Below are 121896 nucleotides of genomic sequence, written 5' to 3' on the forward strand. Positions count from 1 at the left end.
GATTCAAGCCCTTTGACGCCGCAGGCGAGGTCAGCGGGGACCCCACAGGTTGGTGACTCAGGAAGGCCCCTGGGAAGCCAGCCATCCCTGCCCAGCCCCCAGGGAGCCTGGCGAGGAAGCCACACCCCTCATGGTGTCCCCCTCCTGAGAGGGCTGCAGCCTCAGATGTAGACGCTGCTGCGGGATGTGCCCATTGGGGAGGGGTGACTGGACAAGGCTCTGGTGCTGCTTCAGTCAGCCCCAGGCCACTGTCCCCAATGCCTCCCCATGGGGCCACCTGCTACTGTGGGGCTCTGCACCTGCACGGACCCCCACCGGCCTCCAAATGCGCAAACACAGGCGCCTCCAGGGCACTCTGGGCACCTGTTCGGCGGAACGCTGAAAAGAGCTGGTGCCCATCCCACTGAGGGTCCTGCAGGCACCCCAGCAGGACAGCGGACCCCGAGGAGCTGGCGGAGACACCCAGGGCCCTGCGAGGCCTCAGCCTCCCCGTGTTGCGGGGCTGTGTGCAGGGTCTGGGCTGTGTGCAAGGTGTGGGCTGTGTGTAGGGACAGCCACACTGCGCCAGGCCCGCAGGAGACCCCTCCCCCACGAGGCAGCCCCCTGGTCCCTGGGGAACTGGATGTTACTGGTGCTCCCGGGACAGCACAGAACGGTTTAGGGAGGGAAGCACTGGCGACCTGTTCTGATTTTTGAGAGTGGAGTCGGGGTGGCGGGGTGAGGTGGTGCCCTGCTTTGGGGCAGGGCAGAAAGCAGACGCGGGCCTGTGGGGAGGGGGGCGTGAGGGATTTCGCCATGAGGGGATGTTTTGACAGCACTGGTTACCTGAGGCCTGTATTTTTTTTTTTTTGAGACGGAGTCTCTCTCTGTCTCCAGGCTGGAGTGCAGTGGCGCGATCTCGGCTCACTGCACGCTCCGCCTCCTGGGTTCACGCCATTCTCCTGCCTCAGCCTCCCGAGTAGCTGGGACTACAGGCGCCTGCCACCGCGCCTGGCTAATTTTTTGTATTTTTAGTAGAGACGGGGTTTCACCATGTTAGCCAGGATGGTCTTGCTCTCCTGACGTCGTGATCCACCTGCTTCGGCTTCCCAAAGTGCTGGGATTACAGGCGTGAGCCCCCGTGCCCAGCCTTACCTGAGGCCTGTATTTCTTAGGAGAGAGAGAAAACCACTAAGTTCTCTTGCACACCAGAGGGGACCTCAGCAAGGAAGCGTGAGCAGCTGCCCTTTTCCAGGAAAAGAAAACAAAATCTACGTCCTGGGAAGCTTTCCCTCCCCACGTCAACCACCTCCCCGGCCAGACCCGTGGAAGGGAGGCTGGGAGGCCTCAGAGCAGGGCCAGGGCCCGCTTGGGGTCAGTCAGCGGGGAGGAAGTGGAACATTAAACCCCAGGTGGAGTCGTCCTGGCCGCCGGCCCAGCCTCTGCCTGACACTGGGGTCAGAGCGCAGCATCTGCTGAGGAGGCCGGGCAGGCGGGCGGCAGGCAGGGCGCAGGGCGAGGGGTGCGGCCACTGGGAGCCCCTAACACCGGACCCCGAGCATTGAGACTGCAATGCTCACCCAGCTGGAGCGTCATCCTTGGCAGGACCCCACCAGGAGGGACGCACCAGGGATGCTGGACACCCAGGCCCCGCCACCCCAAAACAACGTCTCCATGTAAACCCAAGCGACCTTCCCTGGGGTGGGTGTGACCCGCCCTCCCCACCACGCTCAGGGCAGTTTTCTCCACCTGTAGCTCCCCCGGGCTCCCCAGGGTTCCTGGTCCTTCTCCTCTGTGTTTCCTGCTTGCTCCTAAAACTCAGCTTTCATGCAGAACACACAGCCCGGAACCACCCTGCTCTCAGGCGGAACACGCGAGCACACGCAGCAGAACTCTGCTCTTCCTGGGGTTTTAAGGATGAGACGTTGCGAGGTCCCCGGGGCTACACAGTGACCCCTCTGGCAGGTTGTGCCCCCCCGAGTTCATGGTTAGAATCCAAACTCTCAGTACCCACAACGCGAGCGTGTGTGGAGAAGGGGCTGCGGGACAGGTGAGTATGTGGGAAGCAGCCGTGAGGATGAGCCCTGGCCGGGTCCCACTAGTGTCCTAGTGGCAGGAGGAGGTTAGGACAGAGGGACACGGGACGGACGTGGGCAGAGGCCGCCTGCGAGAACGCAGCTGGAGAGGCCTCCGCAGAACCAGCCTGGCAACCCTGGGACGCCGGACCTTCCCCTCCCACTCCGAGGCAGTGAGAAAATACATTTCTGTTGCTTAAGTTCCCAGGCTGCGTATTTTGTTCCGGCAGCCGGAGCTAGGACAACCCCAGATGCACTCGGCCAGCCCCGAGGGAGGGCGTTCACCGGCTTCCCATACTCATTGTAGGAGGCTGCATGGGCACCCTCCTCAGCCCTGGGCACCCTTGTCATACCTGACAACCCTGTATAGATTCCCTGCAAGCATCCAGGGGCCGAGGCGGCCGCAGGCTCCCCGGACAAAGGTTTCCTCCACACATGGGCTCAGGGCCGGCTGTGGGCTCCCTGATATCGACTCCCCCGGCAGCCGCCCTGGTGTTTCTCCCATTTGCCAGCGGACACATCCCAGGTGACACCCCACCTCGGACGAGGCCCTCCGGCAGGTGCCCGGCCCCAACGCCCAACGCCCAGGGCTCGCCGCGGCGACGGCGGCAGGTCTCAGGCAGGAGTGGGATCTCTCTGCTGTCCGGTCCTGCCCCTTGCCCCTGAGAAGCCCCACAACCCTAACCCCTGCACCCCCTGCACGTGCACCCCTGTCTCAGGCTCTGCCTCCTGTGCCCTGACCCCGGGCGCAGAGGGCCGCGTGCCTGTGACTCCGCCTCCCTGGAGGTGAGGGGTGCGGCCTTGTGTCCATGGCGTGGGCTTTGCTCCCTGAGGACCTCGCTGGGGCTGCCCCACCCTTCCGTGGAGTCCTTCGAGACGGTTTCTAAGGGCTCAGAGTGCAGCATTGATTTCAACCATGCGTCTCTCTCATTAAAATAGTCCCTGACTTTGCCTGTGGAATATTTTGCTCTTCCCATTTTAAGTTAAATGTGGTCAGTGTGACAGAAGGAAATGCGGGTTTTTCTCCAGACTGTCTGTACAAGGAGAAGAAGCCTTGAAAAGAAGGCATAAACTATTAGGAATGTCCTCGAAGAGATGAGCGAAAACACGTGGCCACAGAAAACGATGAGGATGCGACAGAAAGAATGACTCTGAGGGGCCGGGCACGGTGGCTAACGCCTGTAATCCCGGCACTTTGGGAGGCCGAGGTGGGCGGATCACACGGTCAGGAGATCGAGACCATCCTGGCTAACATGGTGAAACCCCATCTCTACTAAAAATACAAAAAATTAGCCAGGCCTGGTGGCGGGCACCTGTAGTCCCAGCTACTCAGGAGGTTGAGGCAGGAGAATGGCGTGAACTCGGGAGGCGGAGCTTGCAGTGAGCCGAGATCACATCACTGCACTCCAGCCTGGGGGACAGAGTGAGACTCTGTCTTAAAAAAAAAAAAAGAATGACTCCGAGGACAGAAACAAAAAGCACTGGAGGGGACGGAGCCAGGATGTTCCCCGAACGTGAGGTGAAAAGGCAAAGAAAATGGGATAGAAAAGGTGATTAGAGGACCTGCTCCAAATTGCTGCGATATTCACCAGAGAAAGAGACAGCAACACAAAGAAAAGATAAAGAACAAAATCATTTAAAAATTGTAATTCAAGAACATTTCCTGGAGCCGAAGCTCAGGCATTTCCAGACAGGGCCACTGAGGACCCCGCGAAAGGGATGAAAACGGAACCACACAAAGATCCACCTTCACAGGACGGCAGAGACAGAGACAAAAACAAGACCCCAAAAACTTTCAGCAAAAAACCCGCAGAAACAGGTTCCATACCAAGGCCCCGGGGTTAGGATGCCGTTGCCGGACCCACAGCAGCCTCCGGAGTCGGGGACCCTGCGGTGAGGTTTTCTCAACTTGCAGGGAAGGCCTTGGTGGGGGCCCGCCCTGTGCCCCTCACAGGGAGCTGCTAGGGGCTTGTTGCACCAAAACACTGAGAAGACAAGAAAGGGGAGGCGTGGGGCTGCCCACCCAGGGGAGAAGCAATGGGACCTTTGTGACACGGACCACGAAGCTTGCAAGACGCCAGCCCTGCCCCAGGCCCGAGGGAGCCGACCAGCACCGGGCAGGGCAGGAGGCTCCAGGAGGCCCCTCAGAAATACCTGGCGTGCTGGAATTTAAGTCATGGGGGAGAGTCTGAGCCTGAATTAGTAATGAGTTCAGAGAAAGCTAAACAAGAAGAAAAGCAAAGGCGATTATTAACTTCAGGGAAACAGCTCAGAGTTCGGGTGAGAACAGGCGGCCATGGTGGACCCGGCACCAATCCAGTCCCCGGCGCCCAGCGGAGTGACAGCAGAGACCAGACCCCAGGTGTGGCGCGTGGGGCGGAACGAGAGGTGAGAGGGCGGCAAACAGCCCCTTTCACAGGGCAGATTCAGTGCTGACCCTGAAGCTGGAGTGCTGAGAAGCTGCCGTTTGACGGTGACGTTGGAAGTAAACACAGGAGCCTCCCAGCACACGGAGCTGGTGGCCTCGGAGCGGCCAGAAGCTCACGTGTGTCCAAGCCTTGCGGAAGTGTTTGACTCTCAAGCAACCTACAGGCATAACTGTTTTTTTTTTTTTTTTTTTTTTTTTGAGACAGAGTCTCACTCTGTTGCCCAGGCTGGAGGGCAATGGTGCAATCTGAGCTCACTGCAACCTCCGCCTTCCAGGTGCAAGTGATTCTCCTGCCTCAGCCTCCGGAGTAGCTGGAATTATAGGTGCCTGCCACCACATCCAGCTAATTTTTTTGTATTTTTAGTAGAGACGGGGTTTCATCATGTTGACCAGGCTTGTCTCGAATTCCTGACCTCAAGTGATCTGCCCGCCTTGGCCTCCCAAATGCTGGGTTACAGGTGTGAACCACCGTACCCAACCACAAGCATAACTTTGATAGAAAAGGCAATAACAAATTAAGTTGGTGCGAGCTCTACCCTCTGAGGCCTGGGAATCATTTTTAAAACATAAAGGTTTCCAAAACTCACAGCTGTGAACTTATCTGTTCTCAAGGGGTATCTTTGATTGATTTTCCTAACTCTTCTACGATAATCAGCCTTTTCACCTCTTCCACTTCCTCTCGTTCTGGTGGCTGATGTTCATCCATAACAGTGTCTGTTTCCCTGGATTTTCCCATCCCAGGGCCACGCGGAGTGCAGCTCCCCCACCACGGCCACGGCATTCTGTTCCTCTGTCGCGTGGCCACGCGTGGCTCAGCGCCGTGGGAGCCTCTCCGTGTCTGAGGCCAAGGGCAGGCTGGTGCCCCATTCGCTCTGTGCCTCACAGGCAGCCCTGACACTCTGAGCTCCAAGTCTCTGCAGAACTGGATTTCAGCCGGGACAAAGGAGGCTGTGCCCCCACCCACGTTGTTCCCAGTGCCCACACACCTTGTCAACCGGAATAAATTTGGTTTCCCTGCAAGAGCTCTCCCCCAGAAAATGTAAATCATGACTTCTCAGTCTCCCCCTCTGAGGGCCCCCTGGCTGGGTCATTCACAGGCCCCCCAGGAACTCTGGGGCCTTCACAGCCATCTTTTCCTACAGGAATCTCAAAACACCCATAATCAGCACGGGGACCCAAGACCCCAGCTTCTCCCGGGGGGCACATGGTCACCCTGTGGCCCCCTCCAGGCAGCTACGGTCAGGCTGTGGGACCCCAGACCCGGCCCACCTGGCCAGCACAGCCCTGCAGGACCCAGCCGACCCTCACCACCCCCCAGCCAATAGCAGAGGCCGCCAGCCCTGGGGAAGGCCCTCCGGCTGAAACCCTCCTCTTCTGAGGCCTTGCCCTCCCCGCAGGCTCCGCCTGCCACGACTGTGCCCTGGGCTCACCAGCGGGACCCCCAGGTCCTCCCCAGCACACCATGGAGGCCCCTAAGGGCTAGGCCTCGGCCAGGCGACTGGGGAGGGGCTGGTCCCGGAAGAAAAGCTTTGTGGGGCCGTGGGTGCGGGGGCTTTCGGCTCATCAGAAGCCACCAGCCCTCGAGACAGAACCTTCCAGAGGCTGTGGGTCAGACCCACAGAGCCTCAGTCCTACCTGGTCCTGGGAGGGCGGAGGGTGGTGTGGGCCTGGTCCCAGGACGGCGGAGGGCAGCGTGGGCCAGGCGCGGACTCCCCCGGGTGCCCTCACGGTCTTATCTCTGCCCGGCCGGCGGAAGGCGGCGGAAACCTTTGCCTGGTACAACCACTGCCGCTCCACAGCCCAGGAATTTTGCATTGAATAATTTTTAACTTCTGCTCTGAGAGAGGAGCTGGCCTTGGGTTTAGTGTCCGTGCACGCAGGAATGCCGGGGCTCCATTTTCAAGTAAGTGCCTTGCGGAAAGCCAGCCTTGGAAAGGCAGAGAGAAAAGAGCAAGAAAAGTCAGAGGGGCAGATCTCGCTGGCGTCCAGCGGTGGCCAAGCCCGCAGCCCAGGTCTGACCTCACAGATGGACAGCTCCCCATGTGGGAGAAGCCGCGGGCATCTGGGGGGGCACCAACTCCCTGGGGCCTAAAGCAGGGTTTGTGCTTCCTGGCAGGGGGGAAAGGCTGCACCTCACACCTCTCTGGGCGCAGAGCGGCCCTGGGACGGCTCCTCTGTCCTGCGCGCCCGCCCCACCTGTAACCCCAGGCCTGGTCCTGCACAATGTGTTTGAATGCCAGAACCTGACGGAGCCCTCGCCACGCCCGAAACCTGCACCCCCGTCTTGCAGTCGCTGCCCTTGGCAGTCAGCACGAGCGCCAGACCTGGGGTTCCTTCTGTGCTTGTCCGAGGCTCAGGCCTGTGACCCTGGCTGCAGGCTGCCCCCACCCCCACAGCAGGGCCACCAAAGCCCCAGTCCTGGGCCACAGGGGGGCAGTGGCGATGACACCCAGGGCCCTGCGGCTGAACGTGGCCAGGGCTTCACAGAGACCCGGGGCCACCTTGTCTCCAGCCACGGTGGGGGAGGCAGCGGCCCTGTGGCTCTGCCCGTGGAGTTGGGAAACATAAGGCCCAAAAGCAGACTTGTCCTTTAACTGAGTTTCGCTGGGGCCGGCTTGGGGACCCACCTCCCACGAGAGCACTGGCCTGCCGGCCTGCCAGAGCCCCTGACACCACACAGGAGCTGGGTGGGGCTGGGCGTGGCCCGTGGTGTCGGCCCCCCAGACCCGGCCACCTCGGCCCAGGGCAGCACCCGGGGAGGACGGGGGTCTGGGTGGCCGGTGGCTTCCCGTGGCCGCTGCTCAGCCCCACTCTGTCCGGCCCCCTGGGAGTGGCTGTGGAGGGCGCCCTGCGTGCTGGAGGGACGAGATGGGGAGGGCTCTTGTCTAGAGACCCAGGGGTGCCATTTCAGAAAACAGAGCATCATGTGCTGGGGCCAGACACAGCTCGTCTTTTCCAGGGGACGGCGAGAAGGACATGCTGGTTTCTGCACGCTCAGGCTCCTGCTCCTCACAAGGGAAGTGCCTCCAGGGAGCTGCATTTGGGAAAATATCCACCAAGCACTAAAGAAACACAACCTAAAGCATCCACGAGGAAAAACTTATTCAGATCAATTAAGCTGCGGCAGGCCGGGCGCAGTGGCTCACGCCTGTCATCCCAGCACTTTGGGAGGCCGATGCGGGTGGATCACGAGGTCAGGAGATGGAGACCAGCCTGGCCAACGTGTGAAACCCCATCTCTACTAAAATACAACACATTAGCTGGGCGTGGTGGCACGTGCCTGTAGTCCCAGCTACTCAGGAGGCTGAGGCAGGAGAATTGCTTGAGCCTGGGAGACAGAGGTTGCAGTGAGCAGAGATTGCACCACTGTACTCCAGCCTGGGCGACAGAGCTAGACTCCGTCTCAAAAAACAAATAAATACATAAAATAAAAGTAATAATAATAAAAAAACTGCAGCGAGGGCTCAGCGTGCACACCACTCATCAACAGGTCAAAGCGCGAACACCGTGGGTGCAGCAGCCAGACCTCGGGTGTGCTGGCTTTCTGACACCCAAACCAGCAAACCTCACACCTGCTGCTCCGGGAGGGCCGCCGAAGCCGCAGCAAGGTGAGCGAGACCCCTACTGGGGACAGAGAAAGACCCCGCCTCCCCCAAGTCACAGAAAGTCCCCGCCTCCCCCACGGGAGAGAAAGACCCCGCCTCCCCCATGTCAGAGAAAGACCCCGCCTCCCCCACGGGAGAGAAAGACCCCGCCTCCCCCATGTCAGAGAAAGACCCCGCCTCCCCCACGGGAGAGAAAGACCCTGCCTCCCCCACGGGAGAGAAAGACCCCGCCTCCCCCACGGGAGAGAAAGACCCCGCCTCCCCCACGGGAGAGAAAGACCCCGCCTCCCCCATGTCAGAGAAAGACCCCGCCTCCCCCACGGGAGAGAAAGACCCCGCCTCCCCCACGGGAGAGAAAGAGCCTGCCTCCCCCACGGGAGAGAAAGACCCCGCCTCCCCCACGGGAGAGAAAGAGCCCGCCTCCCCCACGGGAGAGAAAGAGCCTGCCTCCCCCATGTCAGAGAAAGACCCCGCCTCCCCCACGGGAGAGAAAGACCCCGCCTCCCCCACGGGAGAGAAAGAGCCTGCCTCCCCCATGTCAGAGAAAGACCCCGCCTCCCCCACGGGAGAGAAAGACCCCGCCTCCCCCACGGGAGAGAAAGAGCCTGCCTCCCCCATGTCAGAGAAAGACCCCGCCTCCCCCACGGGAGAGAAAGACCCCGCCTCCCCCACGGGAGAGAAAGAGCCCGCCTCCCCCATGTCAGAGAAAGACCCCGCCTCCCCCACGGGAGAGAAAGACCCCGCCTCCCCCACGGGAGAGAAAGAGCCTGCCTCCCCCATGTCAGAGAAAGACCCCGCCTCCCCCACGGGAGAGAAAGACCCCGCCTCCCCCACGGGAGAGAAAGACTCCGCCTCCCCCATGTCAGAGAAAGACCCCGCCTCCCCCATGTCAGAGAAAGACCCCGCCTCCCCCATGTCAGAGAAAGACCCCGCCTCCCCCACGGGAGAGAAAGACCCCGCCTCCCCCACGGGAGAGAAAGAGCCTGCCTCCCCCATGTCAGAGAAAGACCCCGCCTCCCCCACGGGAGAGAAAGACCCCGCCTCCCCCACGGGAGAGAAAGACCCCGCCTCCCCCATGTCAGAGAAAGACCCTGCCTCCCCCATGGGAGAGAAAGAGCCCGACTCCTCCAAGACAGAGAAAGACCCCGCCTCCCTCAAGGCGGGCGGATCACCTGAGGTCAGGAGTTCGAGACCAGCCTGGCCAAAATGGTGAAACCCTGTCTCTACTAAAAATACAAAAATTAACTGGACGTGGTGGCAGGCGCCTGCAATCCCAGCTACTCGGGAGGCTGAGGCAGGAGAATCTCTTGAATCCAAGAAGCAGAGGTTGTAGTGAGCCGAGATCGTGCCACTGCACTGCAGCCTGGGCGACAAGAGCAAAACTCCATCTCAAAAAAAAAAGAGAATTCCGGGAAGGAGGCCACCACGCTGGTGCCGCCCCAGGAGCAGCTCACACTGACTTCACAGAGGCACAGGGAGGCCGTGGCACAGGAGAGGCAGACCGGCTGGCAGGCCAGCACTCCAGGCTGCTGAGGGGCCGCTGCTGCCAGCCAATGGGGAGGCCCCCGGCCCCCACCCTGCGGCCCCTGCCCTCCCCCGTCCCCCATCCTTCCCGGGGGGGTCCGTGACTGTGACGGACAGCAGTGTGTTTGGTGCCGCCTGTGCCTGCAGAGCAGTTCTGGAGTCTGTCTATGGCGTCTGCTTATTTAAAGGGTGTTGTGACTTTCTTATATTTATCAGCAAATTTTGGGGATTTTTTTCCAGCGGGCGAATGGCCCAGGGCTGGAAGCAGGGTCCGTTCTCTCCCGAGCTGCTCTCCTGGGTTTCCTGAGGGCTCAGCTCTCCGGAACGAGGTGGATTGCGGATGGGTCCCCTCCAAGTGCACTCCACCCCAGGCCCAGCATGAAGGGTACAGAGGGCAAAGGTCTGGATGGGGTGCCCCAGCCTGGGAATCTGTGCTTGCCTGGGACTCTCGGCGGGAGGTTGGAAGAGGACGGAGGACCCAGGACTCTTTCTGCATGGGGCCTGGGCCACCCACTCCTTGCCCTGGGGTAACTTGAGGGCCTGTGGAGGAAACATCTTTCCTGGAATCCTGGCCTGAGAGGATGCTAAGGGTTAACCCCTGAGGCTGACCCCAAGGGTGTCCGTTCCTGCACAAAAGGCCCAGCTCAGCCAGCCCCATCGGCCAACGCGGTCAGGGGAAGAGTGTGGCTCAGGTGAGGTGTTGGGCAGGCCCCTGCTGGCCTCAGAGTCCACCCCTGCAGGCCACACCTCGGCTGCGGCAGTCCCTTTGAAGGAGAGGAAGGCCTGGAGAAGAGGCCTCGAGGCAGACACACACCCTCCCCTGTCCCTGCCACGGTCCTCCAAGCTCCTGTCCCCGCCACGGTCCTCCGAGCTCCTGTCCCTGCCACGGTCCTCCAAGCTCCTGTCCCCGCCACGGTCCTCCGAGCTGCTGTCCCCGCCACGGTCCTCCGAGCTCCTGTCCCCGCCACGGTCCTCCGAGCTCCTGTCCTCGCCACGGTCCTCCGAGCTCCTGTCCCCGCCACGGTCCTCCGAGCTCCTGTCCCCGCCATGGTCCTCTGAGCTCCTCCACGCCTGCTCCTGTGGTAGAGGCTCCTGTGGGGGCAGCTGTGCTGGGCCCTGAGACCAAGCACTTCCCTGCAGGGTCAACAGGCCGCCTCACCGTCTGAGTGCCACCCTGGGGCATCTTTCTGGGCCACAGCCCCTGGAGCCGGGAGCTCCTCCAGCACCATGGCCTTCCCTATCGTCTCATCAGAACAGAGAGAGCAGGCACGGGGGCCGTCCTGTACCACGCAGACCAGGCTCCAGCAGCCGGGGCTCCCACCGCCCCTGAACTGAGCTGGGGACTCACGGTCAGAGGTCCCCCTTTCCCCACATCCCTCCTGCCTCCCCCAGGCGGACAGACCCCTCGGCCTCCACGGCCGCTCAGGGGCCGCCCTGGGGAAAGCCTTTCATGGCTTCGTCCTGGTGAGCCCTTATTTGTCAAATAAATATTTGCCCGGGGTGGGGCTTGCCGCTCAGGGTCAGGCATTAAATGAGCCTAAAGTCCGCGGAGCCTGCAGCAGCGCCGTGGCCCAGGCAGACAGCAAGCGAGGGGGAGGCTGGACCGGGGGTCTCTTCCTGATCTGGATGCGTCTTCCAGCGCTGAGCTCCTGACTCACAGAGACTCTGCAAGGCCAAGGCGTTCTTGGGGTCTGGAGAACGTGGAGACCCCGGAGCTGATGCGAGGCAGCCCCCCCCTGGGTGGGGCAGGGGGCGGCAAAGGGCCCCACCCTCAGCCTGTGAGGCTCCTTCCAAAGAGAACCTGCGGTGCCTGCCCTGCCTGTGCCCACAGGGCTGCAGTTTCCAACAGAACAGAGGCTGAGGGAACCCGGGAATGTGAGGTCTCAGAGGCAGCAATCCCACGCATGTGGCAGCCCCAAGCAGCGAGCAGACTGGGTGCAGAAGGAGGCCCCAACGACGCCCAGAATTCACGTGGCTTCCTGCATGAGTCAGCTGCTGCCGTGTAACAAGTGACCCCACATGCAGTGGCTGGAACACGGACGTTTATCTGCTTCCAGGTCTCAGAAACTCGGAGCTGTGGACACAGTAGGAGGCACAATTGCGAAGTGGACAGGGTGGTGGTTTGTCAGAGCTCAACTGCAGGGCATGTGTGTGCATAGGTGTGTGCCCAGGTGTGTGTCCAGGTGCGTGTGCAGGTATGTGTTCAGGTGTGTGTCCAGGTGTGTGCTCAGGCGTGTGTGCAGGTGTGTGTGCATAGGTGGGCACCCAGTTGTGTGTCCAGGTGTGTGTGCAGGTGTGTGTGCATAGGTGTGTGCCCAGGTGTGTGCCCAGGTGCGTGTGCAGGTGTGTGCATAGGTGTGTGCTCAGGTGTGTGCCCAGGTGCGTGTGCAGGTGTGTGCATAGGTGTGTGCTCAGGTGTGTGTCCAGGTGTGTGTGCATAGGTGTGTGCTCAGGTGTGTGCCCAGGTGCGTGTGCAGGTGTGTGCATAGGTGTGTGCTCAGGTGTGTGCTCAGGTGTGTGCACAGGTGTGTGCCCAGGTGCGTGTGCAGGTGTGTGCATAGGTGTGTGCTCAGGTGTGTGTGCAGGTGTGTGCTCAGGTGTGGGTGCAGGTGTGTGCTTATGTGTGTGCACATGTGGGTGTGCACATGTGTGCGCAGGTGTGTGCACAGGTGTGAGTGCAGGTGTGTGTACGGGTGTGTGTGTGCAGGTGTGTGCTCAGGTGTGTTTGCAGTTGTGTGCTCAGGTGTGTGCGCATGTGGGTGTGCAGATGTGTGCGCAGGTGTGTGTGCAATGTCTGCTCAGGTGTGTACAGGTGTGTGCATGGGTGTGTGTGTGTGCAGGTGTGTGCGCAGGTGTATGCACAGGTGTGTGCACAGGTGTGTGCAGGTGTGTGTGCTCAGGTGTGAGCGCAGGTGTGTGCATGGGTGTGCAGGTGTGTGCTCAGGTGTTTGCAGATGTGTGCTGAGGTGTGTGCTGAAGTGTGTGTGGGGGTGTGTGCTCAGGTGTGTGCATAGGTAAGTGTGCAGGTGTGTGCAGATGTGTGCTCAGGTGTGTGCACAGGGGTTTGTGTGGTGTGTGTGGTGTGTGCACAGGTGAGTGCAGATATGTGCTCAGGTGTGTGCAATTGTGTGCTCAGGTGTGTGTGCAGGTGTGTGCACAGGTGTGTTTTCAGGTGTGTGTGCAGGTGTGTGCCCAGGTATGTGCACAGGTGTGTGGCATGTATGCAGGTGTGTGTGCAGGAGTGTGCACAGGTGTGTGCTCAGGTATGTGTGGCGTGCACATAGGTGTGTGCAGGAGTGTGCGCAGGTGTGTGTGCAGGTGTGTGTGGCATATGCACAGGTGGTGTGTGTGGCGTGTGCACAGGAGTGTGCGCAGGTGTGTGTGGTGTGTGCACAGGTGTGTGCGCAGGTGTGTGCTCAGGTGTGTGCTCAGGTGTGTGCGCAGGTGTGTGCACATGTGGGTGTGCACGTGTGTGCGCAGGTGTGTGCACAGATGTGAGTGCAGGTGTGTGTACGGGTGTGTGTGTCTTGGTGTGTGTGCAGGTGTGTGCTCAGGTGTGTTTGCGGTTGTGTGTGCAGGTGTGTGCTCAGGTGTGTGCGCATGTGGGTGTGCAGATGTGTGCACAGGTGTGTGTGCAGTGTCTGCTCAGGTGAGTACAGGTGTGTGCATGGGTGTGTGTGTGCAGGTGTGTGCGCAGGTGTGTGCACAGGTGTGTGCAGGTGTGTGTGCTCAGGTGTGAGTGCAGGTGTGTGCATGGGTGTGCTCAGGTGTTTGCAGATGTGTGCTGAGGTGTGTGTGCTGAAGTGTGTGTGGGGGTGTGTGCTCAGGTGTGTGCATAGGTAAGTGTGCAGGTGTGTGCACAGGTGTGTGCAAATGTGTGCTCAGGTGTGTGCACAGGGGTTTGTGTGGTGTGTGTGGTGTGTGCACAGGTGAGTGCAGATATGTGCTCAGGTGTGTGTGCAGGTGTGTGCACAGGTGTGTTTTCAGGTGTGTGTGCAGGTGTGTGCCCAGGTATGTGCACAGGTGTGTGGCATGTATGCAGGTGTGTGTGCAGGAGTGTGCACAGGTGTGTGCTCAGGTATGTGTGGCATGCGCATAGGTGTGTGCAGGAGTGTGCGCAGGTGTGTGTGCAGGTGTGTGTGGCATATGCACAGGTGGTGTGTGTGGCGTGTGCACAGGAGTGTGCGCAGGTGTGTGTGGTGTGTGCACAGGTGTGTGTGCAGGTGTGTGCACAGGAGTGTGTGCAGGTGTGTGCTCCATGAGGTTCTGTACTTGCTCCTGGGCTTCTCACTGGCCTGGGCTGGTGTCCAGGGCGAGCCATCCCAGGCAGAGCACACAGGACGCAGCGTTTACAGCCCCATCTGGAGAGCACCACCCTCACTTCTGCCTTTGTCCACAAGGGAGGGGCTTGCACGGGGGAACAGTAAGCGCTGCCTGCCCGGGGCCCTGGATGTAGAGCGGCCCGCAGCCAGGACTCCCGCCCGGCGTGTGTGGTGTTGCTGTTTTCCTGGAAACCTCTGCGTCCCATCTGCGGGTTTGCTGGCACTGGTGGCTGACTGGTTAATGGTATGAAGTAGAGCAGTTTTGAGAAGATCTGCATTTTGTTTTAGCTTCATGCAGGCACACGCGGGCACACACGACCCTGCGGGGCCAAGAGAGCAATTGCGGAGAAGGCTGTGCCCTGAGGCGGCAGAGCTGAGGCCAACAGCAACCGCAGAAGTGTGGGGCTTGTCCTCGTGCCGCTCCTCAAAGCGTTCCTCCTCATTTTCACAGACACAGCTCCATGCTTTGCACGTATTTCACCGTCTGTGTCATATTTAATTAAACTGCATCCTTGCACGGCCAAAGCTCTGGCCCACGTCTGAGTAACTGGCGTCCCTGCGGTGAACCAGGGTTTCCTGTGTGGAAGCAGGACTTTGGTGCATAGACACCCGCGTGGGGGGGAGGGGCTGGTGGATGGAGCCCCAGGTGGGCGTTTGGGGTTCGAAGCCGGGGTGTCTGCCCCACGCTGGCCCCAGAGGTGTTGGTCACAGGCCCCACCTCCCCGCGGGCGAGGGGCACCCCTTGATTCAGGAGGTAGAATGTGGCAACAGAGAGAGGTACCATGGGCACGGGAAGACGCCCCCACCTCGCTGAGTCGCCAGCAGGTAGGAAGGGGGGACCCTGAGGCACGGGGGCCGTCGGAGGATGCGAGGATGGCTGTGGTCTGAGCTTCGAGGTGCCATAGCTTCACTTCCGAGGGAGCCGGCCTCACGGGCCGAGGCAGGGGGCCCTCTGCCACCCACCCAGCCTGGTGGGGCTGCCTCACATCAGCTCCGGAGATGCCCCAGATCCTGAGAAACCCTGCTCAGGGTCTCCTGAGGAAGGTCCCGGCCACGCTGCCTGACTTCCCGGGCAGGAGTCGGAGCAGCTGGGACAGCAACGCCAAGTGCAGTGCCCAGCTCTGGGCCCGTGGGGGAGAGACGCCACCTGCAGGCGGGCTCAGGGACCTGGCGCTGGGGAGACCAGGGTCTGCGGATGCCCCAGCCTGTGCTCCCAGGGCCCCACGACCCAACCCGAGAGTCTCTGCCCGGGTGCCAGGCCCACTGAGGCCACAGTGGAGGGCAGAGGGCGGAGGGCGGAGGGCGGAGGGCGGGTTCCCGGGGAGGCCGTGGTGGGACAGAGGCCCCCCAGCCTCCTGCCCAGCCAGGCAGCGGAGCTCCAAAGGCAGCTGCAACCATGGTCATCTCAGCCCTGGCGAGGCTGAGGCTGTCCCACAGCCGCCGGAGGCTCTTTAGCGAGCGCAGGACAGTTTCTGGGGAAGAGACGCCCCCCACACAGAGGGTTCCTGAAGCTCTGAGGAGGGAGCAGCCACAGCCCAGCCCGCTGGTCCCCACGTCTCCTGGTCGTCCATGGGCCGAGAGCCCAGTGGGCATCACGGCCAGCGGCTCAGCCTGGGAGGCTGCAGGACTTCAGGGCTGGCACCCCTCTGGCCAGAGCAAGGAAGGCCCCACCCCACCCACAGAACAGGCGCCACGTGAGGCTGGCCTCACCCCTGGGCCTGCTGCGGCTGCTGTAGGGGCAGGAGTCCCAGAAGGGGAGGGGCTGGGGGTCGCCACTGCCCTGTCCCGCGCAGAACACAGGGCCTGCCACCGCAGACCAGGAGGCTTCAGCCTCGTTGCAGGGCAGCGGCCTGGCTGGGGAGGAGGTGGGGCCATGAACAGCACTTGCCTCCTTTAATTAGGGGATTAACTGTGTGCTGATAATTGAGCCTCCCCCAGCACCTGCCTGTTTGGAAGAGCTAACACCTCCACCGGCTCCTCCCTTGGGCAGGGAGGCCTCTGAGCCCTGCATGTCAGTGTGGGGGGGGGGTGGACAAGGTGCCCAGACTCAGCACTGCCGGGGGTAAAGGGCACCCAGCTGCAGTTCTGAGCCTCCCTCATCCACGCACGTCCTGGTGTAGCCGTGTGGGGACTGAGCCCCTTCCCCGTGAGCCAAAGAGCCCCCCCCCATCAGGGAGGCACGGCCTGGCCTGCTGGGAAGAGCAGCCCTTCTGGGAATGGCCTGCGGATAATTGGGGTCGCAGTGCAGCAGGAAGCCAGCGAGCCTTGGCACGCCAGCCCCAGGGACCGCACAGAGGTGATGCAACAGAAACCGAGCCCCACCGAGGTCCCCAAAACCGAGCCCCACCAAGGTCCCCAAAACCGAGCCCCATCGAGGTCCCCAAAACCGAGCCCCACCGAGGCCCCCAAAACCAAGTCTCGCTGAGGTCTGCAGGAGCCCTCAGGAGGAGCTGCTGTTTGGCATGGCTGGGAGCTCCGCTTCAGTTTCCCCTCTTTCCGAAGTCATCTCTTAGGCTTTTTGTTTGTTTGTTTTTGAGACGGAGTCTCGCTCTGTTGCCAGGCTGGAGTGCAGTGGCGTGATCGCGGCTCCGCCTCCCAGGTTCAAGCAATTCTCCTGCCCCAGCCTCCCAAGTAGCTGGGACTACAGGCGCGCGCCACCATGTCCAGCTAATTTTTGTATTTTTAGTAGAGACGGGGTTTCACCATGTTGGTCAGGCTGGTCTTGAACTCCTGACCTTGGGTGATCTGCCTGCCTTGGCCTCCCAAAGTGCTGGGATTACAGGCATGGGCCACCGAGCCCGGCATCTTCTAGGGGTTTTGAACTATTTGTCCAAATAGCCATGTCCTAGAAGAAAGGACAAAGTCAAAGGCCCAGAGAGACCATCAAGCCCAATCAGGGCCGAGGAGCTCAGGGACCCCCCCACCCCAGCTTCCCCCAGCAGAGCTCAGGGACTCCCCCACCCCCCACCCTGCTCCCCCCAGTGGAGCTCAGGGACCCCCATCCCCCAACCCTGCTTCCCCCAGCGGAACGGCAGGAACAGGAAGGCAGTATCACAACCAGGAGGCATCCAGGCCCATGTGAGTGGTCCAACCTCCAGGACCCATGGGGTGCCCGCCCCACCCCTGCTCACCGCTGTGATCTGTGATCCAGCTCCACCGTTTTGCCTTTTAAGAGCCGTAGAACCAGGCACGGTAGGAGGCGGGTGAGTTGCATGAGCCTGGGAGTTCCAGACCAGCTGGCTCAACACAGCAAGACTCTGTCTCTGCTTAAAAACATTTTTAAGAGGGAATGGTGGACCGTGGAATCACCCAGCATGCTCCCTTTCGAGGCAGGATTTTCTCGCCAGCCAAGGCCCTTGGAGTTGTCCAGGTCCCCACAGACGGATGCTGCCTCCTTTTTTGTTGTTGTTTTTTTTCATTTTTTGTTGTTTTTGGAGATGGAGTCTCGCTCTGTGGCCCAGGGGCGTGATCTCGGTTCACCGCGACCTCTGTCTCCTGGGTTCAAGTGATTCTCATGCCTCAGCCTCCTGAGTAGCTGGAATTACAGGCGTGTGTCACCACACCTGGCTAATTTTTATATTTTTAATGGAGACATGGTTTCACCATGTTGGCCAGGCCTGTCTCAAACTCCTGACTTCAAGTGATCTGCCCACCTTGGCCTCTCAAGAGTGCTGGGATTCCAGGCGTGAGCCACCGCGCCCGGCCGGATCCTGGCCTCTCCATGGTGCCCACTCCTCAGCGTGTCTGCACAGGGTGGGCTCACCACCCACCTGGGGGGCAGTGTTGTTTCGCGTTTGAAGCTATTAAAATGAAGCTGCTGGCGAGTGTGTGAAGTTATTATTTCTCTGAGATGAATGCCCCAGAATGCCACTGCTGCCTTCCACGGCACCTGCATGTTCCAATTTTTAAGGAACTGCCAAGGACTCTCCAGGGGGCCGAACCGCTCCACAACCCCCGCAGTGCATGAGGGACCAGCTGTGGCTGTTTAAATCCTGGCCATCTGGACAGGCGGTGGCATCTCCTTCTGCTCTTAATTCACAGCCCACCAGCAAACATTTTGCACTGTATTTACAAATGCATATGTTCTAACTCCTTTGCAAACACTTTGAATTAACAAAATCTTCCCCACTAAATCACTGACATACCTCCACTCATTAAACATATAGTTTGTTCCTAAAATCTCTTAAGTTTTCCAAGACCCTACATAAATGCAGTAAGATTCCACTTAAACTACAGAGCCTAAATAATTTCCTCATTTGAACGATGATTCAGTAGCAAAGCCGACCCTCTCTCAGGACAAGTTCTCTTGAGCATTATGAATGCTGGGCTGGGCACGGCAGCTCACACCTGTGGCCCCAGGTGCTGCGGGAGGCCAAGGCAGGAGGATCCTTGAGCCCAGGAGGTCGAGGCTGCAGTGAGCTATGATGGCACCACCGCACTCCCACCTGGGTGACAGAGCGAGTCCTCATCTCAAAAAAACATCCCGCCCGTACAAAACCTCATGCATTACAAACATAAAATGGTTCTATTTTAATACAAAAAATATTAGTGCACAACTTTTTAGTTTCCCAACCTTCCCATGCTGTACCTGAGTTCTCCGGGGAGGAAAGTGCTCCCTTTTGGGGACACAAACAGCCCAGTCGGCAGAGGTGGGGTCCCTGGTGTGATCTGCGGGCACCTGCGACTTATGATGCTCCCCTGTGGCCTTCAGACCTAGCATCCCTGCTATAACCTGAAGATGGGATTCAGCCCATGTGTCCCTTAGGGTAGTAAATGTCGTTTCTGTTTTAGTCTAGAGATTGTCCTTCAACTTGATGCGACCCTACGGTGTCCTTATGTTTCCACCTGGCCTAGTGGAATCCTGCACCCTTTCGTGTTCTCGGGAATGTGCACCCTGTGGGGTTACTCAGGAGGGAGCCTTCAGGGACATCTCGCGTGGCCTCGTCTCCCTTCCCCAGGGAGAGGACGAGCTATCCACTGCCCGCCTGACAGACGAGGGAGTGCCCAGTGCCCAGTGTCCAGGCAGCTGCTGTCAGATTGGCCCACGCTGGCAGGGGCTCTGCTCCCAGAGATCAGGTGGGTGCTGGTCAGAGCACAGTTCAGCAGGTGCTGGGCGGGCCCTGTTGGGGCCTGCAGCCCGGGCCCGAGGCACACACACATGCACCTCATGGCTTCCCGCAGCCCCAGGACTTTGCCCTCTTCCCCCTGACAGGGGCCAACGTGTAGGGAGGTGCAGACCACCATGAGTGACCGAACAAGGGGCGGGGACGCTTGTGCACCAAGCTCCAGCATAAGGACACGGTCACCCAGGGCCACAGCCCCAGGCCAAGCCGAGGAGTAGGGACTTGACACTGACACAGGCAGCTTCTGCAGCTGTGAAACGACCCAGGAAACGTTGGTCTTCAGGAAATAGTCAAGAAAGTGGACGCCAGGCACGGTGGCTCACGCCTGTAATCTCAGCACTTTGGGAGGGCCAGGTGGGAGGACTGCTTGAGCCCAGGAGTTTGAGACCAGCCTGGGCAAAAGAGACCCCCGTCTCTACAAAAAATAAAGAAATATGTGCCAGGCGTGGTGGCATACACCCGTGGTCCCAGCTACTCTGGAGGCTGAGGTGGAGGATCGTTTGAGCCTAGGAGGTCCAGGCTGCAGTAAGCCACGATCATGCCACTGCATCCAGCCTGGGTGACAGCGTGAAATCCTCTCAAACACAAAAAACAAAAAGGAAGTGGAAACACTGGCTCAGCCCCACGATGAGTTGCCACAGACGGCAAGAGCCTGTGGCACAGACTGGACTCCGAGAAGGGGACCGCGACTGTGTCCTCCCCGTGGTCCTCAAACGTCGCCCAAGCCAGGTTCCTCTTAATGGGACCGACACACAGAAGCTGCACATCCGCCGGCGCATGGCCGGAAACCCTGCAGCTGTCAGCGAACCCCTAGTGCTGGGCACCCACGCCCAGGCGTCCCACGGCCAGAGGCACTGGTGGTATCAACTCCTCCAGAGGCCCCGAGGGAACCCTGGGATGGACCCTCAGGCGAACACTGTCCCTCTAAAGAGAAGACACAAACGTGACTTCCCCAGCTGTCCCCAATAGTGTTTACAAAACATCCTCATGCTGTTAAGATGGGGGCTTTATTTCCATTGAAATCTCTGGCATTTAAACTTGGGATGGAATCCGGAGGCGGCGTCCATCAAGGAGGAACAACCCCAAGGCGCATGCAGGACGGGCCTGGGAGCTCCCGGGAGCAAGGGAGCTGGAGAGTCTGGGGGGTCTGGGGGCCTGGGAGGTCGGGGGGTCTGAGGGGTTGGGGGTATATGGGGGTTGGGGGGTCCGGGGGTTTTGGGGGGTCTGAGGGATTGGGAGGGTCTGCGGAGGTTGGGGGGGCCGCGACACCTGCAGCGCCCCCCCCCCCCCACCCTGCGAGCTGGCCCAGCTAGGAGAGGGCCCGGGGACACCGACAGGACCCAAGCCTTTGATGAGCGGACGGACGCCCCCAGTTCCTTCGGGGAGCTCCTTTAAACGTGTTTGCCGAAAGCTGCGGGCGCCGCGTGACGCACAGAGCGGTCTTTCTCCGAGTGTGGCTCAGAGGCAGAGCCCCGGAAAACCCACGCGCCCGGCCTGTGGGGCAGCGACGCCGCCCAGACCCCGGGGCCGCCGAGACTCACGGGGGAGCGTCCTGAGACCGCAGAGCCCTGACCCGTCCGAGAGGCGGAGCCCCGGGAGCCCTCTGGGTCCTAGCCGTCCCAGTCCTGCTCCCAAGGCAGGGTCTCTCCCGCCGCGCTCCAACCCCGGCCGCCGAGGTCCCAGCACTGGCGCCGGCCGCGGACCTCGGGCGCATTTGGTGGCGGCTCGCGAGGCGCTCGGGGCGCTCCGTGGGTCTGGACGGCGCTGGCCTCGCGCGCCCGCGGCCAAACCTGGTGCAGCCGCGCCGCCTTCTCTGAAACCGAAGCCGCCCCGGCCGCCCCCAAACGCTCCGCCTCCGCCTAAACCGGCGGAACGCGAAGGACGCCGGCGCTTGTGCGGTCGCCCGGGAGACCCCGACGACGCCCCGCCCCGTCTCCCGGCAACGCCAAGCAGCCGGCGCGCGAGGAATCCGGGGGAATGTAGTCCCTCCCTGTCGGGGACCCGAGACATAGGCCGGGTCTTTCAGGACTACATTTCCCAGGACGCTTTGCGCACCGCCCCGGCACCCCACCCACGGCCTCGCGCGACGGTACCACCAGGCGAGGGCGGCTCTCGCGCGGGCCGCCGGGAGTTGTAGTTTTCTCTGGGAGCTGCGGGGCCTGGCGCCGGGGCCGGGGCGGAAGAAAGACTACAAGTCCCAGGGGGCGCGGCGCCACCGCCTGAGGGCGGGGTGTACGAAAGAGAAACCCGGAGGGCGCCGGGGTGAGTGAGGGGCTGGGGGCAGGCGTGAGGGCAGTCGGTGGGGGCGCCGAGGTCTGTCTCGGCGGCCGGGTAGGCGCAGGGAGTGCGAGAGGCAGACAAAGGTCGGCGGCCCCGGCCCGGCCCGAGGGACGCCCCCTGCGCGTCCCCCATTGTGCGGCGCGCGGAGGAGCCGCCAGCGCCTGGGCCCGCGGCCTCGTCGCCGCCTCCCAGCGAGCCTGGCCGCGTCCTGTGGGGGAAAGGCGCCCGGGCTGAGTGGGACGCCTGGGGAGGGGAAGGGGCGTCTGAGGAGGGAAGGGGGACCCCGGGGAGGGGCGCGGAGGGGGTCCCTAAGGAGGGGAGGGGGTTCCCGGGGCGGGGAGGGGGGGTCCCTGGGGAGGAAGGGTGGTCCCTGGGAAGGGGAGGGGTTCCCGGGGAAGAAAGGGGTCCCTGGGGAGGGGAGGGGGTCTCTGGGGGGGGAGGGGGCACCTGGGGAGGGGAGGGGGTTCTCGGAGCAGGGAGGGGGTCCCTGGGGAGGGGATGGGACGGGCGCCCGGGGGAAGAAAGGGGGCGCGCTCGCCTCGCCTTCCCGACAGTCGGGAGTGGGGGCCCCGGCGCGGTCCCCGGTGTCCTAGAAGTCGGCCACGATTCAGGTCTTTTTCCCGCGAGGCTTTAGGATTTGTTTTAGTCCGTTTGTCACCTGGAGTAGCCAAGGGCTGGTCGGGGTGCAGTTTTTCAGGAGCGCGTTGTTCCGGTGGCAGCGAGTCGATGATTGAGTTTGGGTGTAATTTAAGCCCAGGTGTTCGGGTGCATTTCTTACCGCGTTTCAAAGCAAACGCCGCTTCTTCCCCGGGAAACTACTTTGTGGCTGAATTCTTAGCCGCCTCGTCCTGTTAAATTTCAGGATGTCAACTTGGCCCCCTTTTTTTTGGTTTTCGTTTTTCTTAGTATTACCACAGTGTGCAGAGAAGGCAGAGCTGCGTCTTCCCCTTTTATTTTTTCCGTAAGTTACTGGGGTACAGGTGGTGTTTGGTTACATGGGTAAGCTCTTTAGTGGTGATTTGTGAGATTTTGGTGCTCCCATCACCCGAGCAGTACGCACTGCACCCTATTTGTAGCTTTTTATCCTTCTCCCCCTCCCACTCTTCCCTCCGAGTCCCCAAAGTCCATTGTATCGTTCTTAGGCGTCTTCCTGCTTTCTGATGGCTTAACCTGGGAAACCCTCGCAGAGGGAGCCGGCTCTGAGCCCCGGAGTAGGGGCGGCCGCCTGGGATGTTTAGTGATGCGCCTGATTACTCAGGTTTATGTTCCCCGTTTGCATTCAGCCAGGATCCGTCATGGCCACGTTGTTTTTAACATACATGTTTATGAATTCTACAGAAACGTTCTTTTCCTGACACACATCCCGCCCCCAGTACTCCTCCTGAAAGCCGGTCAGGCAGGTGTCTCCACGTGCAGTCACCTCAGCCCTGGGGTCCACAGGCAGCATCCTGGGAACCCCTGAGATACCTCCCAGCCCCTCCCTGCCTTACGGCTGCTCTCCACTTGAGCTTTGACTTACTGGGTAGCTCATTTAAAGAACAGCTAGCACTGTGGGTGCTGGGGTGGGAGATCGCTTGAGACCAGTCAGGGCAACACAGAGAGACCTCGTCTCTATAAAAAATATTATCCAGGCATGGGGGCAAGCGCCTGTGGCCCGTTACAGTAGGTAGCTAGTCATACATGAGCAGGGCAGAAGAGGGGCCCCCCTCTACCAGGGACATTTGTCTGGTAAGAGAAGGTGGGCCTGGCTGGGCATGGCGGCTCACACCTGTAATCCCAGCACTTTGCAAGGACAGGGGGGCAGGGGGCGGATCACAAGGCCAGGAGTTCGAGACCAGCCTGGCGAATATGGTGAAACCCCGTCTCTGATAAAAATACAAAAATTAGCCGGGCATGGTGGCGGGCGCCTGTAGTCCCAGCTACTCAGGAGGCTGAGGCAGGAGAATCGCTTGAACTCGGGAGGCGGAGGTTGCAGTGAGCCGAGATTGTGCCACTGAGCTGCAGCCTGGGTGACAGAGCGAGACTCCATCTCAAAAAAAAAAAAAAAGGCCTTGAGGGAGCATGCGTACAACTCCAGCAAACTGTGCATGCTCCCTCCCAAGTGCCCGCAGCCGCTGTGCGTGTGGACGGCCCACCCCGAGGGAAGAATCAGGAAAAGTAACACCCCGGAAGCCTCCAGCGTGGAAGACCCTAAGTCAAAGGTCAGACTGCACACTTGATCTCTCAGGTCTCCCGCCTGGCCTTCTTCCAAGGGTGCCTTACTTCCTTTCATTCCTGCTCTAAAGCTTCTTCATAAACTGTTGCTCCTGCTCTAAGGTCTCTTCTGACTCCTTCCCTCCTCTTCTGAGGAGGGAAGAATTGAGGTTCACTGCTGCTAACATGCTTTGGTGTCAGAAGTGGGACATGTTCTGCCACCAACAGTCCCAGCTACTCGAGGGACTGAGGCAGGAGGATCGCTTCAGCCCCGGAGGTGGAGACTGCAGTGAGCCGAGATCACAACCATGCACTCCAGCCTGTTTCACAAAAGAAAGAGCCACCTCTTCTCACCAAAGAGCCACCTCTTCTCACCACTCTGGCTGAGGGTTGTGTGTGCCGAGGTGGAGCGTGGAGCTCAGGTGAGCCTGCAGAGCTCTGTTACCGGCAGAATGTATCTGAGTTTTGGCACCAAAGTATGTCAGCGGCGGCCTCGATTCTCGCTGCCTCAGAAGAAAGAATTCGACGGAAGGACATGAGGCTGAAGGGGGAGACTGAGGCAAGTTTTTTTTTTTTTTTTTTTTGAGACGGGGTCTCTCTCTGTTGCCCAGGCTGGAGTGCAGTGGCATGCTCTCGGCTCACTGCAAGCTCTGCCTCTCGGGTTCATGTCATTCTCCTGCCTTAGCCTCCTGAGTAGCTGGGACTACAGGCTCCTGCCACCACAACTGGCTAATTTTTTGTATTTTTAGTAGAGACGGGGTTTCTCCATTTTGGTCAGGCTGGTCTTGAACTCCCAACCTCAGATGATCCACCCGCCACGGCCTCCCAAAGTGCTGGGATTACAGGCATGAGCCACCGCGCCCGACTGACTGAGGCAAGTTTTAGAGCAGGAGTGAAAGTTGATGAAGAAGCTTTAGAGCAGGAAGGAAAGGAAGTACCCTTGGAGGAGGGCCAGGCGGGCGACCTGAGGGATCAGGTGTGCGGTTTCACCTTTTGACTTGGGGTTTTATAGGCTGGCAGGCTTCTGGGATCTTGCACCCCTTCTCCCCTGATCCTTCCTCGGGGTGGGCTGTCCACCCACAGAGCAGCTTGCTAGTACGTGGGCGGGAGCATGCGCCATATTTTCCCAGGAGGGAGGGAGCATGCCCCATGTGTTCACTGGAGGGAGGGAGCATGCCTCGTGTGTTTACTGGGGGGAGGGAGCATGCGCGGTGTGTTCACTGGAGGGAGGGAGCATGCGCCGTGTGTTCACTTGGACGGAGGGAGTATGTGCCGTGTGTTCACTGGAGGGAGGGAGCGTGCCCCGTGTGTTTACTGGGGGGAGGGAGCATGCGTGGTGTGTTCACTGGAGGGAGGGAGCATGCGCCGTGTGTTCACTGGAGGGAGGGAGCATGCGTGGTGTGTTCACTGGAGGGAGGGAGCATGCGCGGTGTGTTCACTGGAGGGAGGGAGCATGTGCCGTGTGTTCACTGGACGGAGGGAGCATGCTTGGTGTGTTCACTGGACGGAGGGAGCATGCTTGGTGTGTTCACTGGAGGGGGGGAGCATGTGAGGTGTGCACTGGGGGGAGGGAGCATGCGTGGTGTGTTCACCGGGGGGGAGGGAGCGTGCCACGTGTGTTCACTGGAGGGAGGGAGCATGCGCCGTGTGTTCACTGGAGGGAGGGAGCATGCGCCGTGTGTTCACTGGAGGGAGGGAGCATGCGCCGTGTGTTCACTGGAGGGAGGGAGCATGCGCCGTGTGTTCACTGGAGGGAGGGAGCATGCGCGGTGTGTTCACTGGAGGGAGGGAGCATGCGCGGTGTGTTCACTGGAGGGAGGGAGCATGCGTGGTGTGTTCACTGGAGGGAGCATGCGCGGTGTGTTCACTGGAGGGAGGGAGCATGCGCGGTGTGTTCACTGGAGGGAGGGAGCATGCGTGGTGTGTTCACTGGAGGGAGGGAGCATGCGCGGTGTGTTCACTGGAGTAGTGCGCATGCTCACCTGAGACGTTCTTCCGTTACCTGTCAAATGTCCCTAGAAGATCATGGAACAGTTACACGCCACCATTTTGCCTCTCAGTGCACATGCTTGAGCCAACTCGCCCAGTTCCTGAGATCCTATCGGGAAGCTGCCAATCACCCCGTTTCATGTGTTTTCTAGGTACTGGGAGCCTGTCTTTCCCTGGCGCTGGCTGCAACCAGTTCTTTTAGAGAGACAGTTAACAGTCACCTGACCATCACCTGATGGTGGCCTGACATTCCCGGTGGGGGGTGGGCCCGATCCTGCCCTGCTCACGTCTGCTGAGCCTCCTACGGCAACCGCCCGACTCCGGTGTGCTGAGCCCACGGGTAGGTTGGGGCAGTGTCTACCCTGCAGGTCAACAAAGGGGGATGTCTCCTTTACACCCCATCAAGGGGTTTGCGGTATTTGTTTTCTATGGAAGCACGAGAGGGGATCTTTAGATAGAGAGGCCTGTGTTTAAGGCTCCCAGACAGTTCTTATTGGGCCCTTAAAGCTACGTTTCACGTTGAGTTCCTTTGCTTGCTATGAAGATGACCAGCATTAGCTACATGGATGCAGTGGAAGCTCCAGCCGGCCCTCGGTGCTGTGTTTACCGAGGTTCGGCAGCGTGAGAAACCCACTAATGGGCCCTCCCGCCTCCCCTTTTCAGTTACTGCTGCCTGGGCGGCTGGAGTTAAGGTGAGCGTGGGTGTGGTCTATCCACTGCCCCAGCCGGTGGTAGCTTTTATAGGGTTGTTTTGCAAGATGCTTTTATAGGGTGGTTTTGCAAGATGTTACTTATTTAAAATCACAGTGACCTGAGGCATCATTTTTTCATTGAAACCAGTTCTTTGTTGTTGTTGAGACGGGGTCTGGCTCTGTTGCCCAGGTAGAGTGCAGTGGTGCGATCTTGGCTCACTGTAGCCTTGACCTCCCAGGCTTAAGAGATTCTTTCACCTCAGCCCCCCAAATAGCTGGGACCACAGGTATGTGTCACCAAGCCCAGCTATTTTTTTTTTTTTTTTTTTTTTGGTAGAGATCTCACTCTGTTGTCCAGGCTGGTTTTGAACTCCTGGGCTCAAGCGATGCTCCCACCTTGGCCTCCCAAAATGATGGGATTATAGGCCTGAGCCTCCACACCTGTCCTGAAACGAATTCTTCTAAGGGAAAATAAGAGTGGTGAAACAGTGTATAGCACAATTTAAATTTTCACTAAATTTTTCATTGCCTTGTAGAAATTTTCATCCCATTATTTAGCTTTTTGGCTCCAATGAGATTTTCAAAATAGAAAATGCATTTATTTAGTTACTGAGGCATAATTTACATGCAGTGAAACACATAGAGCTTGTGTCCAGTTCAATTGTTTTGACAAAAGATTCACCAGACTCCTGTCGTGTTGTAGAATCTGCCTGTGATCCGTGGAGATCGCCTCGCAGGCTGTTCCAGCGCCCGCCTGCCAGCCGGACAGGAGCGCTGCTGTGATTTTACCGACACTCTGAGTGTTAGGCGTCACACGTGCGGGCGGTTTTGCGTCTGCCACAGCTCACGCAGAGAACTGTTTTTGAGCTTCCTCTGAGGCGCTGCAGGAGGAGCGGCTGTGGGATGCGCTGTTGCGTGCTCATCGTCTCTGAGGGGCGCGGGTGGATTTCCGGTGTCTGAAGACGTTGGGCCTATTTTTGTTCATGTGTTTGGCGGGCATGTGTTGTTTCTCTTGGGAACGTGCCCGGGGGAGGGCGGCGTCCCAGGTGTGGAAGTCCCAGCGGTTCCGTGTGTCCCCACAGCCGAGAGGCCGAGTGCCGTTTGGTCGTAGAGGCTTTAGTTTGCATTTCCCCGACGCTCACCCGTGTCGAGCACTGTCCACTCGTTTGTTGCCATTGCACACGTTTTCTGAGTGTCCGAGGACGTGTTTTGCGCATTTTTTTGATGGCCAGATTGTGAAAGTCTTTTATGTATACCATATTCAGGGCTTTCGTCTGGTACGTGTACTGTGACTATCTCCCATCCTTTGATTTGCCTATTTTAATTTTATTACTGATGTTGTAAACTAAGAATAAAATCCTAAGTCCCCAGCTGACTGAACGAGCTCCCTCTTGGTCAAGAGGACCCCAGAGAAACCTTAAAAATTGCGTTTCCGGCCATAAAAGGATGGAGGTTGGACACACCTGGTTGTACTCCCACCTTTTTCGGTTTAGACACAACTGACCAACATTAATGTTGACGTGCAGATCGCACGACTGACAGACTCCGTGGCAATAAGACGCCGAGTTATAATCAGGACCTAAGGCTGTGCCAGGCCGGGGTTAAGTCACACACCCCTACAGTTAAAGAATAAGGCTTGAGTTTTCCTTTTCTCTAGCAGTTAAGCAGGCACTGGCCTGAGATAAGCGGTATGGAAACAGTGATGGCTCGCTGCCAGGCACTAACTGACCCCCCGTTTCATGGCCATAACTACAGCGTCACTTTCCATAACTTCCTCCTGATAAGACACCGCTGACCACGGACTGGTTCTGCTGGTCTATAGAGGACGTGACTGGAGTGACTCCCAGGCCCCGCCTCACCTTTGGCCATATAGGGCCTAATTGTCATACATGTAAATGTGAAGTCTCACCTCTCAGTGAACATGGGTCCTGCGTTACACGCATGTTTTTCCAGTACACATGCATTAAGACAGGAGAGAGGAGCGCTTGAGCCCAGGATTTCAAGACCAGCCTGGGAAACATAGCAAGACACCCTTTTTACTAAAAAATAAAAATAAAATTAGCCAGATGTGGTGGCAGGCATCTGCCAAGTCCTAGCTACTTGGGAGGCTGAGGTGGGAGAGTTGCTTGCGCCCAGGAGTTCAAGATGGCAGTGAGCTATGATTGCACCACTGCACTCCAGCCTGGGGAACAGAGCAAACCCCTGTCTCTAAAAGAAAGAAAGAAATTTTAAGAAGGAGGAAAGGAAAAGAAAGGAGAAAAGAGAAAAGGAAAAAGGAAAGGAAACTGTTCCCATTAAACACTAACTCCCCATTCCTCTCTGCCCCCCAGCCCCTGGCAGCCACCATTGTCTTTTCTGTTTCTATGAATTCGACAACCCTGGGAACCTCATGAGTAGAATCATACAGTATTTATCCTGTTGTGATGAGCTGCTTTCACTTAGCATAGTGTTTTCAAGGTTCATCCCTGTCGTAGCATGCATCCAAAATTTCTTTTCAGGACTGTAGAATATTCCATGGTCTGTATAGACCACCTTTTATTTATCCATTCATCTGTGGGTGGACACTTGCTCCCACCTTTTGGCTGTGGTGAACGGTGCTGCTGCAGACATGGTGTCTGGTGAACGGTGCTGCTGCAGACATGGTGTCTGGTGAACGGTGCTGCTGCAGACATGGTGTCTGGTGAACGGTGCTGCAGACCTGGTGGCTGTGGTGAACGGTGCTGCTGCAGACATGGTGTCTGGTGAACGGTGCTGCTGCAGACATGGTGTCTGGTGAACGGTGCTGCTGCAGACATGGTGTCTGGTGAACGGTGCTGCTAAGACATGGTGTCTGGTGAACGGTGCTGCTGCAGACATGGTGTCTGGTGAACGGTGCTGCTGCAGACATGGTGTCTGGTGAACGGTGCTGCAGACCTGGTGGCTGTGGTGAACGGTGCTGCTAAGACATGGTGTCTGGTGAACGGTGCTGCTAAGACATGGTGGCTGTGGTGAACGGTGCTGCAGACCTGTTGGCTGTGGTGAACGGTGCTGCTAATGTGTCTGGAATTGGTGGGCTCTTGGTCTCACTGACTTCAAGAATGAAGCCGCAGACCTTGCAGTGAGTGTTACAGTTCTTAAAGATGGTGGTCTAGAGTTTGTTCCTTCTGATATTTGGACGTGTTTGGAGTTTCTTCCTTCTGGTGGGTTCGTGGTCTCGCTGGCTCAGGAGTGAAGCTGCAGACCTTCGCGGTGAGTGTTACAGCTCTTAAGGTGGCACATCTGGAGTTGTTCATTCCTCCCATCCGGAGTTGTTCATTCCTCCTGGTGGGTTCGTGGTCTCGCTGGCCTCAGGAGTGAAACTGCAGACCTTCGTGGTGAGTGTTACAGCTCATAAAGGCAGTGCAGACCCAAAGAGTGAGAAGCAGCAAGATTTATGGCAAAGAGCGAAAGAACAAAGCTTCCACAGTGTGGAAGGGGACCCGAGTGGGTTGCTGCTGCTAGCTCCTGCATTCTGCTTTTATTCCCTTATCTGACCTCCACCCACATCCTGCTGATTGGCCCATTTTACAGAAAGCTGATTGGTCCATTTTACAGAGAGCTGATTGGTCTGTTTTGACAGGGTGCTGATTAGTGCATTTACAATCCCTGAGCTAGACACAGAGTGATATTTACAATCCTCTAGCTAGACGTAAAAGTTATCCAAGTCCCCACTAGATTAACTAGACACAGAGCAGCGATTGGTGCATTTACAAACCTTGAGCTAGACACAGGGTGCTGATTGGTGCATTTACAAACCCTGAGCTAGACACAGAGTGCTGATTGGTGTATTTACAATCCTTTAGCTAGACATAAAGGTTCTCCAAGTCCCCACCAGATTAGCTAGATACAGAGAGTGCTGATTGGTGCATCCACAAACCCTGAGCTAGACATGGAGTGCTGATTGGTGCATTTACAATCCTCCAGCTAGACATAAAAGTTCTCCAAGTCCTCACCCGACTCAGGGGCCCAGCTGGCTTTGCCTAGTGGACCCAGCGCCTGGCCACGGGCAGAGCTGCCCACCAGTCCAGTGCCGTGTGCCACACTCCTCAGCCCTTGGGTGGTCGATGGGATCGGGCACCGCGGAGCAGGGGGTGGCACCCGTTGGGGAGGCTCAGGCCGCGTGGGAGCCCATGGGCGAGGGTGCAGGGGGCCTCAGACATGGGAGGCTGCCGAGCCCTGCCCCGTGGGGAGGCAGCTGAGGCCTGGCGAGAATTCGAACCTGGTGCAGGCAGGCTGGCAGTGCTGGGGGACCCTTTGCAGCTGCTGGCCCAGGTGCTAAGCCCCTCACTGCCCAGGGCCGGGGGTGCCGGCAGGTGCTCTGAGTGCAGGGCCTGCCGAGCCCACACCCACCCAGAACTGGCGCTGGCCTGCGAGCGCTGCACGCAGCCCTGGTTCCCGCCTGCAGCTCTCCCTCCACACCTCCCTGCAAGCAGAGGGAGCTGGCTCCGGCCTCGGCCAGCCCTGAGAGGGGCTCCCACAGTGCAGCGGCGGGCTGGAGGGCTCCTCAAGTGTGGCCAGAGTGGATGCCAAGGCCGAGGAGGTGCTGAGAGCAAGCGAGGGCTGCTAGCACGTTGTCACCTCTCACTAAGACATGGTGGTTGTGGTGAACGGTGCTGCTAAGATATGGTTGTACAAACGTCTCTTGGAGTCCTGGTTTTCAGTTCTTTGGGGTGTAGAACCGCAAGTAAAGTTGCTGGGTCATAGAGTAATTCTGTGTTTAATTTTGTGTGTGTGTTTAGTTTTTTGAGAAACTGACATACCGTTTTTCACACCATTTTATATTCTCAGCAGCATGCACAAGGGTTCCATTCTCTCCACATGCTTTTGCCGACATTTATTTGTTTTTTTGGTAATAGCCATTCTAATGGGTGTGGAGTAGTATTTCATTTTGATTTTGATTTGCATTTCCCTAATAATTAGTGACGTTAATCGATAGTTTTTAATTGAAGTATTTAATTTAACTATTTGTATTTAATGTAGGTATTAGAGTGTTTGGGTTGGAGTCTACCATCTTTATGTTTGATTTCTGTTTTTCCACCTGCTTTTCCCTGCTCCTCCTTTCCTTCCTTTTTTGTAGGTAAATCAAGTTGTCTTTAATTCAATTTTATCTCCTCTGCTGACTTTTTAGTTCTGCCTCTTTGTGTTGTTTTTTAAGTGGTTCCTCTGGAGATTAAATATGCACATTTAACTTACTGTGATCCGTCTTTAAAAATATTCCTGTACTTCACAGAACCTTAGCGAGCGGACTCCAGTTACACTCCGTGCTCTCGTTGGCATACATTTCACTTTAGGTATGCTAGAAAATTCTACAACACACTTATTATTCTATTTATTTATTTATTTATTTTTGAGACGGAGTCTCGCTCTGTCACCCAGGCTGGAGTGCAGTGGTGCGATCTCGGCTCACTGCAAGCTCCACCTTCCCAGGTTCACGCCATTCTCCTGCCTCAGCCTCCTGAGTAGCTGGGACTACAGGCACCCGCCACCACGCCCAGCTAATTTTTTTGTATTTTTAGTAGAGACGGGGGTTTCACCGTGTTAGCCAGGATGGTCTTGCTCTCCTGACCTCGTGAGCCACCATGCCTGGTCCACACTTATTATTTTTACTTTAGTTAATAGTCTAATATTTAAGGGTATATTATTTTTTAAATCCAATGCCTTTACTTTTTATTTTTTATTTTTTGAGATGAGGTCTTGCTCTGTCATCCAGGCTAGGGTGTGGTGGCGCGATCTCAGCTCACTGCAGCCTCAACCTCCTGGACTCAAGCGATCCTCCCACCTCCCTCCGAAGTAGCTGGGATCACAGGCATGTGCCACCACGCCCGACTGATTTCTGTAAGGGGTTTCGCTGTATTGCCCAGGCCGGTCTTAAAACTCCTGCCCTCAAGCAATCCTTCAGCCTCAGCCTTCCAAAGTGCTGGGATTACAGGTGTGAGCCACTGCTCCTGGCCTTTACTTCTTAAATTGAAAATTTCTATAAAATTTTACGGTAGTTGGCCAGACATACTAAACATATTTGTTGAGTGTTGCAGTTGAAAACCGTCAGACACCAGTTTATTCTGGAGCCAGAGGGCCTGGCCTGGGCCTAACCCTGCTGCCTACTCACAGTGTGGTCTTATGCAAATCTTTTCCTCATCTTTAAAGTGGGGCAATAAGAGGCATCGTTGAAATTAGTGAAATCAGTTTGTGTGTATAAATCCCTTCGCGTGGTGTCTGGCATGTGGCAAATGCTCTGTAAGTGTTGATTGCTGCTGTTGTTGGACAGTGAACAGGTTTACATCCCTTGGAGACCCAGGATCTGCAGCACAAAAAGACTTATCCTTACAGCCCATGCTCTCCAAGTTCTCTGCTGCCAAAGCTTTTTTTTTTTCCTTTGAGACAGGGCCTCACTCTGTTGCCCAGGCTAGAGTGCAGGTGCGTTCCCGGCTCGACCAGCTTGAATGCATCTACACTTCGGCTTCAAACTCCTGGGCCCAAGCAGTCCTCTTGCATCAGCCTCCCAGTTAGCTGATATTCTAGGTGTGAGCCACCGTGTCCAGACCGCGCAGGCTTGTTACTGCCCAGAGTTGAGCACCTGGGAAGCAACACCGGCGTCCACCATCTAGAAACTAAAATCGCCTTGGTTTCTGGACACAGCTGTATGATGGGGTTCTACTTCAGTGGGAAAGAATAAACTTCTAACAGAGTGACCCTGCCACGGCACAACTATAACCACGGACAGAGTATGAAAAACAGCTCCCTGAGGGCCCTGGAGAGTAGCAAATTTTGGAGGGAAGTTTTGACTTGGAGGAAGCAACCAGCACAGTTTCCTGTTTTGGCATCTTTGCCCTGAGGGCAGCCACAGTCCCCACATGATAGCGTGGGGTGACTAACGCACTGATAGAAAGTCCGCTGTCTGGGCCGGGCGCGGTGGCTCACGCCTGTGATCCCAGCACTGTGGGAGGCCGAGGCAGGTGGATCACGAGGTCAGGAGATTGAGACCAGCCTGTCCAACATGGTGAAACCCCGTCTCTACTAAAAATACAAAAAATTAGCCAGGTGTGGTGGCGGGTGCCTGTAATCCCAGCTACTCGTGAGGCCGAGACAGGAGAATTGCATGAGCCTAGGAGGCAGAGGCTTCAGTGAGCTGAGATCGCGCCACTGCACTCCAGCCTGGGTGACAGAGTGAGACTCTGTCTCAAAAAAAAAAAAGTAAAAATTCTACTATCTGGCAGGGCAGCTCGCTCCCGTAATCCCAGGATTTTGGGTGTCTGAGACGGAGAACTGCTTGAGGCCAGGCGTTAGAGCCCAGCCTGGGCAACACAGTCTCTACAAAAGAAAAGTACATTACCTGAGTGTAATGGTGTGCACCTGAGGTCCCAACTATTCAGGAGGTGGGGGTGAGAGGATCACTGCCACTTATTCCTGCCTGGGCACCAGAGGAAGAATGTGTCTTCAAAAAACAAACAAAAAAGAAAGTACACTACTTCCTTGTTCCAGGAGCAGGCAGGGGAAGGAGCTAGGCACCCATAGCTCGTCGAAAATGAGAGTAGAAGCCCCAGAAAGAGCTGGAGAGGAGGTGTCCTGTGTGTAGATGCTGCTCGTTTCTGGCAAACCCCTGACCCCTGCCTGCACCCTGTGCCATGCAGTGACCTGAGCCACCGCTCACTGCAGGTGTGACAGCGTTTGCAGTTTGAATCTAATGAAATTAATTGCCTGCTAAGTAGAAACATTGATTCTCTTCAGAGGAATATCACAGAATCCAGTGTCTCCACAATGTAACGTTTGCAATGTACAGGATACAGTTCAAAATCACTCAACATATGAAGAGCCAGGAAAGTGAGCCATTCTCGAAGGGAAAGACAACAGATATCAATTGTGTTATGACCTAGCTGTTGGAATAATCAAAAAAGCACTTTGGAGCAGGTTTAGTGTCTGTGCTCAGTGAAGAAAAGGGAAATGCACGCATAATGAACAAAGTGCCGGAAATCTCAGCAGAGGAAACATGTTTAAATGAGCCAAATGGGAATTTTAGGTCAAACAAACACAAGATCTGGCTGGGCGTGGTGGCTCACGCCTGTAATCCTAGCACTTTGGGAGGCTGAGGTGGGTGGATCACCTGCGGTCAGGAGTTCAAGACAAGCCTGACCAACATGGTGAAACCCTGGCTCTACTAAAAATACAAACGACAACGACAAAAATTTAGCAGGGCTTGGTGGTGGGCTCCTGTAATCCCAGCTACTCGGGGGGGCTGAGGCAAAGAATCGCTTGAGCCCAGGAGGCAGAGGTTGCAGTGAGCCAAGATCACGCCACTGCACTCTAGCCTGGGGGACAAGAGTGAAACTCTTGTCTCAAAAAAAAAAAAAAAAAAAAAAAAAAAACAAGATCTGATATTTTATTTTATTTATTTATTTATTTTTGAGACAGTTCTACTCTGTCACCCAGGCTGGAGTTCAGTGGCACGATCTTGGCTCACTGCAACTTCTGCCTCCCAGGTTCAAGTGATTCTCCTGCTTTAGCCTCCTGAGTAGCTGGGACTACAGGCGCCCACCACTACGCCCGGTAAATTTTTTTTTTTTTTTTTTTTTTTAAGTAGAGACAGGGTTTCACTATGTTGGCCAGGCTTGTCTTGAACTCCTGACCTCAGGTGATCTGCCCACCTCAGCCTCCCAAAGTGCTGGGATTACAGGCATGAGCCACTGTGCTTGGCCAAGATCTAAAATTTTAAAATTCACTGAATTAACATAACAGAAGGGAAATAACAGAGAAAATAGGCAGAGTCCTCAAAGACAGAGGAATAGAAATCATCCAAGCTGGAAAAAAAAAAAAAAGGGTGGAAGTGATTGGAGGAAAATAAAACAAAACCATGAACAGAGCCTCAGGGACCTATGGGTGATATCGACGAAATGTCTAAGCTTCAGGGACCTGCAGGGTGATATCGACGAAATGTCTGAGCCTCATGGACCTGTAGGGTGATATCCACGAAATGTCTGAGCCTCAGGGACCTGTAGGGTGATATCGACAAAATGTCTAAGCCTCAGGGACCTGTAGGGTGATATTGACGAAATGTCTGAGCCTCAGGGACCTGTAGGGTGATATCGACGAAATGTCTAAGCCTCAGGCACCTGTAGGGTGATACTGACGAAATGTCTGAGCCTCAGGGACCTGTAGGGTGATATCGCTGAAATGTCTAAGCCTCAGGGACCTTAGGTGATATCCATGAAATGTCTGAGCCTTAGGGACCTGTAGGGTGATACTGACGAAATGTCTGAGCCTCAGGGACCTGTAGGGTGATACTGACGAAATGTCTGAGCCTCAGGGACCTGTAGGTGATATCAACGAAATGTCTGAGCCTCAGGGACCTGTAGGGTGATACTGACCAAATGTCTGAGCCTCAGGGACCTGTAGGGTGATATCGACGAAATGTCTGAGCCTCAGGGACCTGTAGGTGATATCGACGAAATGTCTGAGCCTCAGGGACCTGTAGGGTGATATCGACAAAATGTCTGAGCCTCAGGGACCTGTAGGGTGATACTGACGAAATGTCTGAGCCTCAGGGACCTGTAGGGTGATACTGACCAAATGTCTGAGCCTCAGGGACCTGTAGGGTGATATCGACGAAATGTCTGAGCCTCAGGGACCTGTAGGTGATATCGACAAAATGTCTGAGCCTCAGGGACCTGTAGGGTGATACTGACGAAATGTCTGAGCCTCAGGGACCTGTAGGGTGATACTGAGGAAATGTCTGAGCCTCAGGGACCTTAGGTGATATCGACATGTCTAACACGCGGGTAATTAGAGGTCCAGGAAAGGAGAGGCACAGTGGACAGAAGAAGTACTTGAAGAAACAGTAACCAGAAACTTTCAAATTTGGTGAAAGACATAAATGTATAGTTTTAAGAATCCCAAACAGGATAAATGTGAATAAAACCACACCTAGACCCATCACTTCAAAACTTTTTTTTTTTTTTTTTTTTTTTTGAGACAGAGTTTTGCTGTTTTCGCCCAGGCTAGAGTGCAGTGGTGCAATCTCGGCTCACTGCAACCTCTACCTCCCGGTTCAAGCAATTCTCCTCCCTCAGCCTCCCAGGTAGCTGGGACTATAGGCCCGCGCCACCACGCCCGATTAATTTTTGTATTTTTAGTAGATATGGGGTTTCTCCATGTTGGCCAGGCTAGTCTCGAACTCCTGACCTCAGGGGATCTGCCTGCCTCAGTGCCTCCTAAAGTGCTGGGATTACAGGTGTAAGCCACCGCACCCAGCCCCAAAACTATTAAAAACTAAAGATTAACTTTAAAAATCTTGAAAGCAGCCAGAGAAAAACAACAGATCACACACAGCACAGCACTGTGAAGACTGAGCTGATAAACCGTGAGCCAATAGACCGTGAGCCGATGGACCCTGAGCCGATAGACCGTGAGCTGATAGACTGAGTCTGTGAGATTTTTTGTTTAATTTTTTTTGATACAGAGTCTCACTCTGTTACCAAGGCTGGATTGCAGTGGTACAGTCTCAGCTCACTGCAACCTCTGCCTCCTGGGTTCAAGCGATTCTTGTGTCTCAGCCTCCCAAGTAGCTGGGACTACAGGCGTGCACCACCATGCTGAGCTAATATTTGTATTTTTAGTAGAGATGGGGTTTTGCCATGTTGGCCAGGGTGGCATCAAACTCCTGGCCTCAAGTGACCTGTCCACTTGGCCTCCCAAAGTGCTGGGATTACAGGCATGAGCCACCGTGCCCGACCAAGTTTGTGAGTAATTATGGAGACCAGAAGAAGGTGGAACTGCATCATTAAAGTGCTGAAAGAAAAAAAAAGTCAGCATAGAATACTGTATTCTCCAAGAATAAATATTACATGAAAATATTTTCAGGAAAAGGAAAACTGATAAAATTCGTCACCATCAAATTGTGCTACCGGAAATGCTGAAGATAGTATGTACTACAGTGAAACTCAGATCTTTAAGAATGAATGATGAACACCAAAATTAGTAAATATCTGGGGAAAAATTAAAACATCTCTTGGGTTTTTAATGTATGCAGATATAATATGCAGCCACAACATAAAGACTAGTAGAGGGGATACATGGACTGTACAGTTGCAAGGTGTCTACATTTTGCATAAAGAGGTATAATGCTAGTTCTAAGTAGACTAGAAAAAGTAAGGTTGAAATTGCAATTCCTAGAGCAACAACTATGAGAATAATGGAAAGAAGCACAACTAAAGGATCAAAAGATAACTTGGAAAGGAATTTTTAAAACTATTCAAATCACGCAAAAGAGGGCCAGAAAGAGAATAGAGGAACAAAAAACACAGGGACAATCAGAAAACAAATAATAAACGGTAAAAACGGTAGACCTGAAATCCAACGATAGTGTCATTATACACTTGCCAAAGCTCAACACCAAGAATGTGCAGCACCAAGAGTGCACCCTCGTGTGAACCATGGACTTTGAGTGATGGTGATGTGTCACTGTTGGTTTGTCAGCTGCAACAAGTGGGATGGTGATGGTAAGGCTGTGCCTGGGTGGGCACAGAGGGGAGGCACAACTCTTTGTACTTACTGCTCAATTTTGCTATGAACCTAAAATCACTGAAAAATAAAGGGCTCTGTGTGTATACAAAGGGACAATCAGAAAACGATTAACATAGCTACATCTACCCATAACGATGATTATATTAAATATTAACATACCTACGTCTACCCATAACGATGATTATATTAAATATTAACATAGCTACATCTATCATAATGATAATTATATTAAATATTAACATACCTACCTTTACCCATAGCGATAATTATATTAAATATTAATGAACTAAACCCTCCAGTTAAAAGGCAGAGATGGCTAAAATGGACAAATTAGCAAGATTTACTACATGCTGTCTACAAAAGATGCACTGTGGTGTGTGTGTCTGTCTGTGTATTTTTTTTTTTAAGAGATGGGGTCTTGCCCTTTTGCCCAAAGTGAAGTCTAGTACTGCTCAAACTCCTGGGCTCAAGTGATCCTCCTGCCTCAGTCTCCAGAATAGCTGGGATTAGGGGCATGTGCCATCACACCCAGCTAAAAGATACATTTTAAATATAAAAAACACAAGTAGGCTGAAAGTGACTGCAAAAACCACATACACACACACACACACACATACATATACACACACACACATATATATATCAGTGAGCATAAGAAGGCTGGAGTGGCTATTTTTTTTTTTTGAGATGGAGTTTTCCTCTGTCTCCAAGACGAGTAAAATGGCACGATCTCAGCTCACTGCTACCTCCACCTACTGGGTTCAAGTGATTCTGCCGCCTCAGCCTCCAGAGTAGCTGGGACGACAGGCACGCACCACTTTACCCAGCTCATTTTTGTATTTTTAGTAGAGACGGGGTTTCACCACAGTGGCCAGGCTGGTCTCGAACTCCTGACCTCAAATGATCCACCTGCCTTGGCCTCCCAAATTGCTGGGATTACAGGCATGAGCCACCACACCCAGCCTGGAGAGGCTATATTTCTGTAACATTAAATCAGTTTCAAGATACGGAGTTATTACCAAAGGGAAAGCAGGGGAGGGAAGACATCAATTATGAATGTGCCTAATAACAGAGCCTCAAAATACTGGAAGGAAAACCAACAGAATTAAAGGGAGAAATAGACAATCCCACAATCATAGTAGGAGATTTTAACCTCTCTCTCTCCAATTCTTAGAGCAATAGACCAAAAACATCAATAGACAACCCATAATCATAGTCGGAGATTTTAAACTATCTCTCTCCGATTCTTAGAACAATAGACCAAAAACATCAATAGACAACCCACAGTCATACTCGGAGATTTTAACCTCTCTCTCTCTGATTCTTAGAGCAATAGACCAAAAACATCAATAGACAACCCACAGTCATAGTCGGAGATTTTAACCTCTCTCTCTCCAATTCTTAGAAAAGACCAAAAACATCAGTAGACAACCCAGGATCATAGTCGGAGATTTTAACCTCTCTCTCTCCAATTCTTAGAACAGACCAAAAACATCACTAGAACCCACAATCATAGTCGGAGATTTTAACCTCTCTCTCTCCGATTCTTAGAGCAATGGACCAAAAACATCAATAGACAACCGACAATCATAGTCGGAGATTTTAACCTCTCTCTCTCAGATTCTTAGAACAGTAGGCCAAAAACATCAATAGACAACCCACAATCATAATTGGAGATTTTAACCTCTCTCTCTCTCTGATTCTTAGAGCAATAGACCAAAAACATCAATAGACAACCCACAGTCATAGTCAGAGATTTTAACCTCTCTCTCTCCAATTCTTAGAAAAGACCAAAAACATCAATAGACAACCCAGAATCATAGTCGGAGATTTTAACCTCTCTCTCTCCAATTCTTAGAATAGACCAAAAACATCACTAGAACCCACAATCATAGTTGGAGATTTTAACCTCTCTCTCTCCAATTCTTAGAACAATAGACCAAAAACATCAATAGACAATCCACAATCATAGTCGGAGATTTTAACCTCTCTCTCCAGTTCTTAGAACAATAGACCAAAAACAATAGACAACCCACAATCATAGTCGGAGAATTTAACCTCTCTCCAATTCTTAGAAAAATGGACCAAAAATGTCAACAGACAATCCCCAATCATAGTCGGAGATTTTAACCTCTCTCTCTCCAATTCTTAGAATAGACCAAAAAGATCAATAGACAACCCAGAATCATAGTCGGAGATTTTAACCTCTCTCTCTCCAATTCTTAGAATAGACCAAAAACATCAATAGACAACCCACAATCATGGTCGGAGATTTTAACCTCTCTGTCTCCAATTCTTAGAACAATAGATCAAAAACATCAATAGAGAACCCACAATCATAGTCGGAGATTTTAACCTCTGTCTCTGATTCTTAGAGCAATAGACCAAAAACATCAATAGACAACCCACTGTCATAGTCGGAGATTTTAACCTCTCTCTCTCCAATTCTTAGAACAATAGACCAAAAACATCAATAGACAACCCACAATCATAGTCGGAGATTTTAACCTCTCTGTCTCCAATTCTTAGAATAGACCAAAAACATCAATAGACAACCCACAATCATAGTTGGAGATTTTAACCTCTCTCTCTCCAATTCTTAGAACAATAGATCAAAAACATCAATAGACAACCCACAATCATAGTCGGAGATTTTAACCTCTGTCTCCGATTCTTAGAGCAATAGACGAAAAACATCAATAGACAACCCACAGTCATAGTCGGAGATTTCAAACTCTCTCTCTCCAATTCTTAGGAAAGACCAAAAACATCAATAGACAACCCACAATCGTAGGAGATTTTAACCTCTCTCTCCGATTCTTAGAGCAATAGACCAAAAACATCAATAGACAACCCACAATCATAGTCGGAGATTTTAACCTCTCTCTCTCCAATTCTTAGAACAATAGACCAAAAACATCAATAGACAACCCACAATCATAGTCGGAGATTTTAACCTCTGTCTCCGATTCTTAGAACAATACACCAAAAACATCAATAGACAATCCAGAATCATAGTCGGAGATTTTAACCTCTCTGTCTCCAATTCTTAGAACAATAGACCAAAAACATCAATAGACAATCCAGAATCATAGTCGGAGATTTTGACACCTCTCTCTCCGATTCTTAGAGCAATAGACGAAAAACATCAATGGGCAATCTAAAATCATAGTTGGATAATTTAACCTCTCTCTCCAATTCTTAGAACAATAGACCAAAAACATCAATAGACAACCCACAGTCATAGTAGGAGATTTGAACCTCTCTCTCTCCAATTCTTAGAACAATAGACAAAAAACATCAATAGACAACCCAGTATCATAGTAGGAGATTTGGACCTCTCTCTCTCCAATTCTTAGAACAGTAGACCAAAAACATCAATAGACAACCCACAGTCATAGTAGGAGATTTGAACCTCTCTCTCTCCAGTTCTTAGAACAATAGACGAAAAACATCAATAGACAACCCAGTATCATAGTAGGAGATTTGGACCTCTCTCTCTCCAATTCTTAGAACAATAGACCAAAAACATCAATAGACCACCCAGTATCATAGTCGGAGATTTTAACACCTCTCTCTCTGATTCTTAGAGCAATAGACCAAAGACATCAATAGAGAATCTACAATCATAAGTCGGAGAATTTAACCTTTCTCTCTCCAATTCTTAGAACAATAGACCAAAAACATCAATAGACAACCGACAATCATAGTCGGAGATTTTAACCTCTTTGTCTCAGATTCTTAGAACAATAGACCAAAAACATCAATAGACAACCCACAATCATAATCGGAGATTTTAACCTCTCTCTCTCTGATTCTTAGAACAATAGACCAAAAACATCAGTAGACAATCCACAATCATAGTCGGAGATTTTAACTTCTCTCTCTCCAATTCTTAGAACAATAGACCAAAAACATCAATAGACAACCTACAATCATAGTCGGAGATTTTAACCTCTCTCTCTCTCCGATTCTTAGAACAATAGACCAAAAACATCAGTGAAGATATGGGGGATCTGAATAACACTATCATCATCTTGACCTGAATGGTATTTATAGGAAGTTACACATATCAGGCTGCATGTGGGGGCTGAAGCTTGTAATCCAGGCACTTTGGGAGCCCAAGGTGGGTGGATCACCTGAGGTCAGGAGTTCAGGACTGACCTGGCCAGCAAAACCCCATCTCTACTAAAAATACAAAAATTAGCCGGACGTGGTAGCGGGCACCTGTAATCCCAGCTACTCGGGAGGCTGAGGCAGGAGAATGGCGTGAACCCAGAAGGCGGAGGTGCAGTGAGCCAAGATCATGCCGCTGCACCCCAGCCTGGGCAAGAAGAGCAAAACTCTTCTCAAAAAAACAAAAACAAAAAGAAAAAGTTACACAAATACTCCTAAGTGCACATGATACATTTTCCAGCACAGACCAACTGCTGTGTCCTAAAACAAGTTCCAATGAATTTTAAAAGAGTCATACAAAGTACGCTTTCTGAGCACAAAGGAATTAAATTAGAAATCAACCACAAATAAAATAGGAAAAACTGAAATGTTTGGAAATTAACCCACTTTTGAATAAACCATGGGTCAAAGAAGAACTCAAATGGGAAATTAGAAAATATTTCCAGGCTGGGGCCAGGTGGAGTGGCTCACACCTGTAATCCCAGCACTTTGGGAGGCCAAGGCGGGTGGATCACAAGGTCAGGAGTTCGAGACCATCCTGGCCAGCATGGTGAAACCCCATGTCTACTAAAAATACAAAAAATTTGCTGAGCGTGGTGGTGTACACCTGTAATCCCAGCTACTCGGGAGGCTGAGGCAGAGAATTGCTTAAAAACCCTAGAGGCGGAGCTTGCAGTGAGCTAAGATCGCATCACTGCACTCTAGCCTGGGCGATAGAGCGAGACTCCGTTTCCAAAAAAAAAAAATTTCTAACTCGGATGGGGAAAAAATAACAGAAGAAGAAAAAATATTTCCAACTGAATAATAATGAAAATATAACATCAAAATAGTTGGTGTAGCTAAAGCAATACTTAGAACTCTGTAACTAAGTGTGTGTAAAGGCATGAAAGCAGAGACCTAAGATTCACTCCCAGAAGCCAGGGAAGAAAGAACAAAGCAAACCCAAAGCCAAAAGAGGGAAATAAAGACAAATACAGAAATCAATGGCATTGAAAGCATGAGAAAAATGGAGAAACTTAACAATATCAAAAGCTGATTTTTTCCCTAAAAGATTGGAAAGATTGACAAACCTCTACCAAGAATGGTCAATTTTAACAAAGAAGAAAGAGCCAGGTGAGGTGGGTGGTTCACACCTGTAATCCCAGCACTTTGGGAGGCATAGGTGAGAGGACTGCTTGAACCCAGGAGTTTAAGACCAGCCTGGGAATCATAAGGAGACCCCATCTCTACCAAGAAAAAAAAAAAAAAAAATTAATGAGCTGGGCGTGGTGGCTCGAGCCTGTAGTCCCGGCTACTCGGAAGGCTGAGGTGGGAGGATCGCTTGAGCCCAGGAGGTTGAGGCTGCAGTGAGCTGTGATCACACCACTGCACTCCAGCCCAGGCGACAGAGACCTGTTTGAAAAGCAAACAAACAAATAGAAAGATGAGCCGGGCACGGTGGCTCACGCCTGTAATCCCAGCACTTTGGGAGGCCAAGGTGGGCGGATCACTTGAGGTCAGAAGTTTGAGACCAGGCTGGCCAACATGGTGAAACCCCGTCTCTACTAAAAATACAAAAATTAGCCAGGCGTGGTGGCGGGTGCCTGTAATCCCAGCTGCTCAGGAGGCTGAGGCACAAGAATCGCTTGAACCCAGGAGGCAGATGTTGCAGTGAGCCGAGATCATGCCACTGCACTCCAGCGTGGGCTACAGAGTGAGACTCAGTCTCAAAATAAAAAATAGATAGCACAAATCACCAATATCAAGAACAAAAGAGGCATTATTTCTAAGGATCCTATAGACATAGTAATAGACTATTGCCATCTCTGGTGGCTCACGCCTGTAATCCCAGCACTTTGGGAGACTGAGGCAGGAGGATTATTTGAGCCCAGGAGTTCAAGACCAGCAACATCATGCTTCAGTTTTGTTTCATAGCAAGACCCTGCCTCTACAAAAAATCAAAAAATTAGACAGGTGTGGCAGCACTTGCTTGTGTTCCAGCTACTTGGGAGGCTGAGGTGGGAGGATGGCCTGGGCCTGGGAGACTGAGGCCGTGGTGAGCTGAGGTCACAGCACTTTGCTGCAGCCTCGGTGACAGAGCAAGACCATGTTCAAAATAATAGGAGACTGATGAACAATTTTAGGCCAGTAAATGTAGCAATTTCAATGCAGTGGATAAACTCTTGGAAGAATATAACTTGTTAAAAGCGACGGAAATCTGCATGGTCCTCTTTCTGTTTAGGAAATTGAATTAATTACCAGAGAACCCACCTACCAAGAAAACTCCTGCAAATATACATGGTTTCCCAGTGAATTCTATCAAACATTCAAAGAAGAAATCACAATGTTCTTACACAGACTCTTTCAGAAAATAAAAGAGGAGGGGGAACGGGTGCTGTGGCTCCCACCTGTAATCCCAGCACTTTGGGAGGCTGAGGCAGGAGGATCACCTGAGGCCGGGAGTTCCAGACCAGCCTGGACAATATAGTGAGACCCTGTGTACAAAAAAAATTATACCTGTAGCCCCAGCTACTTGGGAAGCTGAGGTGGGAGGATCACTGGATCCCAGGAGTTCAAAGCTGCAGTGAGCCATGAACGCGCCACTACACTCCAGCCTGGCAACAGAGTGAGACCCTGTTTCTCTTTAAAAAAAGGAGGGCCTATTTCCCAGCTTGTTTTATGAGGCAATATAACCCAATACCAAAACCTGACAAAGACACCTAAAAAAAATTATAGACCACTATCCGTCATGAACACAGGCAAAAATCCTTACGAAGGTATTGGCAGGTGAAATCCAACAATAGCCTAAGAGGGCAGTACACCTCGGCCAAGCATGGTTTATCCCAGTGATACAAGGTTGTTTTGATTCATAAATCAATCTTTGTCGTTACCATATTACTAGAATAAAGAAGGAAACGACGATCACTGAAATAGACGCAGAAAAGACATTTGGAAACATTTATACCTGTTTTATGATTTTTTAAAAAAAACCTCAGCAAACTAGGAATAGAAAGAAACTCCCTGAGTCTGATAAATGGACATCTATGAAAAACCTACACTAGATGTTGTACTTTTGATGGTGAAATATTGAGCATTTTATCCCTAAAATCAAGAACAAGGATGACACCCATTCTCACTCTTCTGTCCATTATTATACTCAAAGTCCCAGCCACTGCCATAAGGTAAGAAAAAAGGCAAATTGAAGTCACAAGGATTAGAAAGGAAGAAGTAAAACTGTATTTATTTGTAGATGACATGATTATTTATGTAGAGGATCCTAACAAAGCTACAGAGAATTACTAGAACTATTAAGTGAATTTAGCAAGATTTCAGAAATCAAGGCTAATGTGCAAAACTTTATCGTTATATAGTGGCAGCAAACTATTGGAACATGAAATCAGAAATTACATTCTATTTGTAATAACAAAAAGTAAAATAGTTAGTAATTATCTTAACAAAAGATATACAAGACCTGTTCACTGAAAACTATAAACACTGCTGCGATACATTGAAGAAGATGCGGAGGGATGAACAGAGACAGCATGTCCGTGATGAAAAGACTCAATCCTGTTAAAACATCAGTTCTCCCAGTCAAAATCGCAGCAGGCTTTATTGTAGGAATCGACACAATGAGTCTAAAATAGGAAACACATGTGACCTGGAATTGCCAAAGCAATTAATCAAAGCGGAGCTGATACATGCCCTGATTTCAAAGTTTCTATTCTACTTACGGCTTCAGTAATCCAGTCAGCCGCAGTGTCCCTGAAGAATAGACACATAGGTGAGCGGAACAGAATAGAAAGCCCAGAAATAGACCCCACCTCTAAGGTCCATTGATTTTCAGTGAAGATGTCAACGTAATTCCACATGGAAAGAAAAGTCTTTTTAGCAACTGTTTATACATAAGGAAAGAAATGATGCTTGACCTGCATTTCACCATACACAAAGGTGACTCAGAATGCAAAAGCTAAAACCGTAACACTTCTGGAAGAAAGCAGTAAATCTTAGTGACCGTGAGGCCAAGGCAGAGATTTCTTAGGACATAAAAACAAGAGCCACAAAAGGAAAAATGGATGCATTCAATTTTATTAAAAATTTCATTAAAATTAAAAACATTTACTTTTCAAAAGATGTCCATAAAAAAATGATAAGACGGGGGCCGGGCAAGGTGGCTCATGCCTGTAATCCCAGCACTTTGGGAGGCCGAGGCAGGCGGATCACAATGTCAGGAGATCGAGACCATCCTGGCCAACATGGTGAAACCCCATCTCTACTAAAAATACAAAACATTAGCTGGGCGTGGTGGTGGGCACCTGTAGTCCCAGCTGCTTGGGAGGCTGAGGCAGGAGAATGGCGTGAACCCGGAAGGCGGAGCTTGCAGTGAGCTGAGATTGCGCCACTGCACTCCAGCCTGGGTGACAGAGCAAGACTCCGACTCAAAAAAAAAAAAGAAAAGAAAAGAAAAGAAAATGGTAAGACAAACCACAGGATGGAAGAAAATATTTGCAATACATAAGTCTGATGAAGAATATGTGTTTTAGCTGAGCGTGGTGGTGACGCGCACCTGTAGTCTCAGCTACTCGGGAGGCTGAGGTAGGAGTATCGCTTAAGCCCTGGAGGTCAAAGCTGCACTGAGCCACGATCTTGCCACTGCACTCCAGCCTGGGCAACAGAGTGAAACCCTATGTCCCCCACCCCCACCAAAAAAAAAGGTATATGTTACAACTCCACCCAATTAAACAAAATGGGCAGGAGACGTAAGCAGGCACTTCAGAAAAGAAGATATATAAGTGGCTAATAAACACATGGAAAGATGCCATCATTAGTCTTCAGGGAAACGCAAATTGTAACAACGCAGAGATACTCCTGCACATGCACGGACACCCTGTGTGCACCCACATCGCCAGTGGGAGGGTACACAGCACAGCCACCGTGGAAGACAGCTGCAGTTTCTTAGAAAGTTAAACGTGCACCTCCCTGTGAGCCAGCCACTCCACTCCCAAGAGAAATGAAGACAGATGTCCACATGAAGACATGTGCCAGGACCTCGGCCGCAGCTCCATCCAGTCACCAGGAACTGGGAGCAGCCCAGGCACCCACTGGCAGGTGATGGGCAAAGGCGGCGACGTTTGGCCACACGGTGGAAAATCCTCCGGCTGTGGAAAGGAAGAAAGTGCGGATAAAACAACATGGAAGGATCTAAAGGTCAGTGTGTGCACTTTGTAGAAGACCCTAGAAGATACAGCTGCAGTCCGGACAGCTCCTGGGTGCCGGAAGCCCGGGCTTGTGGGGGCCGCAGCGAGTGCTGGCAGCTGCGTGGGACCAGGCACCGTCCCGGCTGTGGTGGCAGCTTCAAGGGGGTGGTCAGACTCACCCGCTTGTGTACTTTACACGGATGTGGTTTAGTGTATGTAAAGTACACCTCCATAAAGTTGACTAAATAGCAGATGAAAGTGTTGATTGAAATCTTGGACTTCTGGTTCCTGAATCGAAATGATGTTTTGTGACTTAATGTGGCCCTCAGGATGCCCTTTAACCAGAGAGGGAACAGAAGGGTCTGTGATGCCTGGAGTTTTCCACCAAGCAGAGGAAGACGGTCTCTGCTGGGCAAATGTTAAAGGGACAAAAGGAAAAACTAAGACTTGATCGCACTCTGAGGGTGGGGCGAGCAGCGTGTCTGTGACTTCAACACCTTCCATATAAAAGGATTTCACATCAGAGAGAGGAGGAGCTGAATCAGAATCAGAGGAGAGCATGCTTTTTTTTTTTTTTTTTTTTTTTTTTTTGAGACAGAGTTCCCCTTGCACAGGCTGGAGTGCAGTGGTGTAGTCTCGGTTCACTGCAGCCTCCACTTTCTGGGCTCAGGTGATCATCCCACCTCAGCATCCTGAGTAGCTGGGACCTCAGGCTCCCGCCACCAGGCCCGACTAATTTTAAACTTTGTAAAGACGGGCTGTGTTGCCCGGGCCTGTCTCCAATTCCTGAGCTCAAGCATTCCGATCACCCCCACCTTCCAGAGTCCTCTGGCAGGCTCACACCTAGGCAGCCTGGTCAGTTTGTGAGGCCATGACCTGAATCCAGCATGGAATGGGTGACAGAGTGGACCGTCCCTGTGCGGAGACTGGAGCTGTGTCCTCCAGGGCCTCCGTCTCCCTGCTGCTCACAGCCCTTGTCCCAGGACCCTGGCCTAGGCCCATCAAGAGGCGCCCCACAGGCCTGGCTGGGCCTCAGCCCCTCTCGGGGTAACTTGCCAGGGAGGCGCCTGAGCCAGTGCAGTGATACCACTTGAGGGTTTGTGCGCCTGGCAGGCGTTTCCTCCCTTTAGTTAGGAAGGCAGGGCCATGGGGCCAGGTCCCGTGGCTGGAAGTGCAGGGGAGAGAGAGGGGGTTTGTGCGGGAGGACCGGTGCCCACCACGTGCAGCCTGGGCCACTGAGCTCCGTACCTGGTCCCTGAGCAAAGGCCGGGCCGAGGGCCTGTATCCCAGGCACTGTCACCCGCAGGAGGCCAGGAGGCCAGCTCGGGGGAAACACTCGTGGAGACAGCCCTGCCGAGGCCCCCACAGCCCAGGGACGGCCCCTCCAGGACGCCCTGCTCGACAGCCAGGGGCCAGCAAGGGTGTGGACAGAGGGCCCGGACTGGACCCAGACTCCGCACTGTAGGCCACGGCCCACCTGGGTTGCCCTCGCGTGACCATGGCCTCACCTGCTGTCTTCATCTGCAGGACGGGGCCGGGGTCTGCAGGGCTCAGCTGAGCTCATGAGCTCCCAGAGCTAACCCCTGACCACCCAGGCAGGCAAAGGGCTGATGTCGGTAGCCCCCATCCTGGAGGGGCAGGTAAGGCCCCGCCTACACCTCGCCCCACCTGTGCCTCCAAAGGCCCCAAGCCTTCACTCTTTCGCCCCACCTCCATTTGGCTCCACCCTCCCTGCCGTGGCCCGGCACCATCTCCATTTAACTCAGTCATCTGCCGCGGCCCCGCCCCACCCCATCTCCATTTAGCCCCACCCTCCCTGCCTCAGCCCCGCCCATCTCCATTTGGCCCCACCCTCCCTTCCTCAGCCCCACCCCATCTCCATTTAGCCCCACCCTCCCTGCCACAGCCCCGCCCACTTTCATTTGGCCCCCACCCTCCACCACAGCCCCACCCATCTCCATTTGGCTCCGCCCTCCTTGCCTCGGCCCGCCCCCCCAACATCTCTCGACCCACTTTCATTTGGCCCCACCCTCCCTGCCTCGGCCCCACTCCATCTCTTTGGCTCCGCACACTCCTCGCTGTTGCAGGCTCTGCGCATCTGCTCCTGGCATGGCGCTGCGGCACCTCGCCCTCCTGGCTGGCCTTCTCGTGGGAGTCGCCAGCAAGTCCATGGAGAACATGGTAGGTGCCCCCGTCACGTGTCCAGGCGGCCTAAGCCAGAGCCTCTGTGGAGGGCGGTGGGCCCTTCCCCTAGAGGGTCTAACCCTTCGACCTTTAGGACACTGATGTCCCAGCCCCAGAGGTGCTGACCAGGTCCACTGTTGGGGTCAGAGGGGCCTGTGCCTCACAGAGGGGGAGCCCTCTGCTGCCTGCCGGGTGAGCACCTGCTCAGGAATGGCTGGGACAGGTGGGGCCCCCACAGTGAGGCATCCGGCCCGCAATGGGAGTAGCTCTGCCAGCGGTGACAGCACAGCACGCTGCGCGTTGCTATCGGGGAGTGTAGCTGCGGCGGCTCCAGACTCCCAGGCGGAGCAGGTGGAGGGTGGGGACCCCTCACTAGCCTGCCTGGGGCGTTTGAGGGACTGGACCTGGGCCCCTCCCTGGCGGTGTGGATTCTCTCCCGCACTCCGCAGTCACCCCTGGACGCCGTCACCGTTCACTGCATTCAGGTCACGAGAACAGCACAGCTGTGATCAACACACAAGCTGAGGGCACCCTGAGCCCCCCAGGCCTGTCCAGTCTGCCTGTGGTCAGGGAATGGGCCCTCACACACACCGTAAGTGCCAGCACCCAGCGCACCTGTGCAGCACCTGGGCACTCGGGCGTGAATTCGTCCCCTGAAATGCCAGCCAGGCCCGGGCACTTCCTCTGTGGGGTCAAGCAGAAACTCCTGATGGAGGGCCTCCAGAGACTCGCAGAGAATGTTGGTGGTGCTGCCATGGCCTGTGGGTGCTGCCTCCTGGGGGTGGTTTACTTTTCCAGGCCCAGCTTTTCCTTGGAGACCGCCCACCCGGGGTCCCACAGGGATGTGCACTGTGGCCGTGAGTCCCCTCCTCGCTCCCAGGCCCATGGGACAGAGGGCCACCCGATGCTGACTCCAGAAGAGGCCGGAGCTGCGGGCGTTGAGATGTGCTCACACGGCACCCCTCAGCCACTGCTGCTGTGGGCATGAGCCTGCCTGGCAGGCGCGTCCTGGAGTTTCACTGCCGTGTCCCCTCCAGGCCCAGCTGCCCGAGTGCTGTGTGGATGTGGTGGGCGTCAACGTCAGCTGCCCAGGCGCAAGCCTGTGTGGTCCAGGTAAGCCGCTTTGTCCCAAGCAGATTCCAGACCAGCCACTGAGCCACTGGCGTGTGTGTGCCCAGGTCCCTCCCCTCGGTGACAAGGACAGTGCTCATCTGTGCTGCGGGACCGGGGGAGTGGATGGGGCAGTGAGGGCTGCGGAGCTTGGGGAAGGACATCTGAGCCTCCTTTCTGGCGGGCAGCCTTGAGCGGCAGCCTCGTGAGAAAACTGGCCTAGCAGAGGACTGGGAGCAGAGGCAGGAGCTGAGATCAGAAAGGTGCTGGGAGAAGGGTCTGGGGGAGTGGCCCATGAGCTCAGCCATTCTCACGGGGCAGTCCTGGCTCCAGAGACCTCTGGCAAAGCCCAATACATTTTTGCCTGTCCATGCTGGGGTAGAGGTGCTGCTGGCCCCTGGTGTGTGGAGTGGAATGCCAATCAACAGGACGCCGCCAGAGGATGCCGGCCTGTGTCAGCGTGCCACGGGCAGGCCCTGTTCATCAGAGATTCTGGGAGACTGTGGAAGGGACTGTCTGGGGGCAGCTGGATGTCAGGAGGTTGAGGCTGGTGGGGGCAGCCAGTGGGAGCAGCCAGGGGAGGGGAGGACAGAGTGAGAAGGTGCAAGGGCTACTCCTTGGCGGCTCTTGGTGGACTTGGGGCTGAGATGCCCAGGCTGTACCTCCAAGGGCCTTGACACTCCCATCCTGGGGGTCCAGCCCTCGCATGATGGAAGAACCCAGAAGGGCTGCTCCTGGGGACCCAGGGGCCTCGAGGAGGGCGTGGTCACGACAGAGGCTGTGGCAGCCCCTGAGGCTGGGCGTGGGGGTCCGAGGCTGGGCGTGGGGGTCCGAGGCTGGGCGTGGGGGTTGGGGAGCCCACAGGAAGGCAGTGATGACATCTGAGGCACAGCAGGGGAGAAGGAGGAGGGCACCGCTCTGAGGGAGAACAGAGGGGCTGGGAGGAAGCTGAGCACCTTGGGGCCCCTCATCCTCTGATGCTGAAGCCCTGGTGGCCGGGTGAATGCTGGGGCCGTGGCGTCTCCTGTGAGGGACTGTGTACCCCAGGCACTGCGTGGGCACAGGCAGCTATGCAGCAGTCACGGTGCCCGTGGAGGGGCCAGGCCAGCGGGTCGTGAAGTCCAAGGGCCGAGGCGGCCCCATGCACAGGCGCAGGGTGGAAACCGTCGGGCGCGTGTGGGGAGGGGCCGGGCCTGTGGTGTCAGATACGCTTCTCCCTGCGTGCGGCCCCGCCGTCGGCGGCTCTTAGAGAAGCCGGGTCACGTCTCCGCTCCGGGAGGCAGTGGGCACTTCTAGGGACAGCGCTGCATTGGTGTTTGGCTCCCTGCCGTGGACTCCGTTCTTCGGCCTCCGGGGCAGAGACTCTCAGACGGAGCGAGCCTCGCTGAAGTCCTCCCAAGCCCTGTGCCAGAAGATGCCAGGAGATAGAAGCTGCCCCCAGTGCTGGGAGAGCGCAGCTCCACCTGGTAGGACTGAGCGGGTGGACTTCCATTCTCCCAAGAGGTGTCTGCAGAGTGACCCCTGTCACAACCGTGCCGGGGTCTCGGGCCCACTCTCCACCACGGTGTCACTGCGGCCCGTTTGTATTCAGATCAATCTGTGAGGAAGGGTCGAGGCATGTGGTCCACCCGTGGCCCGCACCAGCATCCGCACTGCAGTCGGCATCAAGAATGTGTCTACTCAGCTCTGGGCTGAGTGTTGGAGATATTTAGAAAGTCAAGGAGTAAGAGTCAATTCTTGCCCTTAAAGGCACCCTGGCCGGTGGGCAGAAATGAGGCTTCAGGCACAGCGTCGGCCTGTGGGGGAGTGAGGCTTCAGGCGCAGTGCCGGCCTCGGAGGGGAATGAGGCTTGGTTCTGCAGGATCTCCCGAGAGAGACCCGGGGGAGGGTGCCAGGGTGTGGAGGTGACAGATGGACCAAGGGTCGGGATCAGCTTGGGGCAGGAGGCTGTGCTGCTGGTGGGTGGGCCTATCCTGCCTGGGCAGCATGAGGGAACAGGGCATGCGAGGCAGCCGCTCCAGGCACTGCAGATGGGGGTCCTGGGGGAGGCGTGGGGGGTCCTGGGGGAGGTGTGGGGGGTCCTTGGGGAGGCGTGGGGGGTCCTGGGGGAGGTGTGGGGGGTCCTTGGGGAGGCGTGGAGGGTCCTGGGGGAGGTGTGGGGGGTCCTGGGTAGGCGTGGGGGGGTCCTGGGGGAGGCCTGGGGCAGGCGTTGCAGTGGGGGTTCTTGGGGAGTGTGTGGGGTGAGGGCCGGGTGGTGGAAGCCGGGCCCAGCCTCCAGTCCTGCAGAGCACGAGACCCCCCCACAGGCCTGTTCATTTGGGATGCTGCTGCCTACCGCTCTCTGAAGTGCACAGTGTGGAGTACTCAGGGTCGGGGTGCTCAGGGCCGGGGTGCACAGCGTGGAGTGTGCAGCGTGGGGTGCTCAGGGCCCCGCCATGCTCCCTGGGGGTGTCCTTGTCTGCCGCCCACCCATCCTCCAGAGCACGTTAGTATCCGGAATGAAAGTTATCTCACCAATTCAAATAGAGAATCATTCCCAGGAGACCCAGCTGGTGTGGATTTTGCTTTGGCTGACATGCCCACATCCTCTGCCCCACGCAGGCTGTTACAGGCGCTGGAACGCGGACGGGAGCGCCAGCTGTGTCCGCTGTGGGAACGGAACCCTCCCAGCCTACAACGGCTCCGAGTGTAGAAGCTGTAGGTCTGCCTGGCTCCCCCCGGCTCCCTTCTCACAGCTCCAGCTGTGGGAGACACTGTGGAAGTTGCTGTCAGTGTCCCCACCTTGCCCCAGAGCCACTGTCCCCTGGGGAACAGCCCTGGGAGCCCCCTCTTCCCGAGTCCACTGGGCCACTCAGGACAGCTCTGTGTTGAGGGCTGCTCCGCCCCCTCAGCCCCTCGCTTTCATATTTCTGGCCTGAGATCCCCTTCAGGGTGCGCGTGGGTGTCCCTGTGGGCTCCGTGCACACAGGCTTCCCACAGCTCTGCTCTCCCACAGTCGCTGGCCGGGGTGCGCCATTCCCCATGAACAGAAGCTCAGGGACCCCCGGGCGGCCACATCCTGGTAAGTCTCAGCAGGCCACAGCCACCTCTGCCGGTGTCCTGGGGGCTGGGGGCCATCGGAGCCAGTGCAGACCCTGACCCCTGACGCAGCCACAGCAGGCTCAGGGTCTGCAAAACAGCCAGAGGGGAGTGCGGCAGCCCCTGCAGCTTGGGTTCAGCTGGTGTGGGTGGGGGACGTTGGGGGCGTCATGGGGGGCTCTGCCACATCTCTAAAGGGCCGTAGTTAGGGGAGGCCCTGATGGCCACACCGCACACTCTCAGGGTCACACTCACAGCTCACAGCCACACCGCACGCTCTCAGGTTCACACTCACGGCCCTGAGGTGTCCTGGGTCCATTGCTGACTGAGTGGCAGTGTTTTAGGGTAGGGTTGGCCTAGATGGGCTCCTGGCCTCCTGTGGCTCTGTGCTGGGGCTAGAAGGAGCAAGGCCCCCAAGCCTGGCAAACACGTTGCCTGTGTCTCAGGGTTGGGGAGTCTCCTCCCCAGCATCTCAGAGCACACCCAGCAGCCATCCCCAACTGTCCCGAGCCCCAGGCCAGCAGCCCTGGCCTGTCCTGGCCCAGGCAGGTGGAGGCGAGTGGGGTACAGGAGCATCTGCTGCCAGCTTGAGGCTCTGCCCTGTGTGGGGGCCCCAGGGCCTGTGCTGAGCCCGGAGGAAGGAACAAGTCTGAGAATCCCCTGGCTTTCGAGGGCAACTGAAATCGGAGAGGCATTTCCACAGAGCCTGGCCAGGGTCAGCCCCTGTAACACTCCCAACATCTGAGCTCCTGCGAGAAGCTGAGGCTGGGGCAGGTGGTAACTTTCCCAGACCCCACGGCCAGATGTCCAGGCATGGCTGAGCCTGCAGGGATGACCCAGGCCCATGGGCACCCACAGCCGGTCCCTTGAGGCTCAGGCGTGTTCAGGGAGCAGCGAATCTGCCATGTGCAGGGGGCACCGGGGGCCAGGCGAGGAGCCAGGGCCGCCGTCCTGCCCGTCCGCTCAGCGGTGTCTGTTTGCAGGGGCTTCGCGCGTGGCCGCCTCCCTCTTCCTGGGCACCTTCTTCATCAGCTCCGGCCTCATCCTCTCCGTAGCTGGGTTCTTCTACCTCAAGCGCTCCAGTAAACTCCCCAGGGTCTTCTACAGAAGAAACAAAGGTATCTCCCGGACCAGCACCTGCCTCACGGGAGGGCACAGGGCAGGTGGGATCCAGCTGTGGAGATGGGCCTGAGACCGGAGTGTCCCAGAGGCCAGAGCAGACTGGCAGAGGCCAGGAGGGAGCAGGGCCTGTCATATGGCTTTTGGGTCCCGGTGTGAGAAGACCCGTTACTTCCCGGAAACAGCCGTGTGTGGATTTGAAGGGTCGAAGCACCAAGGGGCCTTCCTCGGGGCCCAGAACCTCTGCTGGAGCCCTCTTCGGCAGAGGCATCTCCCCGAGGCCCTCAGGGCATCACGAGGGGCAAGTGGAGCGGGGCCAGGTGGCTCTCGGCGGCTTGGACTTGCCTGGGCTCCTCCAGCAGCCATGGTCCCTCCTCCTCTCTCCTGGGGTCAGGGCTGGCCAGGCTGGTGCAGGGCCTACACCCCAGCCTACACCACCACACAGTACACACGGTCACCCCGGGCCTGGGCATTGACCCCTTCCCACTGGAGAGACGGCGTTGTGACTGTGGCACCTTCAGGCGGGGGCGGGTTCTGAGCAGGGTCCATGGTGCCTGCCCTCGTTGTCCAGGGCCGGCCCCCGCAGGGTCCCTTCCAGGCAGATGGTCCAGCCAGCAGATCGGACCCCGAGGTGAGCACTTGGCCAGACTGTCATAGCCAAGCTGGGGTCTCCTCCCAGGTCTCTGGGCAGCCCCACCTGGCTGTTGTGAGACCCCTGTCCACCCCCGTCAACCTCTCTCGGGGTCCCAGGGCCCAGCCTCCAGTCAGGAGCCCGCTGCCAGGGCTGCTGCACAGCCAGGCACCGAGAGGCCCTGGCCTGCTCAGCATCTCTGCCTATGGGCACCCTTGGAGGACGGCAAGGCTCAGGGCTTGGTCAGCCCTGGTGGCTACGGGACAAGGAGAAGCCAGGTTGGCCACGATGCCACGGCACCCCCATCGTGGGGGCACCATGGAGGCAGAAGCCCACGGCCCTGGGGCTCAAAGCCACCTCGTGCCTAAGGCTCCTCCTGGGAGGGTGGGAGGGCAGCCCTTCCCCTGGGACCCTGGAGCCTGGGGAAATGCTTCTCATGAGGGGGCTTGTCCCCTCTGCTGAGGCGGGAAGGTGGGTCCAGGGAGCGGGGACTCACCTGGGGTGCTAGGGAGGCCCCCGCACCCGTGTGTGCCCCGGAGGAATGTGGCAGGGCCGAGGGCCAGGCTGACGGCACCGCAGGGAGAGGTGGGGGGAGACCCTGCAGCCCCCGGGGCCTCTGCTGCTCTGCAGACGCCACACCAGGCTGAGGCTGAGACAGCTCCTTGCCCTGCTGTCTGCCCTGCTGTCCCGTGGACGCCGCACCGGGCTGAGGCTGAGGCAGCTCCTCGGCTCCAGGGTGACTCTCCGCTTTCTTCCCCACAGCCCCGGCCCTGCAGCCTGGCGAAGCCGTAAGTAACCCGTGTCATCCGGGCTGAGTGTCCCCGGCCGCGTGTGCCTGTGCTGGGCCATCCCAAGTCCTCACTCTGCCTTTCTCTCCTTTTCAAGGCTGCAATGATCCCCCCGCCACAGTCCTCAGGTAACAGCAGCTGTCGCATCCCCCTGTGGGGTTTCCCATCTCTGGGCCAGTCCCAGGGTGCTCTGTGGGTTTGTCCTCAAACAAACGTGTTTGCCTGGCTCTGGATCTTGGCCGCCCCTGCCCGGGTCCCCAGGAGACCCACCCACGAGGCAGGGCCAGGGCCAGATTTGGCGGCGCCCCCTGCTCTGGATCTCAGCTGGATTTGGCCGGTGCCCCCTGCCCGCCCCCTTTAATCCCCGTGACTTCCATGCTCTTTCCTGTTCCTGAGACGTGGGGTCTGCAGGAAACGAGGACCCACCATGACAGGGCAGATCCCCAATACCTGCCCCTTCTTTAAGTCCAGCTCCACCCGAGGACAGAGGCAGCCGGCCTCTGCCAGGCCCCCCTGAGCAGCCATCGCTTCAGTGGTGCTGGGTCAGGCGGACCCAAGAGTCAGCCCGGTTACGACCCATTTTATGTGCTGGGCCACGGCCACAGAGAGGCTGAGTGACTGGCCCACGGACACACAGTTCCAAGGCCATGAGCAGAGTTCACCCAGCCTCCGTCCCCCTGAGCAGAGGTCTCTCATGGGGGCAGGTGACAGTGCCTCTGGGGACAGACAGTTCTCCATCAAGGCTGGACCTGCCCCGTCCCTAAAGCAGCCCTGTCTGCAAGTGCCCAGCAGACCCCACGGTGCCCGAGTGCCCCGGGGCTGCCGGCTTCAACAGCAGACCTTTAATCTGACTGTCCTAGAGTTCAGAAGTCCAAAACCAAGGGGCAGGCAAGGCCACACGCTTCGCGAGGCTCCGGGGAGGACCCTGTCTGCCTTCCCAGCCCCTGCCGGCTCAGGCGTCTGTGGCTGCGTTGCCCGTCTCTGCCCCCTGGTCCCACGGCGTCTCCCCCACCTCTGCGTCTTCTCTCTCCACCTGCCTCTCAGGTGGGCCCTGGCCGTTGATTCAGGGCCTGCCCAGGGAACCCTGGGCGATCACACCTGAGACCCTGATGTAACCCTCTGCAAAGCCCCTTCTTCTAAATAAGGTCACATTCGAGGTCTCGGGGCTATGGCCTGCTTGTCACCCCCTGAGGTGCATGATGCTCTGGGACCCACATCTCTGTCTTCGGGGATAGCCTGGCCCTTGTCCAGGCCCCGGGGCCCAGGGTGTAAATGAGAGGACGCAGCCGGGCAGGAGGAAGCCGTCCCTTTCCCGAGCCGGAGCTCTGAGGGCGCCTTAGGGGCAGGGGGCATCTGGGTTCCCACCTGGTCAGAGTAAACAGCCCTGGGCGCCTGGCTCCCGAGAGCCTCCGGTGAGGGCTGAGGCCTGCACTGTCCCTGCTGTCCAGGTCCCACTCTGACCCCGCCTGTCTCTGACCCGTTTCAGTACGCAAGCCGCGCTACGTCAGGCGGGAGCGGACCCTGGACGGGGCCACGGACCCCGCTGCCTTCTCGGCGGAGGCCCGTATCAGCAATGTCTGACCTGGAGGCCGAGACCGCGCCACGCACTTGGCGGCAGGGACCCGGAGGCCGACCCCTTGGCGGGAACCCAGCACAAAGGGTTGGCATTGCCCGGCGCCTGGGACAGTCCTGGGCACAGCCTCAGCTCTGAGTCCCTCCGTCTCCCAGCGACAGACGCCCAGGGGTCCCGGGACAGTCCTGGGCACAGCCTCGGCTCTGAGTCCCTCCGTCTCCCAGCGACAGACGCCAAGGGGTCCCGGGCCGCCTGAGGCTCCTTCCCACCACAGCCATCTCGTTTATCGGACCAGGAGCAGGCATCCGTGAGACCTCAGAGCTTCAGATCAAGGCCTTGGGGGGTCTGGGCCCCCAGGAAATACGGTGAGGCCCCAGCGCCTGCAGCCAAGATGGAGGCCTGGCTCAGGCAGCCAAAGCTGGCATGATCTGTGGGGCAGGCGCCGCTCTGCCTAGAAAAGCCAGGGGCTCCGCTGCCATGCCCTCCGGAGCCCACGACGGGCAGGACACCTCCAGCACCACCGCACCCCGTGGCCCGAGACCCCTCTGGGGACAGTGAGGCTGGTCCTCGTGCCGTTCCAGCCGGTGCCCAGCCAGTGGGCAGGACGCAGCCTAGGAACCAGCTGCCTGAGACCAGGGTGCCTCTGGGCTGTCCCCCTGCGTGGCGGAGACCCCAAGCACGCAGCCACCCATTTCCGGAGCTGCAGGATAGAGCTTCCTCTGGATCTCTTTGTTTTTAAGCAGAAATTCATTGTGCAGAAAAGTCCTCCAGAGCTCTGCGGCCCCGCTCGGATCCGCTGGACCCCCGTGCCTGGCTGATCCCTGCCCACGTAGGGCAGGCCCACATCTAACCCCCACAAGTCACTGCCTCACTGGACCTGCCGAGGCTGCCCTGGTGCTGTCTGAGGCGCTGTCTGAGTCCTGGGGTCCCTCCTGGAGTTGCTGGGAGAAAGGCGCCGTTGTGGCCGCCTCCCGCACGCCAGGCTTGGGGCTCCACTGTGGGTCTCAGATGCCCTGCGGTACCGGCACTGTCTGCTTTAGCATCGGATCCCCATCTGAGGGGTGGCCTGGCCTTCGGGGTCCCCACGCTCCTTTGCGAAGTCCGCTGTGGGTGCTATCATGGTCTCCGGGACCTGGGCCAGCGGGAACGTGGGGGGCCCTGAGTGCTGATATAAAGTCGGCAGTACGCAAGCTGCGTTCCGAGCTGCTCTCTCCGGTAGGATCCTCTGTTCTCTAAGTGCGGGTCGGGGAGCAAAGTCCCCGCCAGGCTGGCGCCACGCACTCCGCCACCATGTGCTGGGGCAAGGAGGTGGGACGGGGGTGGAGAAGAGTCCACGTTGGGGCTGCCTGGTTGGGGCCCTGAGAGCCACGAGCACAGGGTGCCCCCCGCCCCCCGCACATTTTCTGCCACAGGCCCGTTCCCCGGATGCAACCTGTGCAGGTGGGACCTGCGGCCCCCGACCCCCCAGCTCGGACTGAGGTGGGACAGAGCGTGGGTGTGCGTTTCCATCAGCCAGCCGGGCTGCGTGAGGGCTGCAGACACGGGCCCCAGGAGGGCTGCCATGGCCATTCGGGGAGCAGCACTGTGGGGGTGTTTGCTGACAGTGATGGGCCTGGCCAGAGAGGGCCCAGCTGGGGCGGGACAGGCCTCGAGGGGCAGAGGGCCCAGGCACCAGGACGCCAGAGCGCTCGCCCTACTCTCGTAACCGTACCCTCCACCCGGGCAGAAACGTCCACTGCCTGGAGGGTCGTGTCCTTACACACCTGCGTCCCATCCCTGAAAACCCCCAGCCTGAGCTTTGCAGCCAGGGAGTGCCTGGGGGAGCACTGGCTCTGCCCTGGGCCCAAGAAGTGTCCTGAGGCTGGGAGGGTCACCTGGTCCTGGGGAGAAAGGGAGGGACTGGACAGCCCAAGGCCACTCTGAGCCCAGTACCGACCGCCCCACCTGATGCCCTGGGCCACGCCCCTGTGACGCGGGAGCCCCAAGACTCCTCCTGTGGGGAAGGAGACGGACCGAGGTGGGGGCGGAGGGAAGGAGACAGGGACTGAGATGGGGGCGGAGGGAAGGAGAAGGGGACCGAGATGGGGGCGGAGGGAAGGAGACGGACCGAGATGGGGGCGGAGGGAAGGAGACAGGGACCGAGGTGGGGGCGGAGGGAAGGAGACGGGGACCGAGGTGGGGGCGGAGGGAAGGAGACGGACTGAGGTGGGGGTGGAGGGAAGGAGACGGACCGAGGTGGGGGCGGAGGGAAGGAGACAGGGACTGAGATGGGGGCGGAGGGAAGGAGACAGGGACCGAGATGGGGGCGGAGGGAAGGAGACAGGGACTGAGGTGGGGATGGAGGGAAGGAGTCCACGTCCCCCTGGAAACTCCACTCCTGCATTTGCACCAGGCTGGGCGTCTGGTTTGGAGGATAAAATCAGAAACAGGCACGGACAGCAGGTCCAGTCTGGCAGGCTCTGGAGGCCAGGCCAGACACAGGCACCTCCCAGCCCACCCTCTGAGCAGCCCCCCAGGCCCCATCTCTCAATTCTGGGTCCCCTCCCTCTCCTCCCACCCAGTGGGGCCCAAACCAAAAACCCAGGGTCATCCTGACACCTCCACATACCCCCTCAGCTGGCTCCCCGCGTCCCCCACCTGCGCACTCACGATTGGCCCTTGGCGGGCAGCACGTGGTCAGCCAGGACCTGTGGCAGCGAGGGGCACACCCTCCTCACCGGGCATGGGAGGGACGCACTGGCTGGGCCTCCTGCCCAGAGTGGACACTGAGCTGGGCCTAGAGTCGGCCCCATCACGTCAGGGGCAAAGCTAGACCCAAGCGCACGTCCCAGAGCCCTGCTCCCCCACACCAGCCTCCCCTCTGCACATCTGGGCTTTTGGGAAAGAAGTCCAGCCCCAGAACCAACAGAGCTGCTGCATTTGAGCCAATGGCTCAGCCCGGAGTGGGGTGGGGCGAGGCCGGGGGCCCCACAGCAGCCCAGGGCTGGAAGGCCCCTCCCCTCACCGGCCACACCACGTCCCCAGGCCTGGCAGTGCCGGGTGTGGCCCGTAACCCAGAGGCCTGGAGGGGAAAGGGTCCCTGAGAGGGCGTGAGGAGACCGAAAGTGAAGGAGGTGAGGGGTCAGGTGCTCATACCAGCATCCACGTCTCAAGCATGGGCACGTGTGCTCACACACACGCCCACACGCTCACCAGCCCAGCCTCCTGCCCACTGGCTGCGACGGAGGGGACCAGGCAGGCCTACCCCCTGCCCTGGACTCGGCCAGCCAAGCTGCTCTGCTGCCACCCCGAGCCTCCCGAGAGCCCTGGGAGACCGTCTGAGCTGAGAGAAGGGCAGCTGCTGGCTCCTCTCCTGCACAGGGAGGCCTGGCCCTGAGACCACACATTCCTCCGGCCTTTCCTCACCTTTGCCTCCCGCACGAGTGTCAGCCGGGAGCCCAGAGTGACCTCAGTGCCTGGATATTCCCAGGAGCTGTCAGGAGGACGTTCCCAGAGCTGCAGGGGCCCGGGAGCTTCCTGGCGGCGGCATGTGACCCGAGTCATGGTCCTCAGGAAGCAGGAGCCTCCAGCGAGTGCTTTCTGGGCCTCACAGTGGCTCCCCGCACGGAGTCCCCGTAGCCTCAGCCACCCCCCCAGAGCCTCAGCCACCCCGCCGTAGCCTCAGCCTCCCCTCACGGAGCCCCCATAGCCTCAGCCTCCCCTCACGGAGCCCCCATAGCCTCAGCCACCCCTCAAAGAGCCCCCATAGCCTCAGCCACCCCTCAAAGAGCCCCCATAGCCTCAGCCTCCCCTCACAGAGCCCCCATAGCCTCAGCCTCCCCTCACGGAGCCCCCATAGCCTCAGCCTCCCCTCACGGAGTCCCCGTAGCCTCAGCCACCCCTCAAAGAGCCCCCATAGCCTCAGCCACCCCTCAAAGAGCCCCCATAGCCTCAGCCACCCCTCAAAGAGCCCCCATAGCCTCAGCCTCCCCTCACAGAGCCCCCATAGCCTCAGCCTCCCCTCACAGAGCCCCCATAGCCTCAGCCTCCCCTCACAGAGCCCCCATAGCCTCAGCCTCCCCTCACAGAGCCCCCATAGCCTCAGCCACCCCTCACGGAGCCCCCATAGCCTCAGCCACCCCTCACGGAGCCCCCATAGCCTCAGCCACCCCTCACGGAGCCCCCATAGCCTCAGCCACCCCTCACGGAGTCCCCGTAGCCTCAGCCACCCCTCACGGAGCCCCCATAGCCTCAGCCACCCTGGACCCCCTCACAGAGCTCCCACCCCTCCCCAGCTCTTGAGTCCCCACCCCTCCCTGTCTGAACCCCCAGCCCCAGCCCTCGCCCCACTCTCTGAGCATCCACCCCTCCCTGTCTGAGCTCCCAAATCCCCTCTCTGAACCCCCCCAACCCCCGACTGACAGTCCTCATGGTACTGGCAGGGGTCCGGCCCTTCCTGAGCCCAAGTCCCCGTCCTCCTCTACGGGGTGTTGCCCGGCCTCTGCAGTCCTGGTTCCCACTTCCCAGCGTACCTTGGGCTCCAGGATGCCCGCGGCAGCACTGGGGGAGCCTCTGGGTCCCCACTGAGGGGTTGGCGGGCACCTGCAGGGGAGTTGCCTGAGGACAGTCTGTGGGGTGGCCCGGCCAGCTCTCCTACTAAGGTGGGTCCCTCACTGCCAGCCCCACCCAGTGTGACACCCCCCCAGGCTGGCGTGTGAGGTCCCAGCTCAGGTCCGACCCAGGCCTCACGACAGGGATGGGGCTGTGGCAGCCGGGTCGGACCTGCCCTTGCATGAGGTCCACTGGGCTGGGAGAGAAACGCCTCAGTGAGGTGGGGAGCTGGCAGCTGGACAGCCTGGGGGTGCAATTCTACACCAGGCCCTCGGGCCCGCAGCAGGGTGTGTGGGGGACAGGGGCAGCCCATGCCACTGGCTGCTCCTCTGGGACCCACACATCCTCCATCCCAGCCCTGCCAACCTCAGCACCCAGACTCTCAACCAGCTCCAGTCCTGGTCGTTGCACAGACCAGTCCTGTAGTCTGCTAGGGCATGTGGACACGGCATGTGTGTGTGTGTGGACACGGCATGTGTGTGTGAGTGTGGACATGGCAAGTGTGTGAGTGTGGATACAGCGTGTGTGTGTGGACACGGCAAGTGTGTGTGGACACGGCATGTGTGTGTGAGTGTGGACACGGCATGTGTGTGGACACGGCAAGTGTGTGAGAGTGTGGATACAGCGTGTGTGTGTGGACACGGCAAGTGTGTGTGGACACGGCATTGTGTGAGTGTGGACACGGCATGTGTGTGGACACGGCAAGTGTGTGAGAGTGTGGATACAGCGTGTGTGTGTGTGGACACGGCAAGTGTGTGTGTGGACACAGCATGTGTGTGTGTGGACATGGCATATGTGAGCTTCCGGACATGGCGTGTGTGTGTGTGTGAACACAGCGCGTGTGTGAGAGCGTGTGGACACGGCATATGAGTGTGGACACGGCGTGTGTGTGAATGTGGACACGGCATGTGTGTGTGTGGACGTGGCGTGTGTGAGAGTGTGGACACGGCGTGTGTGTGTGTGGACATAGCATATGTGAGCTTCCAGACATGGCATGTGTGTGTGTGTGAACACAGCGCGTGTGTGAGAGCGTGTGGACACGGCATGTGTGTGAGTGTGAACACGGCACGTGTGTGAGAGCGTGTGGACACATGGCCCGTGTGTGAGAGCAGCCACGTATGTGTGTGGATGAGGCAGGTGAGCACATGGGTGGGTGTGAGCAGGGAAGTGGCAGGAATGGGCTGTGAGGGCAGGCAGCAGTGAGCAAAGGGCAGGGGCAGGCTGGGCATAGGTTGTGGGGGGCTCAGGGGAGGGCCCCTGCTGGGAGGCCTACCCAGAAGCTCAGGGGCCACAGGGACCTGGAACCACGGTGAGCAGCTTCCAGCAGGTGCTTCAGCCTCCTGGGGCTGTAGGGAGAGAGGGCTTTTTCCAAGCACACACCCCAGCCCAGACCTGCCCAGGCTGCAGCGGCTGTGCTGACCCCTACCCAGCTCCGACCCTCACCCCTCCCTCCCTGCCCTCCAGCTGCCTGGCCCGCCAAGGAGAGGATGAAGCCAGCCAATCCCTCAGGCTTGCGGCCACACCCTTGGCCAGCACGACCCATAGGGTATAAATAGACCTGCTTGGGAGCCCACACCCGGCAACTCACACCTGCCTCAGACCAGAGCTCTGTGCGGGTGACGGCGCACGCATTCCCTGTGTCCCCGCCTGTCTTGGACGGAGCAGAAGCCACACCTGCCAGACCAGTGCCACCGGGACAGCTGCTGGTGGCCAGCCCCGAGGAGGGATACCTGTCGGGTGAAGCACAGGCTGGGCAGGGCCCGGAGAAGAGGAAGCAGACACTGCCAGGGCGGGGCAGCCCAGGGCCTTGGAGCCCAACCGTGGCCGGCGAGGAGGACCATGCCCAGGACCCGCTGACCCCCGGCCACCAGGTAAGACCAGCTCAGCCCGTGTTCACCCCTCACCTGCACAGGCTCAGGGTGGGGCACCATCGTGGAGGGGTGAGGCCTGGTGCCAAAGAACCGGTTCTGTGGGGTACACAGGCCGCAGAGCACAGTCCCCAGGTCCCGGTGCCTGGGGCACTCACGGCCTCACAGTGACGGCGTGTGACTCAGGTGGTCACAGTGACCTGTGTCATCCCGCCAGCCTGTCTGGGACTCACTGGCAAGTCAGGGGTGGGGTGGGGCGGGGCAGTGCCAGGAGTCACTTCTGGGGCAGCCTCCTGGGCCCCATGGGGACGCACGGCCAGGCCCTTGAGTCTCACTGTCACCCTTGCCCACTTCCCTCCAGGTGGGACCCCTGTAGCTCCCTGCAGCGGATCCTGGGTGCAGGGGAGGGGCGGGAGGTGGAGCAGGGTCCCAGCTCAGCTGAGATGCCCACCTGAGCCACGCCCAGGGGCAGAGCAGCATCCCCCAGTGTCCGTCCCCCAGGGTCCCCGCCACGAAGTGGGAATGGGTCAGGGAGAAGAAACACCCACTCAGTGGGCGGCTGAGGGTGCCCTGACCATCACCTGACCATCAGGCAGTGGGCTGGCCCAGAGGGAATGGCTGGGCTTATCTAAGTCCCACCCCCCCACCGTGCACATCAGACCCTCAGCAGCCAGACAAGCTGGCCCCACAGGCCGCAGGTCATGCCTGACACGCACCTTCCTCGGGCACTGAGTCCTGCCCCTGCCTGGGCCCTTCCTGTCATCCGGAAGCCCCCCGGGGCTCAGCCCGGTACCCAGACCCAGAGACCCCCACACACCACCCTCACATAGCTGTCTGCAAATCACGCCTGCACCGCCCAAGCCAGGCACCCATCCTGGGATCCGAGTTCAAACTCACTTCACTTGACTTGGAGTCCCGGGCCTGCCTGAGCGCCGTTTCCACCAGGGTCCAGGGCCCGCCAGCTCTCTTGGGGTGGCCCTGGCCGAGTCACCCATGCTCTGGGTGGCCTTTTCCACACCGTGGTGTTGTGTGAGTCCCGTGACGTGGGCCCAGCCTTGCAGAGCTCCGGCATAAACAGTGACGACTGTGGCTATTGTCATCCTCATCATTATTTCTGCCCAGGCAGCAGGGCCAGCCAGGTGGGGCAGGGCCGACAGGAGGTGTCCGCCGAGCAGTCAGCGAGACCCCCGTGCACACGGCCTGCATTCCCAGAGCAGGCCTGGGGCCCTGTGGGAGGCTCACCCCTGGTGCAGCCGTGTGATGGGGTGGAGAGGGCAGGATTGCACGTGGGGTAGAATGACCTCCAGGGGCACGGGAGGAACTTTCTGGAGTGGCGCACAGGGAACAGAGTCCTTCCCTGGGATCTCTGGGGCAAGAGAGGGGAGGGAGAGAGAAAACACCACCAGAAAGGGGCGGCCTGTGATTGCTCACCACAGTCCCTGTCCCACAGCTCGGAGACATGTCGTCAGGCCAGCAGGTGTGGCACACGGCTGTGCCACCCCCTCGCCGGAGCAGCTCCACAGCCTCGATGCCCAGGTCCCCCAGCTCGGCCGGCAGCCCCAGGTCCCCTGGCACCCCTGGCACTCCTGGCTCGGAGAGGGTGGCCTCCCCGCTGGAGTGCTCCATCTGCTTCTCAGGCTATGACAACATCTTCAAGACGCCCAAGGAGCTCTCCTGCACCCACGTCTTCTGCCTGGAGTGCCTGGCCCGGCTGGCGGCTGCTCAGCCTGTGGGTCGCCCCGGCGGTGAGGCTGTACCTTGCCCCTTCTGCAGGCAGCCCACGGCCGTGCCGCCTGCCGGAGCCCCTGCGCTGCGCACCAGCCGCCAGCTGCAGGCCCGGATGCCAGCGCATTTGCGGCGCGAGGAGCCTGTGTGGCTGGAGGGCACCAAGCTGTGCTGCCAACCACTGCCCACCACACCTGGCCGCAAGCCCAGTTTCGTATGCGTGGATGTGGGTTTGAGCAAGCCTGCCGATCCGCCTGCGCCCGCCCGGGACCCTGCCCCCCGCCGGGGCCGCCTGGCCCGCTGCTGGGCACGCTGCAGGGACTGGAGGCGCCTGGCACTGGTCTCTGCCCTGCTGCTGGTGCTCTTCTGCGTGGCACTCTGGCCAGTGCAGTGCGCGCTCAAGACCGGGAACCTGCGCTGCCTGCCCCTGCCCCCCCGGCCCCCAGCCACCACCACAGCCGCCTCCCCCCTCGGGCCTCTGACTGACAACTAGGGCCAGCAGCCTCTGCCCAGGTCAGCCACCCTGGCCCAGCTCCATGGGGGGTCCCCCACTGGGGGGCCCAAGGGCACAACAGCCACTGGAAGTCGGTCCCCAAGGACGCGAAAGGAGCCTGGCATCTCTGAGGACTCCACCGGGGCCCCACCAAGACCAGGCTCCATTTAGCTTGTTCACCCCTCACTCTCCAGGCTGGGTCCTGATGGGGGGGACAAGAGGGTCCCCAAAGCCTCCAAGAACCACAGGCTCACCGGGCGCAGTGGCTCACGCCTGTCATCCCAGCACTTTGGGAGGCTGAGGCAGAAAGATCATTTGAGGTCGGGATTTCGACACCAGCCTGGCCAACATGGTGAAACCCCATCTCTACTAAAAATACAAAAATTAGCTGGGCGTCATGGCGGGCGTCTCTTAGCTACTCGGGAGGCTGAGGCAGGAGAATTGCTTGAACCGGGGAGGCGGAGGTTGCAGTGAGCCAAGATTGCACCATTGCGCTCCAGCCTGGGCGACAGAGCGAGACCCTGTCTCAAAAAAACAAAACGAAACAAAACAAAACAAAAAAAACAGGCTGGTACAGGAAGGGCCCAGGAGAGCAGCCGGTCAGCGCCCCCGCCACCCACACACACTGTGAATTGCCTGCCAGGGAAGCCCCTTGCCAAGAAGAAGGGGCCTTGCCATGCTTCCACTCATGCTGACATTTCCCCGCAGGGCTGGTCCTGCTGTTGGGTGGGGGTGCTCGTCTTACCCTCGGACTGTGGAGAGAGAGTGGAGGCAGGGCAGTCCCCCAGTGCAAGGTAACCACAGAAACTTCCAGCTGCCCCTCCAACCTTGTGAATTGTACCTTTTAAAATAAATTATTTGTATCCATCTTTGGTAAGAGGGCCTCACCCTGGGTACCCCTGCTGCAGCCTCAACCCAGAGGATACCCTGACAGGATTAGACTCCTAGCAGCCACTGGGACAAGTGGGCCCAAGGTTCTAGGGGGTCCAACTCCCAGCCCCTCTGGCTGCAGACAGGCTGGGGGTTTCTGGAGTTGGCTGGCAACTCAGCAATGTGAGGCTCCCCAGGGAGATGGGGAGAGGCCCAGGACACTTGGGGCAGGGCAGGCTGGACCAGGGGGAGGGCTTCAGCTTGGCTCAGAGCCCGGTGGCTGACAAAGGGGGCCTTTCTCTTGCCCCATCCTCCGCCGTGGCCACACTAGGCCACACCTCCAGGAAGTCACGCCCCATGGCCCTGCTAGGGTCCCTGACTGGAGAACCACAGAACCATGATCCCTGTGGGAACCCAGAAGCAAAGGTAACAGCCAGTGTGCAGCCTGCAGATCCACTGACTCTCCGGCAACTCCCAGGGCCAGCCTGGCTGGGGAAGAGGCAGAGGTCAGCTATGTGAGGTGTCGGCAGGAGGCTCGCCAACCCCAGCCCTACCCCGTCTGTCATCAGCCCCAGGAATCCTGCACCACCAGGCAGGCACAGCCAGGAGGGCCCAGGCCAGTTCCAGCTCACGCAGGCCTCCTCAGCCTTCTCATCCCTGACCCCAGAGCCCAGGTACTACTTCCTGCTCCAACCAGCTGGGCCTCTGGTCCAGGGTGGGGAGGGCTCGGGAAGGCCCCACAGAAGCTGACTCCAGCTGTGGGGGCCACACCCACCCTTGCCCCAGGTCCCAACGAAGACACAGAAGGGAGAACACAGCACTTTACTGGAAGGCTGTGAAAGCCGGTGATGTGGGGAGTGCAGCCACGGGTCACAGCGACATCACTCTGTGTCACACACGCAGTCATGCCACGCAGGCCCACACCCTTGTCATCGGCAGGGCCAGGCGCGTGACGCTGCACGGGTGGTCACGTGAATATGTCACACACACCTCACTCCACAAACATCCACCCTGTGACTGATGGGGCCAGGTCCTCACCGGGGCCACATCCCAGACCACGGGAGCAGGCGGGGCCGGCAGGCCGGAGCTGTGGTGAGGGCAGACCCGCACTGAGTGGCCGAGCTGGTGGCGCACACGGGTTCACACGTGGTCACCCGTGGGCTTCGCAGCCTGTCGCTCCGTCTGCCGCCCCTGGACCTCCCTGAGCCTGGGGACAAGCTTGTGGCTCTGTCCTGGACACAGGCCCGGCCCGCGGCTCCTGCCACACGCGGGCGCGGCTAGGCCAGGGGTTCCCTGCGGCTCCTCAGACACCCGCGGCTCCGCAGGTTCGCGTCCTCGCCGTCCCAGGGCTGCGGGGTCCTGCGCGCGGAGCAGCGGCTCAGCCCCGCACCCCGCACCCCGCACGTCCCAGTCCCTCCCGGAGGACTCCGGACCGGCCCCGGCGCTCCACTCACACCGGGGACGCCCGGGGAGCCGCGGGCCGGGGGCTGCAACCCGACTCGCGGGGGGCGGCGCCCACGTTCTGGTTCTCGCGCTCCTGAGGCAGCTCGTGCTGGGGGGAGGGGCCGCCGGTCACCATGGCGACGCCCGCACAGGCCACGCCCCGCACAGGCCACGCCCCCACCTACTCGCGCAGGCGCAGTTGCTCGCCCTGGATGTGCCGCTGCAGCGCCAGGTACACGAACTTGTACTGAGCCTCCGTCTGCACCATTCCCCAGCGGTGCCGCCAAACCAGCTGGATCGTCTTCGGGACGTCGATGTCGCAGTCCAGCCCTGGGGACAAGCGTGCTTGCGGAGGGGCTACGGATGGGGGGAAGCTGCCGGCAGGCAGGGGCGGGGCTACGGATGAGGGGCGGGGCTTGTCGGCCCCGGTGGGGTCGTCCTGAGGGGTGGGGCTATAGCAGGGCGGGGTGGGGGGACCCAGAGAGGAGCGGCTTGCCCTGCCTGCGGATGACGTCCCCCAGGATGTCAATCACGATGATGGTGCCGGTGCGTCCTACGCCCGCGCTGAGGACAAACTAGGCGGCCTTTGATGGGGGGGGGGCCGGCGGCGGCGGCGGCGGCAGCGGCGGCGGGGGCGCCCCCGCCCACCCGATGGCTCCGTCCGCGTCGTCCCGCGTGGCCCCGCCCCGCCGCACCTGCACCTGCACAGCCCGCGTGGGCCCGTCCCGCCGCACCTGCACCTCCACAGCCCGCGTGGGCCCGCCTCGCCGCACCTGCACCTGCACAGACCGCGTGGGCCCGCCCCGCCGCACCTGAAGTGCACCACCATGGGCCCGGCCCGCGGCTCGCTGCTGTGGGCCCGGTTCATCTCGTCCCGGAAGCCGAGGACACCGGCGGGATCGGCCCGGACGCCGTGGTCCGGCCAGCCGAAGTACTGGAAGTGCTGCACCGTACGCTGTGACTCCTCCTGAGCGGGGCAGGCGGTGAGTGCGACCCCCGGGTGGGAGGGGCGGGGGGGAAGAGGAGGCTGAGGCACAGCTGGGTTTCCGGGAGTGCCCAAGAGGAGGGGCTGCGGGGGCCAAGGCGAGCAGGAGGAGGAGGGAGGAAATGGGGAGGGGCGCCGAGATGGCCCCAGGTGGCTCAGGTGCCTGGGGAAGGGAAGAGGGAGGGAGCTGGGGGCGGGAGAAGCAGGCTGTGAGGACAGTTATTTTATAAGGAAAAACCAAATGTGAGGGCTCCATGGGGGCCTGGAGAACCCCACCCCCCCCCCCACACACACACACACTGGGCGGGGGCTGGAGGGAACAGGAGGTAATCTGCCCTGGACAGAAATGGGCGTCTCTGGTATACAATGGAGACCAAAGCCGCAGTTGGAGAGGTGTGTGGGAGGAGCGGCCGCCAGCCCAGGGCTGAGAATGCGGCCACGTCAGTGACCCCTGTCCAGGCTTGGAATGCAACTCCTGGGTTGAGGGGTGTGGAAGCCCCCAGAGGCAGTGGGGTTGGATGCAGGCAGGTGTGGGGGTCTCCCAGTGCAGGCCCACAGCAGGCACGCTCCACTGCCGCCAGGCTCACCTGGCCGGGCTGCCACACCTGCAGCTCCCGAACGCAGTAGCCCTGGGTCTGGCCCTCACCCAGGAAGCGCACGTGCACACGGCCGAACTCTTGGCTGCCAGGCAGCTCTGGCCAGTCCCGGAAACACTTGTTCTGAGGGGAGCGCTTTGCATCAGCCTTGCTGGCAGCACCCCGGCACCCCGCCCCTGCGACCTGCAGAGACGCAGGTGTGTACGTGCAGCCACGGGGCTCTGTGGGAGCCTCCCCACTCCCACGGCGTCCCACAGGCTCCTTGGCCCGGTCGGGAAGGGCCTTGGGCAGCTGAAGATGCACGGGGTGGGATGGGCACTGGGAGCATTGGCACCGCACCCCTGCCCGGCCCCGCTCCATCTCCCTGGTGGTCATGACGATGACACGCGTGTTCTCCTGGTGCACCGTGGCCCAGAAAGCAGCCACCGTGGCCTGCAGACAGCCCTGCAGGCGATGTACACCCTGCCCCCGCGGGGCCCCGCGGGGAGGAGCCACAGCGTACGGTGCAGCACTTCCGGGACTTCCTCTGGCCGGACCACGGCGTCCGGGCCGATCCCGCCGGCGTCCTCAGCTTCCGGGACGAGGTGAACTGGGCCCAGAGCAGCGAGCCGCGGGCCGGGCCCATGGTGGTGCAGTTCAGGTGCGGCGGGGCGGGCCCACGCGGGCTGTGCAGGTGCAGGTGCGGCGGGGCGGGGGCCACGAGGGCTGTGCAGGTGCGGCGGGGCGGGGCCACGAGGGCTGTGCAGGTGCAGGTGCGGCGGGGCGGGGCCACGAGGGCTGTGCAGGTGCAGGTGCGGCGGGGCGGGGCCACGAGGGCTGTGCAGGTGCAGGTGCGGCGGGGCGGGGCCACGAGGGCTGTGCAGGTGCGGCGGGGCGGGGCCACGAGGGCTGTGCAGGTGCAGGTGCGGCGGGGCGGGGCCACGCGGGATGTACACCCTGCCCCCACCATGGCCCGGCTCCTCCTCAGGGTCAGTCTGAAAGGGGATGAGGCCAACTGCTGCTGTTAACAGAGGACAAACAAGTCCGTGCAAATGTTATGCAAATGATATGCAAACGACACACGTTATGCAAAGGAGCCCTGGTGGCTCAAACACACTCCTCACTCCAGGCCAGCAAGGGGCTGAGGACCAATGCCCGTCCAGCCTCTCTGAGGACCCCTTGGGGACTGCCGCCCACCCCTCCCCTGGGGACCCTGGTTCTTCCTGAGCCTCTCAGGAGCAATGAGCCCAGGCCCCGCCTCCCGCGCACACCCACCCTGATGTAGTCGGCTCCAGGCCCGCTGTCATCCTCATCGAGCAGGATGACTAGGGTGGTGTCAACTGGGAAGGGAGGTGCCGCTCAGTTCTCCAGGGCAGAGCTCGAGGGCCCCACCCTGCCTCTTTGCCCGCAGACCCTGTGGTGAGCAGAGATGGAGGGTCCAGGGTATGAGAGGGGGAGCCTCAGGTCAGCGGTGGCAGATGCTCGGTGTGCCCCCCACCTCCCCCAGGCCCGATGCTCTGGCCTCCGCCCTCACAGGGAAGGATGTTCTTGTAGTGATTCTTGGGCTTGTTCTCCACCCTCTGCCCCTCCTTCCGAGGGTACAGGAACCAGCATTCCTGCTGCTGCAGCATCTGGAGGTGATGGAGCCTTCAGCTCACAGCCCCGGCCCCTTCCCAGAGCCCGAGATGGCCACCCCCACCCCGTCCCGTGTGGGCGGAAGAGTACCTAGGTGCCGAGGCAAGAGACTGAAGGCACAACTGTTTCAGTATAATAAACAAAATAGTTAGAATAAAAATAGTCATAATACAAATTAGATACAGCAATGGTCATGAACAATTATCCGTCATTATTATAAACATTATTAATCATTAGCTTTTAATATTACTCTTTGTTGCATTACTAACATAATCTAGGAATAACCGGCGGGTATAGGGTCAGGTGCTGAAGGGATATTGTCAGAAGTGAATAGAAGGCAAGAGGTGAGCCCTCTGTCACACCCACATAAGGGCCGCTTGAGGGCTCCCTGGTCAAGCGGTAACCCCAGTGCCTGGGAAGGCACCCGTTACTTAGCAGACTGAGAAAGGGAGTCTCCTTTCCTTGGAGAAGTCAGGGAACACTCTGCTCCACCAGCTTCTTGTGGGAGGCTGGATATCATCCAGGCCGGCCTGCAGTCATCCGGAAGCCTAACCCCTCCCTGTGGTGCTTCAATGGTCACACTCCTTGTCCACTTTCATGCTCCTCCTGTACTCCTGCTTCCTCTTTGAAGTTCGTAGTAGATAGCGGTAGAAGACACAGTGAAAGTCTTAAAGTCTTTGATCTTATAAGTTCATAGAAGAAAACGCTGACGTATGCCGCCTTCTCTCTCTGCTTCAGCTGCCTAAGAGGGATCCCTGTCCTGTGATCACGTGACTTGCTTCACCTTGTCCATCACTTAGAAGATTCACCCTCCTTACCCTGCCTCCTTGTCTTGTATGCAGTAAATATCAGTGAGCCCAGCCGTTGGGGCCACTACCGGTCTCCGTGTCTTTGTGGTAGTGGTCCCCGGGGCCCAGCTGTTTTCTCTTTATCTCTTTGTCTTGTGTCTTTATTTATTACAATCTCTCATCTCTGCACACGGGGAGAACACCTGCTAAGCTCCGTAGGGCTGGACCTTACAGTCCCAGACCCTGCGCTCCCATCGGGCACTTGCCCCAGCCCCAGGGGACAGAGTCTGAGGGTGGCAGCAGTCAGGATGCACCTTGAACTCTACCCAGAAGCCCTGCCTGGCCTTCCTGCTGGCATCAGTGGCCCTGCTACTCCTGCACACAGCCCTCCAGGCTCCGAGCACTGATCCTCGTGGCCTCGAGGGGCTGCCAGGGAGAGGCCTGCATCTAAGCTTAGGGGGGCCCAGGGCCCCGTAGACCCCACCACACCCCTCCCACCGAGGGCAGCTGCCCCGGGCCCCGCAGCCCTGCACCTGGACACCCTGCCCCGGGCCCCGCAGCCCTGCACCTGGCCACCCTGCCCCGGGCCCCGCCGCCCTGCACCTGGACCCCCTGCCCCGGGCCCCGCCGCCCTGCACCTGGATGCCCTGCCCCGGGCCCCGCCGCCCTGCACCTGGACGCCCTGCCCCGGGCCCCGCCGCCCTGCACCTGGACGCCCTGCCCCGGGCCCCGCACCCTCGTCGGGTCATGGAGATTGCCATGCGCCAGGAGGACACATGGAGGGGCTGGTAGGTTTTCCTTCCCATGGCCATTCAGGCGCCTGGGGGCTCCCCTGGTAGGGGGTCTTCCCTGACCCCAGTGGACGCCCAGCTGCTTTCCTGGGTGAGGCTGTGCCCACCCTGTGCCTGGATAAGGCTGTGGAGGGGCTTACCTGCTTGAGGTGCACAATGGCCCCCACCTTCCCCATCATCGGGCTCTTCATGCTCCACCGGGTCTCCGAGGGTGTCAAAGCACTCCCCGTCTCCCACTTCTCGTCCTGCTGTGGGGGCGGCGGTGAGGGGTCTGGCCAAGGCCGCCCACCCTTCCCAGAGGCTGCCCCAGCTCGCCGCCCCCTCCCACCTGGAAGTGAGTCATGATGTGCGTGACCCGTGGCTGGCGGCCTGCGCCCTACGCCTTGTCCCACCCCTGCATCAGTGCTGACAGCGGGAAGTCACCAGGATTGCTCTGACTCTCATGCACCAGGAAGCTGCCCGGACTCCCCTTCTGCAGCAGCAGCTTCTCAGCCTCCTTGCCAGACAGACAGGCGTGGTACCACCTGGCCCAGGCATAGGGGAGCACAGGTGAGGCTGGAGGCCACGGCCTGGCCAGGCGAGGGGGAGAGACACACACGGATGGGGCAGAAGGCTTAGCGAGACATACGCAGACCTTGGGGGTCCAGGCAGCACCCCCACCCAGGCCCCAGAGCTGCTCTGCCCGCCTTTCTGGCCCTCGCCCCCTCCAGGAGCCTGCAGGAGGCAGGCAGGTGCTGCAGGGGTGGGTGGCCACCAGGTGGCAGCCTGGTCCTCAGCGAGGAGGGGCCAGGGGCCTCTCCAGACCAGGTCTCCTTCCCTGCAGATGCAGCCCCCTGCAGTGGGGAAACTGAGGCTGGAGGAACCGGCTCAGCCCAGGGCACCAGCCAGGAGTGCAGGGATGGGGCCAGGGGAGGCACCGGCTTCCCTGAGTCACCCTGGACTCCAGTGTCTGAGACCTGAAGGAAGGAGGCCTGAGGGAGGCAGGTGCAGGACCCTGCACCCTCTGCTTTGCTGCAGCCGTGGCCTGAACCAGTGCTTAGCAGATGCCATCCCTCAGGATGCAGGCACATGCATACACACACATGCACATGCACACACACACATGCACACGCACACACACGAACACATGAACACACAGGAACACACACACATGGACACACACATGGACACACAAACATATGCACACGCACACACGTGTGTTGACACACGGATGCTGGGCCAGGGCTCACCACTCCGACATGGGGTCCTGGCAGCCCAGCGGGTACCAGAGCTCAATGGGAACCCCGCTGCACTCCCGGAGCAGCACCCCCAGGCTCTGGCAACACAGTCACAGCCACGGAGGCCCTGCCTGTCCCCAGGCCCCTCACAGGGGAGCAAAGGGTCCTGCTGAGCCCCTGACTCAATGAGCCCTCCCCAAGGGCCTCTCTAAATAGTTCCTTCCTGTCCACAGGCCACCCAGCACCACGTCCAACTCTCACCACCTTCCCAGTACATCGGCCCCCTGCACCAAGTCCTCGTGTCCAGGAAGCTGCCCACCGGTCCTCCAGGAGGACCCAGGAGTGAATTGCCCCAGGCCCCCAGCTGAGGGTGTCCAGACCCCACGAGGCCTTCAACCAGACCCTGTCCATGCCCAGCCAGGGCCCACCCCCCATGACGGACAGCGTGAAGCCCCCTGGGCTGCTCTCACTGGGCCTGGCAAGGAAGTCCCCACGCTGACCTCTGGATAGGAACAGCTTCTCCGCCTCCACCCTGCCGACGTTGGGGTGAAACCACCTGGAGTGGGGAGAGCACGTCAGTGCCCAGAGGAGGAATCTGGCCCCACACAAACCTCCCTCATTGTTTCCACGGTAACACCCACGATGGTGGCTTGAGGCCACTGTGCTCGAAGCCGGGAATGGCCACTGGCCAGGGGCTGTGGGGTCCCAGGGACAAGGAAGGGCTGGAATTCTCCCCCAAGTGGCAGGGCCTGGGGCCACTGGAGCTCCCTCCTTCTCCACAAGCCCCCGAGGCTGTCAGCAGCCCCGTCCACTCCACCCCTCCCAACCTCCACGGCCAGGATCTCGGACTTCCAGCCTCCAGAGCTGAGGGAAGGAGCTCCTGCCCGCCCAGCTTATGGTCACTGTTTCAGCAGCCCAGCTGCCTGACGACGGGTTCTCATCTCCCAGAGGGCAGAAGCTGTTCCCCGCACTGTGGTGTCCCAGGTCTGTAACACTAGAATTGAGACACTCAGTAGAGGGACGGCGGTGGGGGGTGCACAGGGAGGGGGGCGAGAGGCCGGCGGATGCCTGTGCGGCCCCTGGGAACCGCGCTCCGTGTCTCAGGGCAGGTCAGGAAGCTCGGGGGATGTCACTGAGGAGCTGGATCTTGGCTCTGCAAACCTCGGGGCCCCATGCAGGCAGAGGCTGGTGCTGCCAGCATCTGGAGGGGAGGCTGAGGCTGCAGCCCTGCCCCTTCCTGGTGAACAGCCACCCTGTCCTAGGACCTTCCTCGTCTGCAGCCCCCCATGAGGTCAGGGCTGCCCCGGAGCCCACGTCCGAGATCACAACTGCTCCTTACTTTTGTGGCACTGGACTCTGGAGCTCAGGACTACATTGTACTCAGGCGGCAGCCCCAGAGCCCAGAGTGTCAGCAAAAAAGAGCCACACCCATGAGTGACTGAGGGAGGGAGGGAGGGAAGGGGGGAAAGGGAAGGGGGAGGGAGTGAGGGAGGGAAGGGGGAGGAAAGGGAGGGAAGGGGAGGGAGGGAGGGAAGGGGTTGTGGGAGGGAGGGAGGGAAGGAGGGAAGGGGGTGTGAGAGGGAGGGAAGGAAGGGGGGAGGGAGGGAAGGGGGGAGGGAGGGAGGGAAGGGGGAGGATGGAGGGAGGGAAGGAAGAGGGGAGGGAGGGAAGGGGGGGAGGGAAGGGGGAGGGAGGGAGGGAAGGGGTGTGAGAGGGAGGGAAGGAAGGGGGAGGGAGGGAAGGGGGATGTGGGGGGGAGGGAATGGTGGTGAGGGAGGGAGGCAAGGAAGGGGGAGAGGGAGGGAGGGAATGGGGACAAGGGAGGGAGGGAGGGAAGGGGTTGTGGGAGGGAGGGAGGGAAGGAGGAAGGGAGGGAGGGAAGGAGGGAGGGAGGGAGGGAAGGAAGGGGGAGAGGGAGGGAGGGAACGGGGACAAGGGAGGGAGGGAAGGGGGAGGGAGGGAGGGAATGGGGACAAGGGAGGGAGGGAAGGGGAGGGAGGGAGGCGGCAGAAGAAGGAACTGCGGACATGGGGCTCCCCCAGCCCTCTGTCTTCCCCGGCTGTGCTGTCCACACAGGGGCAGCTTCTGGACACCTGGCTCTTGGGCATCTCCTGGCTGCATAGATGATACCCAGGTGGGGCCTGCTGGCTCTAGGACCTCCGCCCCACGCTGGCCTGGCCTGGTTGTCAGTGGAGTCATAACCTGTGCACGGATGGGTGGGGGTTGCTGTGCCCTGGGCGGACCCTGCTCCGGCCCCCATGGCTGGTCCAGAGGAGGAGGAAGGTTGAGGGCGGTCCTGCCCCCTCCGCCCCACAAACGGCAGCTGCAGGGCTCTTTCTAGGACGGAGGCCTCACCGCAGTCTCTGTTAAAGGCCCCCATGACCAGGCTCATGCCTATAATCCCAATTACTCAGGAGGCCGGTGGATTGCTTGAGCCCAGGAGTTCAAGACCAGCCTGGGCAACATAGCCAGACCTCATCTCACTTAAGAAGAAATAAAAAATAAAGGCCTCCACAGGCTCTCACCCCTGAGAATGGAGCCAAGATCTCCCCTCCTCTGCAGCACCTGCAGGTCCTGGCTGGTCCCCCTGGGGACCCCATCCCTGGCTCCAGCCCACTCTGGCCAGGTCCCTCTCCCGGAGCCCCAGCTCCTCCTCCTCCTTCAGGCCCTGCCTCCACTCCTTGCAGCTCCTGCCCCTCTGCTCCCCTCTGAGCACAACTTCTCCTGTTAGAAGTTTGTATGGCTGTGTGATTTGTAAATGGGAATGAATTAAAATTCATGGCTGGGCGCGATGGCTCATGCCTGAAACCCCAGCACTTCGGGAGGCCGAGGCAGGCGGATCACCTGAGGTCAGGAGTTTGAGACCAGCCTGACCAACATGGTGAAACCCCATCTCTACTAAAAATACAAAATTATCCGGGTGTGGTGGTGGGCACCCGTAATCTCAGCTACACGGGAGGCTGAGGCAGGAGAATTGCTTGAACCCGGGAGGTGGAGGTTGTTGGTGAGCCGAGATCACGCCACTGCATTCCAGCCTGGGCAACAAGAGCAAAACTCAGTATCAAAAAATAAAAATAAATAAATAAATTAACAATAATAAAATTCAGCAACAGCAACATTGCCGCTGCTCAGGAACACCGTGGTGCTGGTTGGCACGGCCAGTCCTCTCCCGCATCTCCAGAGCCGTGTCCTGCCCTCCAAGCCCACGGAGGACTTGGCTCTCAGGGTTGCCATGGACCTCGGGGCCCAGCCGGTCCTCAGCAGCCTCCGAGGCCGTCAGTGCCACCTTCTTCCAATGGTGCCTTCTCTGTGAGGCTCTGTGGAGGCTGCACTTCCCGGCTTCCCACCTTGCCCTGGCCAGGGCCCTTTGTCCTCCTCCTCTTTTGGAGCCCTCGATGGGACCCAGGCCCTGGCTCTTCTGTCTGCACAGAGTCTCAGCCAGTCCAGCGCCACCTCTTCTCTGAGCTCCAAACTCAGACACCTGGTTTCAGCAACTCCATTTGGAAAGTCAGCAGTATCTTCCCCACGCAGGCAAGGGTGGCGGCCCTGCCCCCGGGCCCCCTCGGCACTCCCTGCCAGCTCCGATCCATCAGTTCCTCTCGTCCTACCTTCAAAAGGTGCCCAGAGGCCACACGCAGTGGCTCACACCTGTAATCCCAGCAGAGTGGATCACGAAGTCAGAAGTTGAAGACCAGCCTGGCTGACACGGCGAAACTCCGTCTCTACTAAAAATACAAAAATTAGCCAGGTGTGGTGGCGTACACCTGTAATCCCAGCTACTCTGGAGGCTGAGGCAGGAGAATTGCGTGAATCCGGGAGGTGGAGGTTGCAGTAAGCCGAGACCGCGCCACTGCACTCCAGCCTGGGTGACACAGCAAGACGCCATCTCAAAAAAAAAAAACGGTGCCCAGAGCCGACCACTTCTCCCCCAACCGCCTGGTCCTGCCGGGACTATTGATTCCGTTCTGCATGACTCTGACCCCACAGCCAAGCCACGGCAGACAGGAGACTCTCAGGAACTGCACGTCAGAGCTGCTTACAGCTCAGTGTTGGCCTCTATGGCTCTCGGGAAACGCAAAGTTCTGTCCACTCCGGCCTGGCCAGCCACCTTGGCCTGCCCCATGAGGCACGGCACACACCTCCAGAGGGGTCCTCCCGGGCTGGCCCCGCAGCCCCATCCCTGTCCCCGCTTCTGCATTCAGCGCTGATCACGGCAGGCAGCGCCTCCACATTTGCGTTCACTCTGTCCCTGCGTCTTCACCTCTAGACGAGAGCCTGTGAGGTCGGCCCCCTTCCAACCTCATGGCACCCCAGGGCATACACACTGGTTCAGGGAGGCTCCGGAGCTCAGATGATCTGTGCAGGGCCACCCAGCAGTGAGCAACACCTCTGTCTACACCTGGCCTGTGGGGAAGAGGGGATCGCCAGCCAGGCACATCCTGGGCACTTGCTGGACTTGGGGCCCTAAGCTCCTTCCCATGAAACTGGCTCCGTGGGGGAGCCAGACCTGGGGGTAGTTCCCACTGAGTGGCCATGGGGGAGGCTACCAGGGAAGGCTTCCTGGAGGAGGAGTGCCACGTGGTGACTGAAAAGCTGCAGGGCCGGGGGAAGGGACTGGAACCCAGGAGGCAGCTTCTGCCCCCGGCATGGTCCGCCCACTCTGCTGAACCACATCCCACACCTGCTGCCCCTCCCCAGCTCCGCAGCCTCAGCCTCCGCCCCAAGATGGGTGATGCCCAGGGTGTGGAGGCAGGGAAACGGGCAGAGACTCAGAGCGGGGAGAGACCTTATTTGTCCTTGTGGGGACCTTCCATCATACTTTCCATCCCCTCTCCTGCCCGAAAGCTGCCACCGAGTCTGTCGCATGGAAATCCCCAGGGGTGGGGCCCCGAGGCTGCAGCAGCTCAGACCACCGCCCCCAGCATCACCGCCAACCCCACTCCCTGCTCCGGCCAGCCCACCGCAATCCCAGGCTGAGCCTGGTCCTCACACCTGGGCCTGGAGGTGGAGCCGGGTGCCCAGCAGGCATGGAGGAGGAGGGGAAGGCCCAGGTTCCCGGCTCCCATCCCTCCCTCCCGTGGTGCTGCTCAGGCAAGAGAGGGGCTTGGAAGGCCTGGACCCTCTCTAGAGGGCCCAGGGTCACTTCTGAGCTGAAGGGGTCCTGGCTCCATGTGGGCCAGTGGCTCAGCTCTGCCCTGGTGGCGTGACCCACAGCGGGAGGGGCGGGGGGACTGGCGGTGGGTGGGACATGCTGGGCTTCAGGCCCCCAAGGTCCCCCGACAGGTCTAATGACACCAGACAGATGCGGTCACCCGAGAGGTCAGCCTGACCCAGACTGGCCACCGGCTGCTGCAGCTCCCTGCATGACCCTGGTCTTGGCATCTGATCCGTATGGGGCATGGCTCCAGCCCTGGGACACTGGGACTCCCCCTGAGGAGAAGTGTACGTTGGAGGGTTCGTGAATGGCTTGTCAATGTGCATACAGCTCACACACACACACACACATACACATACACACACACACACAAAAACACACACACATACACACATACATACACAAAAACACACATACACACACAAACACACACATACACACACACATACACACACACAAACACACACATAAAAACACAAACACACACATACACACATACACGCAAACACATACACACATACACAAACACATACACACACACAAAAACACACACATACACACATACACACAAACACATACAAAAACACACAAACACATACATGCACACACATACACATACAAAAACACACACACAAACATACACATAAACACACATACAGAAACACAAACACACACACAAACACATACACACATACACAAAAACACAAACACATACACAAACACACACACATACAAAAACACACAAACACATACACACATACACAAACATACACATACAAAAACACACAAACACATACACACATACACACACAAACACACATACACATACAAAAACACACACACAAACACATACACACACACAAACACATACACACATACACAAACACACATACACATACAAAAACACACACACACGGTATGGGGGCCGCGTAAACACACACACACGGTATGGGGGCTGCGTATACACACACACACACACACACACGATAAGGGGGCTGCTTTCCCCCACGCCGGGGAGGTGTGTGCAGACCAGGGAGAGGGTCTCAGAGCACCGGAAGTGCCCTCCCCTTCTCCCTCCCTAGAACCTCAAGGTCTCTCTCGCAGCCCCCAGGGCTGGCCCCTCAGGGGCCGGGAGGAACCACGACCACGGTGGGCTCTGCCTCCAACACCAGCCACAGCCACAGCCACGTTTGCCTCCCCAGCCCCTGAAGCACAGGGAACCCAGGAGCTCGGCGGGCCCACCCCTGAGGGGCCCAGGACCCAGACACCAGCATTGCAGCAAGACACGCACCAGGCACAACCCCGCCAGCCCTGCCCTGCTGCATAGGAGCCCCAGGGCCGAGTGGTGTTCACAGAGGTGACGTTGACCTGCAGACCACGAGGAGGGGGTGGGGTGCAGCGGTCGGGGTGCTGCTGACCCTCACCCAGGTCCAACATCTGCAGCCCTTTCCACCCGCCTGAGTGAGGCCAGGCCTGGCGGGCCAGGGACCAAAGTGTCCTGGCAGGGCCTGCGGGTGGAGGAGGGCAGGCGTCCAGGACCCCGGGTCTGAGGGGTGACCCAGCTGGGAGCACGAGGAGGTCCCGGGTGGCATTTCGCCACGCCCACCTGTCGGGGCCGTAGGCGCTTCTCCTGGGGTCCAGGATTCTGGGCCGCCGTGCGCCGGGCTCACCTGCACGAGGGTCTCACCGCGCCGCTCGCCGGCGCTCGGGGTGCGCTCTGGGCGGCCGCATCCTCTGGCAGCTCCGCGAAGGCCCTGCCTGGGCCCCGCCCCCGAAGCCTCGCCCCCGATGCCCCGCCCCGGGCCCCGCCCCGAGGCCACGCCCCCGGCTTTCTTAAAGGGTCCGCGCCAGCCAGTCTTGCTGGGCGCCTGGGAGGTTGGGCTGCACGCAGAAGCTCCCGCCGTCCCCGCTTCAAAGCCGGGGGTCCCGCGGGCAGCCGGGTCGCGGGTCGCGGGCGCTGCAGGCGGCTCCGTCCCACGCTCCATTCCAAGACCCTCTGGCTTTTCCGGGGCTGCCTCCACTGCGGACCGGGGCCGGGGGGGCGCTCCAGGCCGGGGGGCGGGGCGGGGTCCGCGGGACCGGCCTCCCTGGGTGTGCCGCGTCCGCCTCCCTGCAGGTCCCAGCCCCAGGCCCGCCGGTTTCCGGAGTCGAGCTCCCACCGCGGCCCGTCCCGGACACGGGCGCCTCTCCCCCGCCTGCACTCAGCTGCCATCCTTTTCAGGGGTGGCCCCGGGCTCCCCTGGGCTTCCGCCTCTCAGACCGACAGCCTCCAACCTGGGACCCACCAGCGCCTGTCCGCCCGCGCGGCTTCCCTCCTCCTCACCCCCGGCCACGGAAGGCCTCGTCACCCTCCAGGTCCCCTTTGAGTCCTCTGGGTCCTGCGCGCTCCGCAGCGGTTGCTTCCCAAACTCCCTCTCCTGGTTCTGCGCCTCTTCCTCCTCCCCTCCGAGGTCCTCCTCCCTCCTCCATTTCTGGCGTCGGGGCTTTTTCTCCCCTCCTGGGCAACACCCAGCAGGAGCACCTGCCCCAGGCTTCAGCCCAGCCTCTCCCTGCCTGGCACCCCTCGGCCCCCTGGACCCCACTCAGGGGACCCCAGCTTCCCCAGCCCAGCCATCCCTCCAGACGCATCAGGGCGAATCCACCCAAAGCTCCGGTGCCTCCAGCTCCATCTCCACCTCCCTGAGCGCCTCTTCTCACCCCCCTCGACCCGCCCATTCTCCCCCAAATCCCTCCCTCTGCTCCCCCTGCAGCCGAGCACCCTGTCCCAGCCAGGGCGTCCTCATGAAATCTGGTGGCCTCCTGCTTGGAGCCCTCCGGGAGCCTCCCACAGCTCCTCAGGCAGCGCCCCCAGCTCTCTTCCCCAGGCCCACGCAGCCCCGCTGGACCTGCCCTGCCCATCTCTGTCCAGCCCCTGCCGCTCTGACCTGTGGCCTCTGTCCTGCACGCTGGCCTCTGGCCGCTCCTAGGCCTCCGCTTCCTGCTGAAAGATTCCTTTGTCAAGCCACAGGGCCCTGCACACCGTCCGATGGACCCACACCACATGCTCCACTTATGGCCTCCTCACCTGCCCTCCCCTTCTCATGCTTCAGTCTGGATTTGGGCGTGTTTTCCCTGGACCTTTCCTGAAGCCCAAAGTTAGTCTGCCCCACCCTGGCCCCCCACAGTCAGCGACCTGTGTGTGGCCACCGCTCCTAGACTCTCTCCTCCCGGACCCCCAGTGCTTGACACCTGCCAGGCACACAGGGTCGGTCAGCATGTCCCCAGAGGACCAAGTGATGAAAGGCCCAGAAAGCAAACACCCAGACGCATGAGATCTCCTGGGTGTGCAGCTGGTGGGTATTATCTTCTTTTTCGTTTTCATTTTTTTTTTTGAAAGGGAGTCACGCTCTGTCACTCACGCTGGAGTGCAGTGGTGCAATCTCGGCTCACTGCAACCTCTGCCTCCCGGGTTCAAGCGATTCTTGTGCCTCAGCCTCCCGAGTAGCTGGGATTACAGATGCCTGCCACCACGCCCAGATGTTTGTGTTTTTAGTAGATACAGGGTTTCACCATGTTGACCAGTCTGGTGTTGAACTCCTGACCTCAGGTGATCCGCCTGCCTCAGCCTCCCAAAGTGCTGGGATTATAGGGATGAGCCAATGTGCCCAGCCATTGGTGTTCTTTTTCTTTTGTTATTTCCATGTTTTTGTGGTTTTCTTTCTTTTTTTTTTTGAGACAAGAGTCTTGTTCAGTCACTGAGGCTGGAGTGCAATGGCATGATCTTGGCCCACTGCAACCACCATCTCCTGGGTTCAAGCAATTCTCCCATCTCAGCCTCTGGAGTAGCTGGGACTATAGGCACCCGCCATCACGCCCAGCCAGTTTTTGTATTTTAGTAGAGACGGGGTTTCACCATGTTGAGCCAGCGCACCTGGCCTTTTTTTTTTAAATCATTAATACAAAACAGAAAAGTACACTTTGTTATTTTTCATAAGAGCCAGCAGTTTGTGAAGGGCCACCCAGCTGGCCACACACCCCACCCCTTCTTCCCCTGCTTCTCCCCAGGGCTCACATCTGCTGGTGCTGGGTGCCAGCTCTGTTTTTTAGACAGGCTCTCGCTCTGTCACCCAGGCTGGAGTGCAGTGGTGCAATCATAGCTCGCTGCTGCCTCAACCTCCTGGATTCAAGTGATCCTCCTGCCTCAGCCTCCTGAGTAGCTGGAGCTACAGGTGTGTACCACCATGCCTGGCTAATTAAAGAAAATTTTTTTTGCCGAGATGGGGTCTCACTATGTTGCCCAAGCTGGTCTCCAACTCTTGGCCTCAAGCGATCCTCCAGCCTCAGCCTCCCAAAGTGCTGGGATGACAGGTGTGAGCCACCGTGCCCTTCCCTGAGGCTCAGCTTCTGCAGCGCTCTCACCCACACACTAATTTAGGAAGCAGGTTAGAGGGAGTCCAGGAGCCCAACTACCCCAGGGGTTTCTAGTTAGGGGCTTCCAGCAGTGCCAAGGATTGGCTCTGCACACCTGGGGCAGTGAAAAGGCTGCCCAACAGCCCCACACACCCTGGCTCCCCCCAGGCCCTTCCAGCCCTGGATGCAGCCTCCTCCCAACCCTGTGCTCTGACACAGACGTGGGCCAATTATGTGTGCAGGCACACACACCCACACGTGCACACCGGAGAGCAGGCACACGCACCCACATGTGCACGCCAGAGAACAGGCACACTCACCCACACGTGCACGCCGGAGAGCAGGCACACACACCCACACGTGCACGCCGGAGAGCAGGCACACACACCCACACGTGCACGCCGGAGAGCAGGCACACACACCCACACGTGCACGCCGGAGAGCAGGCACACGCACCCACATGTGCACGCCGGAGAACAGGCACACTCACCCACACGCACACACACCCACACGTGCACGCCGGAGAGCAGGCACACACACCCACACGTGCACGCCGGAGAGCAGGCACACACACCCACACGTGCACGCCGGAGAGCAGGCACACTCACCCACACGTGCACGCCGGAGAGCAGGCACACACACCCACACGTGCACGCCGGAGAGCAGGCACACTCACCCACACGTGCACGCCGGAGAGCAGGCACACGCACCCACACGTGCACGCCGGAGAGCAGGCACACGCACCCACACGTGCACGCCGGAGAGCAGGCACACGCACCCACACGTGCACGCCGGAGAGCAGGCACACGCACCCACACGTGCACGCCGGAGAGCAGGCACACGCACCCACACGCACACACACCCACATGTGCACACCTGAGAGCAGGCACACGCACCCACACGTGCACACCGGAGAGCAGGCACACGCACCCACATGCACCCACACGTACACGCACCCACATGTGCACGCCGGACAGCAGGCACACGCACCCACACGCCCATGCACCCACACGTGCACGCCAGAGAGCGGGCACATGCACCCACAGGCACACCCACCCACACGTGCACACGTACACGCACCCACACGTGCACGCCGGAGAGCCTCCTGCCTCCACGGCCCCGCCTCCCACAGTGCTCAGCAGTGTGTGCTCCCCACTCAGGGCCTCATCAGCCACAAGGAGCCCTGTGCAGGGCCTGGCTCCATCCAGGGCCACCCAAGGGAGCTCCAAGTCCGTGCTCCCACCACAAAGCTGAGCAAGAAGCCAATGGGCCAGGGCGCTGGTGAGGATGGACACAAGCAATGCTTTTAAAGTTTTCAGACTTTATTTCACAGCGATCGACACAGAAACGTACTAGAGTTAGTAACATGGCGCCCAGCCCCCCTCCGCCGCCCGCTTCATGGGGTCCTGCTCCTAGGAGGACTGGGCTGGGGCTGTGGCTGGGGGTGGGGATGGGATGGGGGTGGGGAAGGGACGGGACGTTGCAGTTTAAGGCATTTCTGGCTTCGGAGCCATCTCTGCCACTGCTGCACCTGCCCCTTGACCTTGGTCAGACACTGGCTGGCCCCTGGTCATTCTGAGACAAGGACGACTTTCATTGACGCTGTGGGGAGGATTTGCAGTGAGGCAGCCCTCAGCCGCTCTCAGGCGAGACGGGAAAGATGAGACCCACCACTCCAGGGGTCAAATAAAATCAACACATGAACACAGCCGGTGGCCAGGCCCAGATACCCAGGCAGGCAGCAGAGGTCAACCCCATCCCACAGTGAGCTCCTCTCGATAGCCCCTCGCAGGGCCTAGGATGTGGCAGAGGGATACGGCCACGTCCAGGGTGGTTGGGCACGGCCAGCTGAGGGTCAGGGCACCCAGACCAGCCCTGGTCTGGCCTCTGCTCCTCAGCAGCCTGGGGCTGGCGCAGGCAGCACTGGAGCAATGCAGAGCTGCCCAGCAGTAACATTGTTTCGAAGTCACAGTATTGGCACAGGAGGCCAAGGCAGGGCCCAGAGCACATACACGAAGGAGCAGCTCAAATGGGGGCTTGGAAAGGCCCTGTGGGGTCGCCCGGAGGAAGGGCCCCATCAGACCTCAGCAGCCCCTTCCTCTATGGGACACGAGCCCCGGCTGACGGAGCGAGGGTGATTCAGGAGCCGGGGCTGCTTCCCGGCGGGGACACCGGGGGGCAGGTGCAGTGCGAGGCGGGGGCTCAGCACCCTGAGGCAGGGGTGTGTGTCCTGAGGCTGCCGTCCACGCCGAGCCCTCCACGCTGCCACCTCGCCTGTCCATGCCTCGGCACCAGGTCTGTCTGCAGCACGGCTGCCTGGATGGAAGGGAGGCCGGGCCAGCAGTCCCTCCGGCCAACACTCAGGCAACAAAATCATATCAAAAAGCGACAAGTTTACAAAAATAGAAAATAATTACAACGGGCACGGGGCTCTGGTGCCAGCTCATGGGGTGGGGCAGGGCCGCAGCTCTGGCTTGGTGACGGCGTCCTCCAGCAGGTGCAGCGGGCGCCGGCCCACCACCACGTCCCGCAAGCAGCCCACAAAGCCTGTGCCGTAGGCCTTGGGCAGTGCTGGGCCCACGGGCAGCTCCGGCAGGCCCCCTGCAGCACAGACAGTGGGAGTCACCCGGCTAACTCAGTGATGCTGATGGGCACCCCAACGAGCAGGTGACCAGCAGGGAGGCCACACCTGGGCACCCGCCTCCCGGCCCCACAGCACTGGGAACTGCAGGGGCTACAGCGGGAGAAGAGAGAGCCCAGCCCGCCGGCTCACATGCACCCTGACTCAAGGGCGGGCGCTGAGAGGTGGAGTCTGTCCCTCGGATATCATGAGACCCTTGGGCATCCCTCTCCAGTCTCCCCCAAACACTCACCAAGCCACAGGGCTCCATCAGTGTCCAGCTGCGTGGCGCCCAGTGGGGAAGAGCCGGTCACAGGGGCCTCATTGCCCACCTGCAGGGAACCTTCCCTCTGCTCCCTGGGTGTGCAGGGAGGGGGAGACCATCAGACCCCAGAGTTCCCTCTGCCTCCTCTAGACCATAAGCCCTGCATCCTTCCTATGCCCTGCAGGTGCCTCAGCCTAGAGAACCCCCCCAGGTGTCACCCCTGGGGGCAAGGATGAGGTGGCCTTGACCCCAAGGAGGGCACTGGGAGCCATGGCTGGGGACATTCCTGCAGCTCAAGCTTTGCTGGAGGCGAGGGCCAGGCTCGGACCGGAGCGACTCCTGGCAGGCTCTGGGCAGGGCCGGGATGCCTTTCAGACCTGGAAACTGATCATTGCTTCTCGTGCATCTTCTTGGCGCTTCCTCCCCGCACTAGCAGTGACCTTGGCTCAGGCAGCAAGGCGTGTCCTCCCTGGCCCCTGGCCACAAGTGACTGGACACAGCCCAGCTGGGCAAATCTGGGCAGCCCTCACCACTATTCTTGGCACGCTGGGTTCCCTACTCACCTATGTGCCACGACCCGCAACCAGCGGTTGGTGTTGACGGGCACGGTGGAACGCAGCACCACGGGCTGGGAGCCCAGGTTGTAGCTCAGCTGCAGGTGCCCGTCCACAATGGCCAGCGCCACGTAGTCTGCCCGCTCCGTGGCCTTGCCACTCCAGAGCACCAGCCCCTGCGTGGCCTCAGTGCGCAGGCTCAGTTCAAAGTGGTTGCTCTGCAGTGCCTTCTCGCTGGAGGGCAGAGGGCAGGTCAGGGCCTCTAGGAAGGTGGCAACAGGACAGGGTGGGGGAGGTGGGAGGACAAGGGCCCCAGCTGCAGAGGCCACAAGGGCTGTGATGGGACCCAGGGGTGGCTGGTGGGCAGACACCGACACTGGGAGGAAGAAGAAGGATGGAGACAGGGGCAGCCTGGCAGAGAGAGGGGCGGGGGGACAGATGGGCCAGCCGGGGGTCTGCAGGCACTGCTGCCACGTGCTCACCTGTGAAGGGCCCCGGAATCCAGAGTTTCGGGGCTTAGAAGCAGGAAGAGAGGGAGGCGGGTGAGCAGGGGACAGGTGGGGCCAATGCAAACCCGTCTCAACACTGTGGGGTGCAAGGAGCAGGCACCCACAGAAGACATGCGTGACCTCGAGGATCATTGGCCGCCCACCAAAGAGCCCAGCAGGGACACCTACACATGCTTGCGCAGACACCGTGCGGACACGAAACACGTGAGGGCGCAGACATGAGACACGTGAGGGCGCAGACACGTGAGGGCACAGACACGAGACATGAGGGCAGACATGAGACACATGAGGGTGCAGACACGTGAGGGCACAGACACGTGAGGATGCATACACCCACGTGCAGACACCCACGTGCAGACACCCACATGCAGACAGCAGGGGAACACAGCCACGTGCAGACAGCAGGGGAACACACCCACGGCTGGGCACAGAGATCAAGCAGGTACGTGTAGGGTGGTATGTAGTGGAGACCAGGGGCTCGGATGCCCCAATACACACATGCATGTGTGCATGCACGCAAACCTACACATGGACACACATGCACCTGTGTGTTCACACATATACACACGTGTACATGAACACACACGGACACACCTGAATGCTCCCCACTTACATCTGTTCACACACACACACATCTACATATCCCCCCATATATACACACATATACACGGACCCATGCACACACAGACACACACCTGCGTGTCTCCCTCATGTACACACACATACATGGACCCATGCACACACACACACACCTGTGTGTCTCCCTCATGTACACACACATACATGGACCCGTACACACACACACACGTACACCTGCGTGACTCCCTCATATACACACACATACAAGGACCCATGTGCACACACTTGGACACACACCTGCGTGTCTCCCTCATGTACACACACATACAAGGACCCATGTGCACACACACCTGCGTGTCTCCCTCATGTACACACACATGGACCCATGTGCACACACTCGGACACGCACCTGCGTGTCTCCCTCATGTACACACACACATGGACCCATGCACACACACACACGGACACACACCTGCATGTCTCCCTCATGTACACACACATACAAGGACCCATGTGCACACACACACCTGTGTGTCTCCCTCATGTACACACACACACGGACACACACCTGCGTGTCTCCCTCATGTACACATACATGGACCCATGCACACACACAGATGCAGTCACACACACTTGCACATCCACCCCATATACGTAGACACACCTGCATGTTCACACACACGGACGTGCACACGGACACGGACATGCATGCACACAGGTGTGTACAGCCTCAGTGGTGGGGGTTGGCTGTGGGGCGACCCTCGGCCTGTGCCCTGGGAGGGGCGGCTGCACTTCTGAGGCAGGAAACAGCCTCTTGCAGCCGAATAGCGCCGGACCCCCATCCTCCACCACCAGGAAGGATGGAGGAGTGGGAGTGAGAGGGAGCAGGTGGGGGCTGAGCTCTACTCACACGGGGATCTCATTGGCCAGTTCGCTTGGAAACAAAGAGACAGACAGTGAGAGGCGGGAGGACCGGGAGGTGAGAGAAAGGCGGGAGGACAGAGGTGACAGCACCGGGCCGTCCCCTCCTGGCCTCGGAGCGAGGGTGTGTGGGGGTCAGGTGTCCCGCCCCGAGGGCACAGACGGGACCGGCAGCCAGCAGAGGATGGCACGTTACCTCTCAGTCACAGCGTTGAGGTACTCGACGAAGGTCCGCCCGTCAAAGGACAGGGCATCCACGTCCCCCACCGACTTCTCCACCAGCCCTGTGAGATAGGCAGGTGAGGGTGGGCCTCGTGGGCTCCGGGCCCGTCCGGCCTCTGCCCCCTGCCCTGTGCCAGGCTCACCCTTCTCGCAGTGTGGTCCTGAGAATCCCCCAGGACACAGGCACACATAGGCAGCCTCCCTCGGGATGCAGGAGGCCCCATTGAGGCAGGGGTGGCCTGAGGCCCGGGTGCAGGGGTGATCTGCAAAGGATGTGACGTCCACCTGCCGCAGCACGTGCTCCGGGGTCAGCAGCTGGCGGCCTCCGAGGGAGACCTGCAAGGCAGGGGGAGGGCCTTGTCCCGCCTGCCACCCCGCCCGCCCCGGAGGCCCTGGGGGGACGCCCCTGCCACCCTGCCCGCCCTGGAGGCCCTGGGGGGACGCCCCTGCCACCCTGCCCGCCCTGGAGGCCCTGGGGGGACGCCTCACCCCACATACCAGCTGGATGGCGCCGTTGAAGCCAGAGGACACGGCAGCAGCACGGGCCAGCTTGCTGAAGTCGGGAGCCCCCCCTACGTACAGCGGCTCCTTCAGGTTGAGGACGGTGTGCGGAACCTGTGGGCACACCGGGTGAGGAGCTGTGCAGAGCCCACCCACGGTGCAGACCCAGGGCCCAGGCACCTGCACGCACCCGCCTCACCCACCCATTGCCTATCTAGGGGGCAGCGTTAATCACACAGAAACGGCAGGGTCCTTAGTGGGGAAGGAGCTACCCTAGGGGTTGAGGCGCCAGAGGTGGTGAGCAGATGAGAGGCCGACAGTACCTTGCGGGATTTCTGGCCTCCGAAGAGCGGGTGGGGATGCAGAGCAAGAGCAGGGAGCAGGGAGGCAGAGGAGGCAGAGGACAGGGCAGGCGGCCAAGAGAACAGGACAGAAAAACAGCTCCGTGAGTGCCGGCAGGGGCGGGGCTGCCGCCCGAGGAGGAAGAGAAGGCAGCAGCGGGAGTCCCCTCACGGCCCAGGGCACTCACCGGGGACTCCCCCAACACACGGGGGCCGTCGCCCACACGCATGGCACCCTTGCGGCCGTTTCGCTCCAGTGAGACCCTGGTCCAGGCTCCCAGGGTGACTGGCTCCCTGCTCCTGGCGAGGAGAGGCAGTGTGAGTGGGCTCTGGCCGCCACCGGCCACGCGACCACCCAGGACCCGACCGAGCTGTTGGTGCCCCGGCCCCGGGCCAGTGCCCCAGGCCTCCCAGAGCCTCCCTTGCCAGCCCACCTGATGACCGCAGCCCCCTTGCCCAGGTCGTAGCGGAACTCCAGGTGGCGGTCCTGCAGTGCCAGCGACACGAAGTCCCCCTTGCCGTCCGTCTTCTGCCCGTTGTAGAGCAGGAGGCCGCTGGGGCCTCGTGCCAGGAACACGACCTCCAGCGCCATCTTCTCCCTGGGGTCATGGGGAGTCGGGGTGTCTCGCTGTCCCCTCCCCACAGGAGAGATGGAGGTGGGGGCCGGCCCTTCCCCCCTGTTCCTACCCCACCAACCCCAGGTCCCGTGCAAAGGTGTGCAGGCCTCTCAGCTCCAGGTGGGAGAAGCCGTTGAAGTCAGCCAGGAAGGGCCCAGAGCCGTCCTGCCCCGAGGCTGTAGGGAGAGTCACCAAGGCCTCAGTCCTGACCCCCAGGGCCTCCTGCACCCCATGCCAGCCGTGTGCTGAGCCTAACTCAAAACCCAAGCTAGACTGAGCCGCATCCTAACTGCAATGCTACGTGGAACCTGTACCCGCCCAAACGTTCAACCCCACCCCTATCCCCTGCCCTGAGAGCCCCACGCCTCCGACCTGTCTGGCAGAGGGTGCCCCCACGCCCCAGAGGGCACTCGCACTGGGCACCACCCTCGGGCAGCACACGGCAGGGCGCCGCCCCATGGCAGGGGTTGGGCTGGCAGGAGCTCTTCTCATCGGCACAGGTTGGTCCTGGATGGAGGAAGAGGGGACCGAGGTCCCAGGAGGCGTCAGTTGGGTACCGCCCACAGGGCCTGGGGTCCCACTCCCACCCGCCCCAGCCCTACCCTCACCGACGCGGCCGGGCGGGCACTGGCAGTGGAATCTTCCAGCCTCCAGGGCCTGGCACGGGGCCCCGCCACGGCAGGGGTTGGGCAGGCAGGGGTGGTCCCCGCACTCGCCCACGCCAGAGCCTCGGGTGGCAGCCCCTGGCCCAATGCCAAGCTCCAGGCGCTGGTTGTTGACGTCCAGCAAACGGATGCATCCCCTCAGGCCGGTGCCCACAAAGGTCCGCTCCAGCGCCCTGCCACCAGGAGGGACACCGGGTCAGGGCTCAGGGGCCACAGGCAAAGCCACCTCGCACACCGGGACCCCAAAGGGCCGGGGTCGGGGTCGGGGCCACATCACCCTCCAGGGGACTCACACAGCAGCCTGGTCCTCGGGTACGCCGCCCACAAAGAGGTCTGTGTCCAGGTTGAGGCCATCGGTGCCACTGGGACTCTCGCCCAGAACAGGGGTCTCGCCATCCACCGAGAGGGTGCCCCGGCGCCAATGCCGCGACAGCTCCAGGCGGTGCCACTGGCCCGGCTCTACCGGCACGGCACTGGTCAGCACTGCGGGCCCTGAACCTGTGTCAAACCTGAGGGCGGGAGCAGGTGCTCAGGACCATCGCCCGGCCCCGCCCCCACCCCGCCCCCCTGAGCTGCCCCGGTCCCGTCCCCTCCCCGCCCACCTGAGCTGCACGCGGCCGTCTAGCAGCGCCAACGCCAGGAAGTCCTTGCCCCGGGCGTTGCCGTTGTACAGCAGCAGCCCCTGAGGCTCCAGGGCCCGGAATTCCAGCGCCAGGCGCAGCGTGTGATAGGCGCGGAGAGTGCGGAAGGCCAGGAAGGAGTGGCCCTCGAAGGCCGGCACAGGGGCGCCAAGCACTGCAAAGGGTGACCGGGAGGGCCAGCTGGAAAAGCTCCAAGGATTCCCCACTTTTATCCCTGAAACCGCCCCGCTTTTTTTTTTTTTTTTTGAGACGGAGTTTCGCTCTTTTTGCCCCAGCTGGAGTGCAGTGGTGCGATCCTGGCTCACCACAACCTCCGCCTCCCAGGTTCAAGTGATTCTCCTGCCTCAGCCTCACGAGGTGGGATTACAGGAACCCACCACCACGCCCAGCTAATTTTGTATTTTTAGTAGAGACGGAGTTTCTCCGTGTTGGTCAGGCTGGTCTCGAACTCCCGACCTCAGGTGATCCGCCTGCCTCGGCCTCCCAAAGTGCTGGGATTACAGGCGTGAGCCACCGCACCTGGCCGAAACCCCGCCTTAATCCAGGCTCCTGCCCCCAACTCAAAGCCTGATGGTGGCTTAGCCCCACCCCCAATCCTTGCCCAGACCCTGCTGCCTCCCTGCCTTCCCCTGCAGTGGACATCCTTACCCTTCTCACAGATGGCGCCTCCCCTGCCTGCCGGGCAGCTGCAGGTGAAGCCCCCGCCCAAGGCCCAGTCCTGGCAGGTCCCCCCGTGGAAGCAGGGCTGTGAGTCACAGGGCTTTGGAGGCTGCTGGGGGACTGGGGGCCGACGTCCAGGCACACGGCTGGGGGCAGTGGTGGGGGGCCGACGTGTGGTGGGGGCTGCCGTGGTCTTGGCAACGGGCTGGCTTGTGTGACTGGGGTGCAGGGCCCGAGGGGTCACAGCAGAGGACGGCAGGCGCGACGCAGTGGTAGCTCTGGCCGTGGCTACGGCAGCAATGGCTCCTGATGTGGCCCCCGTGAAGAACGCAGGAAACCAGTCTGCCGGCACAGGGAGCTGTTAGGGTTTCCTGGGAGCAGGGCCAGGAAGGGGTGAGGGGTAGGGGCATGGGCAGAGGACGGGGCAGGTAAGCTGCGGCTCGTGGCCTGGCGCTCACCAAAGTCCATAAATCGCACGTGCTCCTGCAGCGGCCGCCTCAACCCCAAGGACCGGCGCCTGGACACCTGGATCTGCCGGAGCAGGGCCCGGGCCACGTCGGGTGCCCTGAAGGCTGTGGCTGGGGAGGAGGGAGCTCTGAGCATGGCAGAGCCCCAGGCATTCCCCCACCCATTGCCTCCCAGGAAGGGTTCGGGGTGGGGGTCTCACTGGGGTCAAAGTGCACATCCACAATGGCGCGGACGGATTTGCCGGGCCCCAGGTCCCGCAAGCGGACACTCCGAAAATCCTTCTTGACGTCTGAATTCCGGAAGAGGTCGTCCAGCTGTGGCAGGGGGTAGGCAAGGACTTGGGGGGACGCCCAAGCCGGGCTGCCCTGGTGCTGCTCTGGGTATCTGGGGAGGAAGGCCAGTGGGTGGGTGGGGGCTGCGCCCCGTCTTACGGTGCTCTCAATGCTCCTGGCTGTCTCCCCGAACAGCTCTGACTTGGGGTCAGCCATCTCAGGCGTGTAGAACAGCTCCTGGCCCTCGACGCCCTCCAGCTCCAGGACGCCCTGGAACACCTTGGTGGCTGTGGGGGAGGTGCAGTGAGGCCCTGCCTGGCATCTGCCTGGCATCCAGGCTGGCCCGGGCCCAGGCCCCAGCAGCAAGCCACGCAGGTGCACAGGAAGGTGCATGTTAGTCAGATGGTCATGAGGTTAGTGGGGACCCCAGGGTGGGGCTGCTGTCGGTTACCAGGAGGACTCCTCGGAGCAGCGTGCCACACCGGCTTGCAACGAGAGAGACGGGTTAGGCGTGGGGTCCCTGGCACGCACGTGTTTGAGGGGGCCGAGTCCCAAGACCATAACCCCCGGCACTGACCTGCTGCCCAGGTGAGGAGGCAGCACTTCGGCCGAGCCCAGGCTGATCCTCACACTCCCCTCGCCCAGCCGTCCACTCACCGGGGCAGTTGGAGCCCTCTGCATCCAGCGAGGGCGTCTTCCCATCAGAGCAGCAGCCCAACGCGGAGTTGTAGCAAGAAGCCCTCTCGATGGGTGGCCCAGGGGTGGCCATGCTGCTGCCCTCGAAGGGCTCGAGCCCTGGGGAGACACGCTCTGAGCCCAGGCTCTGGTGGAACCTCTCGGCACCTGCCCACCCACCCCAAGTCCTTGATCCCTGCTCACCCCCAGAGCCACCCCCACTGGCCTCCTGGTCCCCGCTCAGTTCCTCATCGCCGCTTCCATCAGTGCTGCCAGATTCACCAAAGGCAGATGCCACCAGGCTGGGTGCAGGGGAGGGTGCCGTGGGGGGCACGGTCAGCACGGGCCACACGGTGGTCCTGGGGATGCTGGCGGTGGTCTGAGGTCGCGATGAGGGCGGAGGGGCGGCCCGGCTGTGTGCGGTACTGCTGGGAGCCAGGGGGAGGGCGCCGGGGGGGGCTGGCAGTGCCTGGCTCAGGAGGAGCCCTGGGGTGGTCACTGTCACGGAGGCAGATGTCGGGTGAGTGCTGGGAGCAACAGCTTCTGCAAGGAGAGGGAGGTTGGCGGGGGGACCGGTTGGGACAGGGTCAGGTGGCTCAGGGCGGGTGGGGCTGGATTTAGGGCAGCGTCAGGCCTTCCTGGTCAGTTCTGGGGCAGTGGCCGTCAGGCCTCACCCTGGCACGGGCCCAGGCTCTGGATAGAGATTTGCAGGCCCTGGCGGCAGGCGATGGTCTTCAGCTGACACTCGTTGCCGTATGTGACTCCATCTGACCCACAGACCTGGGGCAGAGAACAAGGATGTTCACGGCGAGGCCTCCTCCCCACTCCCCTTCACATTCCACAGCCCTCACCTTGGTAGCACTGGCCTCTGGACAGGTGAGCATCGGGCAGACACAGTGGGCTGAGCCAGACTCCTCCACGCACAGTGCACCGAACTCACAGTGCATCTCTGCACAGGTCGCAGGCGCAGAAGCATCTGGGGACAGGCATGGGAAACCTCTGTGGCTCGGGTGACCCCACCCCACCTCATGAAGCCCCAGGGTAGCGCTGGCCCTCACTCACCAGCTTCACAGCCCGCGGGGCCCAGGGCACGGCCGTCTGGACACTGCCCACACTTGGGTCCAGCCACCCCGGGCTTACACGAGCACAGCCCCGTCATCTGCTCACAGTCATCCCGCACGGCGCCCTGGGGATCACAGCTGCAGGCTTTGGGGGAAATTGGGGAGGAATGTGATGTCTGCACCTGGACAGGCTTCCCCACCTCCTCCAGAGCCTGTTCCCCAACCCTGGCTCTGCCCAGCCCCCAGCCAGGTGTGGGTTAGGCCAGGGCCTGGGCAGGTGAGGAGAGGCCCAGTGATGGGGGTGGACGGGTAGGAGGGCATAGCTGGTGGCCAGTTCTGGGCCCTGTCACTTACGTGTACAGCCACTCCGGCCATCGGTGACGATGCCTCGAAAGTTCCAGAAACCAGGCTCACAGCGGTCACATCTGAGGCCCCCCACACCTGGGCGGCAGGAGCACTGGCCTGTGGCTGGGTCACAGGTGCCGCCGTAAGAGCCATGGGGGTTGCACTGGCAGGCACCTGCAAGGCCGGGGCAGGACAAGGTCACGTGGCCGCACAGCCGCACCAGGCCCGGGGTCAGGGCTGAGCTCAAGTACTCACTGGGGCAGCCAGCCAGGCCCACGCCCCGGGCTGCGGTGATATTGTCCTGGCAGCAGCCGTAGGGCGTCTGGGCACAGTGTAAGGGGGCCACAGGTGGCAGCGGGGTGAAGGTGGGGCCTGCAGGAAAGGGTATGGGACTCAGATTTCATGCAGTGCTGACACCCACCCTGGACCCAGCAGTGGCCTCCACCTACCCCCACCGTCACCACTCAGCCCTCCCGATCCCAGCTCCCAGAGGAGCCTGGGAGCCTGGGGCTGGCTGAGGACACAGGTGAGGCTCCCACATCGTACGCAAGGACATGTCTGTAAATGCAGGTCCAGGAACACACAACACACAGAGCATCCAAAGATCATGGACACACAGCTCTGTGCACACACACACACACAGCTGTACATACGCAGATGAGCGTCCTTGCAAATCGAGAAACAGGCATCTGAAGACGTCGGCATGCATTCTCACCCACGTTCCTCCAAACTGTACCGTTAATGCCCCCTGCAGACACACATCTGTGCACATGCGTAACACACACCGGGCACAACTTTTACCTAATTAGTGTGATACACTGACTGGATCGATGAATGCAGATAAAGTGTCCACACGGTGGAGCCCCACATAGTTCATGCTGCCTCCCAGTACTGGGGCCTGGCCTGGTGCACGCCCACTGACTGATGGACACACGCCCACACACGCAGCTGCACAAATGTGCACATGCACCAACACTGGACGATGCTCACTTACAACACAATACATACGTCCACAGAGGCCCACCGCAGCACACAGGCACGCCCACATCCAGACGCGGAAACCCAGACGCCACCGCGCCTGTACCTAAGACCCCACGTGCAGCCGGCTCACCTCGGCAGGCTCCCTGGGCCGCTACGTAGAGCTCTCGCTGTGACTCGCACCTGGCCTTCTTCAGCTCACACTCGGTGCTATAGGTGATCCCATCTGAGCCGCACACCTGGAGAGTGGAGTCAGTGTGAGCGGCCGCAGCCTCGTCCCCGCTGCCCGCCGAGAGCCAGGGGTGCAGCGCTCACCGGGCTGCCCGGGACACTCTGGCAGCTGAAGTCACAGACACACGGCCCATCCTCCGAGTCTTCGTCCCAGATGCCACCGCGCTGCCGGCACAGCTCCTGCTCACAGTCACCGTCCTCCCCAGAGCCAGAGCCTCCGGAGCCGCACTCCGCTGTGGGGAAGGGGAGCGGAGTCACCCAGGGGCTTCTTGTCCAAAGCCTGAGCCCAGCAGTTCTCGCCAGCGTCCCCCGGCCTACCCTGCTCGCACGGCCCTGCCCGGGCCTCCTCGATCTGTGTCTGCTGCTGGCAGGCAGCTTCCCGTAGCTCGCAGGCACTGCCATAGGTGACACCGTCGCTGCCACACACGGGGCCGGGCGGGGGGTGCTCACACCGGGGACACACACACTGCCCTGCCGAGCACACAGCCCCAAAAGCACACACGGCATCTCCACAGGTCTCTGCAGGAGACAGATCCAGGAAGGGGTCGGCAGGCCCAGGCTGAGTGAGGCACAGGACCCTGGCCCACCCGGTCCCACGGCCTCACTCACCGCAGGGTCCAGCTGAGGCCACGTGCAGGCTGATCTGGCGGGTGCAGGCGTGCACGTGCAGCATGCACTCGCTGGGGTATGTGTGCCCATCGGAGCCACACACGGGCTGGGCCAAAGCCACGCATTCAGAGGAGCACACGCAGCGCCCGGTCTCGGCCTCACACAGGGCTCCAAAGCGGCACTGCCCGCAGCGGTCTGGGGAGGAGCTTCCATCACCATGGCAACCAGGAACCTCCCTCTCCCCGACCCCCACCAGACCCCTCACCCGCCACTGACCACAGGGTCCTTTGTGCGCCACCTGGATCTCCCGCCCGAGGGTACAGGCTGTGGCCTCCAGCTCGCACGCGCTGCCGTATGTGACGCCGTCGCTGCCGCACACAGGATCGTAGAGGCTCGAGCACGCCTGCAGGCATTCACACGCTGCCTGCCCGTTCTTCACAGCACATGTCGCCCCGAATGCACACTGCACCCCGAGGCACGGGGACGGGGCCTGGTCTGGGGAGGATACAGGTGCTCAGTGGTCCCACAAGCCCCCCCTCAGCTGCAGGCAAAGCCCCCAGCCCCACGCAGCAGTCCCTCTCCCAGGGAGGGGATGGTGGAGGAAGAGAGAACACAGGAGAAGGGCCAGATGCACAGCAGACACGGCAGAGAAAGGGACAGACACGCGGCAGAGGCGAGCGGAACACACACCCAGGAGTCCCCGGTGGCTGTGGGCGGGGCTGCCCCCAAGCTTGGGGCTTCCTGATTGTCCACAGCAGGCTATGGGAGGGCCAGGCTTCCCCAGCCTGCCCAGGCCACTGACCCCTAACCACCAGCATCCCCAGGACACCCATGCATGTGGGGGGCTCTCTGTGGGTGGGAGGAGCCTGCACCCCCAGAGTCACACCCAGGGCTGCACGGGGGAGGAGGTGTCTGTCCACTTGCTCTGAGGACCACAAGGCCAGGCAGCAGCAAGCCACCCCCCCTGCCGCACCGGGGGCAGACCTCGGGCTGCGGGCTCCTGGCGGGCAGGCACGGCACCTCATCCTGCCAGCAGGTCAGGCTGGAAGACACAAGAGGCGGAGCCGACAGAGAAGAAGAGACCAAAGAGAAGAGACAGACGCAGAGAGAAAGACCAGAAGATGGGTGAACTGACCAAGACGAACACACGCAGGCAGAGCCACGGCAGCCGGGCCTGCCAGGGCACAATGGCCACTGCCTCCCCCGGCCCTTCAAGTCCTGACACTGCCTCCAAAAGGGCCGGTGGCTGCCCATGTCCCAAGAGTGATGACCCTGGTGTTGTGTCCAGCCTGCCCACCCCAACAGTCTGTGCTTACAGTGCGGAGACACGCTGACAGGCCAGGGAACTCCCAGGGAGGGCGTGGCTGAGAGCAGGGACCAGGGAGCCCGGACAAGGCCCCGCCTCTGCCTCACCAGCCCCCAAGTATCCAGGTACCCTCCACACACAGCCTCCACCCTCCCCAGAGCCTTCCCAGAGGGACCAGCCCACTCCCAGGACCCCAAAAGGAGAATGATGGATGAAGATGGCATGTGATGTCCAGGCAGGGACTGACGCAGGAGCAGCCCACCCCGCCTGGCCTCCACCCCGGGGCGCTCACCACACGGGCCCTGGTGCTTGCTGGGGATGGCACGCTGCTGCCGGCACTCAGCCTGCTGCCGCCAGCAATCACTGTCATATGTGCGCCCGTCCTGGGCACACACGGGCCTGTAAGCCCCGTCACAGGTGACGCGGTCGCAGGAGCAGCGGGGACGGCCACGGCGGGACAAGCACACGGCATTGAACTGGCAGGGCTCCGGGCACTGGTCTAGGGCGCAGGGGTGAGGGGATCATGGAGAGGCCGGAGCCCTCCCCCCAGGGGAGCCACCAACCTCCACCCTGGCACAGGCCGGAGCCCTCCCCCGGGGGAGCCGCCCACCTCGACCCTGGCACTGGCGGGAGCCCTCCCCCGGGGGAGCCGCTCACCTCGACCCTGGCACAGGCCGGAGCCCTCCCCCGGGGGAGCCGCCCACCTCGACCCTGGCACTGGCTGGAGCCCTCCCTCGGGGGAGCCGCTCACCTCGACCCTGGCACTGGCCGGAGCGCACTTTCTGCAGGAGGAGACCCCGGGCGGCCCCCGATCGGCCCATGACACAGTCGTTTTCGTAGGTGACTCCGTCGTCCCCACACACTGGCGCCTGCCGGGCAGGGCAGCTCTCGGGCCGTAGGAGCATCTCAGGGCGCCGCGTGCGCGGGTTCACACGGCAGCTGCGGCTCGGGTCAGGGAGGGCGCCCTGACAGGGGTCTAGGGGTCGAGGGCAGGAGTCAGGACGCTGTTGCCGCGCGCCCACAGAGGTCGAGCCGTGCGCCCGCCGCCGCGCTCACCACAAGGGCCGTCGAACTTCTTGAAGACATTCTCCTGGCGGGCGCAGGCGCGGCGCAGGAGCTGGCACTCGCCGGCGTAGTCGGCGCCGTCGCTGCCGCAGACGGTCCCCTCGGGGGCGCCACGGCAGGTCGCGGGGCACAGGCAGGAGGCCGTCAGCCCGTCGGCCGAGCGCGCACAAGTGCTGCCGAAGCTGCAGTTCACGTTGGAGCAGGGGTCCCGCGAGCCTGCGGGCGGGGTTTGCCGGTCAGACGGGCCGCCCCCGCCCCGCCCCGCCCCGCCCCGCCCCGCCCCGCCCCGCTCCGGCCTCAGGCCCCTCCCAGCCCCGCTCCTTCCCGCCGGGCCCCGCAGGCCCCGCCCCTGCCCCGCCCCACTGGTCCCGAGGCCCCGCCCAGCCTCGCTCCATCTCATAGGCCCCGCCCCTCCCCGCCCCAGGCACCGGCCCCGCCCCGCTCACCGCACGGCCCGCGGCTGAGCAGGCGGATGCGGCGCTGCTGGCTGCACTGCGCCCGCTGCAGCTCACATTCGTTGCTGTAGGTGGAGGCGTCCGACCCACACACCGGCGCCACCACGCTGGGGCACGGGCTCTTCTTGCAGACGCAGGACGCCCGGCCCGGCCCCTCCGCGTTGGGCTCGCACACGGCTCCGAAGCCGCACAGCATTCCCCGGCACGCTGGGGGGGGGGGTCGGGGAGAAGGCTCAGGGTGCCGGGGCGCCCGTACCCACGTCCACAAGACTGCGAGACCTTGCCGTGCTCGCAACCTGCGCATTCACCCCCCCGCGCCACATCGGGAGTCCACCACGGACACGGACACGCGTGCGTGCGCTCACAGGACCGGCCCTGCCCTTCGCAGACCCCGCCCGCCGAGGATTCCCGCCAGCCCCGGGCCTCTCCAGGGATGACCATTCTCCCCCACCCCGCCCCTGCAGCCGCGGAGAGGGGCGTCTCCCGCAGGCGGCACCGGACTCTGTTTCTGCGACGGGCGAGCACCCACTTCCCACCCACCTCATGGGCCCCCAGCAAAAAGCAGAGACGCCTCGAAACCAACTCGGGCACAAGCAGTCCAGGCCCCAGTTCTGCTCAGGAGCTCCTTCCACATCGGCACCGGAGCCTCTCACCGATTCACCCCACGGAGCCCGGGGAGCCCCTTCCCGCGCTGCTGCAGCGTCCAGCACACCTGAGCCCTGCCGCCTCCTGCCCGGGTCGCACCCAGGTCCCGCGTCCGGCCCTCAGGGACCAGAGAGCCCCACGGGGACGGGGTATGAGGCCAGGTCACAGCTCTGACCCACCTCTGACGCCTCCCTGACCGCTCCCTGCGCCTAAGATGGGTGGGGAATCTTCTTGCCTCCCTCTCCCCAACTCTTCCCCAGCTTCCCTGGAAGTGCAAATTCCCGGCCTCCGCCTCTACTGTTTCCTGTTCTCCCTGGCCAGCCCTCCACCCGCGGCAGGCCTGTGCCCTTCTACAGCCTCCCATCGCTCCCTGGGATCCCTGGGGCACCCACACGCCTCCTCCCTGGGCATCCCCCTGGCCCCCCACCTCACTCCTGCCTCCTCCATCCCCCTCACTCTCGGTCAAAGCGACCTTCCTTCTTGGAGAGATGCAGAAACTGTTGCTCATTTTAGTTCTTACTGTTGCAGACCACTGCGCCTGACACACGTCCCATCACCAGACCTCAACGTGGCCAACAAAGCTGCCTCAGGCACGTTAAAACCCAGAGACCCTGCGGCAGCCCATCCTGAGCACCCCACCCCCAGCATGGCCCACCCAGGATCAGGGAAGGGCCCATTAGAGGCTGCAGCTGTCTGGATTTAATAAATGTTTAATTGGGTCCAATTATCATTAATAAGTCATGTCAGAGGGGTGGCTACCACCCATCACTTCCCAGCAGGCTCGCGAAATGGGGCAGGAGGAAACCCCCCCATCTCCAAGGAGGATGGGTGCACTGGGAGCTGAAGCCAGCTGTTGCTATGGCAACAGCCCACCCCAGAAGGGTGACTGGCGCTGTCTGTCTGGGTGTCCCTGCCCCCACCCCAGAAGGTTGAGTGAGGGCCGTCAGCCTGCCATCCCTGCAACCTACCCATGCTCCCCCTCCACCAACAGATCCCTGTCCTCCTCCCCAAACCTTGGCTGTGCCGCCACCCCTCTTCTGCTCCTCTCCTACCTCAGGTCCTGCAGCCAGGCTGCTCAGCTCTGCATTACCCACTGTGGGAATGTGGGCAGGTTCTCACCTGCCTGGGCCTCAGTGTCCCCTTCTGTGAATAGGAGCAATAGGACCTACCTCCCTGGATTGTGGGGTTAAATGGGCCAGTATCTGCAAAGCTTAGAGGGTGCCCAGCACACAGCACTATGTGGCCTGTCTGCTACCATCATAAGTACAGTCATGAGGGCTGTCATCACCACTGGCCTCCCTCCGTCCTGGCTCAAACCAAACTCAAACCACATGCACTCCTGGCCCCTTCCCTTCCCTTCTGGTTCCCCTTCTCTCTCCCCTCAGCACCTCCCTGTCCCTTTGGCCCTGCCTTGTCCAAGGCCCTGGGACTCCCAGTCCAAATCCAATGGGCACCTGCCAATGCCCAGCCAGCTGTTCTCCTGGGCTTCGGCTGGACCTGTGGACCAATGGTTCCCCCCAGGTCCCAAACCCATGGCCGAGGACCCAGTCACCTCCCTGCACCCGGCGGACTCCTGAGCCTTTCTCCCCTCATGGTCACCTTGGCCCACCCAGACCTCTCCCAAGGCCCTGACACCATGGCCAAGGGCACTGTTCCTGGATGGCAGGCATGCTCCTCATCCGCCAGGACCCGCAGCTCCCTCCACAGTCCAGCCCGAGGTCCTGCTGTGTCCCAAGACAGAGCCTTGGGGAAGAAGGTGATGATGGCAGCTCACCAGGGTGAGCAGGGCTGGACTGCTTGCAAGGGCATGGAGGTGCATGGAGAGCAGGCTCTGGGATGGGAGCCTAGAGATACCTTAGGGAAAGGCTCCGAGCGACCAGCTGCTGGGCCAATGTGGCAGGGCAGTGGGGAGACCTTGGGTACCTGGGGGGGACCTTGAAGCCAGGCTGAGCACCGGCCCCCCATCCCCATTTGGTGTGCAGGGCCAGGTCCTGGCCCCTTCCCCTCTGCCTCTAGGGCCTGAAAGAGTCCGCTCCTCTTGGGATGTGGCCCCAGCTGTGGAGTGGGGGTGGATCTCCCTCACAGCATTTGATGATGTGACACTGCCGGCCAGCCCAAGGTTTAAAGGTCACAGTGCTGGTCCCTCCCTCCTATTCCCATCCAAGCTGGAAACACATCTGCCCCTCAAGAGTGAGCTCAGAAATCACTGCCTCCGGGAAGCCCCACCCCCCCCATTCTCGGCTTACACTGCGGGCTTAGGTGAGGGGCCGCTCCCACCACCGTGCTGAGTCCCCACAGGCCTGGGGGATCATAGAGGCTCCACACGAGATCACCTGAAGACAGGTGCACGTGGTGATGGCACACACGCACGTACCCGCCAGGCACAGCGCATGGCAGCAGCCACGCCCCGAGATGTCAGGACACTCGCCTCCCCAGCCAGCTGGCAGGGGGAAGGTGAGACATAGCCGAGGCCGCCTGACAAGGCCACACGGCTAGAAATGCCAGCGCTGGGCTCAGACACATCTGCGCTCCGGTCACCGGCCCACACGGCCCCTCATAGATGCAGGGGACACACCTAGGCCCCTGAGAGCCCTGTGTTCCCGATGGGTCATTTTTGGGGGTCCTGCCACGCCTGTCCTAGCTCCGCCTCCTGCAGGAGCCCCTCCCTGGCCACTCGGCCTCCCCACCCACTCTCCCGCAGCGTGACGGGTCCTCCCACCATGTGCAATGCTGGAGGCGGCAGTGCTTTTTATAGGAGCGGGTATATTTAACTCCCTTCCTGGTCCTGGGTAGGCTGGGGGATGGAGAGGATGCCCCAGCCCAGCTGTGAGCTCTGGCCTGTAACTATGACCGCTGTTAGGTGGCGTGTGGGTCACGATGGCCTTGGTGTGTAGCCCTCCGTGACTGTGTGGCAGGGTGGGCTGTGGCTAGGTGAAGGGGGCAGTGTGTAAAGAAAAGGAAACACTCCCCAGCCTTCTGGGTGTCAGGAAAAGAGGCTGAGGATGCTAAGAGAGGGGACCTCCCACCTGAGCACATCTTGAAATCCAGTTGGCTCCAGGCCTCTGGCTCACATGTGGTGGAAAGTCAGTTCTTGCCCTGGCTCTGCCCGGCCCCAGCCACCAGCATAGACCTGCCTCCTCCCCAGGACCCAGCCCACTGGGAGGGTTCAGGCCCCTTCCTGCAAGACTTGGGTCCTTCTCTGAGTCCATACCCTCCTGCCCCCAGTCCTGGGGCTGCCAGGAGGGAGAGGGTCTTCCAGGACAAGCCAGCTGCTCACCTACCTGCTCTCCCAGCCCGTTGCAGGCCCCTGCAACTCCGTGTCCCCTCAAATGCCTCAGGTCACAAACCACCCATGGTGCTGTGCTGCCCTGACCCACAGGGCTCCTGAGTCTCAGGAGGGGGACAGCAATCCCACCAGGACGAGGCCCCTCAGAGGCCTCAATCACCTTGGCCATGCAGACCGGTCTCCTCTCCCCACAGTCCAAGAGAAGCCTGGTGCTCTGAAGAGCCTTTGGGATCTCGTAGGAACAGCCTGGTGGGGCGGGGGGCAGGTGTTGGAGGGCCATCAGGGGCTGGGGGCCAACAGACAGGTTGCAGGGCTAGAGCCCAGGGATAGGACGGGTTCCCACAGCCACCATTCCCCATTCCCACTGCCCAGCTCCTCACCCCAGGCCCAGCACTGCCCCAGCCCATAGTCCCTGGAACCAGAAGTTGAGTAGCCAAGTGTGGGAGAACCACTGCCCACTTGCTGGTGTGCGGCTTCAGGAGCAAAGCACAGCTGACTACAGGTCACCCCAGCCTGGCCGGCGGCCGAGGAAGCACAGTGCCTCCATCTCACACCCCTGAATCCAGCTCCGGTTCCCAGGTGCCTAAACTCCACACTCCCAGGTAAGACCCCACCCTATCCTTCAGACCACTGAGCATCCCAAGCTGCCCCCACCCCCACCCCCACCCCTCAGCACAGGTGGGCATCACAGGGGCCCCTGCCAAGGCCTGGCCACCTCCTCCAGCCATCATCCCCCACTCCCAAGACCTGGAGAGTGGCCGAGACGATCTATCCAGCCCAGGGCTCTGTCTTCAGATCACTTCAGGATTCCCCAGGTCGTCCTTCCCACCCCATGTCCTGGTCAGGAAGGCCTCACAGCACGGCCTCGCACAGACAGCCCTGTACATGCAACTGAACGCAAGTGAGACGCAGTGATGGGGCAGGTGCTGAGAGAAAACCTGGGTGCTCCTTCCCCACCTGCTGGAAAGGACCCCAGGCTTGGCGAGGGAGCCACCGGTCCCCCCGTCCGTGTTCCCCTGCAGTGCTGACTGCTTCCTCTCTTCCCGTTGCACCACCCTGATGACAGTGGCCCAAACACCAGGAGCACCCCGGGGAGGACAGGCCCCACCTCACAAAGCAGGTCAACAAGGTCAGCCCACCCCCTCCATCACTTGTGCCCCCCCATGACAGCCTGCAGAGTCCCAGGGACAGACTGCGGCCCTCCCCCAGCCCAGCCTTCCCTGCAAGCTCCTGTCCACTTCCAGCCTCTGTCCAGCCCCACCCCTTGCTGAACAGGGAGAAGGGAGGACAATGGAGCGGAGCCCCCTGACCAGACTCTGGCCCCGCCCTACAGGTCTGACATCACCTCACAACCTGTGGGTCCCAGGACTTGTTCCCAGTTTTGAGGCTGAGGGGGCTGACGCCCAGAGAAGTGAGAGCCGAGCTCCAGTGCCGTGAGGCCACGGCCTCCAGACCGCACATCTGGGTGCACACCTCCAAATGGCCCCTGAATCCCAAGAGTGCCACAGCCCATCCAGGTCCCCCAAACTCAGCCCCACTCACCATCAGGAGGCGTCGGAGGCACTGGAGTAAAGTGGGTCCCTGGTTTATCTAGAAGAAAACAAATCCCCAAGTTAGGCTCCTCTGAGCAGGCCCCTCCCTGTCCCATCCCTTTGCCCTGCCTGGAAAGGGGCGTCCCTGCCCACCCCACCTCCCCCAGCCCCAGGGATCCAGGCTGGGGAGGCAGGGATGCTGAAGGGTCCAGCCCTGACCCCATGAGCTGGCTGAGGTCTGAGACAGAGGCCCCTGCTTTTCTCTGCCCCTCCAGCCAAATAGTCATGGCCTGACCCCTGTCAGATGGGGCCCCAGCCACGGGGTGCAGGCAGGCCCCCCTTCCCTGGAAGAGTCCACCGCAGGCCCTGCCCTACCCCCAACTGCCGGCTCTCAGTGTAGCCGGCTGCCCCTCCCTCCCCAGCTCCCGCAGAAAGTGCTTCTGCAGCTTGGGGTGAGGGCCAGGCCCACTGAGAGCCCAAGGACGGCCTCCAGGGACCGAGGGGTCCGCAGAGTGACCCATCCCATCCCCGGGAAGCTGCCGGGAGCCCCTGGGACCCGCCGCGGCCTGCAGCCTCTATGTGCAGGGGCTTCGGGGTTGGGGCTTCGCCAGTGCGGCGCCCCGCCCGCAGCCACCTACAGTTGCTGAGGAACAGCAGCACCGCGAAGCCGAGCGTGGCGGTGGCCAGCAGGATCAGGCAGGCGTTGCAGGGCACCATGAAGCCTCGCACCAGCAGGGAGGCGCCAGGCGGCTGCCGGGTGTCCCGCGCCAGCGGCAGCGGAGGCATGGCCCGGGGCTCCGGCTCTGCGCCCCACTCTCAGAGCGTGGGGGCTCCTCACGGGGTGCCCTTGGGCCTCTTCAGGGCTGCTCGCCCCATCCTGGGACCCCTGGGGCGGCGGACAGCAGCTGTGCCCTCAGAGTTCACCCAGTCACAGCCCTGGGGGTGCCAGGTTCTGGCTCCAGTTCTCCAGGCTCATCGTGGGAGGAGTGCAGAATTCTCCCGGAGTAGAAATCCCAAATGTGGGCTCCGAGGCAGGCGGAGGAGGGACTGGGAGCCCGCGGCCACCCCTGCTGCCCACAGCCTCCCCGGGCCGGCCGCCAGCGCTTGGTCTTCCCGGAGCCCCCGGAGCCGCGCAGACCGGAGAGGCGCTGCGCGCGGCCGGTGCGCGGGGTCCGGGCGCCGAGGGTCTGCTGTCCCTGTCCCCGGCAGAGGCGGAAGCGGCGATGGGAGCGGGCAGGCAGGAGGGGCGGCCGCGTCGGGAGCGAGAAGAAAGCGCCGCCTGCGGAGGCCGCGCCGGCTCCCGGGCTCCCGCCAGCTCCCCTCGTCCTCGCGGGGCTGGGGAGGTGAGTGAGGGGCGAGGGCGCCGCGGAGGGAGGGCGGGAGCAGAGACAAAGGAAGCCGCCTCCGGGGACCCCGGCGTCCGCGGGGAGTTCCAGAGGATCGGGCGGACGCGGACGGGAGAGCGCCGCACAAAAGGGAACGCCGGGCAGGCGGGGCCGGGGGTCCTCGGCTGGGGCTGGGGCTGGGTGTGGGCCCGGGACCGGGGGCGCTGGGGCTGGGGCTGGGCCGGGACTGGGGCTGGGGTGGCTGAGGCTGGGGCCGGGGGTGGGCCTGGGGGTGCTGAGGCTGAAGCTGGGGCCCTGGGGCCGGGGGTGGGACTGGAGGCGCTGGGGCTGGGCCGGGGGAGCAGGGGTCGCGCCGGGCAGGGTCTGGTGCTGGAGCGGAGGCGGGTGCGGCCGGGGCAGGTCGCGGGAGGAGGAAGCGCCTGGGGAGCAGGAGCTGGGCTGGGCGAGTTCGCGCCCCGCACCCGCTGGGGTGAATCCGAGTCGCCGCAAGGGGCTCGGGGGGCCGCGTGCGCCCGCGGGTGCGCGTCGTCGTGCGTGTGCCCGCGAGTGTGTCTGCGCCCGCGGCCCCACCCTGGCGGGGCGTAGGTGGGGGAGGGCCCCAGGTGCGGCGCGAGCTGGAGGGTGGAGTGAGGTGAGCGGTCCAGAAATCGCCTCGCCCACTTTCCCCTGGGGATTGACAGTGGCTCCTCCAGTAGCCGGCGCCCCCGACTCCCGCGCGGGGCGGGGTCATGCAAATGAGCCCCATGCAAATTGCGGCGGGGACTCCCTGCGGGTCCGTGGGCCTGGAACGCCCCCGAGAGGCCGTTCCGGGAACGTCCGGGCCCTGACGTCACTGCGGCCCGGGGCGGGGAATGGGGGTCTGGGCCCATCTGGGACTCCTGACGCATAGTCCGGCGTCCCCACAACCGCCCCCGGAGGTCGCCCCTCTCCCTGGCCGCTGCCCAGCCGGGGTATCCAGGGGTAAGGGAGGGGCCCGTCCGGTCCGGTGCGTGCACCATCCCCTAGAGTCCATGCCAGGCCCGACCACCCTGGAGGCCAGAATCCCTCGGCGACCGCACCTCAGCCCCCCGCACACCCCTGGCCACCCCGCAGCCTTTGGAAGGGACCCCTGCGCACCCATTACCCGGCCCTCTCCTCTGTCCCTGCAATGACCTACCCCATTCCCCAAGCCCCCAGCTCCAGGAAAGCAAGGACCCGGCGCCAGGGCGCTTCTGCTCCGCCAGTCTCCCCCAGCACCGCGGACCAAGCCATCTGAGCCATCTGCCTCACTCGGTCTCACCCACTCTGCAGACGACAGCTGCCGGCAGCCACCAGTGCCACCGCGTGGTCACACCCAGGCCTCACCTCAGTCCACCCCAGAGAACCCACCGCCCACACCTGCTGCCTTCCTGGAGTCCGCCAGCCGGGTCTGTGGGCCCCTCAACCCCACGGACTCCGTCTGGACTCTCCCCAACGCCTCCTTCCCGCCAGGTGCCCTGTCTCACCCTCCTGGTCAGGCTCCTCCAAGGGCCCCAGCCAAATCCCACCAACCCCACCTTAGCTGGGAAGGTCCTGTCTTGCCAGCTCCCTCTCTTGGGACTCCTTTCCACCCCACAGCCAGGGACCAGCACCATGCCCCATCACCCAGACAGGAGGCCTCCACATCTCTACGGCCCTGGAACCTCCTGTTCCAATGAAATCTTGCAGAAAAATCCAAACTCAGCCAAGGGTTCTCACCCACCCCAAGCCACGTCCCATCCAGAGCAGCTGTCAAAGGAACCACTTGGAGACCCACCCCTGCTGGCCTCACTCTCTCCTCAGGGGAGCTCCTACCCCAACCACCCCACCCCGCTGGACCTTGGCACTGTCCACACCAGGCTGACAGTGTTCCGGCGGCGCTGAGTGTGGGTGCCCCGGGCAGGGTCTGACTTTTTATCTCCCCAGGGCAGGGTGTGGCCCAGGGATGAGAAAACCCAGCAACAGGACTTGCTGTGCAGAGGCAGGTGGTTCACACGCATTCCCCATTTCTCACCTCCCAGCTCTGAGTCCCAGGGGCAGTGCCAGGGTCAAAGCCAGGCTGTGCTACCAGGTCACGCGTCAGCCCGCCTGCTGCCACTACCTTCAGCCATGGGATCTCTTGGTGGGCTCTGCGGGAGGAGGACATGCAGGTACCAGAATGTGGGAGGGGTGGGGGAGCCCCAGGTACGGGCTGGCAGAGGGGGCCTCAAACACTGCCTGGGAAGTTTGCCCCCACACAGAGAGACCCTGGGATCTGCCAGCAAAGGGGGCCCAACAAGCTGAAAGTCAGGTGGGGGGCCTGGCTGGCCCAGGCCAACACTGGAATGAGGCTTAGGGCCCCTTGGGCTGGGCCAGGGGTAAGGGGAACCAGGCAGGCAGCCTGGCCCCACCCAGCCCCAGTCAGTGTCTGAGCCCCCCACAGAGGCCCAGATGCCTTCAGAAAGACAAAGGGCCATTGAGGCCCCAGGCCCAGCCAGGGAGGGGAGCTCAGGCGACATGAGTTATTTTGGGATCTTCAGACAAAATCATTCAGCCCTGACCAGCCCACGCAGGCTCATGTGCAAGAAAGAGCACTAGCCCCCTGGTCCCTGATCTTACACTCACAGCACCATGCACTGCACACACACACACATGCTGATCTTACACTCAGCACCATGCACTGCACACACACACACGATCTCACACTCACAGCACCATGCACTGCACACACACACACATGCTGATCTCACAGCACCATGCACTGCACACACACACACGCTGATCTCACACTCACAGCACCATGCACTGCACACACACACACGATCTCACACTCACAGCACCATGCACTGCACACACACACACATGCTGATCTCACAGCACCATGCACTGCACACACACACACGCTGATCTCACACTCACAGCACCATACACTGCACACACACACACACACGATGTCACACAGCACCATGCACTGCACACACACACATGCTGATCTCACACTCAGCACCATGCACTGCACACACACACACACGCTGATCTCACAGCACCATGCACTGCACACACACACACACGATCTCACACTCACAGCACCATGCACTGCACACACACACACACATGCTGATCTCACAGCACCATGCACTGCACACACACACACACGATGTCACACTCACAGCACCATGCACTGCACACACACACATGCTGATCTCACACTCAGCACCATGCACTGCACACACACACACATGCTGATCTCACAGCACCATGCACTGCACACACACACACGATCTCACACTCACAGCACCATGCACTGCACACACACACACGGCCACACAATGGGTATTCCTGGCCTGCCCAGCACCACCCCTGCTCCTTGACCCCCACTCTGCCCGCTGTTCAGCCCCACTGCCGACCCCAGCCCCAATCCTGTCCCTCCACCTGCCCCCATAGACGCGGGATGTCCCCCTCCCCCCACCTGCCTGCATAGACACTGATGCCCCCCACCTGCCTGCATAGACACTGATGCCCCCCACCTGCCTGCATAGACACTGATGTCCCCCACCTGCCTGCATAGACACTGGGCATCCCCCCACCTGCCTGCATAGACACTGATGCCCCTCACCTGCCTGCATAGACACTGATGCCCCCCACCTGCCTGCATAGACACTGGGCATCCCCCCACCTGCCTGCATAGACACTGATGTCCCCCACCTGCCTGCATAGACACTGATGCCCCCCCACCTGCCTGCATAGACACTGATGCCCCCCCACCTGCCTGCATAGACACTGATGTCCCCCCACCTGCCTGCATAGACACTGATGCCCCCCCCACCTGCCTGCATAGACACTGATGCCCCCCACCTGCCTGCATAGACACTGATGCCCCCCACCTGCCTGCATAGACACTGATGCCCCCCCACCTGCCTGCATAGACACTGATGCCCCCCACCTGCCTGCATAGACACTGGGCATCCCCCCACCTGCCTGCATAGACACTGATGTCCCCCACCTGCCTGCATAGACACTGATGCCCCCCCACCTGCCTGCATAGACACTGATGTCCCCCCACCTGCCTGCATAGACACTGATGCCCCCCCCCACCTGCCTGCATAGACACTGATGCCCCCCACCTGCCTGCATAGACACTGATGCCCCCCACCTGCCTGCATAGACACTGGGCATCCCCCCACCTGCCTGCATAGACACTGATGCCCCCCCACCTGCCTGCATAGACACTGATGCCCCCCCCACCTGCCTGCATAGACACTGATGCCCCCCACCTGCCTGCATAGACACTGATGCCCCCCCCACCTGCCTGCATAGACACTGATGTCCCCCACCTGCCTGCATAGACACTGATGTCCCCCACCTGCCTGCATAGACACTGATGTCCCCCCACCTGCCTGCATAGACACTGATGTCCCCCCACCTGCCTGCATAGACACTGATGTCCCCCCACCTGCCTGCATAGACACTGATGTCCCCCACCTGCCTGCATAGACACTGGGCATCCCCCCACCTGCCTGCAGACACTGATGCCCCCCACCTGCCTGCATAGACACTGATGCCCCCCACCTGCCTGCATAGACACTGATGTCCCCCACCTGCCTGCATAGACACTGGGCATCCCCCCACCTGCCTGCATAGACACTGATGCCCCCCACCTGCCTGCATAGACACTGATGCCCCCCACCTGCCTGCATAGACACTGATGCCCCCCACCTGCCTGCACAGACACTGGGCATCCCCCCACCTGCCTGCATAGACACTGATTGCCCCTCACCTGCCTGCATAGACACTGATGCACCCTCACCTGCCTGCATAGACACTGATGCCCCCCACCTGCCTGCATAGACACTGGGCATCCCCCCACCTGCCTGCATAGATATTGGGCGTCCCTCATATCTTTGTGCAACATTAATTTTGTCCCTCAACCCCCACCCATACACTGGGAAGGCACTTTCTCCTCACCTCCCACATATGTGTTCCCGTGTGGACACAGGCACACTCTGGTTGGGCACCCGCAGCTACTTATCCTGCCCTCAGGAGGTGGGGGTTGGTGCCCGGAGCAGGTGGAGCACTGGGCTCTCTGGCAATTGGTAGGCCCCGGAGGGGCTAGGGCTCGGTTCCTTCGGAAAGGGTGTGGGTGCCCTTGGCCCACGCACCGCACATAGGCTCTAATGCAGACCTTGACTTCTGGTCCACCCAAGCGCTCGGTGCCCCCAACCCCAACCAAAGAAAACAGCTGGCATGGAGCAGTCAGTGCCCACAGGTGCTGCCAGCCAGGTGTGGGGGGGCGTTTCCCCACGGGAGAGAGAACGGCCAGCAGGGGAGATGGCAGCTCCGAGGCAGGAATCAGCTTGCTCCCAGCTGTGGGGTCACGGCAGCTGACGACTGCGCCCCAGCCCTCTCTCCTGCCCCGTGCCCACAGCCTCTTTCTCCCACAGTTCTCTGCACTGGCCTTCACCCCTCAATGCACAGCTCCCTCCCAGCTTCCTTGGGAAGTGAGTGTGTGAATGGGGAAGGCACTGATGATGAAATCAGTGAAGGTCACGGTGAGCCCTGCTCACACCCCAGCCTCCCCTGGGGAGAGAAGGGGGCACAGCCCCTCCCCACCAGCTGCTGTGGGCCAGGGTCGCTGTGGGCCGGTGTTTGTGCTTGTGTTTCTCCAGCGGGGGGTGCATGGGAGCCTCCCACCTGCGGACACACAGGGGCTTGCTTCTCCTAGGGCCCAGTGTGAGGGTGGCCAAGGTGGCTGCCAAGGGGCGGGGCAGGGAGGCTCAGGCCGGCGACAGACCCCCGTTCCCACCCTGACCAGGCCTGGTCTGACTCCCAGACTGCCTTGCTGCCCCCAGACAGAGCCCCATCTGGGCAGGGGTGGGCGTCTGTGTCGGTCTCGAGGTCCCGCAGGCATGTGAGGGACTGTGACCCAGGACCCTCTCCTTGTCCTCACTGCAGCCCCAAGGGAGCCAGCATGCCCTCATCTCAAACCTTCAGAAACCACACTGGTCATCTCAGAGGCAGTGCCTGCAGAAGGTCCTGGGCCCTTTGCCAGACACAGGGCAGCGTGCTGGACGCAGGGGGCAGGAGACTGGACAACCAACAGCAAGCTGAGGCGAGACATGTGCACGAGGACAGAGGAAGAGCCCAGCTCCGAGGCCCCCTGGACAGGCCAGGGTCACCCACCACCAGCCCCACACCTGCAGCACCGGCCTGGGCTGAGCCCAGGGACACAGGGCGGCAAGAACCATGGCCCACTAGTGGAGGCTCCAGCCAGAATTCTGAAGTGCACAGGCTGGTACATCTGAGGCTGCAGGCACGTGCACACACATGCGTACACACACACACACACAAACACGTGCACACACGCAGGCCACACAGCTGGAAACAGCCGGCTGCCTGTAGGACACAGCGCGCCCCTTCTCCCACGCCTCTGCTCCGTGGGGGGACTGCAGGAAGGGGGCTGGGAGGGGCCGTCTCCCTTTCCCAGGTCCCGCTGTGAGCTGCCCCTGGCAGGAGGCCTTCCTCAGAGGAAGTTCCCAGGATCTGTGCTGGGGGGAGAGGCCCCTTCGGGGGAGCTTCCCTCAGTGCTGCAGGCTCTGCTAGAGACCTGCCTCATTCCCTAGATCCCAGCCACAATGTTGCCACAGCCTGCGGGGCGCACAGGACTGCTCTGAGCCCCAGTGCAGCCCCCCAGCAGGCGCACACAGCCTCCTCCTCCAGCGGGCGACTGTCCGTGGGGTGATATCTCAGCCCTGCACTGTCTGTGGGGTGATGTCTCAGCCCTGCACTGTCCGTGGGGTGATGTCTCAGCCCTGCACTTCCTGTTTCTCATCTCTGAGGGGCAGGCACCTCCTGGGACCCCGGGATTCCATCCTGAGGTGGGCAGGCCACCATCGTGTTTCCGTCTGCAGCCCCAGCCCTGCTGGGCTTCGGGGGCCCTGGGGAGCCCAGTCCAAGTGGGGAGGGGGGTGCCAGAACCAGGACTGCAGGAAGGGGGTCCGTTCCTGCCCCACCCAGGCCGCTGGTGGGACCGTGGACCTGGGTCCCACAGGTGGAAGGAAAGCCCTGGGCGTGGGGCGTCTGCTTCTGCAGTTGTTTTCCACCCTCCTGCGGTGATGGGGGCAGAGTCAGCCCTTCAGGAAGGAAGTGGCACGGGCCTGGCCGGAATGACCTCTGACCGGACCTGTAGCCCCGAGGCACAGGCACCCCCTTCTCTGGAGCAGCCCCATCCCGCCTTCTGCAGGCGGTGGGGCTAATGATTCCCTCTCCTGATCTTGCAGGGACAGGAACCTGTCCTCGCCCTAACCTCCTTCTCCCCCACCTCGGCCTGGAGGCTGCAGCAGGTGCCATCCCCACCGCCACCCACAGAGGCCCCACCACAGCAGCCAGCGTGGACAAGCGGGAGCGAGCCCAGTTCCAAAACAACCTTCCCTCTCCAGTCTGCAGGAACAATGGAGCCAGGGCTGTTCTCTGGGTGGGGAGTGAGGGGGTTGGGTGGGGTCTGGAAAAAGCCAAGAGCTCCTTCCACCAGCTCAGCCTGGCCCTCTCAAAGAGGTCATCTCCGCAGAACTGACCGATCTGATTCCCCTACCCGTCCCACAACCTCGCTCCCTTTGGTTTCAGCCAGCAAAGCCCCCCCGAGGCCAAGGCAGGGGCAAGCCCAGGAGAAGTCAAAGACGGGACAAGTCCATTCACGCAGGTGGGAAGCACCGAGCCCCAACTTCCCACCAGGAGCCCCGGGGTTGGGAAGGACAGAGGTGGGCCCTTCACCTGGCAGACCCCCCTCCCAGCTCCAGGAGAAACAGAGGTGAGTGGGGAGGGACAGAGGTAGGCCCTCCGCTCTCCCACCCAGCAGACCCCTCCCAGCTGCAGGAGGGAGATTGGGGCAGCAGCCTCGAGCCCAGACCTGCCTGGGGGAGGGCCAGAGAGGGGCTCATGGGGTGGGGGTGGGGGAACCAGGGGGCAGGATGAGAACCTGGAGTCAGGAGGGGGCAGGAGAGGGTGGCAGGAACGCGGAGGAGTTGGGGGCAGGAGCTGAGCCCTGGGCAGGAGAGGGGGCTGGGCCCAGCCCTATGGGAGGTCCTCCTGCATCCCAGAAACCTCCTCCAACTCCTAGACTGCCCCACACTGAGGGGAGCCTGGTCTGGGGCTGTCGGGCCCCTCAACCTCAGCACCGATGCTGTCCCCGGTGCCATGGGACTCTGGGCTTCCCCTAGGACTGCCGTCCTGAGGCCTAGACAGCTGGCCAGGCAGGGAGGAAGGGAGGGTGCACAGGCCGGAATATAGGCGGGGCCGGGACTAGGCCGCCGGGACCCCGGGCTTCAGAGCTGGGCAGGGCCAGGCTGGGAAGACGCCAGACTCACTCCGGCCCTGGCCCCCTGCCCTGTCCCTGTGCCAGGCCCCGGCAGGGGCAGACAACACTTCCTTTCTCTGCTCCTGGCTCCTAGCAGGGAGGGATGGGCCCCGGGCGGCCTGGCCAGCCCTCAGCCAGGAGTCCCTCCTGGGGGCTTCAGGGAGGCTCTAGGACCAGCCTTTGTGAGGTGGGCTGGGAGGGCATGGGCAGTGCCCAGACAGGACAGGGTGGCGAGGGCCGGAGGAGTCGCCCGCTCAGCCGCCAGCCTTGGGCAGCTGGCACTGCGGAGGCCAGGCCACTTCCCTGACAAAGCAGGGGCGGGGGTCTCCTTCCGGAGGGAGCAGCCGGCCTCCCCCGCCCAAAGGTGGCGCAGAGGGAGGGACACATACCTGTCTTAGTTATGCCAGGAATGTGGCTCCCTAGGCAGAGAAGGGGGGAGGAGCCTTTCTGAGGGCTGCTGACTGGGGGAGGGGCCTCGGCTGGGCAGGGCCAGGAAGACCTGGCAGGGCCAGGTGAGAAACTGAGGAAAGGAAGTCCTCAGTAGAGCTGAGTCCAGGTGTGGCCCAGCAGCAGGTGCACCTCAGGTGGTGTCCGGGCAGGGGTGGTGAGGGGCGTGGCCTGGGAGGACATGCCCTTCCCGACCCGGGGAGCTTGGTGGGGCCTTTGTCTCCAGGATGGGGTTCCCCATACAAGGTGGGACCCTGTGGTCTCAGGGGTAGCTTCCGAAGACTAGGGGCTGCCCAGACGTCATCCTGTGTCCTGGGAGGTGGGGTCGGAGTCAGATGGGGAGAGGTCAGCTAGGCTCAAGCCCCCTCCATCCATCCCCCTCACTAGGGTGAGGCCTTGGCTACCAGAGTGCCCAGGGTGGGGTTCAATGTCCTTATCTCCTACAGAGCAGGAGGTGGACCCACCTCCCACACCACCCAGTGTGAGGGGAGGGCTAGGCACACAGAATTGTCCCTTCTCCAGCCAGACCGGCTCCAGGGACCTTGTCCCTCAGGGCTCACCCCAGGCTTCTGGGAGGCATTTACCCTGTCCCAGCAGCCAGGGCCCCCAGCCACCCGAGATATCCCTGGTCTGCTTCCACAGGAGAGCTCCACATGTCCCACTGGAAGCTCTTGGGCTCCCCACTCCTCATGCTGTTTCCCTCCGGAGGCTCCCCTTGGCCCCTGGCTCACCTGCAAGGCCCCTCCCATGACAGTCCTCCCTGGCTAACCCTCCCCTGGCCAGCCCCACCCCAGGGGGTCCGGTGGCCACAGCCCCTCCCACGTGCTCCCCAAGCTGCATACTGACTGTGGGTCCCAGGCTCCCCACCTGGAGCTTGTCCCTGAGTTCGACTGCCCACAGCTGGGCTAAGCCACACCCTCCTGGTAGGGGCTCCCCACGGACCCTCCTCCCAGCGCTCTGCTCTGCCTGGGCACTCGCTCCAGAGCCAGGGCCTGGCGTGCGTAGAGCGCCTTTGGTAAGACGCAGAGCCTCGTTCGGCTGGGGTGACTCTCCTGCCATGTGCCCTCTGACCCTACAGCAAGTCCTCAGTTACCAAGTCACAGACTCGGGCTGGACCCACCTGGCTGTGGGGTTAGTGATTCCCTCTCCTGATCTTGCAGGGACAGGAACCTCTCCTTGCCCTAACCCCCTTCTCCAGCCCCTCCTCAGCTCCCGACAGCCTATCCTGAGTCCACGATGCCCCCATCTTTTCCCCAGACCACAAGTGCCCAGAAGAGGGCCAAGGTTATCGTGTCCTTCCAGTGGAGGACCCAGGGGACCCTCCTCTGTGCTGCAGTGAGGCTCTGGACCCTGAAGGCGGCTTGGGGACCACTCACCACAGGCTGGGAAAAGGCTGCAGCATTCCCCATTTTGGGTGCTGCCCCTCTCCCTGCACAGCCCCCAGGCACGCACAGAGAAGGCAAGAGCAGTGGACAGTCCAGGACCCCACAAGGACCCCTCAAGAGCCAGGCTAGTGTCAGGGCAGCAAAGTTTCCTGCCGGCCAACGGAGCAAATCAGAGAGACGGGAAGTCAGGACCCTTGCTGTTGCCTTGGGGAGGAAGCATTCTCCAGACCCCCCCACCGACACATCCCTTCCCAGGCAGCCATGAGGGAGCAGACAGGATGTGGGGGCGACAGGGACCTCCTATATTCTCCCCGCCACATTCCCCAGCCAACGATCTCAGTCCCCAACTTGGACTTGTCCTGCGGGGGCTGCCATGGGATTTCTGCCCCCACCAGGCTGGGGTCAGGGAGGGCCACTCCTCGGCCATTCGGCAGAGCCATGGGAACGGCAAGCAAGATAGACCTCACAATGGCAAATGCCACACCCTCCAGATCCGCAGAAGCCCTCGCCGCACAGCCTCGAGGGAGCCCGATCCCCATGGCGAGGGGTGCTCGACACGCGGGCCCGTCTAGACGGAGGTCTGGGCTAACACACGCCCTTAAACAGCTGGGGACATTCACCTGTCTGGCTTCTCCCTAAAAGGGGCCTCCAGGAGGAAGTGTGGAGAGCTGGGAGGAGGAGAGGAGGCAGGAGGCCGTCCATTTGCAGGGCTGGGACTTGCCTTGGGCCCCAAGGCCAAAGATGTCTAATGTGAGGGCTTGGAGATGCAGCTGGGGAAGCAGAGACTGAGGTTGGACCACAGTCAGACCACAGGTCAGACTACAAGACACCGTGTGCTGCAGGCTCCGGCAGAGCACGAAAGGGCCCCTCACAGCGACCGCTGCAGCCTGTCCACCTTGGCCACTGCCCTGACCCCCACCGGCCCCCATGCGAGCCCCCCACCACGCACCTTCCACACAGAACTCCACCTCCTCTAGGTTCCGCAGGGTGATCCGCATGAGGCTGGAGTTGAGCATCAGCTCGTTCTTGTGGGCTGGCCACAGGTATGGGGGCGCAGGGTTCACAAAGAAGATCCTGGTGTCCCCAGTGGACACCTGGTTGTCACAGATGAGGGGGTCTCCAAAGCCGCTGATCACCACCTTGTTGCCGCCGTCCAGCAGGCTCTCCCGGGCCACTAGGTCTTTGCCCTTCAAGTACCGCCAGACCCGAACCTGGGGTGGACATGGCGGTAGGTGTCATTAGTCCTCTCCTGGGGACATGGGGGTAGGTGTCATTAGTCCTCTCCTGGGAAAGGGGCTAGACTGGGGACTTTAGGTGCTTAGGACAAATGTCCACAGTAGACTCAAGCCCTGGGCAGAGATGTGGGAGACCTCTGGGTCAGCCCGCTGGGCGGAAGCTGGGGAAGCACACACTGGCCACCACGGCCCATGCGGGAACGCTCAGAGATGCGTCACCTGTGAACACATCCCCTCCCCCAGGTCTAACCAACTTCAGCCATCTCAGCTCCAATAACGACCCTATCAGCTAAGGCTAAATTTGGGAAGGGGGCCCACCTGGCTTGGGGTGCCTGCCTTCCACACCTCTCCCCACCGGCCCACAGCTCAGGGCCCTCCTCCCGGCAAGCTTGGGCAGTGGAGGAGGGGGACGGGGCATCGGGGTAAGGGGCCAGCTTGGCTCTGCGGCTGGGTTGAGATGCCCCTTCCTCGGGCTCCTACAGTCTGTGCAGTCAGGGCAGCCTGTGAACCACGAAATCAAGTTTGGGCAGTGCAGGGTGCCCCACCCTCCACCTCCTCAGCTCCTGGGGCCCTGAGGGCAGCTGCTCTGACGGCGGCCTGTGGTAAAGCCTACAGCCGACCTGGCGGCCCTCACAGGGACAGGGACCCACGCACTCACGCACTCCCCTGAGAACAAAGCCGGGAGAAGAAGCCCCTTCCTCAGGAGATCTGGGGGGCTGGGGCTGCCGGATTGGGGGAGAGACAATGGTTGGCCTGTCCACTGCGCAGCCCCTGCTGGGAGCCTCAGGACTGCGGCATCCGCAGGGACCCCCTCTAGTTGCGCAGGCAGAGCCTCTTCCACGCCCCCCAACAGTAGGCTCCAGGAGGCGGATGACCCAGGCAGGGGCAGGGCCTGGTGGCTTTCATCGCCTTCCCCCACCCCAGCCACACCCAGGAGCAGCGGGGAGGAAGTCGGGAAAATCCTGCAGGGGCCTGGCAAAGTGCCCTGGCCGCTGTGGAGGAGACGGGGCCGGCGGGGGAGCCCAGCTGTAGCCCGCACTGGCCAGTCTGAAAGAAGCTGCCACCTTCTCCACCTCCATGGAGGGAAACGAGTGGATTTCTGGCCCCAGGAGGTGGTTTTGGGGGTACAAGGGAGCCAGCTCTGAGTCCCCCGCGCCCCTACTAGGAGAAGATAGTGGGGGTCCCAGCGTACCTACCCCGGGGGCTCCCAGAAGCACCTGAAGGAAAAACCGGGGAAACTTCCCCTCCCCGGGCTGGGGAGCCCCTGTTCCCGCAGGAGCGCGATGGGGCACCGGCCCTGCCCCCAAGCACATGAGGCCCGGTGACGGCCCCGCCCACCTCTCTGCTCCTGCACGCCCCCCCTCCGCCACTGCGGCACCCCCCACCTGGCTCCTGGGGTTGGGAGCTCAGGCTGTGCGCCCCTTTTTCTCTCCTGACCACCCGCTCTCGCCCCGGGAAAGGCCTCTGGGGAGGGGGACAAGCGGACCCCGGGCCCAGCCCCCGCTCCCCGCCCGGGCAAAGGCCCCCCCCCCCTCCCCAGGCCCCTCTCCTTCTAGGCCGGTAAGGAGGGCGCGCGGCAGCCGCAGTCCCTGGGCGAGGTGCACTTGTCTCTGCGAGGAGGGAGGGGGCGGCGGGCGGAGGACGGCCGCCGCGCAGCAACTTTCCCCGGCGCCCGCGAGTTTCCCGGGACCCGGCGACCCCCCCTCCCAGGGCTTGGCGGTCGCCAAGGGAGCCGGAGCGGGGGCTGCGGAGCGACCGGGGCTGGTTCCCACGGCCTGGGGCGGGGGTCCCGGCGGGGCGGCAGGCGTCGCGAGGGGAGGCCGGGGTCTGGGTGGGCGCACCTTGCAGGAGTACGTGTGCTGCACCGGGTCCACGTTGAGGATCTCCTCCACCGTCCCGGTGAGTACCACGTTCGCCTCCTCCTCGCGCCGCTCCAGCGCGCGCTCCGGGCACGTCCCGCCGGCTCCGGGCAGGACGCACGCGGCCACTACAAGGAGCAGCAGCAGTAGCCGCAGCGGGCCCGGGCGGGACGGGTTGGCCATGGCGCAGGCGAGAGGCGGCGGAGGAGCGCGCGGGCCGCACCGGGGACGGGACTGGACAGGACGGGACGCAGCTCGGGAGGCGGCGGAGCGCGGGCGGGCGGGCGGGGGCGGGGCCCGGGCGGCGCCCCTCCCCCTCTCTCCTCCCCACCCCCTCCCCGCGCCCTCCCTCCTCCCTCCCCCGGCCCGCCCGGAGGCCGGCGACCCGCGCCGGCCGCGAACAAAGCCCCGGGACGCAGCGCCCGGCGCGGCCGTGGGGCGGGAAGGGGGCGGCCTGGGAGGGGGCGGGGAGGGGAGAGTGGGGGGCGGGTCTGGATCCCGCAGGCGCCCCTCCCCCGCCGCTGCCCCCCGGAAGTGCGGCTGCACCCGAGTTAATGCCTAATCTGGAGGAGACGTGACGGGACTGCCGAGGGGCTCCGGGCGGCGCCGAGCCGGGCGGCAGGGCTCGAAGGCCGCCGGGAGGGGCCCCAGACCCGGCCCCGATCCCGCCCCGCCGGCCGCGCCCCTCCCACGCGGGGCCGGACACCGAGACTCGGCCTGGCCGGATCCCCCGGGGGCTGCGGCGCGGAGGCGGGTCCCGGTGCCGGGGTGGGCGCTGATTGGCCAGCACGGGGCGCGGTCCCGCCCCTCCCAGCCCCGCCCCCAGGCCCCTCCGCGGGGAGGTTCGCGCCCCCTTCCGTCCCGCGGCTGCAAGCGCGGGTCCCGCCACGCCCCCTCCCAGCTCTGGGCCGGGCGCCTCTGCAGCTTGGCCTGGCTGGGTGCAGGGGGAAACTGAGGGCTGGAGGGCCCAAGTGGGAGCCTGGCCTAGCTGAAGATTGAAAGGAGGGAGCGGAGGCCCTCTTTGTCCCCTCAGAACTGTGTCTAGGCTGGGCGTGGTGACTCACGCCTGTCATCCCAGCACTCTGGGAGGCGGAGGCAGCAAGATTTCTTGACACGGGTGTTCGAGACTAGCCTGGGCAAAATAGCAAGACCCCATCTCAAAAAAATTAAAAATTA

At 60.5% G+C, this 121896-nt stretch overlaps 3 protein-coding genes and 2 long non-coding RNA genes across 22 annotated transcripts; 3 read left to right on the forward strand and 2 right to left on the reverse strand.

The window, feature by feature from the left end:
- Window positions 1-21249: 21249 nt before the first annotated feature.
- Window positions 21250-58777, forward strand: C1H1orf159 (chromosome 1 C1orf159 homolog). 8 transcript variants are annotated; one of them, XM_063660922.1, is made up of 12 exons: window positions 23308-23537; window positions 25671-25858; window positions 48620-48732; window positions 49180-49273; window positions 49762-49868; window positions 50314-50389; window positions 52988-53083; window positions 53382-53447; window positions 54448-54582; window positions 55977-56002; window positions 56100-56130; window positions 57489-58777. In XM_063660922.1, the coding sequence occupies exons 3-12, from the start codon at window positions 48703-48705 to the stop codon at window positions 57581-57583; spliced, it is 756 nt and encodes a 251-aa protein (XP_063516992.1). In that variant the 5' UTR covers window positions 23308-23537; window positions 25671-25858; window positions 48620-48702; the 3' UTR covers window positions 57584-58777. The 8 variants fall into 8 exon arrangements, with proteins under 8 accessions (XP_063516993.1, XP_063516992.1, XP_063516994.1 ...); XM_063660923.1 differs by lacking the exons at window positions 23308-23537; window positions 25671-25858 and adding an exon at window positions 21250-21318; XM_063660924.1 differs by lacking the exons at window positions 23308-23537; window positions 49762-49868 and adding an exon at window positions 31459-31519.
- A 4218-nt stretch (window positions 58778-62995) lies between these two features.
- Window positions 62996-67118, forward strand: RNF223 (ring finger protein 223). 2 transcript variants are annotated; one of them, XM_054449856.2, is made up of 2 exons: window positions 62996-64036; window positions 65484-67118. In XM_054449856.2, the coding sequence occupies exon 2, from the start codon at window positions 65493-65495 to the stop codon at window positions 66249-66251; it is 759 nt and encodes a 252-aa protein (XP_054305831.1). In that variant the 5' UTR covers window positions 62996-64036; window positions 65484-65492; the 3' UTR covers window positions 66252-67118. The 2 variants fall into 2 exon arrangements, with proteins under 2 accessions (XP_054305831.1, XP_054305841.1); XM_054449866.1 differs by lacking the exon at window positions 62996-64036 and adding an exon at window positions 64390-65172.
- Window positions 67119-69242: 2124 nt separating this feature from the next.
- On the forward strand, window positions 69243-72690 carry LOC129013324 (uncharacterized). Its single transcript, XR_008493826.2, has 2 exons — window positions 69243-69547; window positions 72498-72690. It is a non-coding gene; the product is annotated as an uncharacterized LOC129013324 (long non-coding RNA).
- Window positions 72605-75017, reverse strand: LOC134739071 (uncharacterized). Of its 2 annotated transcripts, none has more exons than XR_010125559.1 (3): window positions 73667-75017; window positions 73479-73583; window positions 72605-72731 (listed from the first exon to the last, which is right to left on the reverse strand). It is a non-coding gene; the product is annotated as an uncharacterized LOC134739071 (long non-coding RNA). The 2 variants fall into 2 exon arrangements; XR_010125558.1 differs by lacking the exon at window positions 72605-72731 and adding an exon at window positions 72777-72973.
- Window positions 75018-85403: 10386 nt separating this feature from the next.
- On the reverse strand, window positions 85404-121028 carry AGRN (agrin). 9 transcript variants are annotated; one of them, XM_054445805.2, is made up of 39 exons: window positions 120703-121028; window positions 118576-118837; window positions 106133-106180; window positions 100651-100866; window positions 100196-100420; window positions 99891-100115; window positions 99432-99638; window positions 98110-98328; window positions 97834-98028; window positions 97543-97743; window positions 97309-97457; window positions 97127-97232; window positions 96271-96387; window positions 96025-96189; window positions 95672-95815; window positions 95461-95585; window positions 95284-95389; window positions 94814-95152; window positions 94592-94729; window positions 94094-94221; window positions 93862-93976; window positions 93653-93772; window positions 93183-93536; window positions 92496-92688; window positions 92187-92402; window positions 91837-92066; window positions 91601-91735; window positions 91299-91404; window positions 91046-91210; window positions 90800-90911; window positions 90594-90605; window positions 90268-90384; window positions 89913-90105; window positions 89744-89831; window positions 89537-89560; window positions 88021-88053; window positions 87548-87772; window positions 86973-87076; window positions 85404-86700 (listed from the first exon to the last, which is right to left on the reverse strand). In XM_054445805.2, the coding sequence occupies exons 1-39, from the start codon at window positions 120901-120903 to the stop codon at window positions 86543-86545; spliced, it is 6216 nt and encodes a 2071-aa protein (XP_054301780.1). In that variant the 5' UTR covers window positions 120904-121028; the 3' UTR covers window positions 85404-86542. The 9 variants fall into 9 exon arrangements, with proteins under 9 accessions (XP_054301780.1, XP_054301790.1, XP_054301800.1 ...); XM_054445815.2 differs by having other exon boundaries at window positions 91308-91404; window positions 120703-121027; XM_054445825.2 differs by lacking the exon at window positions 90594-90605 and having other exon boundaries at window positions 120703-121026.
- Between the last annotated feature and the right edge of the window lie 868 nt (window positions 121029-121896).

Source organism: Pongo pygmaeus, chromosome 1, assembly GCF_028885625.2.
Source record: "Pongo pygmaeus isolate AG05252 chromosome 1, NHGRI_mPonPyg2-v2.0_pri, whole genome shotgun sequence".
In the NCBI taxonomy this organism is placed as follows: domain Eukaryota; kingdom Metazoa; phylum Chordata; class Mammalia; order Primates; family Hominidae; genus Pongo; species Pongo pygmaeus.

Coding starts and splice junctions, on each gene's coding strand:
- AGRN (XM_054445805.2), bottom strand. CDS start 120,903: ATGGCCAACCCGTCCCGCCCGGGCCCGCTGCGGCTACTGCTGCTGCTC. Junction 91,405..91,600: donor GGGCACCCTCTGCCAGACAG/GTCGGAGGCGTG, acceptor CTCTCCCTACAG/CCTCGGGGCAGGACGGCTCT. Junction 90,106..90,267: donor TCAACGGCGCCATCCAGCTG/GTATGTGGGGTG, acceptor CCTGCCTTGCAG/GTCTCCCTCGGAGGCCGCCA.
- C1H1orf159 (XM_063660923.1), top strand. CDS start 48,703: ATGTCGGTAGCCCCCATCCTGGAGGGGCAG. Junction 49,869..50,313: donor AATGGGCCCTCACACACACC/GTAAGTGCCAGC, acceptor TGTCCCCTCCAG/GCCCAGCTGCCCGAGTGCTG. Junction 56,131..57,488: donor CCCCCCGCCACAGTCCTCAG/GTAACAGCAGCT, acceptor GACCCGTTTCAG/TACGCAAGCCGCGCTACGTC.
- RNF223 (XM_054449856.2), top strand. CDS start 65,493: ATGTCGTCAGGCCAGCAGGTGTGGCACACGGCTGTGCCACCCCCTCGC.